This window comes from Meriones unguiculatus, chromosome 12 (genome assembly GCF_030254825.1).
Source record: "Meriones unguiculatus strain TT.TT164.6M chromosome 12, Bangor_MerUng_6.1, whole genome shotgun sequence".
In the NCBI taxonomy this organism is placed as follows: domain Eukaryota; kingdom Metazoa; phylum Chordata; class Mammalia; order Rodentia; family Muridae; genus Meriones; species Meriones unguiculatus.
The window spans coordinates 44949136-45093314 of NC_083360.1; the positions used below are offsets into that span (position 1 = coordinate 44949136).

Consider the following 144179-nt stretch of genomic DNA (forward strand, 5'->3'; position numbering starts at 1 on the left):
CCCAAATATAAATTTCATGAGGCCAAAGAAAAGACATTTTTGCCTCATGATATCATCCTCCTCCATGTTATGAATTTTAACCAAATTTTACTCTGAGTTGAAATGCCAACACGTAGTAATTGTGCTCATTTTATCTGAAACACCTTAAAAATGCATTTCTTTCTTCTGTGTCCAATGCTGGACCTGGGACATCACAGCTTTGGAAAGGAGGTGAAGAGATATTTCTAAATAGTTTTTCTTTTTCTGTGCATGTTTCACAAAACTTGTGTTAGTGAGTATACAATACTCAACCCTTTCTGTCGTGGTTTGAAAACTATGCATATAGACCCAACACTACTGCCTGAATCTGAATGTTTATGTTCTAATCTGCCTTGGATTTCATCAGTATCAGATATTCTGGTCATAAAGTGCAATTACAAACAGGTGTGGGGACAATTTTCCCTGAACGATGAATGATAAGTTGTTCAGAACAAAAAAGCCATCTCCAAAAGGCTGGCTATAGTTGTCTGAAAGGTGTGTACGAAAGCCTAACCAGCCAGGGTAACAGACAGTCTTGTTTATACAGGACTTAATAAGCCCCAGAGGGCTAGAGGACAGCTTAATGAAACAATATCTTGCTCAATTTTTAAAATTAGGTTCTTAATTGCATGTAACTCCTGGTTTAGAAAGGTCTGCAAAACAGAATGATTAAAAGAATGCTAACCTGGCAATACTTCTCAAGTGTGTTTTAATGGCCTTTAGCCATGTTGCAGAGATAGCTATTGGCAGCACAGCAACAGCATCTAGTGTATTTTTAAACACTAATTTTTGTGTGTGACCAGCATTCCTGGTGCTGAAGCTGTACTGTAGCTGTAGAGTGTACCCTAAGTTTGCCTGAGACCCTTGAGCTCTATCTTGGGCACCACCAAAACCATATTAAGCTGGAGGACAGCCTTATTGGAATGTGCAAATACTCCCCCACCCCCACCCCCAAGGGAACAGAAGTCTGAACTACATGAAGTGTCTGGGTAGTAACAGACATTTGCACCTCCCCCTTTAGCTCCCTTTGGAGTACCAAAACAATAAACCCCAAGAAATTACCCCAGGAGCCTCCTACTGAGTGAAGGAAGAGAATGGGCTCAGCACCACCCAGAAGGGCCTGCCTCCAACAGAGAGATTTTACGTAATTTTGACAACATTCAGACTACCTATCAAGAGGAACTGGACCTGAGACAGCAATGGGCAGAACCACACCTCTATCAAGACTGTTCAGCTACACAGACCTCGGCCCCCTTCTATTTAAACCTAATGTAGTGTTAGCATCCTGACAGTGGACTTGAAGGTGTCACTGGACTTCTTTGTTCTTCTACTGTAACTTCCTTGAATAAGCCTACTTTTTCATTACTCCTCTGTCTCGCTAATTGGTCTATTGAGGATGGGTGGCTGAACCTAATTTGTTATTGTTGCCAGGGCCCAGGCTCTGACCCAAACATCTCCAGTAACTATGATTAATGGTGAGATGAATCTCTTCCATTTGACCTGAAATCTCTTTACAAACATAAGCAGAGGGGAAATAAGGCTGAAACCTGAGAACTCACAGCCTTAGAATAAACTGGCTACAACTTGATCATTCTAAAACAATTTAAAAAGCAAAAAGGAACATAATCTACATACCCCATCTTCATCAGTATTGAACTACAAAACAAAAAAATCAACTTGGGATGGATTGCCTTTTCAATATTTTTCACCTTCATTCCTTCGCCTTTTTCTTCTTTTTTGGGAAATTAAAATTCTAGGAGTTATTTACTTTAACCCTTTAAGAAATGGGGAAAAATGTATGAAAAGAGTTACAAAGACAGTTTCGACCAGTGGATCTCTTACAGTGGGGCTGGGAAACAGGGGAGCATGGGTGCAGCTCTTTAAAAGAAAAGTGTGTGTGTGTGTGTGTGTGTGTGTGTGTGTGTGTGTGTATTGGAAGCGGCAAACTTTCAATTTCATCCTCAATTTTCAGCTGTTGGCATGGCACAGAAGTCAGAATTTGAATTACACAATAACTTTGTGCTTATAAACCACCACACCTAGTAACTGGAAAAGGGGGGGAATCCCAAGACCAGAGGAGACATCCTATCCCAAGGAATAGACAGGGAAACTTAGGCTACACTTATCTAGAATATCTTTGACCTGTGGCAGGTGGATCCAAGTCTTACGACTTCTTAGACTCCCTGAGGCTTGTGAAAATTATAGTTTACAAAAAGAGGTAAAATTTCTAGATATATTAACATTAATCTGTACTGAAACGAACAGCTGGAACAGGCTTACAACCAGGGTTGTAGATTTTTGTAGTTTTTGGGTTAAAAAGCATGAAAATTTTCCTCTGTCCAGACAGCCAGGTATATAGTTTTGACAGAGGTGTTTTTAGCCTGATGTGAAACACTTTTAAGTCTATACTTAGACAACCAAAGGAAATGTAAAATCTTGAGTTTGTGGCTGAATAGCAAGTAGTCAGTACTCTACCAGCTTATTAGAACTCCATTGACCAATGTTAAAACTCTGAGCCTCTAAAATGTTAGCATAACAATAGCCTTTTAATACCTTTATAATTTGTATAGACTTTAACCCTTTCCCTTCCAGCTAATCATAGATCAGGTACATGAGTAGTTATTATTGAGAACAGTCATTGCAAGGCGTGTTCCCTTAGTGAGAAATTATACCTGAAACCTTTTGTCCTTTAATATAATAAAAATTATTCTTTTGTAAGATTTATTTATTGTTTATACAGCATTCTTCCTGCATGTGTTCCTGTACACTAGATCTCACTATAGATGGTTGTGAGCCACCATGTGGTTGCTAGGAATTGAATTCAGGACCTTTGGAAGAACAGCCAGTATTCTTAACCTCTGAGCCATCTCTCCAGCCCCTAAAATTCATTCTTTAATATGATGCCCATTAGCTAGACAAACCTGTCTGCCTAATAAGAGACCTAGTAACAAGGTAGGTGCCGCCTTAGGGGAAGGAGCTGGTTGTCTGCTGACAACACTACAGTTAGTCTACCATCAATGCCGTCAGGGATCTGAGAAGGAGAAATTATAGCAGGAAGTATAATCCAAAATGCCTGTATATAGACAGAGACTAGTCCATAGTCCATTAAGTAGACAGTCTTCCCAGGCTCCTGTGATCTCCATGGCATTGGGAGCAGAGGTACCAGGAGAGCGTCAACCTTCAGCCACCAGGCCCAGAAGATGAAGGTCTTTCCTGTGGAGAAGGAACATGGGGACTGCCTTTGTCTAGGCAAAGGGGAGCAATGACTTCTCCAGTGACCTGCCTGCCCCATTATCTATTAAGTACATATGAGCTAAACAGTCCTTGCTTTTTGTTATTGTTACTTGCTTTATGCTATACCTTGAAAACATGCACAGGAGGCTAAATAAAGCTGTTTTCCCTATAAATAATTACATTAGAACTTAGCATGACTACAAATATAGTTCTGAACATATTAAAACTTAATCATCTTTAACACTTTATAATAAAAATAACAGTTTCTGAATTGAAGCATAGGGAGGTTGGCAACTTTATTTTCCTGGTTCTTACATAGTGCACCATTACAAAATTCATGTTTCTTGTATAACTCAGTTTACCAAAATAGCTACAGCTTAACAATGTTATCAAAATCAAGAAAGTTAGACATACAGTCTTAAATCAGCACCTGTTAGCCTGAATAGGCCTTAGGTAGGGAGAGATCCTTTGCAAGACTGTTTGGGTAATTGTCTTGCTGCATGATAAGATAGGAATACCTCAGTCTCTGATGTTCAGTGTTGGTACTCACAGCTGTGGCCCTAATTTTAGCCATCTATTTATCTACCTGTATCACATATTGATAAAAACAGCATAACAAAATATTTTATAAACTTTAAAATGTTCCATAGCTTTATAACCTTAAATATTCTTAAAAGCTGATAAATATCTAGGTTTTTTTCTAATTTGAATTTTCTGTAAAACTACAAAATTTTCTCTTGTGTGCTCCTGCAATATCAAAATAAACTACCTTTTCTTTATTTCAAGAGTGAAGACACAGGGCACAACTGTAATTTACAGAAGGCAAAACCGAGCCCCAATAGTTCCAACAACTCAATGTCTCTAAAACCATCTGGGTGACTCTTTTTATGTTACCAAGTTTGCAGTCAGCAACGGACATTCTTGTATATAATTGCTCTGAGGTGCAGCTTTCACACCTCATTCAACAAGCATTGTTTTTAAGTCCTATCTTTCATAAACCCCATTTTCAAGGCAAGGCAGGAATTATCATTCAAAAACCCACCTGAGTCCAAAAGTATCTTTGGAGACCTGTTGTCTCCTTGGGAGACCTGTTGTCTCCTTGGTCGGCCCACACCACATGGTTGCCCTTAATCGAGATGGCAGGGAAGCCATAGAACCTCTGTCCTCTGCAACCCTAGCAAAGATGACTGCTAGCCATGCGGCTGCTAAGGCAGGCAGGCCACTCATTACTTATATGAAAATGGAATTGCACCATACTGTTCCTTTAAGATTGTCTATGCCTAGATTTTCAATTATCAACACTGTTATACAAGTTTTAAGTTAACGTTTTGTTATGAATGCTAAAGATTTTTTTTATTAATTAATTCAATTTACATCTTGGTCATAGGCCACTCCATTCTCTCCTCCAAGCCCCACCCTCCCTCCAGCATCCCCTCTTCCCTATTCCACAGAATAGGGGAGCCCCTCTACCCAGACACCACAGCTCATCTATTTACATGATGACTGAGTTTGGCTTCCTTCCCTGTGGCCTTGTAGGGACATCCCATCAGGGGGAAGTGATCAGAAAGCAGGCAACATAGTCTGTGTCAGAGATATCCTCCACTCCCCTAACTAGTGGGCCCACATGAAGCTTAAGGTGTCCATTAGGCTTATCTTTTTAGGGTTAGTGCATTGTAGTATGTCTATCTTGTACTATAAGACTAAAATATGCTTATACGTGAGCACATACCATGTGTGTCTTTCTGGGTCTGTGTTACCTCATTCAGGATGATCTTTTCTAGTTCCTTCCATTTGCCTGTGAATTTCATGATTTCCTTGTTTTTAATGGCTGAGTAGTATTCCATTGTGTAAATGTACCACAGTTTCTTAATCTATTCTTCCATTGAGGGACATCTAGGACATTTCCAGTTTCTGGTTATTATGAATAAAGCAGCTATGAACATTATTGAGCAAATATCCTTGTTGTGTAGTGGTCTAAATTGATCAAAGACCTCAACATAAAAACAGATACACTAAATCTGTTAGAGGAGAAAGTGGATAAGAGCCTTGAACTCCTTCATACAAGAGACAACTTCCTGAACAGAATACCAACAGCCCAGGCTCTAAAATCTATAGTTAATAAATGGGACCTCTTGAAACTGAAAAGCTACTGTACAGCAAAGGACACTATCAATAGAAGAAAACAGCAGTCTACAGATTGCGAAAAGATCTTCACCAACCCTACATCTAACAAAAGGTTAATATCCAGAATATATAAAGAACTCAAGAAATTAAACACCTAGCAGTGGTATAGCTGGGTCTGGAGGAAGCACCAGATGGGATGTGCATTGAAGGTATGACAGGAGTCTACTGAGCGCATCTGAAAGACTCTAACTAGCAGTGTTGTCAAAGCAAAGACTCATGACCAAACCTTTGGCAGAGTACAGGGAATCATAAGAAAGAAGGGGAGTTAGTCTGATGGGGAAAGGATAGGAGCTCCACAAGGACCAAATATATCTGGGCACAGGGTCTTTTCTGAGACTGACATTCAACCAAGGACCATGTATGGATATAACCTAGAACCTCCACTCAGATGTAGCCTGTGGTAGCTCAGTAACCAATTGGTTTCCCAAAGTGAGGGGAACAGGGACTATTTCTAACAGGAACTCAATGACTGGCTCTTTGGCCTCCCCACCCCCAAGGGAGGAGCAGTCCTGTTAGGCCACAGAGGAGGGCTTTGCAGCCAGTCCTGAAGATACCTGATAAAACAGGATCAGATGAATGGGGAGGAGGTCCCCCCTATCAGTGGACTTGGAAAGGGGCATGGTGGAGATGAGGGAGGGAGGGAGGGACTGGGAGGGAATGAGGGATCGGGACATGGCTGGGATACAGAGTTAATAAAATGTAACTGATAAAAAAAAATAAAAAATAAAAAAAAATAAATTAAACACCAACAAACCAAATAATCCAATTAAAAATAAGATACACAGCTAAACAGAAAATTCACAACAGAGGAATGCTAAAAACAAACAAACAAACAAAAAACTCTGAAGGCTCAACCCAACATGGGATCAAAGCAGATGCTGAGACTCACAGCAATACTTTGGGCAGAGTTCAGGGAGTCTTATTGAAGGGGGGGAATAGAAGGACATGGAGGGGACAGGAGCCCCACAAGGAGACCAACAAAGCTAAGAAATCTGAGCCCAGGGGGGTCCTGCAGTGACTGAGGCACCAACCAAGGACCATGCATGGAAAAGGCCTAGACTCCCTGCTTAGACATAGCTGATTGGCAGCTCAGTCTTCATGTAGGATTCTGAGTAAGGAGAGCAGAGGCTGCCTCTGTCATGAGTTCTGGTTGCCTGCTCTTTGATCACTTCTCCCTGTCGATGCAGCCTTACCAGGCCACAGAGGAAGAGGATCCAGACAGTCCTGATGAGACTTGATAGGCTATGGGCAGATGGCAGAGGAAGAGAACTCCCCCTTTCAGTGGACTTGGGGATGGGGATAAGGAGAAAGAGGAAGGGAAGGTGAGGCTGGGAGGAGTTGAGGGAGGGAGCTTCAATCAGGATATGTAATGAATAAATTATAAAAAAAGTAAAAATAAAAATTTATATACAAAAAGAAGAAATGCTAATTTTTTTAACCATAGAAAGTTTATATAATAGTTTTAGGCAATTAAATGAAACAATAATCCCTTTGGCTGTTTTGTTTTGCTTTTTATCCCCCTGTCTCTGTCTTGGCTCTTGAATCTGGACATAGAGACTTTAAAAGCATCTCTGGAGCCGGGTGTGGTGGTGCATGCCTATAAACCCAGCACTCAGGGAGACAGAGGCAGGCCGATGGCTCTGAGTTCGAGACCAGCCTGGTATACAAAGTGAGTTCAGGACAGCCAAGGTAACAAAACAAAACAAACAAAGAAAAAAGAACAAGCATGTCTGGGTCTGGGAAAGGGAGAGCCATAGCCTAATTTCAGAGTCACTTTTTCAATAAAATAGAACAGCATAAAACAACTTCAATGTTATCCATATCCAAATGACATATGATTCCCTATGACATTATATCTAGTGGCGAGAAAGTCCAGATGTAAATTCTGAGCCTGGCTGGCTGGCAGCAGGAGAAACAGCACAGTGAGTTCACACATCCATTCAAGACCAGTCAGAAACAAACACGCAGCTGCCACATGCATACATTCAAACCAGACAGACAAAACCTTCCTTATGTCCTCCAATGTTGTAAATTAGTAGCGGGTTGGAGACACCTTGGTAGCCTCCTCTAAATCCAATTCCCCACAGGCACTGCGGTGCTGGAGTGGGGCTGGCCCCTGGCTTCACTATGGGGACCCTGGGGTTTTTTCAAGGCTTCCCACAGGCCCCAAGCATTGCATTCTGCACCCAACACATACTGCCATCGCATCTCATGCCCCAAAAGCTCCGCCATTTCTGGAATGACCTCTCAAAGAGTAGCTACACTTAGTCTTGCCGTTCCTCCATCCTCCATTCGATCCATCCAATCGCCCCAAGGCAGAACATATAACAAGAGCCAACTCCACAAAGCTGTCCTTTGACCTCCACATACATGCTATGCCTTATGTGTGTCCACACATACATAGCATATACACACAATAATGATAAATAAAATAAAATGACATATGGACTTAGAACATATCTCAGTGGAAAAATGCTTGCCAATATGCATAAAGCTCTGGGTTCAGTTACCAAAAAGACACCACAAAACAAGGGGTACCAGAGGGATGGTTCAAGAGTGCATACATCCTTTCAGAGGACGCAAGTTTGGTTCCCAGCACCCACATCAGGCTGCTCACAACCATCTTTAACTCCAGCCCCAGGGTAATCTAGCCACTCTGCACCACACACACACACTTCTAAAATGTTAGAAAAGAAAAGGCATGTTGTGTGTGAGTGTATGTGTGTGTAAACCATAAATAGGCAAATGAGTTGTCTGCCAAGTGGAGAGGTATATTTCATCTTTCTATTTCAATTTCAGTCCTTATCCATAGTAAATTCCTTTTTTAAATCCATCTGGAGGAACAATCTGAAGCTTACAGAATAAGTCCAGGTCTGAAGGATTGATGTCTCACCTCTGAAAATGAATTTGTGACTCTTGGATCAGCAGGTGAACAGGTGACATTTGGAGAGGTGTTGGTAACACAGATGCGCATCCCTTCTCCAAATCCACAAAGTAAAGAAATGCAGAAAGTTAACACATGAGGAATGGACTCTTCCTCAGATTATAGGTAACACAGGCCTCATGCACCAGCCTCCTGGGTCCCCATTAGGGTGGACTGCTTGGCCTCACAGTCTCTTTACCTGTTAAAGGGGGAGGCTTTACCTCAGGGTGTTGGTAATTAGCATTGATTGTGAGTTCCATTAAGATCCTCAAGTGATATGTAATTTGGAATTCATACGGAAGCTGACTACTGTTTAAGGTTTTGAAAATAATCATTTTTTGTTTTCAACATAGGAAGTAAATACATCATGGTTTTTTTGTTCTTCAAGTACTACGGTGCATAAGAGTGTTTTTCTTTTCTAGCAACAATTGTCTGCAGTGAAATATTAGCAGGTTGCAAAGATTTACTTCCATGGGTTTAGGCTATGAATTCAGTAGTTTTAATTTATAATCTGTAACAGACAAAGGAAAAAACTCTTATTTTTTTTAAATAAAACAATTGATGATATTAGAAATCATCTACAATACAAAGGAAATCTCTTAATACATTGTATGGTGTTTTAATATTTTGATGATGATGATGGGCACACATCATCATCGTGTGTGCAACAGCCACACGATTGCCACTGAGTGACCATGCTAGCCCTGATCTACATTTAATTCTAGCATTTAAACCCAAAAGCTATTTGTTCAATCTGTTTCACCTGCAATGATAGTGCTTTGCACCTGCTTTTTAGAGCAGCATTTTCACATCTATCTATCTGTCTGTCTGTCTATTTACTCATTTATGTGGATGCAGAAATGTACCTGTGCCAAAGCCCACGTGTGCAAGTCAGAAGACAACTTGTGGCACTCAGTTTCTTCCTTCCACCACATGCATTGCACGGATTGAATTCAGATCATCAGGCTTGAAGAGCAAGCACCATTACCTACATGTTGAGCCATTTGGCAAGCACCCAGGACTCTCATTTTACAGGTGAGGGTAAGAAAGAGAACAAAGAATTAAATCACTGAGCATTCATTCTCTTTCTACTACCTTGAATAGCCATCAGACTCAAAGCTGATTTCTTCCACTTGTCCCTATTATCTTTCTGAACTTAAAAAATTAAAGCAAGGTATTTTAATGAAACCTCAATTATATTTTTGGAGGCTTTCAGAGATTGCCCAAATAATGAATTAACAGACAATTTGAAGGGCATATATATTAAATAGTTTTTAAATTATTTCACTTTTTATTGATTCTTTGTGAGTTTCACATCATGTACTCCAATCCAACTCACCTCCCTGTCCCTTCATATCCACCCTCTGCCCTTGTAATCCATCCCCAAAGGAAAAAAAAATCCCATTGTGGAAGTTGTTGGGTGTCACAGTGTGTCCCACAGTTTACCCTTTTGTCCACACTTCTTGCCTGCAAAGGTTCATTGGTTTGGCTTGAAGCCCCTGGCTTCTGCTACAGTATCAATACTGGATCCTCACAGGGACTCCTCAGATGTCCTGTCGTTGTCCTGTGTCATGGAGATCCTGCAGCTTTGGATCTGCAGGACCAGCTCCTTCATGAGTTCCAGCAGTTCATGGATGTGGTAGATGTTGGGGTGGGCCAACTCAGAGCCCTGGATCTGGGCCTGGGTGGTAGCTGGTGGGCTTACCATTACTGCTCCAGCTACCTTATCCAGTGCCACAGCTGGCAGGGGACAGAGCCGGCTCTTTGTTCTGGTGTCAGCTCACCCTCACCCTGGCCAGCAGGGCCAACTCTTTTGTGCGGCCGAGGTAATGTACAGGACCTGCTCTCCAGAGTGCTGCTGCAGGTGGTGAGCACAGCCAGCTCTCCTGCTCTCATGACTCCTGCCTGCCACAGGTGGCAAAGGGCAAGGGAGTAGGGACAGCATCTCTTGCCCACAGCACCGCAGACAAGTGGCAGGACCAGCTCTCCTATACTTACTCATGCAAGCAGGCCCAGCTCTACTATGCTTCCTGAGCAAAGTGGATGCCTCTCTCCCAAGTACTTCAGCTGAGCAACGGCAGCGCCAGTGCTGCCCAGAAAATATCAACATGGCCCCAGGCAACAGCCCAGACCAGGGATGTTCGCCGGGGTGGTAACCCCTGTTTCCCCCACCCTCCCTGCTGCAGGGGCATGGACCCAGACATGACCCTGGTGGCAGCACCAGGAACTCATCATAACCTTAGGTGGTATCAGCAGCTACTCACATCAATCTATCCCTTTCTACCCTCCAGTCTACAGGTCCACCCACATCGTTCATTGTGCCTGCATCCTTTTGCTTCTCTTTCTCTTCCATCTCTCTACTACTTACTTGCTCATCTTAGTGGTGCTGGGGCCTCTGGGTGTCTGGAGTGATTTCAGGAGTGGTCTCAGGAGTGCTGTAATTCACCTATGTAATATGGCACCAGGCAGGGGTCGTCTCAGGCATGGTCTGCCCACATGACCTGCATGACATTGGGCAGGGGCCTCTCAGGCTTGTTCCCTGCCTATGCCATGGGCCGCCTGACCTGGGTTTGGTCATCCGTAAAATAATCTGTAGGAGCTCGTGAGATGGTTCATCAGGTAAAAGCAGTTGCCACAAAAACCTGATTGTGTCACATGCACACTTACACTCACACACAGGTAGACATGATGGTAGTAAATAAAGTTCATGTTTAGAAAGTTCAAAACAAAACAGGGCTGAAGGGATGGCTCAGCAGTTAGCTCTTACAGCAGAGGGCCCAGGTACAGTTTCAAACACCTACATCAAGCAACTCATAACCACCTTTAACTCCAGTTCCAGGGGATCTGACACCCTCTTCTGGCCTCCAGAGGTATTGAACGCATGCATGGTCATACAGGCCAGCTGATACAGATGAATAGAAATAAGCAAATAGACTTTTTTAAGTTAAAAACCTGGTTTTTCAAAATTATGTCAAAATATGCTTCTGTTTATTTTATTAAAAAAAACACACACATGTTCTTTGCTAGCAATTGACTTCGAGGGCCAATGAAATGCTGAGTGCATAAAGGTGCTTGCTCCCAATTTTGTTTGTCTCAGTTTGAGCCTTATAAAACACAGTCAAAGGATAAAACTGAATCTTGCAGGCTTTCCTCTAATATCTGCATGTATAGGGGTGGATGTGAGACACACACTCTCACACACACACACGCCATGCAAATAAATAAATAAATAGATAAAGTTTTAAAATAAAAAGAAGAATTGAGTTAGTTTTAGTGATCTTTAAATCAATGCATATGCTATATTGGCAAACTTTCAAACTTCATACTAAAATAGGTTAAAATACAAACTGAAGTGCAACATGGGAGCAGGATGATGGTGCAAAGGAAGAGGTGGGGAGGGGTTAACCAGAACTAAAGATGTATGAAAAACTTCCATAAGAAGGTAGCTATCCTGTAAGCTAATTTTTAAATATTTTAAAGGAGTGCTTCCTGTTGCTGCAATAACATTAAACAACAGTCATTTGGGGAGAAAAAATTTATTACATCTTGTAACTTCCAGGTCACCGTCTGTCACTGATGGAAGTCAAGGCAAGAACAGCAGGAATCCGGGAGCAGAAATTGAAGCATGTACTGTAGAAGAACGCTGCTTACTTGCCCTCAGGCTCCTGCTCAGCCCAGGCTCACTCATGAAAGGGTAGCAGTGCCCATGATAGGCCAGGCTTCCCATAACAATTAAAAATCAAGAAAATGCCTCCAGAAACAAGCCAGTGGGCCAATCTGAGAAAAGCAAAATTTTCAACTAAGGTTCCCTTTTCCCAGGTGTGTGAGGTTGACAACTGAAGCTAACTACAGTGAGGAGTTTGAACAGAAATACATTGTATGGATGGTTAATGCTGGTCTCCAGAAGCCATAGGTTACTAAGTAAACATCCCAATGCTTGACGTGGGGCATGCCCTTGTGAGTTGTTGGCTAGAGAGGTCTCAGAGGTTCCCACAGAGATGCAAGTTATTGCTTTTGCTCTTGGTTGCCCACAAGAACTAGATGGTGAGAACCCATTAATGAATACCCCATCCACTTTCATTCCAAGATATAGAGAAATCAAGCTGGAACTAAGCTGGAAATCTTCTCTCTGTTGGCCAGCTTCCATGGATCCAGAAGGAAAAGTGGCCACTGGAGAAGAAAAGTCATCAATGGTTTTATTCAGCAGTAGTTTCTGAATGTTACAACCCAGGCTGTCCAGGAAGGATGTGCCCTCTAGTGTAATAGTGGAATGACTGTTATGGGTTAACATAACACTGTTTTATGGGATAATATAACACTTTTGATTGGATTGGAGTCCCATAGCACAGGAAGGAATTTATGCCTGACACTGTAAATCTGCTCAAAAGTTCATGGCTGGAGAGGTGACACGTCATAGGAAGCAACCTACTACTGTTTTGTTTTGTTTTTTTCCAAATGGAAGTTGGAGGATGGTCTTGTGCACTGTGTATTCAAATGCTGTACCCAGAGATCTGGCTGCAGTCCGGATGTTGGCATTGTCATTATTATTGAAGCATCTTCTGTCTCAGTATTGTATAAAAATTGTTCTCCATCACCTCTGGTTGGTTAATAAAGACCTAAACAGCCTATAGTAAGGCAGGAGAGTTAAGCAGGATTTTGATTCCAGCAAGGGGGTCCCAGGTGGGGAGGGAAAGAAAGAAGAAGGTGGCCATGAGAGTTGCCACTGAGGACATGAATGGAGCAGGAGCAGCCGGGGTGAGACTAAGATGGCAGATAACGGTCCATGTGGCTGGGAAATAGCCTAAGCCAGCATAGTCAGGTTAGAATAAATTAGTATGTGCCCATCTATAGTGCCTGAAGGTATTATTAATAAATAGAAAGGTCTCCATGTCATTATTTGGGAGCAAGGCAGGTATTAGAAAAACCCATACTTGTAATTGTTATGGGTTCAGGAATAAGCCGCACATTGACCATTCAAACACCAGCCTCAGACTGATGGAAGTTTATTGAATACTGAACAAAAACTGACTGGTCAGGGACATATTCTGGGCTCAATAGCCAGACTATGACACTTGTCTGTTTCTAAGGCAGGTTTTTTATATGAAAAAACCATAACCAGGGAACAGCCAGGTAACCAGGTGTAGGAAACAAGAGGGGGCAGCTTTATTTTATTTTGACCAGTTAAACAAAGCATTTCCATTGTACATTGTATCTAGATAGCTAAATAGAGCCTTTAAGCTGATTGGCTTATATATAGGCTTGGGGGCTTTCCAGCTTTCCACCGTTCCGGGAGGAAGGAACATAGCAGGATGTTTCCATCTTAACTCTACAAAACATACATTTATCTTTAATTCAAGCAGAACATGTATTTGTCATCTATTGTTTTATGCTAAGCAGCAAGTATGGAACTATTGAATTGTATCTCAGGCCTTACATGCCTGAGAATTTGAACTTAATTTCACCTTATGATCAAAGTGGAGACTTGGAGGCAAAAATGGCTTCTGACAGGTTAAAGGCAACAGCAGGGGTTGACAAAGGAGCTACAGTTGTGCTAAGAACTAAGGTAGGTCTCAACAGAGGGTCTACAGAGTTTAAGCAGGTTACAACAGTAATTTTACGAATGGATTTGTTGTCAAACTGCCTTTTAAGTATTTATGTTTATACCTTCAGAATAGCAATAGCCTCGGTTTTTGGTTAGAGATGTTTCTTTTTGAACTGACCATCAGTTAATGCATACTCATAACTAGTTAAGTGCCAGGATCCTCAGACATAAATGGAACATCTATATCACTCACCCACAAGGATTAAGGAACATCACAGGATACAGGTCGGAAAAAGTGTAAGAATAGAGGATGGGAGAGTGTGATGTGAAACTCTGTCTTCTAGACATAACATGGTCACTGGACTCATGAATTATGCAGCTGTAGTTATCTTCACAAGACCCTACAATGTTGGGCATGGCAGCATACCAGCATCGAAGGGGCAAGTTTATGAGGCTCCTTCCTTAGCTAAGGAACTAGTGATAGTTAATGGCTAGTTGAAGAAGGACACTGCTCATTGTCTAAAATTGCTTGTTGTTTCCTACTTTTCCCTTATTATTGCCATAAAATCCTCTGACAAAAACAAATTCAGGGAGAAATTATTTATTTTGGCTTACAGTTCTAGAGGGATACACTCATCCTGGCAGGGAAGTCATGGTAGCAGGCATGGGAGGCATGGTGGTAAAAGCAGGAGGCTGGCAGGTCATACGGCATCCACACTTAGGAAGCAGAGGGTGAACGGAAAGGTTTGCCCCAGTGACTCACTTCCTCCCAAACTACTAACTGGGTAGTTAGGCTCCACCCAGATTCTGCAGCCCTCCCAAACAGTGCCACCTTTGGGGTTCAGGTGTTTCAACATGTGAGCCTATGGGGAACATTTCACATTTGAACCAAAGCACTGCTGTTCCATACCCATGTTCATGCAACCAACCCTGATTACACTCAGTCATTATGAAAGACATGTAAGTAAGAGAAGAGCTTGCTGGGAAGATGGGATCTCCTAGGACTGGGGGATAATGACAGCTGGTGAAGGGGGCCTGACAACAACCAAAACACATCACAGACTTGGATGAAATCGCCAGTAAATAACAAAACATTCTTTAAAATAATTTAAAAAAAAAAAGGAAAATTGAAAAAACGTACACTTTCCTTGAAATGTCGAAGTACCACTCCTGCTTCCTTTTGCAATAAAAAAAAAATAGGAATGGTTGCCATTTTGCATCCCAGAATAATGTAATTGTTGTCAATACTGCACTCTATGTGTACATTAGTTTATAGACTTAAGGACACCTCAGCTGGACAGGGGTGGTGCACACCTTTAATCCCAGGCTCAGGAGGCAGAAGCGGGCAGATCTTTGTGAGTTCAAGCCAGCCTGGTTCACAGAATGAGTTCCAAGACAGCCAAAGCTATTCAGAGAAAGCCTGTCTCAAAAAAACAAAACAAAAACAAAACAAAAAAAAATGAAAACAACAAAACAAAGGATTAAGCTTAATATTTAAATAAGTGCTATTGATAAAGTATTATTGTAATCCCGATCCTTATTTTAAATGACAAAGATATACTTTCTTATGCCTTCAGAAAACATAATGACCATCTTAAAAATGTTATAGGCAGACATTGTTCTATACAATCAGTCATTTTTTTTTTTTTTATCCCAAGTATTAGGAATTGAACCTTAGGACTTACACATACATGCTTAGCGAGCACTTTGATGATGGAGCTACATTTCCAACTCATGTTTTCTTTCTTTCTTTCTTTCTTTCTTTCTTTCTTTCTTTCTTTCTTTCTTTCTTTCTTTCTTTCTCATATACAGGGTCTCCAGTAGTTGGCCTGCAACTACTTACAATACAGACCTATCTAGCCTCAAACTTGTGGGAAATCTCCCTCTCTACCTCCAAGGTATATCACATACTACCATACTTAGAAATTATCACTTTTTAATAAAAATCCTAATTCATACTATAGATGTATAAGATTTGGTTCACACAATTAACTTTCACATAAAGTGCCTATTTTTTTTGAAACAGCATGTCTTTGAAGTATAGAGAGGCTAAGAATTTGAATAGCAAATTCCAATAAATCTAACCAAGTTGAGAGTGTTATGTGTCCTTAATATTTACTCATGTTCCTCTTTTTATTATTCACTAACTGTTCAATAGTGAAGAACAATTAGCTAGCTCATGACACTAGTCTATGTTGGCAAATACCTTCCAACATAGATGTACATGCTGCTATATTCAGGAAATACACAATTAATTGAGTTTAGTCTTCCTAAGCATAGAGCTTTTTTTTTCTTTTTTTAATTACACTTTATTCACTTTGTATCCCCCCTGTAGTTCCCTTCCTCCTCCCATCCCAATCCCTCCCTTCCTCCACCCTCTGCATGTATGTCCTTCCCCAAGTCCACTGATAGGGGAGGTCTTCTTTTCCTTACTTCTGATCCTAGTGAATTAGGTCTCGTCAGGAGTGGCTGCATTGTCTTCTTCTGTGGCCTGGTAAGGCTGCTTCCCCCTCAGGGGGAGGTAATTAAAGAGCAGGCCAATCAGTTCATGTCAGAGACAGTCCCTGTTCCTATTACAATGAAACCCACTTGGATACTGTACTGCCATGGGCTACATCTGTGCAGGGGTCTTAGGTTATCTCCAGAGCATAGAGCTTTTATTGCACTTGATTCAATCACATTTGTCTCTTGACAATGAATTAGTCCAACCCTGTCTTTAACTTGGAAAAACAGCATGAGACCATAAAATACCCTACTTTTTTGCCAATAACAAAAAACTAAAAGCGATTTCTTGTGTGCCTTGCAAGATTAACTTGGAATTTAATCCCTGCACGCAGGGTCAATTATGGCAGGTTACAAGAGCTGAACAGCCCTCTGGGACTGTGTCCCACCTGGGACACTCACTCCTGGTCATGAGACTCTAGCACCATTAGCAGAAAACACCTGTGAAGGTTCCTCAGGGACTAAATTCAGGCTTTTGTCTGCCTGATGAAAAACATAATAATTCTCCAACTAGTCCCTTCGGATTATTCCCTTAGGAGTCACAAACAACACAAAACCAAGCCAATTGAATAACAGGTTGACAAAGAAAGAAAAATCAGCCCTTGAAGTTGCTGGTTTTTCAGCTTCAATTTGGGTTTGCTTTGTTACCAAAAGTTAATTATGTACTACCCCCCTCCTGGTTTATTCATTGAGGAAAGCCTATATTCCCTGCTACTGAGGCAGAAAAATTAAAAGTTCATGGCTTGCTTGGTTGACAATGAGATCTTGTCTCAAAACAGGAGGGTTAAAAAAGAAAAACAAACAGGATGCAGGATACAAGATAGAATGTGGTAGAATGTGGTCCAACTGTAGACTGCTTGCCTATAATGCCCAAGGCCCTGGGTGTAACCCTGAATTCAATACTCAGTACTGAAAAGAAAATGAGAGAAGGAAGGAAAAGAAAAGAAATAGAAAAAGAAAAGGATTTGGGCTAGTAAAATTGCTTGCCACAGTGCGTAGGAACCTGAATTTGAGCCCTGCGACCAGCTTGGTGGAAAGAGAAATGACTCCTGTCCTCTGACCTCCATGCACATGTGCTGTTACATGCAACCTCCCCCATTAAGTAAGTAATGAAAAGTAAATAAAAAATTCATTACTGTTTCAGACTTTACCATTCACATTTCAGGAAAAATATAATTAGACAATATTAAATATAAGTGCAGGTAGTAGAGATATCAGAGAACATTTGTTAAAGGCTTTGATGAAGCTGGGCATGATGGGCACACGCCTTTAATCCCAGCACTCAGGGAGGCAGAGGCAGGCAGATCTCTGTGAGTTTAAGGCCAGCCTGGTCTACAAACCAAGTCCAGGACAGTTAAGGCTACACAGAGAAACCCTGTCTCAAAAAACAAAACAAAAAACCCAAACAAACAAGCAAACAAAAAACAGAAAGAAAAAAAGAGCTTTGTTGAGTAACTATGAAATTTAGTGTAGCCCAAGTCATGAATTAATATTTTATATTTCCAGCCTTTTTCCTTTAGACATTTTTTTAAAAATTTAAATTATTTTGTGTGTATGGTTGCTTAGCTTGCATGCCTGTCTGTGCAACGCATTTGTGCCTAGTGCCCACAGAGGCCAAAGGAGATTCCCTACAACTGGAGTTACAGAAAGCTGTGAGCACCATGAAAATGTTGCAAACTGAGCCCATGTACTGACAAGAGCAGCAAGTGTTCTTAACCACTGGGCCATCTCGCCAGCCCCTAGATTTGAAATTTTTACGCTAATTCTATCTGAAAAGATCTGTGGGCCAGTGAGATGGTTCAGGAGTACAAACACTGTCAATTTGACATAAACCTGCTTAGTTAAGAAGATTCCTCCACAAGATTTGCCTGTAGGTAAGTCTGCAGGGCATTTACTCAATCTGTAATTGACCTGTGAAGGCCCAGCCCACTGTGGGTGGCGCCACCCCTCAGTAGATGCTCCTAAGCTGTGTAAGAAACAGGCAGAGAAAGCCGTGAGAGAGGAGGCAGGAGGCAGCACTCCTCCATGACTTCAGTTCCTGTCTCCAGGTTCCTGCCTTGAGCTCCTGCCCTGACTTTCTTCAGTGATGGACTATGAACTGAGATGTAACATGAAAGAGACCCTTTCCCCCTAAGTTACTTTTGGTAATGGTGTCTTATCACAGCAATAGAAACTCTATAAGACAGACAGACCCTTGCTTCCAAGACTGATGGCCTCAGTTTCATCCCTGGAAGCCACATGAAGAGAAATGACTCTATCAAGTTGTCCTCTGACTTCCTCAAAAGCGCTCTCTCTCTCTCTCTCTCTCTCTCTCTCTCTCTCTCTCTCTCTTTCTTACACACACACACACATACACCACCATCACCACCTCCACAAATGCACACAATTTTTAAAAGTTTATTTACATACAGTTCCAGAGATTAAAGACTTAAATAAATCACCAATAAAAGAAGAATTTGTAAAATAAACAGTAGAGGAAACGTAGAGCCGACCCATTGGTTACATAACATATTCTTTCCCTGCCATATCAAACAAATTATAGGGCAGCAGCTATCCCAGAATGAGGAATTATTATTTACATGAAAAAATCATTTTTAACTTCATAACATTGCATGTGTATGTACATACGGCTGGATCCACACGTATAAAGGTCAAAGGACAACTTATGGGAGTCAGTTCTCTCCTTTCAACATATGGATCTCTGTTACATAATTCAGATTGTCAGGCTTGGTAGCAAGTGCTTTTACCTACTAAGTCATGTCACAAACCCTGAAACACTATTTCTTGATATACTGAAATAATAAACTAAATTTACAAACAACTAAAAGGAAAGAAAAATTTATATAAACCTATCTCAGAGACAAAACTTCTTGACTAATTTGAAAGCATGGGTTTCCCAACCTGAGTAAAGTCACTGGATTTTCTTCATTTGCCTAGTTACATAATTAAATCTCCCACTTGTAAACAAACAGCTCTATTGCTGCACAGTGCTGGATCTGTGGGTTTGTTCTGCTGTTTCCCTGTGGAGGCTGAAAGCTTTATAGTGATTTATTCTTTCCCAATGCTCTGCCTTCTTTCCTTATTTTACCATCATTCCTTTCTTTTTTTTTTTTTTTTGGTAAAAGAAGGTTGAAAACGATTAAAGGGAACTAAATGTAAAAAACAAACATAGGAGACTTACTGCTGACTGAGAATGAAAACATGTCATGACTTTTCAGCATCCTCTGTGCTCTGAACCATATGTTTTCTATGCAAGCTAGCTGATTTCCCACTCAGGAAATCCACCGTGGGCTTAAACAGAGCTCTGCCTGCACAGGACACGTGGGGGTGTCGTTCAAGAGGAGAATAGGGTAGCAGGCAGAAAGAATGTGGGTGAGTTAACATTCACATCCAGCGTTGATTTCAGTGCCACCTTCTGCTGGTGTGCTGCAGTAATTACTCTGGCTGCTGGCAAACTGAAAGACTTTTTATATTAGTGTTTATGGGAAACATGGGTGAGATGTGCTGTCTTTTCTTTCAAGGGTATTAAGCTTTCAAACTGTACAACAGAGGCGTCAATAGCCAGTTGCAGTCTGCATCTGCTTTCTCAGGTTTACTGTTTCCAGCAAGGGACTGTCATCTCAGGGGCTGTGAACTCTGGATGGGCTCATAAACTAACGTGTCTAAAATCAAAGTGTGGCTCAAGCTTGCATCTTGTTCTCAAAAATTATCTCTTACTCCTCAACTGTGCTGCTTTGAAGGCTTTTGATTTGCAGGCAACATAAGAAAGTAAGGCTGAGACCTGCGCACCCAAAATGAGAAACAGAATCCCCTGTGTATTAGGAGTAAAAAACCCAGCGGGACTTCTTTAGATGTGCCTGGCTCCTCCACAATCACAGTTAAGACAAAGCACCCTTCAGCAGAGGCAACTGTGCTTTGAACTGTGTGATCATTTTCCTGAGACCCCTACACTCATTTCTAACAACAGTTAATCCTAATAAGTTACCCACAATTAAAACACAGTTAAAGGCAGGTAAGATGGTTCAGCAGTGAAGAGCACTTGCTGTTTTTGCGAAGGACCTAGGGATCGATTCCCAGAACCCACACGGTGGCTTGCAATCACCCACAACTCCAGTTTCTGGAGATCTGACACTTATTTTGACCTCCTTTGGCACCAGTCACCCTCATAATGCATGGATATACATGCAGGCAAAACACTCATACACATAAAGATAAAATAAATAAACCTAAAATGAAACAAATAACATTTTAATTCCTGCACAGAGAAGTTGGTTGGTTGTGTTGCTTATTTGATTTTTTAAATTTATTTTTCAAAGTGTACATTAATAAGGACAAAAAAAACTTTAAATACCTCCAATGATGACATGAAATTTTAGCATGTTCTATATCTCTTTTATGGGGCTGGGGATCAAATCCATGCACACATGTGTGTGCCAATGTACACACACACACACACACCAGATTTTTATTTTTGAACATTTTCAAGCTCACATACATCACTATTCCTCTAACAGTCAGGACATGGTGAATTATTTCTATGCCAAAGAATTTCTTCAAACATCAGAGCTTAATCTAATAATTACTTTTACTCTTTTAATACAAAATGCTCTGGGCAGTTTTCTGTTAGCTACATCAGAGTAGAAATAAGGATCCTTTGAAACTGCAAAAGGCTTCCTTGAATGCTTTGAAGGCTTTATCTTATGTCCAGGAATATAAAGGAATCTACAATTACGGATTATTTGATAAGGATTTTTACCTTGAAAAATCATTTTGCTCTTGTAATGTTTTTAAATATCTCTTATTGTTTGGCAACTTCATGCACATAAATAATGTATTCTGATCATATACACTCCCAAACTCATCCCATTCCACTCCTCTCAGGAACTCCGAACACATCCCTCTTCTGCTTTATGTCTTCCTTTTTGTTTTGCTATTGTTGTTTGGTTTTGTTATTGTTTTGAGCCTACAGAGTCTATTAGCACTGCTTGCTGGAATATTGACTGATCTCAATGGCTTGATCTTGCACAGGAGGATGGCAGAATGAGTTTGTGCGTTCAGTGGCTATGACAAGTCTAGAAGACAGCCTTTCACAACACTTCTCCACATCTTCCAGCTTTTCCTCCAATTCCACCATGTTCCCTGAGCTTTGGGGGTAGGAGTGGGAGAGGGGGTAGATGTGATACAGAGTCTCAATTAGGACTAAGTCTTTTAGTCACTTATTCTCGGCACTTTGACCAATTAAGAGTCTCTGCATTAACCTCTGGCCACTGCAGAGAGAAATTCTCTGGCTGAAGTGGAGGGCAGGACTAATCTGTGTGTTTAAGCATGACTATTTAGAAGGAGCTGACAACATGTCTATTTAACAAACAACAGTAGTACATTTCCCTGACAGGTCTGATGACCTCTCTAGCCACGGACTTTTGACCAGCTTTATAACACCAGGCACAAATTTGCCCCTATGGAGTTAACCTGCCCCTATGGAGTTAACCTGCAACCAGAAAGTGCTTGTTACACCTATAACTGTCATGCCGCTACTGTTGTACTGTGCACACCTTGCCTAGAAGGCCGGTATTATAGCATTCAGGCTTTGCCAGGGGGTAATACTGCCTCATTGATGATTTTCTCCTCCAGTGGCCTACGTAACACCTTCCAGAACTATGTAAGCTAGCTAACAGAAAGAACATTTTCAGACTAGCTTCAGTTTGATTCTCTATGTCCAGTGGCAAATGAGTTGTGTCTCCAGCAATAGGATCCTGTGCACCATAACGAGATGAGCAATAGGATAGACTTTGTTGTTTTGGAGGCCACTTGGGGCCTCCCTGACTAATAACTGGTAGGGAGCTATCCCATTTGTGGCACTGAGGTTTTCATTTAATGATCCATATCTTCTCTGGAAAGCAATATAGAGTTCACCAATATAGAATTGAACTAGCATTCTGTGTGTTTGTCTCTTTTGCGCTGTCTTTATTGAACAGCATAGAAAGTATCACACGGGAAAGGAATTGAGAAACTTTATAGAAATCTCTAACAGAGCTTTACAGGGAATTAATTTAGTCATTGGCTCCAACTGATCCCAACTGACCCAGACAACAAACATCATTGTTTATTAATTAATAATCCTTAAATGGTTTCATCCTTTAAGGTAGATTCTTAGGAAGTTGCTTTCAAGTTCTGTGTTTGCCGTTTTCAGCAAATAATAGACACACATTATCTGGATCAGGGCATGGAAGAGTATGAAATTAAGATTACAGCAGTGCATTATCTTAGGTTGTAAAGGCTGATTACATGGGAAATCCCAGGCAAGTAAGGTTTTTACATTGTTCGCTTAGCAGCAGGTTAAACAAACAGACTGAGTCCACAGGAGGATAGCAGTCCTAAGTCTTGAGCCACTTCGAGAGGTATTATTAACTCTGGCTGAGAGGTCAAGCAAAAGTTCCAGTATCCTAGAATATAAGAGGTATTTTTAGAATATCGCATCATCACGATGTTAGCTAAATGTTGTCATATATAGCATTTCTATGTTAAGCTATATTCCTTCTGTTCTCGGTTTCTTCAGAACTTTTAATGTGAAAAGATGCTGGAGCCTGTCTAAATGTCTTTCCTGCATCTATGGAGATGACCATGTGATTCTGTCCCTGATGCCCTTGAGATAATTTACAACATTGACTGGTTTGGGTGTATTCAGCCACACCTGAGGTTCTGCAGCAAACCTGACCATAGTCACATTCTTTAACTTGTTTGCATGCTGTGGGGATGTCTTTTAATATTTGCACATCTCCTAGACTTCTCTTTAACTTTTATTTTCATAAAATTATATTTGAAAATGAAAGCTCAGCCTCTAGAACACTGCACCACACGACTTAGCTGATGAAGATGAGGCTCTGAAGTAGAATGGTTGAGAAGAGTCTGTGAGAGAAGCTAGGAGCTGATGATGAGAGCTCACCTTGACTCTATCTCCCTGGGGAGTCTCTTGAGCTGAAAGGATGATGCTTACCTCTCACCCAGTCTGTAACTTCAAAGATCAGAAAGGTGCACTGCACAAAGGGATTGTGATTTTGAGGAAGGTCTTTTCTGTTTGTCTTTTAAGGCGGAGTCTTGTGTAGTCCAGACTGTCTTCAAACACATTGTGCAGGATCACTGCACCTGTCAACTTTGAGCTCTTGATCCTCCTATGTTTACTTTCCAAGCGCTGTGATACAGACATATGCCACTATGCCAAGTTGTATTTCTTTCCATTTTAAAATTCAAATTCTCATTAACAATATTTATGTCCTACTAACCCATGAAACCCTCAATTTGCCACAGAAAATGGAAGGTTCTACTTTGTGTCCCTTAAAGGATTGAAAATTTTGCAGGACAAACTCAGATCTGCTTAATACAACAAATAACTCTCTACATGTACAACCCATGTTGACTGCTTTGCTAAGAAGCCATGAAAACAGTCACTTTCATTTGGACTAAACAATTAATGATATTAATTGAGACACATTTCGAAAAGCTGAACAGAAAAACTCAGGTTTGAGAATGGATGTTAAAATATCAAATCTAGATTTAAAGATGCATAGGAGTGATCATCACCCAGTATTTATAAACCTTTTTTTAGAGACGGAGCATCTGACATGGACCAGATGATTGCTCTTTAGTCCTAAGGCAGAGAATTAAGGATGAGAAGACAAAGAATATAGGAAAGTTGGGACCAGGTATCTTACACAGCTGATGGCTTATGCCAAGCAAGTTTTACTAAGAAATACAACAGCTTATATGCAATTTGTTATAAGACGGAGTCACCAGAACGCCATGGTAAAATGTGATGACTTCCACAGGAAGCTAATCAAGCAACGCTCGACAATGCAAACATAGGATATCTCACGTATATCACAGACTGAGTACACAGCAGCCTTGAGACTGATATCTCAGGTCTCTTCAGGCGAGGGTTGGGGGAGCCAAGCTCCCCGGAACTGAAACCTTAACCCCTTCATGGCTCTGGACCCAGCCCCAGACTGGACCTTGCCAAGCCTGCTCCTAGGTAAGAACACAGAGCTAGGTTCCTTTTGTACTTCCATCCGGAGCCTCTGAGAAATTTGGATCAGCCTGGCACTCAATAGGTCTCTTACAGAGCAGGCTGGCGTCTACCTAGATATGAAGCTGAGGATGGCTTTAAGCTCGTGGTCAGTGTGCTTCCATCTCCAGGGTGTCAGGATCATTGGTATGCACCTGTCATGTCCCATTCCGTGTGGTACTGGGAATGGAACCCAGGACTTCATGCATACCAGTCAAGCACTTGACCCTCTGAGACACATTCTTAACCTCTTTGTAAGTCTCTCTAAGGACTCTTTCCTTTGAGTAAACATCGTATAGTAACTTGTACCACTAAAGAAATGTTTAGAGTTATATGATATAAAAGGTATGTTGAGATCCATCCTTTAGAAGCAGGTTAATTCGTCACTCCACTTTAATTACACATCAGCCCACAATTATCACATTCTTAACTATATGACTCTTTTATCCTGAGGGGGCAGTGGTTGAGGTACAGTCTCACTGTGTAGTACTAGCCAGCCTCAGACCATGGCGACTCTGAATTCCTGTGATTCTATTGCTTCTGTTCTTCTCCCCCAGGGGCTGAGATTCACTGTGTAATTCTAAGAACACTGATGTGGTACTTTATTCAGCCCATAGGAATCACGGTAGCTTATGCACAAGATGTCACTCTTGAAAACTCTGGAGCATTTAAGAAATTCAAGCATTCAAGGGCTAGGGATTTAGCTCAGTGGTGAAGAACTTATCTAACATATATGAGAAAGGCCTGGGTTTCACCCTTAGTGCCAAAAAAAAGAAAAAAATAGTCATGTTGAATTACACAAAACAAAATGACAATTCATTAATGATATCAAGTCTCAGTGACACAAATTTGTGCTTCTGGACTCATAGCCAGGTTCTTATACCATGACTTTTAGCCTGTGTTTAAAGAAACAATAGCCAGGCATGATGGTGCATGCTTCTAACCCCAGTATGGAGAGGCAGATGCACACAGGTTACTGATGCCTGCTGGCCAGCCAGCCTAGCCTAACTGATAAGCTCCAAGCCACTGGGAGACTCATCTCTGAAAACAAGGTGGATGTGCCTGAAGAGGAATAATGACTGAGGTTGTCGTCTGTCTCCACGTACATGCACATATATATGCCCAAGTATTTCTGCCTTGGATTCTCATTTACATCTGTGCTTTCCAAATTTGTATTTTAATAACTTAGGTCATATATATCCAAATTACAGTTGGGCAGGGTAGTTCATGCCTATAATCCAGTACTTGAGAAATGAGGCAGGAGGAGCATGAATTCAAGATCATACTTAACCTACATAGCAAGCTTAAAGCTAACCTGAACTACATGAGACCGTGTTCCAAGAAAACCTTCCAAGTGTGCAATATAATAATAAAATAGGATTATGGCAGACTAAATGTTCAAACAATAGAACCATAGCACTTAAAGATAGTTTAAAAAAATCATTTTCTTAAGTGAGAAATAGCAGCACATGCTTGTAATCCCAGTACTTAAAAAATAGAGGCAGAAGGATCCATAGTTCAAGGTCATTCTCAGCTACATAGTGAGTTCAAGGCAGTCCCAGGATTATACATCTCAAAACACAAACAAAAAACTTACTTCCTTACACATATGTGACTTGAGTAAATCAGACTCCTTCACTTTCCATCTAAAGAAAACCGCAACTTAAAAATATTTGTGGCTACAAACAGTACCTGGTGTAATCTATTGAAAAGAGATATTAGGTAAGAAAACAACAATTAAGTACATTTCTGCTGTTTCGCTATGTAGCTCAAAACATTCTAAATGGGAAAATGATGAGGTTGTGACTATGAGTTGTTGTTATAAAGAATGAAAATCCAAAAACCAATGAAGACTCAGGAGCCAGATGCTGGGGTGAAAACCTGTTAGCTCAGAGAAAGGCAGGGAAAGCGCTCAGCTGACCTTCCTCCTCAGCTCACATCCTGATGGAAAAAGTCTTTTCTTTTTAATTTTTATTTTTATATTAATTACAGTTCATTCACTTTGTATCCCAGCTGTAGCCCCCTCCCTCATTCCCTCCCAGTCCCACCCTTCTTCCTTCCCTCATTTCCTCCCAAGCCCCTCTCCAAGTCTACTGATAGGGGAGGTCCTCCTCCCCTTCCATCTGACCCTAGCTTATCAGGTTTCATCAGGACTGACTGCATTGTCCTCCTCTGTGGCCTGGCAAGGCTGCTCCCCCCTCAGGAGGAGGTGGTTAAAGAGCCAGACACTAAGTTCATGTCAGAGACAGACCCTGTTCCCCTTATTAGGGAACTCTCTTGGATACTGAGCTGCCATGGGCTACGTCTGAGCAGGGGTTCTAGGTTAATCCATGAATGGTCCTTGGTTGTAGTCTTAGAAAAGATCCCTGTATCTAGATATTTTGGTACTGTTGCTCTCCTTGTGGAGTTCCTGTCCTCTCCAGGTCTTACTATCTCCCCCTTCTTTCATAAGATTCCCTGCACTCTGCCCAAAGTTTGGTTATGAGTCTCAGCATCTGAGAAAAAGCCTTTTTTACTCAGTTCATGTACCAGATAGAAAAAGCCAAAGCCTGCTACCTCAGATGATGGCCCAGGAGGAAAAGGCCTGCTAGCTCAACCAACAGCCCAGGAGGAAAAGGCCAAAAACTAAAAGCCAAAGAGACCAAAAAACTAAACAGCCAAAGAGCTAAAGAGCTCCTTTTTCTCCACACTGTCTTAATACCCTTCAACTCAATATCCCTACTTAATCCCTGTCAGCTTGTTTCTTGTTCTGCCTCTTGACATAGGGTTAATTTTATTAAATCCTGTGTACAAGCACTGGGATTAAAGGTGTGTGCTAGGGCTGAGCCACACCTTAATCACCTGTTTACAATAAACAGAAAGTTATTGGATTAAAGGTGTGTGTTAGAGTGAACCTCACTAAACATGAAACAGTTTCTACAGTTCACAATCTCAGGTTTCACAATGGGATCAAATATCCTGCAACAATGAATTTGTCTACATGAACTCATTTGACCATTCTTTAATATAAAAAGCTAATGAAACTGGACCATTTTACCTTCTTTTGTTCTTTCTCTTCATCTTTTCTTGCTTCTCTTCCTTCTGTCCTTCTTCACCTTCCTCCTCCTTCCCCTACTTCCTCTTCCTTCTTGTGGAAGGTAGGAAATAGGGATGCAGCTTTATTCTGTTAATAGGCAAGATGGCATGTTGGTAGTGCTGAGGGCCTGGAGGGTCCCAGGCTGCCTTCTCAAAGTTTAGTCTGTTGAGGAAACAGACACTAAAATGCCCAAAGCCCACTCCACCCAGCCAGAAAGCCCAAATCTTGATATCCTCAGGCCCAGCCCACCTCCAGAGTGATTCACTGCAGATTTAAGTTTTTTTTGTTTTTGTTTTTTTGTTTGTTTGTTTGTTTTTCTCCTGTGCTTGAAGCTGCTCAGTGGGCTCTCGGTTTTTGCCTTCTTGGCATTCTTAGCATTTCCGCAGGAGGACATCTTGTGCTCCTGGTTATGCTGCCCTGGGTCACTAATTGCAGCAGTTGCCCTAGTCACCACAGCACTGTGCAAGGGCAGGTCATGGCAAAACAGGTGGAGGTCGCTGAAATGTCTTCACAGTATGTGAGTTGCTCCCAGCCTCTGCTGCTCCTCTTTGATTTCCTTCAGTCTTTCCTCCCGAGTGGCTTGTTAATGACTAATCACCTATTGCCCCATCAGTGAATGACTGATTGCCAGTTGCCTCTTCATTAATAGCAGATCCCCCTCCATCTCCTCCGTTTGGAGTCCAATCTAGCCTAATTGGTAATCTTAAGGCCAATGAGAGACTCTGCCTCAAAGAATGTAGAACGTGTTCAGAGCTGATGCTCAAGATTGTTCTGTAGCATATGTGTGTCATGCATCACCTTCTAATGTGCCCTCTTAATTCCCCAAAAGCACTTATAATCTTATGGGTAAGAGGCATTCTTCTACAGAGATATTATCCACTAAACCTTCAATATTTACAAATTTAAGTGTAAAGTGCTCTACAATTAATAAGTCTCATTCTATACAACCTCTTTCTATACTATACTACGTTAAATGCTTTGTGTTGCCACACAGCTTAGAAAGTGTCAAAACAGGAGAGAAAGTCACAGGGTTCTAGATTTCTCAGACACAAGAAAGTTGCTTCTTCCATAAGGATTCTTATTTCTCACTTGATTCAGCAGTGTCACAGTTAGCCTTGCTCAGGCACAGCTAAGGATTCACCCAGCCCTGCAACAGTACAATCACATTTAAATACTTCCCGTAGTCTGCAATGTCCAAATAAAAGCAACCTCTTTCTCTTGGGTAAATCCACTCTAATCACTATTTTCAGTGCTTTGAAGAATCCAGTTTTGTTTGGTTTTGGTTTCTTAAAAAAACATTAAAAATAAAAATATTATGTGATTCAGCTATTCCATTCTGGAGTATATACCCAAAGGTCTCTATATCCTACAGCATAGATAGTAGTACATCTATGTATTGCTGCTCTGCTCAAAGTAGTACAGAAATGAAACCATCCTAGATGTCCACAGGTAGATGGAAAATTTTTAAAGATGCAATATTCAATAGCATTTTACTCAATTGTAAAGAAAAAAATGAAAACTCAGGAAAATGGGTGGATCAGGAAATTATCTTAAGTGAGGCAACCCAAGCACAGAGACAGCATATGGTTATATGCTCTCTCTTTTTTTTATAATTTTTATTTTTTATATTAATCACAGGTTATTTACTTTGTATCCCAGCCATAGCCCCCTCCTTCATTCCCTCCCAATCCCACCCTCCCTCCCTCATCTTTTCCCTGCCCCTTTCCAAGTCCACTGATAGGGGAGGTCCTCCTCCCCTTCCATCTGACCCTAGCTTATCAGGTATCTTCAGGACTGGCTGAAATATCCTTCTCTGTGGCCTAGCAAGGCTGTGCCTTCCTCGGGGAGGGGGATGAGGTCAAAGAGCCAGCCATTGAGTTCATGTCAGAAATTGTCCCTGTTCCCCTTACTAGATACCCACTTGGATACTCAGCTACCATGGGCTACATTTGAGCAGGGATTCTAGGTTATATACATACATGGTCCTTGTTTGGAGAAACGGTCTCCTAAAAGACCCCTGTGCCTAGATATATTTGGTCCTTGTGGAGTTCCTGTCCTCTCCAGGTCATACTAACTCCCCCTTCTTTCATATGATTCCTGCACTCTGCCCAAGGTTTGGTTATGAGTGTCAGCATCTGCTTTGATATACTACTAGGTAGAGTCTTTCAGAGGCCCTCTGCGGTAGGCTCTGCTCTGCGGATCTATCAGTGGAGTTTAGGCAAATAACTCCTGGAGGCCATATGCTCTCTTTCATATGCATATCTTAGATTCTAATTTACACACACACACACACACACACACATACAGCTGAGGGTTAAATGCCGTTATGGGGCTTGGTATGAGAAATGCCCCTCCTTCCCCCTCCATAAGCTCATCTATTTAAGCACTTGGTCCCTAGAGGGTGGTACTGTTTGGGGGAGACATAAAGAACCTTTACAAGATGCAGTATTGCTGGAAGAAGTATGTTTGCTGGAGGTAGGGTTTAAAGTCTATAGCCTCAGCCCACTTCCTGTTCCATCTCTCTCTGCTTCCTGGATGTGGATGGCAATCTTTTATTATCATTATTATTATTATTATTATTATTATTAGCAGTAGTAGTAGTAATAGTAGTCTTATTTCTTCACTTTACATCCTGAATGCAGCATCCTCCCTCATCTCCTCCTAGTCCTACCGTCCTACCCTCTTTCCCGTTCTTTCCCCCTCTCCTTTTTCTCAGGAAAGGGAAGGCCCCATCATCTTGTATCAACCCTCTCCAGCACATCAAGTCACGTGAGGACTGAACACATCCTGATCCACTGAGGCCAGACAAGGCAGCCAGCTAGGGGATGTGATCCAAAAGTGGACAACAGAGTCAATATCAAGAGACAGCTCCTGCTCCACTTGCTGGGGGGGGGGGAGGCATATGAGTAGGAGGCTTAGGTTCAGACCAAACCTGCTGTTTAATTGGTGCTTCAGTCTCTATAAGACCCTGCGGGCCTGCTGTCTCTGTTGGTCTTTTTGTTAGGTTCTTGTACCCTCTGAGTCCTTCTATCCTTTCTCCCACACTTCCACAAGACTACCTGTGCTCTGCCCCCATGTTTGGCTGCTGAGTCTTGGGATATGTCTCAATCCACTGCTGGGTGGAGCCTCTCAGAGGACAGTTGTGCTAGGCTACTGTCTACAAGCATAGCAGAGTATCACTAACAGTGTCAGGGGTGGGTCTCACGTTGGGCCAATCATTGGTTGACAGTCCCTCAGTCTCTGTTCCCTCTTTATTCCTGCATCAGCCAGCTCCCTGATGATGCTACCAAATCATTCCCTCTGTAATGGACTCTAACCCTCTGGAACCATAAGATAAACTCCCTCTTCCTTAAGCCGATTTTTTTTTGTCAGGGTATCTTACCACAACAACATAATAAGAAAGTAGCACAATGGGTAAAGCCTAAACAATTAAAAAGGAGGCTGATGTCGTTACTTCTTTTCTTGCTATGATGAAATATCCTGACAAAAGCAACTGAAAGGAACAACTCACTTTGGCCCATGGACCCATTTACACGTCCAGAAAGTGCATCATGCTGGGGAAATAAAGCAGTAGCTTGAGGCAGCTAGTCACGCTGCATTCACAATTAAGCAGAAAGTAGCTGAGGGTGAGGAAACATTATGATCAAAATATAATGCATAAAACTTTTTTTAAAAAAATGAAATAATATAAAATTAAATTAAATTAAATTCAAAAAGCAGAGAGCAATGATTGTCCTCAGCTTACTTTCTCTTTTTGTATGGAGTCTAGGATCCCAGCTCAGGGAATGTCAGCACCTACAGTGGATAGGCCTTCCCATTTCAGTTCACCTAACAAAGAAATTCCCTGCAGGCATGACTACAGGCACATCTCCCAAGCCATTCTAGATTTCTTCTCATTCACTATTGAGATTGACCCTCTTAACTTTGCTCCTTGCCCAAATGATAATACTGAAACCATCACTTTCTTGTTATCATTATTATTTTAAATTGTACTATTTGTTTGTTTGTTTTTGAGAGAGAACCCCAGGCTGGCCTTGAAGAGATCCATCTGTTTATTGGGATATTTTAATTTTTAAACTGTGTGTGTGTTCCCTCCTTCCACTATATAGTTTCAGGGATTTAACTCAGGGTTTCAGGGATTTAACTCAGGGTGTTGGCAGTCTTGGCAGTAAGCACTTTCACCCACTCAGTTATCTTGCCATCCCAAACACATCACTTTAAGTCTCCTAACATTCCAGTCCTTTCTGCCAAAACCTTATGTTTATTTCATAATGTAAAATACAATACAATTTCAAGTCTCCATAGTTTTTAACGGTTTCAACAGGATGAAAATCCAAAACTCCAATCTCATCCAAAACTCACAATAATCTTTTTGTGAGCTCCTATAAAATGAAGAACAAGTTATACTTCTGACATAAATGGCATAAAATAGACATCCCCATCCTGAAATGAAAGAATTGAGGCATAGAAAGGACTAATTCAAATAAAGAGAGACAAAAATCCATCAGGAGAAACACTGAATTCTGCAGCACTGAGTCTAGCATCTGGAATTCATGATAAAATTGGCTGTGCTCCAAATGGCTTAGATAACCTCAACCCTCAAGTTCTGCAGTCTACAACATGAAGGTTCTTTATTAGCCCAGCTCTACTTCATTCCTGCTGCTTCCAGCAGTGAATATTCTCTGGTCCTGGCAACTCCAATGCCTTTGGATCTATATTGCAACTCATGTTTCAGCTTCACAGCTTCACACAACGGCCTCTGTCCCTGCCATGTATTGCCTGCCTTTGTTACTCTCTGAAAAAGGCAGTATATCACCTGATGACACTGTCATGTTGCTTCCAGCTTGAGCTATAGCTAGTCTGTGTCCGGTGGAACACAGCTGTATGAGCTTTTATGTGCCGATCCTTTGGAAACACTTCCCTAGGCAGTTGTCTCTGAGAAGCAGTGAACCCCTTTAGTGTAGGCTTTCTTCCTTCAAATAAGAATTGATCATCACCAAGACAGAGCCTCCAATGCAAGGGGTTTTGCCTTAGGATGTCTTTCCTATTTCTTAGTGTAAAGCAAGAGTTTTCTCCTTGGTGGTACTAACTTAACAATCACAGTGGCTTTCTCTGCAGAAGCCTGGATGCTTTTCTGTCTTGAGAGTCCCTGTCAAATGAATTGGACTGTTATTTTTTTAACTTAGCCCCACTCACGTTCTCAGAATATAGGCAGAATGAAAAGAACGAAAGCAGATTCTTGACATTGTAAAATACCCACTACAAAACCTATTTACAGGAAAAAGAATTTATTTTGGCCCATATTTCAAGGTGAAATATTGGCACATGCCTCAGGTCTGGGATACTCAGGGCTGAGGTGGGCAGGACACCTGGCCTCCCTTCTCTTGTGGACTGTATGTTTTACTGAGTCACAATAAACCTTTTCCCTCAAGTTGCTTTTGTCAGAATATTTTGCCTCAGAAAAAGGAAAAGAAAATAAGACAGAAATAGGCACCAAGAAGTGAGGCTACTGCTGTGATAAATCTGACCATATAGTTCTGAGGCCTTAGAACTAGTTTGCAAAAGGAATGTTGAATTGTCTAGAAGTTTGGGTTAGAAAAACCTTTGAGTACTATGTATAGAGATTAACACACTAGTCTGGTATGAACTTAAAAGAATATAGAGTGAAATGTAGACTGGGAGCCCAATTCATGAAGTTTCAGAGGACAAAAAAAAAAAAAAAAAAAAGACTCTATCCAGAACTGGGTCAGGGATAATTTGTGTAATAGTCTCATCAAGACTATAGCTCTTAATTCTGTGCCTCCTCTGAGATCTTAAGTGAAGTTCCATTTAAGGATGATGGACTGATTTGATTGGTGGAAGAAAGGTGTGCAGGCAAAGTTTAAAGTTTCAGAAAAGGAGATTTCAGACAACAAAGCAATCATAAACTGCTAAAGAGATCAGAAACACTGAAGAGACAGCGGAGCTTAGCCCCAGATAATGGGAAAAGCACCTTCAAGGCAAGACCCCACCCAGCAAGGGCTCCAACTTGCAAATGTGTGGATGTATTAAACTCAACTGAGGAGTTCTCTGCTCCTCAAATGCAACTGTCTGAAAGAGTGATGTCATAGGGTCAACACCCAGAAGCTGATGTAACTGACATCCAAAGGACCCAGGTCCCATCTGAAACTTTAGCAAAACTTTGCTACATCATCCACATGTTAGTGGTTTCAGAGACATAGAAAGATGCAAGACTGGGAAGGGAGGGGGCGGTAATGGAGTCTTGCTCCAAGGTTTGAGAGAGCCACTGAGAAAAGGGTGCAGTCCCTAAAGGAAGACCCCGAGAAGTTACTGCGTGAAACCGTAAAGGTACAGTTAAATTTTAGTGAAGACCCCAAGATGTGGGAAATGCAAAATCTACAGTATGTCACTGAGGAAAGCTGCATTCACAGAATGGTCAGCTCAAGAGAGAGGCTGCAGAAGCTTTAGGAGGTAAAGCTCCCCCTCCCCCCATGAATTGGGTCATTAGGCATATGGCCGTTATATGCCTGACCTACTTCTCCTTCCTGATGGCTGTAATGAGTAGCTACTTCAGGCCTCTTCTAGCACAGTCTCCACTGCCATCAGAGACCCTCAGACTGTGAGCCAAAAGGACCCATCTTTCCTTAGGCTGCCCATCCATAATTTTATTATAGTGATAGGAAAAGTAACAATACACTTCTTACAGTCCAAATAACAAACAAGGACTTTTCTTGGTATTCACTCTCTCAAAGATTGTAAGTGAGGATGCAACATCTGTGTGGACTGTCGGGGAGGACACTGAGACTTATGGCTGATGGTCGGGCGGAGTGCATGGAATCTTATGTAAAAAGTGGGAAATAGTGCTCGCTTCGGCAGCACATATACTAAAATTGGAACGATACAGAGAAGATTAGCATGGCCCCTGCGCAAGGATGACACGCAAATTCGTGAAGCGTTCCATATTTTTTTGCTCAACCATGTTTATAGCAGCTCTATTTGTAATAGCCAGAACCTGGAAACAACCCAGATGTCCATCAACAGTGGAATGGGTACAGAAATTGTGGTATTTTTATACAATGGAATACTACTCAGCAATCAAAAAGGAGGAAATCATGAAATTTGCAGGCAAATGGTGGGATCTAGAAAAGATCATTCTGAGTGAAATATCCCAGAAGGAGAAAGACAAACATGGGATATACTCACTTATATAGACCTATAAGATATGATAAACATAATGAAATCTATACACCTAAAAAAGATAATCAATTGAGCGGACATGGGGTAAGATGATCAATCCTCGTTTAGAAAGACAGATGGGATGTGCATTGAACGTATGACAGGAGTCTACTGAGCGCATCTGAAAGACTCTAACTAGCAGTGTTTTCAAAGCAAAGACTCATGACCAAACCTTTGGCAGAGTACAGGGAATCATAAGAAAGAAGGGGAGTTAGTCTGATGGGGAAAGGATAGGAGCTCCACAAGGACCAAATATATCTGGGCACAGGGTCTTTTCTGAGACTGACATTCAACCAAGGACCATGTATGGATATAACCTAGAACCTCCACTCAGATGTAGCCTGTGGTAGCTCAGTAACCAATTGGTTTCCCAAAGTGAGGGGAACAGGGACTATTTCTAACAGGAACTCGATGACTGGCTCTTTGGTCTCCCCACCCCCGAAGGGAGGAGCAGTCCTGTTAGGCCACAGAGGAGGGCTTTGCAGCCAGTCCTGAAGATACCTGATAAAACAGGATCAGATGAATGGGGAGGAGGTCCCCCCCATCAGTGGACTTGGAAAGGGGCACGGTGGAGATGAGGGAGGGAGGGAGGGAGGGACTGGGAGGGAATGAGGGATCGGGACACGGCTGGGATACAGAGTTAATAAAATGTAACTGATAAAAAAAATAAAAATAAAAAAAAAGAAACTGAAAAAAAAATAAAAAATAAATAAATAAATAAAATAAAAAAATAAAATCTACTCAGTAAAAAAAAAAAAAAGTGGGAAATAATAGGATCTGGAGAGGACGGGAACCCCACAAGGGGAGCAACAGAACCAGAAAATTTGAACACAGGGGTCTTCCCAGAGACTCATACCCCAACCAAGTACCAGGCATGGAGGTGGCCTAGGGCCCCTGAGCAGATGTGGTCCATGGCAGTTTAGTGTCTAAGTGCGTTACGTGGTGATGGGAGGAGGGACTGCTTCTGGCATAGTATGGATCACCTCCCCCTGAGGGGAGGGCAGCCTTACCAGGCCACAGAGGATGACAATGCAGCCACTCCTGATGTGATCTGGTGGACTGGGATGGGAGGGAAGGGGAGGAGGGCCTTCCCTATTGGTAGACTTGGGGAGGGGCATTGTGAGGGGGCAAGGGAGGGTTGGGCTGGGATGGGAGGAGTGAGGGGCTTATGGGGGGATGCAGGGTGGATAAAGTGTAATTAATAAAAAAAAAGTTAAAAAAAAAGAAAGAAACCACCAAAATGACCACTCCACAGTTAGGAGGGGTACTTTTTATTATAGGGAGAGAGGGACAGAGACAGAGATAGAGACAGAGAGAACAGCCAGAGGCATCTACACGAGTCTAGAGGAAAGAGAAAAAGAAGCAGATTGGCCATGGTCAGGGCTAGGGAATCTGGGTGTGGAAAAGTCATACTGGTTATAAGGAGGATGAGAAGCTGTGGGGAGATAATCCCATGTACTGGAACAGACTGGGAATTGAGGACAGAGAAGAAAATGAGCAGGGTCAGGAAGTGGCTTTGATCTGCACAGTAGATACCTGTGAAGACGAACTGAAAGAGACCAGAGGCTAGTGTAGACTTTAATATGCTGCTAAGTGCCACAAGTATGTCAATAGAAAGACAAATGTTCCTTTTGTCAAAGGCAAAACATGATTCATTCTATAGTCCAGCTTGAGTTGAACCAAGACTGTCATCTTGGACCAAGCCAGTGGATCTACCCTTTCAGGGTGCTTGGAGTTTTCTTTGGACCTGACAAAGACCAAAGAAATGTGTTTTCTTTAAAACAATTTCAGGACAATCCAGGCCATTTGTCTGGACATACAAGCAGATGTAAACCTATGTGTTCTGAGTTTCTTTGAACACACTGCCAACCACCCAACAACACTTGTGATGCTCATCACTCTGGCTCTTCTCTTTCAGCTTCCAGAGCATCCTCATTCAAGCTAGTGCCCCTCTGGCAGGTCCATTACTTTACTGTCTTACCAATTCTTTCTCCTTACCTCACTTAAAGTTACCTGTTACTTATGTTTTTTCTTTTGGCTTGTCCCTATTGTTTTTCTTCTCTGTCCAATTTCTTGGTTCCCACAGTTACTTTTACACAGATAGTTGCCCAATACGCTCCTATGAGAAAAATTAATTTACACATATGCAAAGCTCATTATAAAAAGAGTATTAACAAACTACTTTTAAAATACTGTGAGTTTTTTCCTCCAACATATGTTGCAGAATATTTGATCTCACTGTGAACTCCAAGATTGTGAATTATAATAACTGTTTTAATTGTGGTATGGCTCAATCTTTGATACTAGAACATTCTGTTTACTGTACACAAGTACTTGTGGTGTGGCTCACCCCTATCTTGTGGTGTGGCTCAGCCCTGTCTCACACCTTTAATCCAAGAGCTTTCTGTAAACAGGATTAAATAAAGTAAACCCTAGGTCAAGAGGCAGAAAAAGTAACCAGATGACAGGTATTAACAGAAAGGAGGGACTTTGAGGTGAAAGGCATTTAAGACTGTAAGGACAGGGTCAGACAGATTGCTGTAAATTCAAGTCCAGGCTTGTCTACAAATCGAAATTTTGTCTTGGAAAACTCAAAAGACAAAAACAAAACAAATAAACATAAACATTTTAGAAAAAAAAAATCTTTCCTCTCCTTTGTTACTCTTCCTTTTGACCCATTGCTTAATGAAGAAACAACTTAAATACTTTGAAACTTTTTCATGTTGACTCAAGATGCAGTGAAAGGCTTCCCTGCCCTGCACTCCCTTTGTAAACTTTGTAATCCTCAGGAGAGGAAAATGGCCAGGACTCTGCCTGAGGGACTCCAGCAGCCAGGCCCCTTCCCCAGATCTCTCTCACTGCCATAACAGCATTCCAGCGTCTGTAACTGTCACACAGGTCATCTCCAGCCCCTCAGTAGGACCCTTCCCAGATTTTAGGTGAAAAATTAGCATCTGAACAAAAAGCCACCAATCCTTGACCAGGAAATCCTACCAAACCCTTTTCACAGAAACCTATAGACTTAGATTTTTCACCAAACCTACTTTATTTAGGGTTCTTAAGCACCTTTACTTCCCTTCCAACTACCCGCCCCCCTTCGAAACCTGAGGTAGGAGATTAGTAGGGAAAAGGGTTGTATTGCTCTAAGCCTACAGAAAACTAGCAACCCCCCAGCAGGAAAAATCCACCAATCCTTCAACAGGAAAACACACCAATCCCTGAGCTCCCCCAAGCTAAGGACTTGAAATCTCATCAATCCTCACCCTGGAAATCTATGCCCTAGAAAGTTCCACCTTCTAAGAAATCCTATATAAAGGCTGCTTAGTTCCCTGCTGTCCTCTCCTGGGAGCAGAGGCAGCCAACCATAGATCTGTCCCTCCACTCCCTGGAACTTCCCAATAAATCTCTTACGAGATTTGCTAACTGGTATGACTCTTTCATCAAAAGAAGCCAAGAAGCAATAAAGAAAAGAAGGGAAGAAACAAAGAGGTGGAGCAGGGCTGAGGTTCCTGAGGTCCTGAGCTGGTCTTAGGTACCCTTTCCCTGGTTGCTGCAATGCTGTGTGGTTCCTGGGCTCCTGTGTCTCAGTACATCCTTCCATCCCAGCAGAAAAGTCCAACATTGTTTAGGATTTCATGTAGCCCATGCTGTTCTCCAACTTGCTACAAAGATAAGGAAGATCTCAAACTCCTGGTCTTCCTTCCTCCACCTCCCAAATGCTGGGATTACAGAAATGTACACCATACCTGTGTCAAATTGGTAAATTTTATTATTTATTTGAGACAAGGTCTCACTATGGCTGGTCTACCTCTGTCTCCTGCATGGATTAAAGCTGTGTGCCAACATGCACAGCTAATTTATAAATATTTTAAGAGCATTATTTATATCACCCAGTTTCCATTAGCAAATAAATAGAATGCCAGCCACCATATAGCTTAAATAGGCTTTTCTGGGAACACTACTCTTAGTGATAGCCTCTGGGCAATGGTTTCCATGGAACAATGAGTTTCAAGTGGAATTTAGATTCTTCAGCAGAATCCTGAGCGAAAGGGAAAAGCCCCACTTCCACTACCATTTCAGGCACCATGAAATCCTTCCGAGACCGTATCAGGGAGAAAGGACTTTTACACTCACACTCTACCTGCACTACAAAAAAGGATTTGGAGACAATTGTCAGACGGTGCTTCCAGCCACGAAGGAACCTGTTCTCAAGGAGACTTTATAACCTGATTTTGAGTAATGAACAGGTAGAAGGGTATTATTTAAGTCTGGGGTTCTTGAATTGGGACATATATTTAGGAGGAGCTGCTGTTCCCTCTATATCAGTCAACAACACCTGTATCCCAGCCAGACATTCCCTGCAAATGGTTTTAATTGACTCCCACTTTTCTATGTATTAAAAGAGTAAAAAATCAAACATGGTTTCTAGTTCAGTAAAGTCATGAATAAAGGGGACTATTTGTAAGGAATAATGTGCCAGAATACCTTAAAGGATGGGAATGGTTGTTTCTTCTGCAACCCATATAATCCATCTAGACAGCGATAAGGCCTTCGGGTACAAGGGAACATCCAGGGTCTTACTATGATGTTGAAATAGAGATAATAAAATACATTGTGAAATTTCTATTTAAAGGCAATTGTGGAAACACTGAAGCTTAACATTGCTTACGGTCAAATATGGCTATAAATATCCCTCTCTTTTTGTTCTTAAGAAATTATTTTGATTATTTTTGAATTATGTATATGTGTATGACGGAGTGGTACACATAACCCCAGGTGCCTGCAGGAGTCAAGGTGAGTCTGAGGTACCCTGGAGCCAGGGTTACAGTTGGTTGTGAGCCTGCCAATGTGATGCTATTGGTGAGCAGCACCACCTCTCCAGCATCTTTCTCCCTGTTTCTTAAAGCTATCTTTTCCTGCGATTTTACTTCTCCCTCAGTACTAACCATATCTCTGAATTTTTTTCTTCCATCACTGAATAAGGCATAGGAGTGAATAATTCAGTTCCAACCTATCTTAAAGTTGATTATGACATCTCTATTCTTTCCTAAAACAATGTCCAACTTCTATTTGAGTTTTACTGTCAACTCAAACTATACTTCTTTCTCTTTTCAGTGCTGGGGGTTAAACCCAGAACTTTAGCATACTAAAGTTTTATAATTTGTACTTGTACCATATGTTCAGCTCAAACCTTTACATCTTCATTTGCACTCAAAGTCACCTCTTCTTACCTCTTCTTAAAAATAATCAAAGTGCTGACTTCTTTCTCTTAATGGTATCAGTAGTTTTGATCATCTTTGCTTATTTTTTTGTTTATTTTATATGTATGAAAATTTTGTCTGCATGTATGTTTGTCTGCCACATTTGTGTCTGGTACCCATGGAGGCTAAAGAAAGGTGGACAGTTCCCCCAAGACTCAACTGGGTAGTGAGCCATCATGTAAGTGTTGGGAATTGAACTCCTGGTCCTCTAGAAGAGGGGCAGGAGTGTTAACTGCTGAGTCACCTCTCCAGCTTTTGGGGGCTTGAAGTAGCTGGTCACACTTTATCTGCAATCAAGAAGCAGAGGGACATGGGTGCTGGTGGCCAGCTAGCTCTCCTTTCTTCATCTGGCCCAGTACCCAAGCTCAAGGAATGCTGCCTTCCTCTTTTAGGCTGCATCTTCCCACTCCAATTAACCTAATTAAGCAACCTAATCAAGACGCAGCCAGAGGCTAGCCAAATCTTGACTATCCCTTATAGGTGTACTCAGAGGTGTATTGCCCATGTGACTGTAGACACTGTGGAGTTGGCAATCAACATTAACCATCACAACTAGCTATTTCAAATGTTTCCTTTTATCAACAACTTTTGGTTTCCCTTTGTACTTAGCATCACACCAAAACTTAATGAAAAGAGAAAAAGAGAGAATGAATACTTGACATAGTTATTTGTTTTTACCATGGAGACAAAATCCTGGATTTTTTGAAAGTATATTTTGGATTTATCATTCAGTGGCTTAAAAATAATTACTTTTGATGTCAGAGACACTACTGTTCACATGCCTATATTTTGTGCAGTATACCTAAAACTAATAGAATATAAGTTGTGCACATTGGGAAACTGGAAGGTAAAGTAGGAACCAATAAACAGGCTACCTTTAGGTCTTGACAGGGTGGAGCTGTGCCTCTATCCCTGCACTGCTGACATGATACACAGAAAAAGAGCACATAAAAATAACAGAATTCTCATACAAAGAATGCCAACAAACTGCCTTTAAAATGTCATTTTGTTAAACTATCACTGGGGAACAAACTGTCCCCTTCTCATATTAATAGATAAAAGGATTTTAAAATGTGGTTTTGGAAGTGGCTTGGTAGATAAAGCACTTGAGGGGAATACTGGGAAGCTTTCAGACGAGCTAGCCTGGCTAGCTATCAACAAGATAAAAACCTTGTCTCTAATAAGGACTAGTAGCCAAGGATATCTTCTGACATACACATGTGCGCCACACACACACGCACACACCCATTGTACGCACACACACATAAAATAAAAAAATATAACGACAACTCACTACTGTAAAACAGAATTTAGAAAGAAACTCAAGGGCAATTGTAATGGAGCTTGAGAGAAAAACAACAGAGTGGACAAGCTGGAGTTCTTGACAGCTTCAGGGAGGTGGGCAATAGGGAGCAGCAAGAGAAAAAGTTCAGCTGAGAGGTCAAGAACTCAAGAACGCAAGCATGCCCTGCAACGGAAGTCCCTTAGCAGTCAATGGCTTGGGAAGGAGTGGGAGGGGAGGAAGAGTGTGGGATGTGGTGGGTGCAGGCATTCCTGCCAAGGGACTATTGTGCTCCTGGCCTGGGGCAGCTTCCACTGATGTGACTACAGAAGTAGTTGGATAGGCAGAAAGTGCGTGAGCAAGGCTAAAAAACTCATTTTTACAAAAGATGAAGGAGTTAGAGCAGAACCTATCCTTACCTTAACTTTCTAACCATTCAAAGATTGCTTAAGATAAATAACTGCGACATAAAACTGTTATCCTCATCACACCCCTCCTACCAACTTTCTTTTCCCCTTCATATATAACTTCTCTCTGTGGACTTCATTTCCTACCGTAGTCTTACTTCTATGGTAAGGTAACTGCCACCATTACGGACACGGACAAGGGGGCAATCTGTCTCTTAAAGGCTTCTACACCAGCTGAAGGGCAGCCTGGTGGTGGTGTTGGGTAGGAAGCAATCTCTCCACTCTTGTCAGTTGCTCCCCAGGGCTCACGCTGCAGCTACCTTTGGTTCTCCCACTTTTCCAAGCGCGCTTGACTCCACAGTGTGGACTTGCCCGTGAATCGCCTTAGTGACACTGCGGCCACAAGAGCCGCGCAACTCAGTGACAGGTCCAGTCGTTCGCCCCATTTCCTCCTCCCACGAGCCTCCCTCTGGCCGGCTTTCCTCCAGTCACATGACGGGAAGCGCGACTCCGCCGACGTCGGCCTTCCCCCTCCCCGGCGCACCGTACGCCGAGGACGCCGGCCGAGAGCTCGCTCGGTGCTCTGGGCGCACTCCGGTTGGCGGACGTGTGCACGGCCCGGCGCGGGTTCCCGGATGTCGGCCTCCCGCAGACCCCGCCCCGCCCCGCCCCGCGCTCGCTCCGCCCTCTGCGCGCCCCGTTCCGTGCCTTGAGGTTGCGGTCAGCGCGAGCCGCTGCAGCGAGTCGGGGCAGCCCGCGAGCGTGAGGCTGCAGCCCTCTCCTCCCGCCGACGCCTCTGCTCCAACCGCGACTCCGCCCGCCTCGCTCCGGGCCCAGGCCCCGTTGCACCCCGCCCGTCTCCGGACAGCAAGCCGCCGCCGCCGCGTCCCGAGGAACCCACAGCCGCCGCCAGCGCCGCCCGCCGAGCAAGATGGTGAGAGCTCGGCTCCCGGGTCGGGCGAGGGAGGGCCCGAGGCGTTCTCCTCGCTAGAAAATTCCAGAGGCCTGGCCGCTGCGGGTGCGGGGTGCTCGGTCGCTCGCGCGCTCCCCCTCCCCCGGCTCTGCGCGCCCCCGGGCCTCCGCCGGCTGCAAGGCCCTGCCAGCCCCCCGGCCCCTGCGCGCCTCCCCCGAGGCCTCCGCGCGTCCCCCGGCCTCCCGCAAGCCCCGAGACTCGCCGCCCCCGCCCTCCGCGCGCCCCTGGGCCTTGGGGCGCCCGCAGCGCCGCCGCCCCCGGGCTCCCGAGCACCGCTGACCCCGCCGCCTCTCTCGGCCTTTGCCGAACCCCGGCCCCGCGGGGCTGCGCGCTCCCTGCCCTCCTCCACGTGGAGCCCACTTTTCCGCCCCCGGCTTGCTTTCCAGGTTGGGTGTTCTGGGATCCTGTGGAAATGATAGTGTGCGGCAAATGGCGCTTTATGTAAGACCCACTTCTCCGGAGTTGTGCTGCCTCCCACTCACTCCGCATTTTCCAGCAGCGAGCCTTGGCAGGGATCCTTTCCACTTCCCTGCCTTCGCTCGTTTTCGAATTTTATCTCGCTGCTGTTTGCAACCTGGGGGGCTTTTTCTTTTTTCTTTCGCGGCTCGCTTTTCTCTGCATTTGTGGACATGAAAGGGCCAGGGTGTATGTTCGTTAAGACCCAGGTCAGGTTAGTCCCGGAGAAATGCTTATGTTGGTTTGTTAATGTTTTCTTAGTGTTTTTTTTTTTTTTTTAATTTTTATTTTATTACCTTCTTTTGTCCGGTGCTTGTGGTAGTTTTTGAACGATGGCGATTTAAATTTTCCCTTCCTTCCTTTCGTATTAATCCCTAGGTGGAATTCACCATGTAGTGTTTCTCACTGACGCTAGGGGTGTGCCTCCTGCCTGTCACCGTAGCCAAGAAATCTATGACGCCTTTAGCTTGTTGCCTTACTGGTTCTGTAGCTCCGCTTGGCCCTGTTTCCTCTTTGCAATCAAGAATTGTGTTCATAGGAAAACTTAGCCGCACTGCCCGTATGTGTCAGTTATTCAAACACGACATTGGATTGTAACACTTTTTTTTTTTTTTGTAGACGTCTTTGAGCACTTACCAAGGAATTTCAGAATGATTTGTGTTCCTTACACTTTTTAGTTGTGCAGTATCACCTTGTATGTAAGATTTAAATGCTTCAGATGTGGGCTGTTTATAGCGGTTGAAAATCAATTAGGTGGTGGTCAGAGAACGTGAAGTGAAAACATTCAAGTAACTGAGCTTTTATTTAAAATATGGAGTTTATTGGCATCGTCAAGACCAATGTTAGGAGCAGCTTTGATGAATGGTTCATGAGTTTGGAATGTAGAGGAATTTTTTTTGTTTTGTTTTTTAATTTGGGAAGCTGTTCAGATGATTTGGCTCTTTGAAGTACAGAACTTCAGCTTTTCCAGACCATTAAAGCACATTAATACAATTGTAATTTGAAGTTAGGAATTGCACATAATAGTGTTTGTTTTGAGACTGTTTTTCTCTGTAGCCAAGGCTAGCCTGGAGCTCATCGCTTCAGTCTCTGAGATGTGTGCCATCACTTTATATCAGAGTAACCGATGAAAAGGCCAAGTTGTTCAAAATAGGCCTCTCCTCCTTCCTCACTTGCCCTAAGGCAATTATATGCTTTATACTTTGTACCATTTGCAAACCTGCCAAATTGGGCTATCTTATAGCAGCAAAGTAACTGAAGCTAAGAAAATCAGTTTAACTAGGCTCACAAGATGCCTCCACAGGCCAAAGCATGAGCCATCTCTCTGTAGCTTTGAGCACTTAGTGGGACTTTGTAAACATGTTTATTTGAGGTTCAGATTCATTGCAGTTTTTGTGTTTTGTTTTTTTTTTAGTATTTTTAATTTTATGTGGGGAAAGGGTATGTGTACCAGAGTTCAGGTGCTTTAGGAGACCAGAAGAGGGTCAGGTCCTCTTGATTCTGAGTTACGTGGAATCCTACGTGGGTGCTAGGGACCAAACCCAGCTTCTCTGCAAGTTCATTACCTACTCTTGACCACTGAGCCCTCTCTCTCTCCAGCTCTCATTTTTACTTTTTAAAAATTTTTATTAACTTGTACTTTTGGTACTAAAAATTAAGTTTAGGGCCCTTTGTTTAATGTCTTTACCACAGCTCTTCTTCCCTCAGCCCATTGACCTTATTTATTTTTCCTGGATGCCCGGACTGTCCTGAAACTCACTCTGTAGACTCTCTGGACCAGGCTGACCTTCAAACTCATGAGATCCACCTGCCTATGCCTCCAAAGTCCTGGGACTAAAGGCAGTACCACTGCCACCCAATATCCCATTGACTCTTAAATTCCTTATCTTCTTGTGACCCCGTATTTTGTAGTCATTTACAGTATTATCATATTGTATTTTATCATATCTCCCAGGTCATTATTTTTCTGGTCTTTTCAGCTTTCTTTAAAACTTTCACAATTCATACTTGCCTCCTCCCAGTTCTGTCCTCATGTAGGACTGTCTTGGTACGATCCTCACAGTATAGGTTTGTAAATACCAGAACCATGTGCTTAACTTGATTTGGCCATATGGAACATTGATTAAATGAAAATGTGTTGGGCTTACGAGTGTTCTGGCTAATTTTCCAAGTTAAGCCTACATTTCTGGACGAATTCATGACCTTCAGAAAACGAAATGCCTAGTAGGTACCGTGGAATTGCTACGAGCTCTCATAATAGAGCTCGTAGTTTTTATTGTCACCAGTTAATTTAAATGGGAAAGTAAAAGGGTTTGAATTTGTTAAGGGATCTTGTGTAAGTGTGTGTGCACTTGCATGCATGTTCATGTGTCTGCATGGATGCTCGTTCACAGGTCGAAGGTGGGTGTTGGGCACCTTCCTCAGATGCTCACCACCTTATGTTTTTGAAACAGGCTCCCTCACTGAACTTGTGACTTCTGGTTGATCTGTGCTGGCCAGTGAACTCCAGGGATCCTCCTGCCTCATCCCAGCACTGGTGTATGAGTGCTGGGGAAACCAGAACTCCGGCCCTCATCTGAGCCAGCCCTCTAAAGGTTCATTTCTGACAAGTGTTTTATTTGCTGCTTTAAAAGCAGATAATTTCAATTTGGCCTGGTGGCAGATACCTTTAACTCCAGTATTTGGGAGACAGGAGGATAGTTTAAGGCCAGACTGGTCTACCTAGCAAGTTTCAGGTGGTTGGAGTTACCTTCACTTGCTCCACAAGGCAAAGCCTATCCTGCCTTCATTCTATTTGAACTTAAATCTGTTAAGTGTTAAGGATATTGAAAGTTAGGTATAAGATCTGTGAGTACAGAGCATCTAGGAATTTCTCCTGATTCAGATTGTTTATATCTTTGTTGGATTAGATAATATAGATTTGGGCTGTAGAGACATCCCAGTGGGTAAAGGTGCTTTCTCTGACCTGAGTTTGATCTCACATTCACATGCTGTGAGAGAATGCATACCTGAAATTTACCTTTAGACTGGTGTTCGAACCTCCACCATACACACAAAGTCAATACTGTGGATTTTTGTTGTGGGTATGATGTATATAAGCATTGTCTTAGTTTTAAGACAATTTTAATTTTTAAAGAGATCTATTTCTTAATCATTTTTAGCTTTTTATTAAAGTTTCCATTTTCATAAACTGTCAACTTGTTTTATTGTCGGTAGAGTTAAAGTTCATATAAGTTTGGAGGAGACAGTTTCTCCTATCATTTTGTCCCGTTGTAGATGAGAAACTTAAAATGGATTAGGCTGTGAGGTACAGGAGCCTGCTAAGAATCAGTTAGCAGTGCGATGGATGAGCAGTGTTGAAGGACTAAGTGTCTGTTATAGGCAGCAAAGCAGAAGTAAGTCATGTTGGGCCAGGAGAATAAAGCAAGGCTGAGTGTGCACTTCAGCCTTACCAGGTAAAGCAGCAGGGACTCAGTCATACCAACATATTTGTAGACTTTGTTGGTCACTGCTTACCGCTCTCTTTTACAGATATTAAATTAGGTTCTCTTGTAAGTAGGAAAAATAGACAGATGTCAGTAGTTGTGAAAAAGCAGGTGGTGAATGTCGTGAGTAATATAGACAAAGCCTGACAAAAATTGAGCCAAGAATGCAGTGAGTTGGGAATTGGAGAAAGCTTTGTAGAGAATTGTGCTATGTCTGAAAAGATAATTAGGCTTGCTGAGGAGATGTGTGGGCATCTAGGAGCTGTTTCCTACCCTGAAGGTCGGAAGAAAGTGTGTGCTTATATACACATAGATTCTCAAATGTGGATCTGAGACTAGCAGGGTCACTCATCTGGAAACTTGGTGTGCCCTACCCTATGATAGCCTGGCCAAGCAGTTTAGGGTTTTTTAGGTCTTAGGTGATTGTGATGCTGAGAGATTTGAGAGACATTGCCTAGAGACTGTTACTTACCTACATTGGAGTTAGGTCTGATAATCTACTTAGCACTAACAATGTAAACATCAAAGACATGATTATCATCTCTAAGCAAAGTCAATGTGAGTAAGCAAGACAGTGATTATGGGATATGGTGTGTTTAACAGACTAAATTTAGGGTGCTCTAAGAGTGAGCAAGGGGAGAAGCATTTTTAATTCAGATTGGGGTGAGAGTCACAGCCTCCTGGGAGACTCCGAGCTGTCTTAAAAGGACGACGTTGTGACATGCTACAGCTTCCATGATGAGATGTTTTCTGTGCTGAGGTCTTTTTTTTATGTGTGTGTTTGTTCTTTTTTATTTTCGTTTTGTTTTGCTGTTTGTGTCTGTTTAATTTTGGGGGTAGGTTTTAAGGCTAGGTATGAGGGGGTGGGGCAATGAGTGGGACTGGGGTGCATGATGTTAAAGAATCAATAAAAAGTTTAAAAAAAGGGCTTCATCAGGGAGGCAGTCCACACTGGAAGCTGTGTTCACACTCATAGAGGCATGAACACGGAAAACTGTCCAGGGACTGGAGGTGCAGATGGAGTCTAACATGGTTTCATTTAGGATTTTTAAGTTTTATGGGAGTATGATGTGTTCAGTAGATACCATACTTTGATTAAGTATAAATGGTAACTACCTCTGTTAACAGTTGTTTGTTTCACTCCAGTATAACATTCAACATGTCAACACTAGGCATTTATGCTATAAAACAGGTTTTGTGGTAGATGGTTTTGCTTGGCTGTAGGCTAGGTTGGGTCACAGTGATAACTAGGTTAGATTCTTAACTGTGTTTTGCGATTTATGATACTTTGAACTTGTGTACAGTGGGTTTATCAGTCAGTTAACTTCATTGCAAGTTGAGAAATAGCTGTTCATTCAGCATGGCTGTTCAGTAAGGGGTGGGTGGGAGAGAAATGTGAGAAAAATTAGTGCTAGATCTGTAGAGGTGCTTGCATTTCATTTCCTTAAATACATTTGAAGCCATTGCTCTTAAGCATTAGAGTAATTTTTAAGCAGCAGGATGACATTTATTTTTAAGAAAGATTACTTTGTAGTTTGGTTATTTTAATAAGAGGTAAATCTAGATGTGGGAGTTAAATAATTTCATTAAAAGTGGAGCGGTCCCTGGGGAAGTCAATCTGGCGGTTGCTCAGAAAAGTTAAAAGTAGAAGTGCCCAGTGAGTGAGTAAAGGTGTGTGCAGCCTCCAGACACAAGCCTGACATCTGAGTGCCATTTCTGTGGAAGGAGAGAGCCAACTCCATGAAGTAGTCCTCAGACTGCATGTGTGCATGGCAGTATGTGTATATACATATACACACACAGGTAAACATTAAAAAGAACTATCATGTGATCTGGGAGCACTACTCTTGAGTGTATACTGTACATGGCAGAATCTAAAGCAGCGTGTTATAGAGATTCTTATATATGTTTAATGCAGCATTTTTCACTGTAGCTCCCCTGCGTGCTCATCAGCAGGTGAATGAGTAACAAATTGGGGCATATACACACAATGAAGATTTATTCACCTGTAGAGGAGAACAGAATCGTGTTATTTGCAGGGAAGTGGATAGAATTGGAGCTTGTCATGTTAAGCTAACAGCTAGATTTATACTAGTATGTTTCATATGTGGAACAGATTTAAATCAGGGGTTCTCAACCTTCCTGCTGCGATTCTTTAATACAATTCTTCACGTTGTGGTGACCCCAACTGTAAAACTATTTTCATTGCTACTTCATAACTGTAATTTTGGTACTGTTATGAACTGTAATGTAAATATCTGATATGCAGGATATCTGATATGCAACCCCTGTGAAAGGGTCATGCAACACCAAAGGGGTCATAATCTATAGGTCGAGAAACACTGGTTTAAATGAATATGTATGCATACATATATATGGCCTGAATGGAGAAGGGAGACAGTTTGGGAGGAGGAAGGTACTCAGTTAGAAGGAGAAGAGAATTGGCTACAGAGTGAAATACATGAGAAGTATTACAAAGATTCTTCAACTAAAATAAGTAATAAATAGAAAATGACATAAAAATATTTGTAATTTGTCTCAGAAGTATCTTGGAGAGGGTTACTACTACTGTGATGAAACACCATGACAAAAATCAACTTGGAGAGGAAAGGTTTGATTCTGCTGATACTTCTCCATCACTATTCATCATTGAAGGAAGCCAGGGCAGGAACCTGGGGCCAGGAGCTGATGCAGAGTCCATGGAGGGGTGCTGCTTACTGGCTTATTCCTCATGGGTTATTCAGCCTGTTTTCTTACAGCACACAGGACCACTTATCCAGAAGTGGCAATACTCAGAATGGGCTGGGCTCTCAAACAAATCACTAATTGTGAAAATGTCCTACAGGCTTTCTTGCATACAACCCATCTTCTGGAGACATCTTTTTTTTTTTTGGTTGAGTCTCCAGCTTGTGTCAAATTGTCATCAAACTACCTAGCACAGGTAAAGACTGAAAGAATACAGGTGGAAAGGGAGGCTAGATGTGTATACATTTAAGCAGATGAGAGGGTCTGCATTTCATTGGTGGGGAGGAGTGAATTGTACTGACTGGGTAGGTGGTATGTCTAGCTAATTCAAGCACAGGTCTGAGTGCCTTTCAGAGTTTAGCTGTGCTAGAGATTTATGGGGAACATTCCATCTGTCCTCAAGAAACTTAGTTTACCCAGATGCCTGTTTGATCTCTAGTGTTATCATTTGGTAATATTTGTAATAACTGCATTGCAGGCTTCTAAGTTCTGTAGGCCAGAGTATGAAATATTAAATGCCTGCTGCTTTTATTTATTCTTTTGGTTTCTTGCATATCTGATTTACTTTTTATCATACTTCCCCATTATATCCTCCCTTATTTCCTCTGCCTCCCACCAAGCCCCTTACTGATACCAACAAGCCTCCTTCCCTTCTACTACATTTAATTAGGGTTGCCTGCAGCCACTTAATCAGTGTCTGCTATATTGAGGAAAATATATCCTCGTCCCCAGGTGCCCAGAAAGAACTGCTTGTAGCTGTTCATGGAGGGATGGGGCTTTACATGTGTTTTTGGTTAATGTTGTTGGGATTCTCTCTCTCTCTTTTCTTTTTTTATTTTTTGTTTTGTAACACAATCACAATAAAGGTTAGAAGCTGGGCATGTTGATACATACATTCCAACACTGAGCACTCAGGAGGCAGAGGCAGGCAAATCGGAATTCAAGGTCGGCCTGGTCTATATAGTGAGTTCTAGGCCAGAGAGTGCTACGTAGAGAGTGCTTTGTAAGGTATGATGAAAAGTTACTTATAGTAGATGATGGAGAATATGTAAATTATGTGTGCTTATACATTTTCTTTTAGGAATGCATCTCCAGTTCAGAGTGAAGTGGAGTGAAATTATCAGGGACAGTGTTATTATATTAGCTCTGCCTCTGGCTGCCTGCTGTTCTGTGCTATTTCTGCTGCTTATTTTACTTACTCATTTTCCTATTTTTTAATCCACTGCCTTTCTGTGAAGTCTAATTCAGAGGTGGTAGCTATAATGTGGTTTAATTTTAACTAGTCCTGACTTCAGTTCCTGTGTGGCAGCAGTAGGATTATAGGAGCCGAGTAGTTCAGTGTGGTTTTTAATGTGTATCTTAGTGCTGAGGCTGGGAGATTTATGAAGGAAAGCCTGTTAGAGTCCTTGCTGTGTGGAGAAGGCATCACGGGAATAAGTAGAGTATGCAGGCTTGGACCTGTTCCTCCTGGGAAGCCACCAGCCCCAGTACAGGGGTCCTGCTCTCTTGGCTTCTCACAAGCTGTACTTTCAACATACTAATTTGATGCTTAATTTTCAACACAAGACCTCTTCAAGAGGGCCTCTGAGCCCTAACATTTTGCTCCTCTTTTCCAAATTTACCCTTCTGGTGCTAAAAGTCTGCGGAAGTCCAAATCCGCAGTCTCATTTGAACCAGTGAGATTGAGTGCATTTAGTTGTCTATAGAATAGACATTCCCATTTCAAGCTTGTGGCTTTGGTATTTCTTCGAAATGTTTTACTTTGTAACAAGGATGGCTGTTTGCTCTGTTTTCCAGTACTTTGTCACTTAGGTTTCAGACCTCACCGAAATGGCTTTAACTGGATGCACTTCTTTTTAAGGCTTATTTTTGTTTGTACAGCCAGAAGAGAGCCTTGGTTCCCCTGAGGCTGGGATCTGAGCCATTTGATGTGGTTGATGGGAGCTGAACTTGGCTCAGTGTGCACATTGAGCCACCTCTGCAGCCTAACTTTGCATATTTCTACAAGCATTCTGGTTAGGACTACTCAATCACTGAGAAGGTTTAGGCTTTCCTTATAGCTCTCTCCTGAGCCTTCACCTACAGTAATCAGGTTAATCCGTTCACGAAGGCAGGCTTCTCATCGAGTATCTTTTTAAGGTCGTTTGTAATAATACAGTGACAGTGTCAGCCAGGGGCATCCAGACCATCGTATTATGTTGTATATTACGAAGTTTTTTGTAGAAAGTGCTGGCCTGGAATGGTTATACATCTCTGATGGCAATAAGCTAATGACTAATATGGGGTTGGGATTTTGGATTCTGGCTCTTTTTTTTTTCCATTGTGATTGTGAATAAATGTCTTAAGCAGGTTAGACTTTATCTAGGAAAAAGACCACTTGCAATGGAGTCACTGTACATTGTCTGGACATGTAGTAGGGAGTCATTTAACATACTTGGCTTTTCATTCTTTTTTATACTGTTGGACCTTCCAGGAAATTCTTAGGAGTTTTACCTTCGGGGCTAGAGAGATGGCTCAGTGGTTGAGAGCCCTGTCTGCTCATCCAGAGGTCCTGAGTTCAGTTCTCAGCACTCACATGCCAGCTCACAACCATATCTTGGGGAGATCTGATGCTCTCTATTGGCATGGGGGCATGCATGCAGATAGAGCACTCATATATATAATAATAAATTAATCTTAAAAAAAAGTTCTGTCCTCTCGCTTCTGTGGCTATTTTTTTATTTATTTAATTTTTTAATTTTTATTTTTTTAGTTGCTGTTCCTCTGACTGCCATTAGCATTTGTTTCTATACTTTCATCAGTTTGGTCCAGCCTCCCCCCTCCCTCCCTTTTAAGTCACTTTCCTATTTTAAAATCCAATGTCTTATGAAGAAAAAAATCTTTAACATATAACCTAAAGACTCTGTAATTAATTGTGTGTGTGTGTGTGTGTGTGTTTTGAAACAGTTTTTCTGCATGGCCCTGGCTGTCCTGGAACTCACTCTGTAACTCTGTAGACCACGCTGGCTTTGAACTCACAGAGATCCACTGACCGGCTTTATGATTTTTTTTTTTTTTTAAAGATGGTTACTCTTAAGTGAAGATAGTCTGGTCATGTTTTTTTCTCCACTTCACTCTATTCTAAGCTATTAGGCAGTTGTTATGTTCAGTTCACACAGCACTAACTTCTGGAAAACAGATTGGCTTAATACTCTCTATAGACAAAGAAATGAGTGGCATTGTCAGTATATTAATTTTTTTTTTTGTACCGAGTAAGTTGCAGCTGAATCCAGACTATACTAATGTACCTGACAGCAATAAACTACAAAAGGATGTGGTGCCATGCCCAGTGCAGAAGAACACAGTGCACTCTTCCTTTAGTCTGTGTTCTTCCTTGTGACTCAGTTTAGTCATTTATCTACGCCAGAAGAATTCATTGCACAGTTGCTGTAGATATGACCATCTATTCCTTGTTTCTGAGCTTAGCTTTAGCTGGCGCTCACACCCCTTCAGTTATTTATCTGTGCCTTTACGAAGCTGTCTGTTGGACTTATTTTCCAGCACAGATGGAACTGTGTTAGGGTTTTTTGTTTTTATTAGGACTTTGTAGGTGTTGGGGACTGGAACAGGTACACCAGCTTGGCAAGCCCTCCAGACTGGCCCTCAGCTCGGCCATGTTATTTCTAAGGTGTAGTTTTGAGAACACTAAGGCTTTAGGGTTTTTGTGGGGTGGGGTGGGGTGAGGCGGGGTGGGGTGAGGGGTGGGGTGAGGCGGGGTGGGGTGAGGCTTACTATTACTAATACGTTATAGTAACAAAGTATCCCATACTTTAGATCTGGTAAATGCCTTTTAAATCTTTGATCCTTGATCTGTTGTCTCTGTCACAGTTCCTTCTCATACTATTTCTCAAGCCAATGTAATGCTTTGAAATTTTTTACCTTTACTTTCTTCACTCTGTTTATCATGCTGCCTCTAGTTGTGCTCAGGAAAGGAAGGCTGATGGCTTTCTACCTTCAATTAAAAATTATTGCTTCTCTTCTAGATTTAAATTTTAAGCTCCTTTGCATGACATGTATGCCCTGATGCTTAATTTCTTACCGTTCTGAATCTTTAAACAAGGCAGGCTGTTTCTCAAACTTTCCACTTTTTGAAATAAAGTGAACTTTTTTTTTGGAAAAAAACCAAAGGACTTTGTTTGTATTTTCCCCCCCTGTCTGGTTTGCCTTTCTCTTTGTTTGACAAATTCTGTGCCAGTGGCATTTTATGGAAAACTACTCATTCCCAGACAAATTGATGACTAGGTTTGTAAGTAACTTTCACTGCAGCCCATCATGTGTTACAGGATGTTTGTCTGCCTTTCCGTAGTTGTGGGTTCTTCTAGGGCAAAGGATACATTTCTGTAAATCTGCTCCCATGTAGTATTTTCTTATGGGAAGCAGAGATGTAATAGTAAATTATGTTTGTCATCTCTGGCTACGATGACATAAGCCCTGTATGTAATGCCTCTGTAACCCTTCAAGTTGTGCATTAGGCACAATGGGAAAGCCACCATAGAGGAAAGCACTGTTGATTCTGAAAGTTAGAGAAGTGTTTTGCTTAATGATTATTTCATTTTTGAATAGGGAGTTATGTGTAAGAATGTTATTTTTATTTGTAAGTTGTAAACTCTTAAATTTTGGGTCAACTTATACTGTGAATAGGGAGCAGGGCTTGGTGGCGCACACGCCTTTAATCCCAGCACTCTGGGAGGCAGAGGCAGTGGATGGATGCTAGTTTGAGGCTAGTGTAGCCTACAAAGTTCGTCCAGGACAGCCAAGGCTACAAAGAGAAACCCAGTCTCAGAAAACATATATATGATTATTTTTCCTTTAAGCTGATTTTAGCTTTTCTAAACAGTCTAGGAACAACTGGTGAACTGAGAGTATAATTCTAAATGACTACAGTGGTAGAGTTCTTAGCATACAGGAGTCAGGTACCTAGAATGAAGAAGTATTAATAAAACATGCGCTGCAGTAGATCCACCATAGGGTGATGTCTCTGCTTGCCCACTGTGCACCTCATATGTAGCAGTTTGTGATTTTTGCTACATTGATTCTATTCACATTGCTCATATATAAAGTCAAGTGATCCTTTAAGTGCTGAAGAACACTTCAGTCTGTGATGTCATCTCACCGAGTTTCAGGTGAAACTCTGTAAGGTACCTAAGCTACATTCTTGGGCTTGTTTTCCTTTTCTCCCCTCCCTTTATAGCTGCAAAATACCCACTTGGTGATTTATAAAGGTGTGTGTGTGTTTTGGGTTACCCAATATATTTGATGAAAAGCAAGGGTTTTGCTTTTTTTTTTTTTTTTTTTCGAGAACCCAACTACTGAAAAGCAGTATGTAACATGGTCAGGCTTAGTTTTTATAATCTGGTCTCTTGTTTGTCTGTGTGTGTAGGTGATATGTGTTTGTGGACACATGTACCTTAGTTTTCCTGGTGCTCTGATAAAATTCCTCAACATAGGCACAGTGAGGCAGACTGGGCTGCTTTTGGCTCACAGGCACAGTCCATCTTCCAAGAAGTCAAGGCACAGGAGTGCTCAGGAGAAGGGCATGATGCATGCGTGTGTTCAGCCAGCTCCCTCTTTTTATACCACTTGGGAGCTAAGCCTAGAAAGTGGCCCACAGTTTAGGGGTCTTCCTAACTCATTTAATCTCATCCAGGTAATTCTTCACAGGTGCCACCTTATGATTCCAGGCCCTGTCAAGTTAGCAGTCAACACTAGCATTTCATGGCATGTGTGGGGGAGGAACCGAAGTGTGGGTGTATGTGGATGCCAGGGGTTGACATGCATCTTTGCCTGGATTCTTCACCCTACAGATTGGGGCCTGGGGTCTCTTGGTTGAACTTACCTATTTTTCAACGGAGAGAGTCTAGCTAGTCAGTTTGATCCAGGGAACCCCTTTTCCCCTGTCTCTGCCTTTGAAGCACCAGGATCACAGGTTGGTTGTTATGCCTACCAAGTATGTGGGCTTTAGGGAGGTGAACTCCGTTTCTCACTCTGGGGAAGCAAGAGTTTTTGTTTTTGTTTTGTTTTGTTTTTTTCCTTCTCCCTGAGGCATCTCTTTAGCCTGCATAATCTGTTTTTATCTCTGTGTAACCTGGTGTCTGCACAGTATACTAATTATTAAAGTAGAAAATGTATCACCTGGGTATTTTTGGTTACAAGTATCCAGGTGGCTTAAACAATGAGTAATATTTTGTTTCATAGAATAAGAAATTCAGAGCCATAAAGTTGCAGGGTGGTTTAACAGTTGCCCTCTTGACAGTATAGACCTTGCCTCCTGAGCGCTGCCTGTCAGGAGAGGACCACTACCACCTCAGACACTGAGGTGTGGGAAATGATTTCCTCTGCTCCGCTGCCTTTTGTTTTGAGAGGAAAGTCTTTGCTACATTTCTTATAGTAGGCTTTTCCCTTAGGTTTCATTGTTTCCTCAGAAGCTCTTCTACACAAGATAAAGACCCTGTTCCTATCTGAAGGCTAAGTTCTTGTAACCTGGCCCTAGCCTACTTACTGTCACCAAAGGCTAGGCCTGAAAGCACTAGCAGTTACTTGTTTAATACTGTGCTTGATGTTCTGAATGGAGCTCACCGATTACTGATGAGTGAAAGCTATACCTGCCTTTCAGTGCCTTACCGTATTTCATCCTTCCTCTGTGGTCACCCTCTTCATATAAATACGCTGGACCAAAGAGACCAGTACGACAAGCATGTGAAAATTTTGCTGTTGGGAGTATAAACATTACAGTTGTTTGGGAAACAGCCCACCAAATGCTAAACATAGAATCACTATGTGATCTTTGAATTCCGTTTTATAAATGTTCTTCGCATGTTTGTCTGCAACTGGCATCTTTAGCATAGTATTCTTGCAGTGAATCTGTGCCCCATGAATCAGTATAATTAGCTGGGCAAGGTGGTTCATGTCTGTAATAATCTAAGCACTTAGGAGGCTGAACAGGTTTGTGAATTAGAGGTCAATGTGGTAAAGACTGTTTGAGAAAACTAAAAAAGAATGAGTATAATTCTTTTATTGTTGACAATTTTTGTTATATTGGATATTCCACTTTTTATTTATTCATTGGTCAGGTCTTCCTCCTCCCTAAAAATACAAAAAAAAAAAAAAACAAACTAAAAAAAAAATTCTTCATGAATGTTCATAATAACATTATTCAGGGTAGGTAAGAAGTAGAAAGAGTCCCAATGTCTGTTTTGCCAGATGTGTGGGTAAATACACCTTGATGTAGTCATAGGATGACACATTACCAAGCAGTAAAAAGACACACACTGGTTCTTTTCTTTTACTGTGTAGCTCAGGCTGGCTCAAACTGGCAGTCCTCCTGACTCAGCTTCCTAAATTCTGGGACTACAAGGGTGGGGTACCATGCTTGGACAATATATTGGTTTCATGTAGCCATTTGAACAACTAAAGCTGATTGTATTACACAGAGCCAGTTACTTATTGTGTGTGTTTTCATATGTTAGAGCCAGAATAGTTCTAGAGCCTGGAGGTAAAATGGTGCTTCCCATGGATGGTGTGAATGGTGTTTGAGGATTACAAACGTTGAGGGGTGATGGGTTGTGGTGATGGTTGCACAAATCTTTGAGTCTAGTATTGTTACACTTTTGATGGGTTTATGGTGTATGAATAAAAAGCTGGTGTTAGGCCAAGCTTGGCCTGAGCCACAGTTTGTTGACTAATAGGTTAATTTTTTTTTCCCTGTGGGTTGTACTTTCCTTTAATTCTTCTAGTGCTTTTATCATCTGCCTTCTGGATACTACAGATTTTTCATTCAAAATTTAAGTGCTTGTCTTACAGTGTCCTTCTAGGTTCATCTATCATGTGATCCTCCAAACATTAGTGTTCTTTGGTCACTCTCTGTCTTTGTACTTCAGCCCTTGCAGCCATTGGTCAGTGTGGTTTCTACAACTTGGCCTTCTGCTTTATTGTTTTGTTTTGTTTTCTGCTGGAGATTATTTCTTTCAATTGTGATAATTGGTGATGTTATGCCCATGCAATATTCTAGTTTAGGGGTTGATTATATGCATTTTGTGTAAAATTAGAACCAAATACCAAGTTAGTATTGTGGCCAACAGGAAGGGTTGAATAAGACAGTTTCACGTCATACTGTTGACATTTTCTCACTTGTTTGTCAGCACCCCTCACCTGGTGCATGCTGTCTGCTCGCCATGCTTGTGTAGTGATGACTGTTGTGCTAGACAGTCAACATAGCTGTGCTAGTTTAGCCTCTTGGGTATGTTTTCTCAGGTGGGAAAATGCTTTAATAACTTCATGTTTCTCTTGTATAAGACATATAAACTTTTAATGATATATTGTGACAAAGCTGAGCTTTTTATATTTAAATTAAAGTTAGCATACAAAGTCTTGCAAACTGTTTTAGTGCTTTTTCTTTCCACTTCATTCCAACACTTTTTTCTTACCCCCTTATCCCTCCTCTATCCTCTTCAATCTGTTTCCTCTTCCATATCTCATGTATCCTTTTGCTCTACCCTGGGCCCAGCACTCAGGGCTTCCTTTCCAATTTTTTCAGACTTTACCCCACATGTGTACAGACTAGGATCTGCTTATGAGAGGTTGCCATTTGTCATTCAGAAATTAGGTTGCTTTGGTTAGTATTGATTATTTTCTGATTCATGGAATTTACTGGAAATTCCATTTTATTTTATTATACAGTAAATATACACATATGATATGTCTATATCACATTTTCATTGTCCACTTATCTGTGAAGGACACTCCTAGCCTGGTTCTCTTTCTTTGCTCTTCTGAATGTTAGCAGCAAGGAGCATGAATGTGCAAGTCTCCCTGTGATAGCTTAGTTATACCTTGAGGGTATGCTGAGAAGTGTTTTCCTGGGTCATATTATAGTTCTAGTTTTAGTTTTTTGAGATGCTTTCATACTGATTTCTATAATATTGTACTGGTTTGCATTCTGCCAGCAGTGACTAAGGATTCTTCTTTCTTCACATCCTTGCCAACATTTGTTTTTGGGTGTCTTAATGCTAACCAATAATGGGGCAAGGTGGTATGCTCAAAGTGGTTCTAGTTTGCATTTCTCAGGTGACTAGGGATGCTGGACAGTTAAAAAAAATAGGTACTGGTTATTTGTGGGGTTTTCTTTATATTTGGGGGTTTGTGTGTCTATAATTTTAATTAGACCATTTGTTGATTTGATGTTTAATTTCTGTGGCTCTTTAAAAATTCTGGCTATTAGCTGTCTGTCTGGAGTATGGTTAACTAATGATTTTCTCCTGTCTGGAGTATGGTTACTGATGGTTTTCTTCCGTATGCATGGAGTATAGTTACTGACAGTTTTCTCCTGTCTGGAGTATGGTTACTGGCTGTTTCTCTCCTATCCGGTGGTTGTCTGTTAGCTGTTAGAAACTTTACTTTCATGGAGTTCCTTCTGCTTATTCATGTGGCTACTTACATATGCTCTTGGGAAGTTCTTGCCTAAACCTGTATTTTGAAGGGCCTTCCCTCTGTGTTCTTCTAGGGGAGCCAGCATTTCAGGTGTTAAGATAAGGCCTTTGTTCCACACTGAATGGGTGAAAGATCCTACCTAATTTCCTTTTTCTGTCTGGATAGGCAGTTTGCCCAGTACCATTTGTTGAATAATCTTTTTCCACTGCATGTTTTTGACACCTTTCTCAAGAAGTAGGTAGCCATAGCTTTGGTTCTTTTAAAGTCCTGTATTCTGTTCCATTGGTCTGCCCTTTTTTATGCCAGTATCAGGCTGTCTTTGTTACTGTAACCCTTGTATAGTTTGAGATCAGTTATCATAATACTTGCAGCTGTGCTGTTTCTCTTCGCATTTGTTTTTGGATATTCATGGTTTTCTCTGGTTCCATATGAGTTCTTGTTTTTTTTTTGTTTGTTTTGTTTTGTTGTTTGTTTTCTAGTTCTCTGAAGAATGTCATTGGCATTTTGACAGGCATTGCCTAATTTCTTTCTCTGTGAGTTTATTGAGTATTTGAAGGTTGCTTGCTGACTTTCATACATTGACTGCGTTGTACGACTTTACTGAAAGTGGTTATTCAGAGCATTTTGTTGGATCTGTAAGGTCTTTAAACAGAATAGGGTCAGTTTGATTACTTGTTACCCCTTTTATAACTTTCTCCTCTATGTGGCTCTAGTTAAGATTTTGGATACTTCCTTGACTAAGAAAAGAGAGTGGACATCTGTGTTATTGATTCTGGAGGAAATGCTCTTAGTTCTCCATTTAATCTGGTATTGGTTGTTGGCTTATTCTAGAAATCCTTTATTTTGATGTATGTTCCACCTGTTCCTAATGTTTCCAGGACTTTTATCATGAAAGTTAGTTGAACTTTGTCAAGTGCCTTTTCTGCATCCATTGTGATGGATATTTATGACATTTGTTCTAACTTTATGTAATGTATTGCATTTATCAATTTGCCTATGTTGAACTAACCTTGCATTTCAGGGATGTAGTTCACTTGGTCATGATACATGGTCATCTTAAGGTGTTCCTGAATTCAATTTGCAAATATCTTGCTGAGAATATTTGCATCTCTGTTTTTCAGGGAAGTAGATCTGTAGTTTTCTGTTTGTGTTCTCTTTATTTCAGTGGTTCTCAACCAACCTTATATGTTGAGACCCTTTAATACAGTTCCTCATCTTGAGGTGACCTCCCCCAAGCATAAAGTTACTTTTGTTGCTACTTCATAACTGTAATTTTGTTATTGTCATGAATCGTGATGTAAATATCTGTGTTTTTCCATGGGCTTAGGCAACCTCTGGAAGAGTCATTTGATCCCAAAAGGAGTTGGTAACCCACAGGTTGAGAACCACTGCTTGATTTGGTTTTGATTCTGGTTTTGGCATGATTCTGGTTTTGTGAAACTAATTTGAAAGTGATCCTCCCTTTACATTTTGTGGAACAAACTTAGAAGTATTGGCATTACGGTTTTATTAGCTTCAAAATTAGTTTGAATTTTTTCTATTTTTGTATACTTGTTGCTTAACCTTGTTACCCTACCTCCCTGAAGGATAGCTTGGAGAGTAAATGAAATTATGAATGTGAAGTCTCTAACGAGGAGCCAGCAACATCAGTGTAATTTCACATGTCATTTTAATGTTATTTTCATCTCGTAAATGTTTGTCTTCCCCCTTTCCACCCATAATTAATTCAGTTAACTTCTAGACTGTTTTCGATATCTATTAGCTCATTCTATTTTTAAAATGTCTTCATTTAGTTTTAACTTAAAGGTAATAAAGTCAACACATTTGAGGAATCTGAAGGATCTTAGGACTTTGTAAGATTTCCTTTGAAGAGCAGTATCATTGTTTGGAGGCAGCATATGGGAAGCAGCATATGGGAAGGCCAGCAGGTTTTGTCTCTGTGAACTTGGAAGGCTTTCTTGTATAAAAGCTTTTTCTGGGGCTAGAGAGATAGCTCGGTGGTTAAGAGCACTGCCTGCTCTTCCAAAGGACCCAAGTTCAATTCTCAGCATCCACATGGTAGCTCACAACGGTCTGTAATACCAATTCCAAGAGATCTGACACCTTCACATTAATGCACATAAAATTAAACAAATTTTAAATAAAAGTTTTGTTGTATCCAACAATACTAAACATATAGCTTATATATTTGGATTGTATTCTAAAATCCTGACTCTTAAATGCTTGTACAGCGATTACGCATAGTATACTGGTTGCTTTGTAAAACACTGTTTTGGATATAGTACCCAAGCTCTTTGAATTTGTTTACTGTTGAGGTCTTGTTCTTGGGCAAATTGAGGGTTGACACATAGAGGAAACACCTATTTGCGAATGGTCTGTTGAAAGTTCGTCTATAGTGGTTCAGTAGTCAGCATTTTTCCATCAGAATAAAGTTTGACTTCATATTTATGAAAGCATATTTTAGTGATAAGAACATTTAAATGTTTTCTGTATTTTTCTCTAAAGGATATAGTATACAAAGCAAGTGTTTGCTGCTGGGGAGCTTGAAGTGTACTAATATAGTATGTTCTCTAAGAGAACATACTAGAATACATAGAATAATGAATAATAATAATAGAATAATGAATAATAGAATACATAGAAGACATAGAATAATGCCTTCTATTTTTGTATGGCCAATAAATAAGAAAGTATGTGATAGCTGAAGAGGGGGTAGTGGTTAAGGGCTCCTACTGCTTTTCCAGAGGACCAGATTTGATTGATTCCTAGCACCCAAATGGCAGTTAGCCTGTCCCTACAAAGGCACTAGGCATACTTGCAGGCCAAACATGTATACACATTTTTTTTTAAGTATGGGAATTACGTTAGACTAGATTAACAGGCCATTTTGAAAATTTCATCTTCTAAAGTCATTTTAAAAAGACAGTTGACAGCCGGGCAGTGGTGGCGCACCCCTTTAATCTCAGCATTTGGGAGGCAGAGGCAGGTGGATCTCTGAGTTCAACTTCATATGTTTCTTTGTTTTTTGATCAGTATAATGCTAGTTCTTATGCTGGGCATAGTGGCACACACTTTTAGTACATGGTAGGCAGAGGCAGGCAGGTTTCTATGACGCTGGCCTGGTATACGTATTAAGTTCCATGCCAGACAGAGTTGTTTGTCCAAAATCCAGATACATAGTTTATTTTGAACATCAAACAAATGCATTTATTTATTATCAAGTGATCTTGTGAATAAATTGGTCATATTGTACAATGTTTGAATTCTGCAGACTTTCTTGTGTAAGTTTAAAACATGTTAGCTTTAGGAAACCTAGGCCTGTATTTTTCCTAGAACACTCTTTCCCTGCTCTAGTATGGGGAGAGTACATAAATTAAGGAACAGGATGACTTCTTATATAAAGAAAAACTTAGAAGTAAGTTTTAAATGGTGGGCTGTTTCTTAACGTTCTGTTAACATGTTACTAATATTTCAGTTGTACAGGATTTTGAGAATGCAGTTTTACCGAATGGGTGTAATTGATAACAAGGATTTTCTTCTTAACAGTTCATTTTGCAGCCTCGTTAAAGTTTAAGCAGAAATGACAGGAATGTTCTCACTCTGAGCTTTTTATCAAAATAAGTTCATTAGCCTGATGTGTTGGCAACAAGCCTGTAATCCCAGTAGTTAGAGGACTGAGACAGGAGATTCAGGAGTTCAGCATCATCCTTATTTACCTATATAAGAAGTTCAGCCAGCCTGAGCCTTGAAACAGTGTTTCAGAAAAAGAAATAAAACAAACATAGTTCACCCAGCCAGACAACTGAGTGCATTGACAGTCTCTACTATGGGGATTTTTGTGTGTAGAATGTTTATGGTATTAAAAATACTTAAATTATACTTCAGTCAAATGGTTGCATGTCTTAACAAGGACTTACTCTTTGTCAACCATATTACCTAATATGTTTTCTTACCAGTTAAAAAGTATAGTTTATAATTCTGAACATAAATGTGTTAATTTATGCCTCATTTACCTGTTTTGTCATATAAAATAGTTGTTTAATATTCTAAAGATGTTTGGGTGTATCTCATAACTAATTGATTCTTTCTTCCTCCCCCAGGGAAATGAGGCGAGTTACCCTTTGGAAATGTGCTCACACTGTAAGTTGAATATAACAGCAACAGGCATTTGTTTTTCTTATAAATCTGTGTGTAGTGGGAGTACCGTACCTCAGTGGTGTGTACGTACTGTTTTTATATAAAGTATAGCCACATTTAAAATGGAGAATTCATGGAACACACATCCTTTAAGTTACCAGAGTAGGGAATATTTTTAAGAAATAGATTTTGTTATTAATATATGCACAATGTTGTAATTACGGATTAAAACCTCCTCCAAATCTCTGTAGCCTAAGAAAGAGTTCTTTTCAAAGTGAATTTAATCTTTTTTTTTTTTTTTTGGTCGGGTTATTTTTTTCTTGTTGATTCAAGGGTCTTGATTCTTGTTTTGTAATGTTAATTGCTGTACCTAGAATTCCTGAAACTATTGGAGGAAAGGAATTAGAACATGAAAACTGGTATTTTGTGGGCTAGAACTTATCATATAACTGATCAGCTGCCACCTGGCCTGGAGAGTAGAATCTACTTCCATATATTCAGGAAGGAGAAACATGTTAAATTTTTATTTTGTAATTTGAAAGTTGAAAATTTTGGATCCTGATAGAATGGGGAGGGGGTGACTGTCTGAAGACCTGCAGATTTCTTAAAGTCAGTTGTCGGACTGGAGAAGGTGGCTCAGTGGTTAAGAGCACTGACTGCTCTTCCAGAGGTCCCAAGTTCAATTCCCAGCAACCACATGGTGGCTCACAACCATCTGTAATAGAATCTGATGCCCTCCTCTGGTGTGCATGAAAACGGCATTCAAAGAAACACAAACAAATAAATTTTAAAGAAAGTTAGTTGTCAAAGACTTCTTTAGATACTATACATGTTTCTTCATAATTTTGGGCATGTTTTTATTTTTATTTACATTTTATTTATTTGTACATATGTGTGGGTGGGAGTTAAGTGTGTGCCACACTGTCAGTTAGAGAACAGAGGACAACTAACAAGGATTAGTTTTCTCTCTGCACCATACGGGTTCAAAAAGTCCAGATGAGGCAGGTTATTAGACGTGGCAGCAAGCACCTTCACTGGATAAGCAATTTTGCCAGCCCCTTGTCTGTTGTGACCTGTCTGTCCTTGAAGCCAGTTCTCACTGTGTAGCTGTGCCTAGTCTGTTTTTGTTTTTAGACAGGGATTTTCTGTATAGCCTTGGCTGTCCTGGACTTGTGTTGTAGACCAGGCTGGCTTGAACTCATAGAGATCTGCCTGCCTCTGTTCCTCGAGTGCTGGGATTAAACGCATACAGGAGTCAAGGTTCTGTTGCTATGAAGAGACACCGTGACCATGGCAACTCCTAAAAAAGAAAGCATTTAATTGGGGCCTATTACAGTTTTAGATGTTTATTAGTCCATTATCATGGCAGGGGCCATGGAGGTATGCAAGCAGACATGTTGCTGGATAAAGAGCTAAATGTTCTACACCCAGAAGCGCAAGCAGCCGGAAGAGATAATGCTGCTGGGCCTGGCTTACAGCCATACCTCCTAATCCTTTCAAATAGTACCACTCCACTGAAATCTATGCACCTATTAGGGGCCATTCCTATCTATGACCACATCAGGCCTGGTTAGTCTTACTGTGTGTATATGGTGTACATGTGTGGACACATGCCATGGAACATGCATGGAAGTTAGAAAACTGTGGAGTCAGTCAGTTCTCTCCTGTATATATGTGAGTTCCAGGGATTGAACTCCTCTCCTCAGGCCCCTTACTCTGAGTCATTTTGTCAGCCTAGGTCTTAAATTCATATATACATTAGGTGGAAGCTTAATATTTGAAAGGTTGGATGTTAATTTAGAGTTGGAATTGGTTTACTTGAACAGCATGTTGTAGTAAGAGCTTTGAAAGCATTTAGGTCACTTCGTGTGTGCACAGTACTGGCGGTAGCCTGTGTAGGCTGCCTTGTGGAGATTCTTTTCTTGTGGATGGCCCTTTAAGATCACTTTTCTGTCTTAGCGTGTTGTAATTCATGTTAAACCTTGGCAGTTAGAAATTAAATTTTGAAAAATATTTGATGCATAAAATGCACTTATTCTTTCGTACTGTATATTTCATTGATAAAATAACAGCATATGACTCATGTGCTTGGTCATGTTTTTATACTTTATACTTGTTTTATACTTTATACTTGTGTTACTTTAGTCCTGTCTGCCCTGCTATTTACGTACCTGCTCTGCCTGGTTTTCAAATTGTAATTTTGTTCTTTCTGAACAGCTTCATTCTCGGAGTTGACATTTGGTGGTGGTGGGTTTTTTGTTTGTTTGTTTTAATAATCTCTTTTGTAAGCACGATACCTGTCAGTTTTCTAGTTATAGTAGGTCTATTAGTGTGGAAACCACAGTTTCCTTTTTCACTGTCAACAATTGTGAGCATAATTCAGACCATGCTCTGATATTCAGAAAAAACCAGCAGGACTCTGGGCAGCCCGAGTTCTCAAGTGCCACTTTGTTTATGTGAGGTTTGGAAGGTAAAAGTGACCTAGGGTTTGTTTGTAAGAGTCTGGTGTGATTTGTTCTCTTGTGTTGCAATGTTCTGGAGCTAGAAACTTAATGTTCACCTTGTAGCTTCCTGATTTGAGGGTAGGCAGTACTTTATTGATAGTGCAATTTCATAGTATGGCTTATAAATGTTCTTAAAAGTTTATTGTAGTCTTCCTTCCCTCCACTCTTCTTTCTTGCCTACTGTGTCTCTTTTCCCTTCCCGTTTGTCTTCCAGCATTAAAAATCAATGCCTATGGGCTACATCTGTGCAGGGGTTCTAGGTTATCTCCATGGATGGTCCTTGGTTGGAGTATCAGTCTCAGAAAAGACCCCTGTGTCCAGATTTATTAGTTCTGTTGTTCTCCTTGTGGAGCTCCTATCCCCTCCTGGTATTTCTATCTCCCCCTTCTTTCAAAAGATTCCCTGCACTCTGCCCAAAGTTTGGCTATAAGTCTCAGCATCTGCTTTGATACCCTGCAGGGTAGAGTCTTTCATAGGCCCTCTGTAGTAGGCTCCTGTCCTGTTCCCTGTTTTCTCCCTCTTCTGATGCCCATCCTCTTTGCCTTTCTAAATGAGGATTGAGCATCTTACCCAGAGTCCTCTTTCTTGATTAGCTTCTTTAGGTGTACAGATTTTAGTATGTTTATCAGTGTCCAAGTGGGTTCCCTAATAATGGGTACAGGGACTGTCTCTGACATAAACTGATTGGCCTGCTCTTTGATCACCTCCCCCTTAGGGGGGGTGCAGCCATACCAGGCCACATAGGGAGACAATGCAGCCACTCCTGATGAGACCTGATAGACTAGGATCAGATGGAATGGAAGAAGAGGGAAGGAGGATGGGATTGGGAGGGGAAGAAGGAAGGAGCTACAGGTGGATACAAAGTGAATAAACTGTAATTAATAAAAATAAAAAACCCAATGCCTAGACCCAGGTAAGGTGGCATACATCTGTAATGAGCCTTTGGAAGCTGTGGGAGAAGGAGCATCATGAGTTGGAAGTCATAGAATATGTAATGAACCTGTGTCTCAAAAAAACAATAAAAATCTATGGTCTGTCAGCTAACTAATTTGACTTAGTTATTTGTAGCAGAACCCTGCATAGCACAGTAGGCTCAGAGAAGATGTAGATATAGGTGTGCACTTTCAGGGAAATGGAGCAGTGACTGGCTGATTGTGCCAAGTGAGTAGGAGGAAGGAAGGACCCACTACAGAAAAGAAACAGACACAGTGTCTAATGAGTTTTCCTGGCACATAAATAAAGTGCTTTTTAAGAAAGAACCTTAGTAACACCAAGTAGCTATTCAGAAATGTTGGGCGTCAGAAATGAAGAGCATGAACATGATGGGCTGAGCACTTGATATCGGGGAACTAAAACAAAGAAGTGGAGTCTTAGTAATTCATGCATTAAGGACTGATGGTGACCAGGTAGCTAATGTCTTCTTTGAAAGAAGTCAAGACTGTCATGTGAAAGAGCCTTTACAGGAAAGGATTGATTCTTTGGAACTGGAGTGGAGATTGTTGGTAGGTTACCACAGTCTGAAGCTTCCCAGGTTCCCGATCATTCTGCTGTTGACAGTAGAAACATCCCTGGTAGCCCTTGTGTTGTGACTGGTTCTGCTTACTTTCAATACTCTTGCCTTGCAGAGAGTTATGACTTGGGTTTTGCAGGGTTAAAAATCACTCTTTTCAGTTTGAATTCACTTGTACCCTTGTGTTTTGGGGATGTTCTGGGGCCAGTTTGTGCTTTTCTGCTATGTAGCCCAGACTTACCTGTAGTGGTATAGATCCTTGGATTTAAGCTCTTCTGCTTCACCCTCCCATGGACTTGGCTCATAGGCATGTGTCACCACATCTAGCTTAGTAATTCTTGGCTTCCTTTTTTGAAACCTGGTCTCGTGTGTGTATATAAGTGGCCTTGCACTTTCTGTGGAACCAAAGTTGACCATCAGCTTCTGATCCTCCTTCTTGATATTCTGAATACTGGAATTATGGCCCAGTTTATGAGGTGTTGGTGATGCCTGGCCTTTATACATTTGACTGTTACTTGACTAACGGTTTTAAAGTATCTACATTTCAATCTAGAAGTACTGAAAGCCTGCATGAACAATTCCTGTTTTTTAAATTTGTGATATATCTAAAATCTAGCCATTTAGTTTCATTTTTGTTTTTAATTATGTTTATGCCTGGGTCTCTGTGTGCAAGTGTTTGGGGAGGTCAAAAGAGAGTCCCTAAATCTGGAGTTAGAAGAAGTTGTTAGCTACCCGGATGTGGGTACTGGAATCTGGCCAGGTTCTGTGCAAGAGCAGGGAGTGTGCTTTGAGTCATCATCTCCCACCCCATAAAAGTCTGAGCTCTTCAGATGGAAACAGACAGAGGGGATGCACGGGGCTCTCCATGTTATGCTGTACCTCATCAGTCTTTCATATATTGGTAGTAACTGTCTTTGCTTTGTTCACTTGTTAGTTGATCTGTTTTGTGTAGAATATAGGTATTAAACTGCTGGTCTCAGAAGTTGTTTTGTTTTTATTGGTTTATAATACACTCAGTTATATAATAATACATAGTGTACATAGTGATAGGTTTCAGAAATCCATTCCATTAAAATGTATGTGCTATAGTCATATCCCCTTCTCTTATCCTTTTCCTCAGACAATCTTGATTCTACATTCATGACATATATATTAGTTCAAAACTGAGAGGAAACATGGGGTATTTCTCATTCTGGGTTTGAGATATTTTGCTTAGTATTATAACCTCCAGTCAGTCTGTTTTCCTGAAGTTAACATAACTCCATTCTTTCATGAGAGTTCGTTGGGGACATGCTTGGGTGGTGTAGCTGGGTCGCATACTGATGCAGTGGCTTCACTTAGAGACATTACCAGGAGCAGTGTGTGAGAGCCCTGCCCCCACTCCACGTCTTTGCCAGCATTCCATTTTAATTGTTTTAATGACAGTCTGACCGGGGTGCATTGGAGTTCCCTCATAACTACGAATGTTAAACATTTTTTTTTTCCCATGGTTTTTGGCCAGTTTTACTTCATCTTAAAACGTATCTATGCATTTCATTTGCCTAGTTGTTGGTTAGGTTGTTTGATGTCTATATTTGCCATTTTGTTTGTTGAGTTCTTCATTTTAGATATTTACTTCTGTGAGGCATATAGCTAGCAAAGCTTTTCATCCATGATTGCTGTTTGGAGTGTTTGTTTGTTTGTGTTTTTAAGACAGGGTTTCTCTCTGTAGCTTTGCCTGTTCTGGACTCACTTTGAACTCACAGAGATCTGCCTGCCTCAGCCTCCCTGAGTACTGGGATTAAAGGTGTGTACCACCACGCCTGGCTTGAAATAATTTTTTTAATTAATAGTTTTTCTTTTTCTGGCCAGCTTGCTTCATAGCTATATTCATTCTCTAGTGGAGAGGCTAGTTATAGAAAAATTAGTATTTATTGTCCAAATTGTAACTGTTACTTGTGGTTAGTAATTTGCATTATTATAATAATCACACCAGTTTGGATAAATGCTTAGTTACTGCAGAATAAGCCAAATAACAGTAGCAACATCATTTAGAATTGTTTCTCCCCAAGCTCATCCAGATATCATTAGTAACTAGAGTAGAGACAATAGGCCAAACTTGCAGTATTTGTAGGTTTTGTTGGCACAGAGAAATCATTTTAGTTTTCCATTTGTTTACTTATTTCGTGGATATATATATATATATATATATATATGTGCTTGCCTATGTCTCTGCCAATGCTTCTGCCTGTCTGCCTGTCTGCCTATAGGTCAGATGACCAGTTCAGGGAATCTTTCTCTCCTTTCATGCACGTTGTAGTTGGAAGTCAAAATATCTCAGTTTTGAAGCTCATCTGAAGGTGCCCAATGACACTTTCTTTGTGCTGGAGAGCTGGCTCAGCAGTTAAGAGTACATATTTCTTGTGGAACATTGGAGGTCCCAGCATTCAAACCAGGAATGTAAAAACTGTCTTTAACTCCAGATCCAGGGTCTCCAGCCCCTTACTTCGGACCTCCCAGGGCATTGTACACAGACTTAAACGGAATGTAAGGAAGGAGGGGAGAGAGAGATAAGACAGGATGTTAAACTTAACATCCTTGGTCTTAAAGTCATTAAATGCACTAAAAGAAGGGCAGTGATAATTGCCTTCAAAGGACATAATATATCAAGAGATAGGAGGCCATGACAGAAGCAGTGATCTGAATATGTTGGTGTCTGAAGGGAAAGAGAGCTTCCCTTTAAGACCTGGAGAGGAACTTCATAGAGTGAGGAAGAGTGGAAAGGAAATTTGGAGAGAGGGAGAGAAGAAAGTGGGAGAAGGGAGGAGAAAGGGGCAGAGGACAAACTGAGATGAAGCAGTGGGGAAGTCTGAATAATCTAGAGAGCCTGGAGGAGCTACGTCCTGGGTCCTGGTTAGGACCATAAATGGGGGTTGCTGCTGCAGGGAGGTGTGGCCTTCTACAAGTGACTACTGTCTTATAGGGACAGGCCCATGTTCTAACAAAAGTGAAATCAGGATTGCCCATTTATGGTGTATCATTCTGCCAAACCAAACTTTGTCTGCCTTGAAGTGTTTCTGTATGCCGCAGTAACCTTACTGCGGCATACAGAATCACTTCGCATTTCTTTCCTTAGTGGAAAGTTAGTTTGATAATCAATTTACATGTTTGTGCTTTGATTAGGATAGGCTTGAACAACCCAGGTTATTAGAAGCAGTAGAAGGGGGTGAGGAAAAAAAAATAAGGACAGGTTGACTGAGAGACAAAGCTGTATTGTAGTCTCACACATAAAGACACAGACATTATTCAAATCACCGATGTAGGCTAATAGACCAGTAGATAAATGTATTTACATGAAATCAGCAGTGTTAGGAGAATAAACTAAAAAGAAACTAAAAACACATAACCCAGTCTTCTTGAAGTTGGTGTAGTCTTGATGAGTGTCTAGTGCAAGCCGGAGACCAGAAAGTGAAGTGTGGGGTGCACTTAAGCTAGTATTATTCTTGTTTCATGGGCTGCTGAGGAGAGAGCAAAATGCTCTTGCAAATGAACACTTCTTATTTTTAATTAATAAAGCCAGTGAACCCTGAAAGGGTTCTCAAAGGGGTGCAGATCCAGTTGAGGACGTTTCCGGCAAGGTTTTTGTTCAGAGAATAGAGGTGATATCAGATCTCACCTCCCCTTAGGCTCCCACAAAGTTCTCAATCTTTGGTTGAGAACCTTTTCTTTTCTTGAGGGTCCCTAGGGAGGAGAGAGTGATGAGGGGAAGCCAGAATAGAGGGCTGAACAAAGCTGGGTGTCAGAACTCACTTCCGTTTCCAACAGTGTCTCTAAGACTTACTTCCTTGGTTCTTAATATTTCTTTTCCTTCTCAAGTTTGCTAGTTTGTTAAATACATGAATTCCTTTTAAACTAGTAATGTCTTTGTTTCTTACGTTGCTTTTCAATTCCTATTAGACTGTTTTTCATTTTTCGATTGCCTACAATTGAAACTTGCAGTATGTAAAAAAATAAATGAATAAACCATTCAGGGATATCAGTTGTTCCCCATTTCCCCAAATGCTTGTAGCTTTCCAGGTAGAATCATAACTATAAAACATAAAATCAGCTACTAATTAGCTTTCGTCCAGCACATTCTTCCTCTCCTGAAACTTTGGTTCCCATTTTAGTCTTTTTTCCCCTTCTTTTCTTACATTGTGGCCTTTATGTGAGCTGACGGGGTTTGTTTGTATTAGATTTCTGTGCTGCTGCAGTAGTTTCCTTGCTTCCAACCAGGGATATTTGGTTCCTTTCATGCTATATTTGAAGTTTTATCTCACAAGTTGGGATGTCACGAGGCAGCACAATGCTCTGAAAGAATACCCTTAAGTGTGTCTTTCTGGCATACATGGAAGGTTTTTACGATTTAGGAGGGATGTTTGTTGCCTCTGGGCTTCCATTTGAGGCCATTCAGTGTCTCAGGATGTTCCCCTTGACACCTCCACCCTATAGAACTGGAAGGAACATACGCCTCTTCAATGTTTATGATTAGCTGCACAGAGAATTTCTATACTAACAGTAGCCAGGTCACAGGAAATGGAACAAACGAATGCCAAGCTAGAAGAGTGGTAGGAGAAAAAGAAAGATGGCAAACTGAGGCTGTGACACACTTGGAGATAAGGGTCATCTAACAACCTGTTTAGAATATCATGGCAGACTGTTGACCACAGGGAAAACTCATTTCGGAAGGTACTGGGTTATTGCACTTGGAGCTGATTACTGACTTTTCCTAAAAATAGATAATCCTTTGAGTCACATATTAGATTGCAAAAACACTCTGTGTAGGGCCTATCAGTGGTGGCCCACACCTTTAATCCCAGCTTTTGGGAGGCAGAGGCAGGTGGATCTCTGGGTTTGGGGCCAGCCTGGTCTACAGAGAGTGTTCCAGGACAGCGAGGGGTATTGTCTCAGAAAACGCATATACACACTCCTACATATACCCAGTGTAAATCACAGCTCTGACTCCGACAAGAATATAGTGTACCCCTATACAAATATAACTGATTTTAGTTCAGGAGCAGAGAATTGAGTTATACTGAGTAACACATTCACCATTAAACTCTTACTTGATAGCTGCCAAACAAAAGAAAGTTTTAAATCAATGTATTTACCAAATATATTGATGAGGATCTGTGGAAAGTGTGTTACAGTGAAGTAGGGAAACCTTTGCTGTAGGTCTCAGATGGTATTTGTTGACAACCTTAACTTGTGGGTTGGAAGCCAGTAGTCTGCTGAGTCAGTATACCCGAAACCTAATCAGGAGGGTGTTAGGTCTGGTACAGAGGTTGGTGTTAAGTAGTAATTAAGTAATTAATAAGTTCCAAGATAATTTAGACTATATCTGGAATATATTAAAAGTATATAATGAAGTTTTAACTAGTCAGTTCTTTTTAAGAAATCTTAAGCATAGGTGTGTCATTCTTTAGGTCATTTAAGTTTACCATATGTGTAAGCTTTTTAGCTATTACACAAACAGACAAGAAAACCAAAAGATAATCTGTGCTCGGGTAGAGCCAAGCAGATCTCTGAGCTCAAGCCTAGCCTGGTCTGCATAGCAAGTTCCAGGCCAGCCAAGGCTACATAGTAGTGAGACATTGTTTCAGAAAAACATCCTTCTTTTTTGAAAGAAAAGTACAAATTCCTGTGACTATGCTAAAAACTGAATGTTGGTAACAGGATGCGTTTACTCTGTTTTAGAGCTGTCTGCATGGGTGGTAGATTTATAAGAACCAGCATTTCAGAAAGTGAAATCTTGCTTGATGTCTGTTTAATCCACTGCTGGCAGGGGGAGGCAGCGCTTGGATGCCCACTCCTGTGGAGCTGGTAAACACACTCCCTTGTGCAATGCATTAAGAGAACAACATCTTCTTTTTTGTTTTTGAAGTTGTGTTCTCTGATCTTGACTTCAAACACTTTTCTCTCTTTTGCTCTCCACCCCAAAGCACTGCTCATGGCTTTGCCTCCCAAGCTGACGTTAAATATTCTAGGTAATGAGGGCAGATGCTGTGTTTTTGAAATTAGAGTTTCTAGTCTTCCCTTAGATGAGTGATATATATAAATGGACATTCTGAATACTCTGGAAAGTGCAGTAAGTTGTAACTCCCAACTGCCATTGTGAACAAACACCATGTTCTGCAGTGTGCTCTGTTGCAAGAGCCTTGGGCATAATTTACCAAATTATATGACGTGTTCTATGCTTTACAACAGAAACAAGCTTGGAGAGTTAGGTGATTTACTCAACTATGGACGTGTGTGTGTGTGTGTGTGTGTGTGTGTGTGTGTGTGTGTGTGAATCTTTTGAGTTAGGATAAGCATCAGGACTATCCTGTGACTTTGTGGTCTATACTTTAGTGCCGTAGATAATTTTTGTAGTATCCACTTTATTGTATTTTTATATTTTAAATGTTCATCGTAATGAAGATGAAAATAAAGATACCGTGGTACAGAGCAGAGACTGATTCAGCCTGTATCATGGGCCTCCATGAGTAGCTTGGTAAAGCAGTGTTACCCTGGGGTAGCTGGCTACCTAGCATGCGATTGATATTCTCTGGCAGGACCAAACAGAAATGCAACTGAGGGAAAGTGTCTGTTATACTTACTTAGAAGAAATTTGTAGCCTCTTAGATCAAATTGGAAGTTACAATCTTGTAACTTTCTTGTTCTGCTTTTTTTTTTTAGTTGATGCTGATGAAATTAAAAGGCTGGGAAAGAGATTCAAGAAGCTTGACTTGGACAATTCTGGTTCTTTGAGTGTGGAAGAGTTCATGTCTCTACCTGAGTTACAACAGAATCCTTTAGTACAGCGGGTAATAGACATATTCGACACAGATGGGAACGGAGAAGTAGACTTCAAAGGTAACGGAAGGTCCTTTTCAAGTTAGTTTAGAGCACTCAACATGAAACTAGGTTTTTAAAAACTGTCTCTATTCTTGGTGATCTTATTAAATGAAGATTATGCTAAAATTTGAAAATCTGTGTTACCTAGATTTTCTCTTTGCATCATAAGTTAAGATATCTACAGTGTAACCTATGACAAAAAGAAACATTGACTACTTCCTTTGTCAATAACAGCTTAACAATATTAAAAGCTGTATTTTTCTTGTTTCTTTGTTTCTTTTTAAAGAATGAGACCTGTACTGGTCAGTTTTGGTAGCCCATGCCTGCTTTATTTCAGCCAGACTCCGAAGAATCTTTTGTTCAAATTGGTTGATGGATGTATCATTTTACTTTTGATCTTATCCTTTTAAATGACATTTAACTAGAATTGTCAATGTTGTTTTTTGTTTATGAATTATTTGCCAGATAGTAAAGAAATTTTCAAGAACTTTCCAACAGTGTATTTACATGATTTAGAAGTTTAGAATGGAAATATAAAATTATTATTGTTTGGGGAAAATAATTAGTCTTTTATTGTCATAGTCTAAAGAAAACTGGTTAAATAAATATCCTGAAAGCATGTTTTTGAGTGTTATGAGCCATTAACACATAATTCTTAATTGGTTACTCTTGACAACTCAAATGAAATTAAAAGTTCAAATAAATAAAATATTGTGTTTGGAAGCTTAAAAATTGACATTATTGATTACTCAGCACTATCTTTAATATTTTGTACAAGAAATAGACTTCTAAATGTTGCTTTTCTCTAGAAAGTTGTGACTTGTAAACCTTTTCACCTTTTATTTAGAATTTATTGAAGGAGTGTCTCAGTTCAGCGTCAAAGGCGATAAGGAACAGAAGTTGAGGTGTAAGTATTTTCCTTCTTAAACTATCACTCCATGTTGTATTTTTTACTTCTAAAAACATTTTAAAACTTACTTCTTAGTCATAATAGAAGTTTTACATTCTTAAGAAGAAGAATCATTTCTGGTGTTTGCAGCTAGTGTATTTGGACAGCGTGCTGTTTGTAGTGCTGTAGCGGGAAAGCAGGTGTTCTTGAGACTAGGCATATCACATGCTGTAGGGTATACTGGTTATTTGGCCTGGGTAGTCTTCACTCCATAGCTCAACCTGCTAGTTCAGTTATGTTAGGCCAACTGTGTATGTTGTAGCTTCTGCTTCTTAAAAACTACCATCGTCATGGTCATAGTTTAGATATTTCATAATACTGCTTTTCATGTAAAGTATTTTTACGTTTGCCTTATAATTGCATTGATTTTTCCTTTTCTTTTAATTTATTTATTTATTTTTTTTTTTAGTTGCTTTCCGTATCTATGACATGGATAAAGATGGCTATATTTCCAATGGGGAACTCTTCCAGGTGTTGAAGATGATGGTGGGGAACAATCTGAAAGATACACAGTTACAGCAGATTGTAGACAAAACCATTATAAATGCAGATAAGGATGGAGATGGAAGAATATCCTTTGAGGAATTCTGTGCTGTAAGTGAAAAGGCTGATTCTTCTAGTAACGGTGTTTTAAAACATTTTAAGGACAGTTTACAAAACAATTTCGTAAAGCATACTTGTCCTTGAAATTCTGCTAAGTTTTATATAGTTGCCCCACCTTCAAGTTTAACCACTGAGAATTAAGAGATGCCCTTCTCAAGAACTAGTGTAACAGTCTGATGAAGTGCTACAGGGATGGTACCAGCAACTGTGGGTGGGCGTGAGTGGCTTTGTATGTGGAGGCTAGAGGTCAGCACCCGGTGTCTGCCTCCTATGTGGGTCTTCATCTTTTGAGTTTTCCCTCCACTGAGCCTGAAGCTCACTTCTTAGCGAGGTCCACTGGCCAGCCAGCCCCGGGAGTCTCCTGTCTGTCTCAGCAATGTTGGTAGTACGTACAGATGCTACAACTCCCAGCTTTTTTATATGGTTTCTAACTTGCATGGCAAACTTTTTACCAACATAGCCATCTCCCTGTGGGATCAGTAACTTACTCAAGTGGGACATCTTTTTAAGGTTTGTTTAAAACTAAACCTGTTAAGCTGAGAGCACAGTCTTAGAGAACACGTGAATAACCCCATGCTTAAGGCCCTGGGTCAGTGCCTGCCCGGTAGTGCAAGAGATGACAACAGGAAACTAAACATGTTTGAAAGTGCTTTGGTGATGGGGCTGGAGACATGAGGTGGTTCAGCAGTTAAGAATGCTGGCTGCTCTTCTGGAGGAGGTCTGGATACAGTTCTCAGCACCCAGATGGCAGTTCACACGTGTTTGTAACTACAGTTCCAGGCCTGCTGACACCCAGACACATAGGCAGGCAAAACGCCAATGAACAGAAAATAATAATAAATTAGTGTTTAAAAAAAAGAAAGTGCTTCAGTTGAAAAGTAGCCCCTTGTTCATGAATTTTAGCTGGTAACACCAGCTAATAGGGACCACAAAAATGGGGAAAGAGCCTTGTCCATCGTTAACTTTGGTGCACTGCAATTTTATGCCCTCCACTTGCAAGCAATTAATGAATGTGGAGTTCCTCTATTCTGGCACAAAGGCTGTGTGTGGAGTGGAGTCTTGAGAGTTACCGGGAGCTCTAGAAAAGTAACGTGATGCAGAGCCCCAGGCCACCTTTCTGTAGTAGACCCATGGATTTGGTGCCACTTCGCTTCCATGGGAGCTTGTCTCCTGTACCACTCCCATTAACCAAAAGTGTTATTTAAACTTTATTTATGTATGTATGAGTGCTCTGTCTACATGCACTTATGCATTCCAGAAAAGGGCATCAGATCCCATCTTGAGCCACCATGTGAGCTCTGGGAATTGAATTTGAGACCTCTGGAAGAGCAGCCAGTGCTTTTTCAGGGACTCAGACTTTGCTGTGCCACCTCACCACCCACCTACCCCCAGACTTAGATCTTTCAAGCCTTTAAAACCAGTTGACACTGTCCATTTCTGCCAGCTTGAATTGTAGTCTGGCCCATCTTCTCACAATTCAATCACTTCCCTGTTCTGACCCTGGCGCAACATATGTAAATATGTTAAATATTTAATATTTAAATATGTTAAAAATGTAAATATTTATATAGAGATATATGTAGCTTTCTATATATTTAGTAGGTTGGCTTTAATTTAATATACTTAGAGGCAGTTGCCTCTAAGGAGCAGGAAGCCCCTCAGTTGTATTCTCACTTCAGGCTTTCTCCTATCACATACAGTTTGCATAGTTAGAAGTTTGAGCTTTTGATGGGTGTGGTCTTGCTCTTGACTTGTGGCAGCAAGTCAGAGAAATCAACGAATTTACAGTTCAATGTGAGACCTTGTCTCAGAAAGTAGTTAGGGAGAGATGCAGGAAAGACAGGTACGTTCAACCTTTGTCTTCCATAGCATGTTCTGGTCTCTGTGCATGGGCATGCACACCCAAATGTGCACACACCTGGACGTGTTGTGCTATGGGAGGAGGAAGAGAAAAGAGAATTGAACTGGCAATTCTAGTCCCCCACCCTCCATTTACTCCTGCTTCTAAGAAAACAGCTAATGTAGATTTTAAGTTTTAATTACACTTTGGTAAAATGGTATCCTACTTTGGTTTCTGTTGTCTGTGATAAAACACGATGATCAAAAGCAACTAAAAGCTTAGTTGTGCTCCATCATGAAAGGAAATCAGGGCAGGAGCTGAAGAACAGAACGTGGAGAGAGGGACTGAGGCAGAAGCCATGAGGAACACTGATTACTGGCTTGTTTCCCATGGCTTATGCACACAACCACCCAGTGCCCACCTGCCCCCAGGCAGCACCATTCTCAATGGGCTGGGACCTTCCACATCCATCATTAATCAAGGAGTGCTCCACAGGCACTACCTCTCGACCACAGGCAATCTGATGGAGATTATTTTCTCAATGAAATGGCTCTAACCTGAGTCAAGTTGACAAAATAGCCAGGACAGATGATTGATTTACATACTAAAAACCTGTTTCTGTCTTTTGCAGGTTGTAGGTGGCCTAGATATCCACAAAAAGATGGTGGTAGATGTGTGACTCTCTGAAGAATACCATCCAACACTTTTGCTTTCTTCTCCATCTCTGAAGATCTGCTCAAGACGTCCAGCAATGCTCTCTGTGTATTTAAATGGAAGTATTTTTCTCTGTGAAGCCACATTTTCCAACATGAGCCTCATGAAGCCAACTAAGTGTTATTGAACTCCTACTCTCTCAATAACTCAGTGTAGCACTTTAAAGTTTGAAGGACAGCAACATGTAAAGAGCATATGAGTATGGTGGAGAAAGGGAAGGGGTTGGCTTTTAATTTATTTTTCTTCATCTTTTATAACAAGAAAGTATCTATATATACATATGTAAATATTTATATATAGATATATGTAGCTTTCTATATATTTAGTAGGTTGGCTTTAATTTAATATACTTGATTCACAAACAAAATCTTAGAGTACAAAAGTGCCAAGCAGAACATAAAACATCCTTACTTTTATTTCACACAGTTTTATATGTAGATAGAAGATTGTACAATTTGCGCCAGGTAGTAGGCCAGCTGTTTTCTTTTCTCTGTGCTTTCTCCTTTGAGAGATTAATAAAGCATTTGTTAATGCCCTATTATTTACCTTAATTACATTTTTGTAACGAGTCTGTGACTTTATTTATATCTCTGAATATATTTCCAGGGACTGTGTCTTATTGCTGAGCAGCATTTAATCCATCTCTGTTGGAGGTCTAGTTCCATGCTGTTGCCAAGAGTGGGCTCTTATGTCCATAGAATAAGTGCATATGCTATGGCTGCTTCAGGCTGATACTTTTTAAGTAGTCGTGCTTATTTTTATTAAGTGTCCCTGAGAAAAATGTAATTAGCAGTTGTAGTTTTATAAAGGTCAGAAGTTTTCTGAGGCAGTCATGACTTTTTAAAATGTATTATTTAGTGAAGAAAACCCAAAGAAATAATGTAATAGCTTAGAGTATACTTGCTTCATTTTATATATATGCAGGTAAATACTTTGTCACTAAACTGTGTGTGAACCTGGATTTTTCTTCTGCATTTCGAGAGACGTACAGTTAACCTAAAAAACTAGTGATATTTTAATGAGCACATTATTTATGTAAAATTTGTGGTTAAAATTGGGAAATTCTTGCTAGTCTGTATGTCCTAGGAGAGCAGATTTTGTCCAGATTTATACGCTTAAAATTTCTTTGCCAGAAGGCAAGATAGCACATTATGGATTTTTGTTGTTTTGCCCACACAATTAGTGATGGATCACAACTTAATAAATTTGTGTGACATAAAAGTAGATCATGTTCTACCACTTGACATTATCCCTTCCCTTTTCTGCAAAGGTACTATTGGCTGGAGGTAAAACATTCTGGGGTAGTTTTATATGACAGTCTTCCCTGTAGAGTTTTTCTATAAAAATTGGTTTTATAATCATAAATGGTAAAGGGCAGGTTGAATCAAGGTGAAAGAATATTAAGTTGAGCACACCTGCCTGCCATCGCTGTTCCTTCGCTGTTCCTTCAGCTGAGTGCTGCACATCATGGGCTCTGTCTGTGAGAGAAAAATCCCGGTGCTTGGTGTCTTTGCATGACATGGAGTTTTGCATGTAGATCAATTTAAAATGTACCTCTTGTTTACATAATTTGCATAATTTTAAAAGATGATGTTGCCAAACTTTGGAAATGTTAATACTCAAAACGAAAATCTCCACTCCATGTAAGTCCTTTCTCCCTCTGGATCAGTGCGTGGCTTGCAATCCCAACCAGTGGTTTCATCTGTCCCAGTGTCAACTGCCATGTGCTCTGCTTCAAGAGGGAACTAGTCTTTTGTGAATTTTTTTGTACATAATTATTTGTTACAAATATTTTAGCAAATGCTTTCTATATCTCTTGCTTGTGCATATCTTGGCTGGCGTTGTTGAAAAAAAATAGTGCAAACTATTTCCTTACTGGGGAATGAGGGGTTTTCTTTTTTAGTCTGTGTGAGGGAGGTGGGGAGGGCATGGTTTATGTTGAATGTTTAAATTTTCTTCTGCATGATACATGTCATGTTGTGAAATCTTTAGAGAACTTCATACTGTATGATTAAGAAAATAAAATCTTTCAAACTTGCTTGAATGTATTCTGTCAGCTTTGATGTACTACTACAGTTAATAATCCTGTACATGCTTTTAGGGTTTTAAGAACTTTGATTAAAATGTTGTTTTGAACCATAAGCTATAGGTTAAATAAGCTGTTTTACCTGGAACAAACAAAAAGGCTAATGTTACAAAGCCCTGTGACTCACTTATCTCCTTGATCACTCCTTGCCTTTGCTCCCCTGACCTGGGCCTATTACAGTGCTTTGAGGGTTTGGTTTGCTTCTGTCTCATCTGTACATCATCCCCCTACCCAGTAATGAATGCCTTTAATACTCTGCTCACCTGTGTATGTGCAGGCTCAAAGGGACTTTCTGACTGTCGTATTATAAATGTAAATACCCTTCGGTTCCCTTTACCCAGTCTCACTTCCTTAATTCAATACCATTTATCCCCTTTTCCAAGCATAATGTCTGTCTTGGTTATAGAATAAAAAAGGTTTTACACAGTAGTGATTTGCTTGTTTTGCATAGATCCAATCTTTCAGAGTATCACCCTGGTCTTATTGATTAATCATTAAGTATTTAGTGAGTGAGTCCTATTCTCATTTCATTTAGTTTCCTAAGGTCTCATTAAACCAACTGGTGTTTGGTGTTAAATTTTTGTAATCCTGCCTCAGCTTCCTGAGTGCTGGGATTATAGGTATAAATACTGCAACAGGAAGGAACATTTGGCAAATGCTCTAACATGGGTAAGTCCTGTTAAGTGAAATAGTTCTACTTTTATATTAATGGAGTAGTAGTTAATAGAGACAAATGCAGAATGGTTTATGCCAAGGGCAATGGGGAAGAAATGGAATTAGTGTCAAGAACTTGTACAGAGCTTCAGAAGACAGCATTGTTATGATTGCACATTAAAGTTAACTAAGTTGTATTAATATCAATTACAGCGGTTAATGTGGGAATCTGTATTATAAAAAGCATTTTTTAATGTGTAAAATGTTTTAGGACGAAAGGTATAGTTCTCAGGGTGTATTAGAGTAAGTAATGGTTTTCAAGCTCACGTACTGAGACGTTCATCCTTAGTCTTCGAAAATTCCCCACATTCCAGATTCACGTTGAATTTGTGCCTTTAAGTCCTACTGCAACCTTTCCCTTGTCCACTAACTAACCAAACCAAGTGGCTGAGTTATTTGAAAGTTCCTGGAGATTGTGGTTTCTTTGGCCAAATAAGCAATGCCTTCCCAAGAGAAGTATTTTTGCACAAGACAGGTACTTTGCAGCTTACAGAATGGCTATGGGTGCTTTCAAAAATGTAACATTTAGGTGTTGTTCCAGTCATAACGTGGCTCTCAGAACAGAACAATTGAGTCTTTCCCTGCATGCTCAACAGTCATTAACTCTCAGCCCTATCTCTAGTGCTGTGGAGCATGAGGGTTGGAGCCAGATCTTCTGGAATGTAGGACCCCCCACCACCACCAAATTGTACCACAGCTTTACCTAAGAAAATGAATTCACTTCTCTTAGGCCAGAGAGTATACTAGTAAGTAACAGAGCTGGAGCTGGGATGCATGTGGAGTATCAAAAGGACCATGTGGCTGACAGCAGATGAATCCAGCAGCAGGCAGTGCAACGGGAACCCATTGAGCTTTCAGGGTGAGGGAGTGATTTGGTCCAGGTTAAGATGAACTACTAGCAAGATTGAATCAAATTACCATTAATTCATAGTTCAAGAGTCAAGTCTCTAGCATTGTTCACCTTTGGAATGCAGAGTACTCGAGAAATACAAGCACACTGCACTTTTACAATCTATTTTCTCAAGGCAAAAAATTATATTCACTTTTGCCTCAGTTCCTTAGAATTAAAACCAAAACACTGTTAACCTAGCTGTGCAGCATCTTCAGACACTTGGAAAGGCATTAAAGACAGACCTCATTTCCCAGAAAGGCACATGGTAGCAGTCATCACAATTTTGAATCTCTCACTGGGCAGACAGAGTGGGTCCGTACCTCTTAAGTGGTCTATAGACTACAGAAGTCCCAATATATTCCTACTTTCAACAAGGTCTGATAATATTAAATATTCTCCTGTTTGGTTTGGTGAAACACTCCAGCACTTTCCTGTTGATAGCAGGTATATCCAAGATGCAAGGCAGTCTGGATAGTAGCATCCCCCACTGACAAGACAGAATCCAAACTTAACAAAATCTATACTAAGCAGGGCATGGCACACGTTTGTAACCCAGGCATGTAGGAAAGTTGAGGCATCAGACTGCCCCAAGTTTGAGGCAAACAGGCCAGCCTGGTCTACACAATGTCTCAAAGAACGAGCTGGGGATGTCTCAGGGGTTAAGAGCACTTGCTGCTCTTCCAGAGGACCTGGAGTTTCATTCCCATCACCTACATTAGGCTTACAATCATATATAACTACAGCTCCAGGAAACACCTATACACATATGGCAGGCATACACATTCACATAAAAATAAAAGTAAACTGCTGGACGTGGTGGCATACATCTTGAATTCCAGCTCCTGGGAAGCAGAAATGGAGGCTTTCTGCGGGTTCAAGGCTGGCTGGGGCTACACAGTGATCCTCTATGTTCAAACACATAGATACCATTTTTATTATTGCTGGTTCAGTGGTTAAGAACACTTACTGATCTTTCAGAAGACCTAGATATATATGATGAGTCACAACCTTATCTGTAACTCCAGTTCTAGGGTTCTTATGCCCTATTCTGGCCTCGGGAATATCAGGCACATACATGGCGCATATACCTAAATGCAAGCAAAATGCTGATTTTTAAAAAGTACTACTTCTTTTAGTGACTGAATGAATTGCCTGCCCTCCAATCATTACATATTTTGTTCAATAAAGGAACAAGAGAATGTAGTACCTAAATCACATTTAATGAAGTGGGTTCTAAAACAGAAAAAGGCATCAAATTCATATACACATAAACTAGTTACAAGAATATACTGTTTGGAGAGCATAGTTTTCTTCGGAGGACTGTTTTGGGTTTAACTTTACAAGAGAAATATGTCCAATATCAGTAATTCCTGATGACTTTCATTACTTGAAACTAACATTCATTAGCCTCATGATTCAGAGTTTTATTTTATAAATTGCACAGTCAGTACAAAGATGAGCACTATGGTTCAACAGTGCAAGCTACTGCCGTGACCCAACCCTGAAATAGTCACGGTGCTCTTTACCAAGGATCCTGATTCACAGGTCTTCTGAGATTTTAAAATTTTCAGAGAAAAAAAAAAGTTTATAAGTTTAGTTGTAAATATGTAACATGAAAGTCGCAAGCAAGATTTCTAATGATGGGTTTAAACTGAATCTGCCTTATGATTCAAACTGAAAAATACAGCAAATTTTTACAGACTTAATGTGTAAGTATTAAAAGTATTCCATCTTGACATTTAAATAATCCTAGAAGCAGCTGAGTGTAACCTTCCTTTGCTGCTTCTGCTCTGGCCGAGACCTGAGAAGGAACCTGAGCTTTAGGCTGGGAAATTCCTCCCATGGTTTTATGTGAAAATCCGAGGAGAATCAAAACCGATCTGCTGCTCTGCTGGCCACTGCTCGAATATTGCCATATACCTTTGATGGAGGATTTCCTGTTAAGAAAAAAAAGCAGCTTATATATAATATAAATATATTCAAACATATAGAAGACAAATTCTTTGTGTTCCTAAGAGAAAGAATTGTAAAAAAATATTGCAAAAAGAAGCCAGGCAGATAGACCTGAATACCAGAGAAACCTCCAGTTCCTCTGAGCAAGGTGCTATGACTCTAGGCCTACATTAAATGAATCAATCAAATTAACTGGATGTGTTCAGCAGTCCCCATTTCGTAGAACATAAAATGTAATGTTCTCAATTATTCTGCAATGTCTTTTCTGTGCACTTCCTTAGGAAAGCAACAGAGATTTAATGATATCCAATATACCCTTTCTCTTTCTCTAACAAATGGAATCTAAGTAAAGAATCCTCCTTTTCGTTTGCCAGCTCTGCAGCTTCTGTTTGGTATCTAACAATATGAAAGCTGCTTTGTTAATATGGCTTTGTAAAATTACTTTATTCCCCAATCTTTCCTGAGAAAACACCAAAGAAATAAACTGCCATTACCTAGGATGAGGTTGCAAATGGCGGTTCTTGCCATCTTGATGTTTTGGAAAGAGCCGAGAATGTGAACTTTCCTGAAAGAAGTAAAGTGAGGCAGGTTAACCACAAAAGGTATGTCTGTATCAAATCCTGGGAAATTAAAAACTCCGGACAATCACAATAAAACCAGAACCCAAACTTGGGGTGGCGGTGACTGCGTTCTAAACATTCTAAAACCACTTCTAAAATGAGTGACTTGTGGTTTAGAAATTATACATCCCCACAGAAAAAAATATCAAAAGAAACAAATGATTAAGAACAAATTAAGAATTCCTTTCTCTTGCTTGGCAGGTTCTTGCAATGTTGGCCAGGGTGACCTCAAATATGCAGTGATCCTCCTGTGGGCTGAGATTACAGGCAAGTACCACCACTCCCAGGTTCCTGGTTACAGGCAGGGAGATGGGCTCAGTGTGTAAAGGTCCCTGCCACCTAGCCTGACAACCTGAGTTTGTTCCCTGAGGACCCCTTGGTAGATGGAGGGCCTAACTCTTCTCTCAAGTTGTCCCTGACCTCCATACAGGTGCTATGACCTACTCATCCAAACACATTAAAGAGATTCCTGGTCAGTATTTCCTCTCATCCAGTGAGTCCTCCATGTTTGTTCATATAATCCTCAAAGCTTTGCTAGGTAGATATTACTCCCATTGTACAGCAGGAAACTTTCAAGAAATCAGGAGACTGAGGAGTGACTAGGGATGTATTTAGCTCAAAAGCACACATTCCTGCCTAGTCTGAAGCCCTGGATTTCATCCTGAAGGTTAAGGACAGAGAAGGATGGAGGACACAATCAGGAAAGGACACAGAAATCACGAAAGCTTAGACCATATAACTACTGACAAAATATTCAGATCTGTAACACTGACTCAACGACTACAGCACCTTTCAATTCCAACTTACAAAGCTATGAAAAACTACTTTAGAAGCATGTATACATACATGCTGCATACATGCACACACACACACACACACACACACACACACACACAATGTTAGTTTGTACTTGGGGGATATAATGCTTTTCCCTGACCCCCAAGAATGTCAAATTCAAAGTCCTATGCTAGATGTGGTTTATTGACTTTCAAATTCCTGGATGGGGTACTATATTCCCCCAAACTATACAGTTTACTGGCAATGTTGATGCTTACCTACCAGACTTGACAATACTGACTGCTGAACACCACACCCTTCCGTCATCGGACAGAGAAATCGTGGTAATTATTACCTGTAAGCTTCCCCTCTACTTGTTAGCTTTCATGATGATAGAAGATGCTACCCAGGCTGCCAAATGAGAAAAGTCATCAGGTTTTATTTAGTCAGCCGTGAACCCCATTACCTTACAATAATGACCAATCTGGCAAGACAGCTCACTAATACAATGGTGCCATCAATTTTATGGGGCAAGCAACTAACTACTTTCTGATTGGTTTTAAGGTCTGCTCCACAGAACCTAGCACTGCAAATTTGGCAAGAACCTACTGGGGAGGACATAAGACCTAGGGAGAACTTAGAATGTATTTTCCTACACAGAGTAACAAACCACCTTCTGAATACTTGTCTGTACACCCACAGATCAGTGCAGCTCTCAGCCCTCATCAGAGAAGTTTCTTTGTGCAGTGGACAGTGATTGATGCAAACTCAAAGCTGGTCAGAGTACACAGAATAAGCAGCTGCAGAATACTCAGGTCCAAAGAAAACATCTATCTATCTATCTATCTACATCACTTGCCCTCCCCACACGGCTTATGGAGCCAGAAGTTGGAAAGGACTGCTGCAAAGTACTGTCTTCTGGACAGCACAGTGTGGTTGTACTCACGAACTCACAGCAGCTGTGGTTGCCTGCGTAAAACCTGCACATGATCAAGCCAGGCAAAACTCCAGCATGGATGAGGCAGGTGCTCACACAGGCCCACCCTACTGTGTACATGTTTACAAGCATGAAGGCCTCCTGAAACACAGGCAACATTACCTCCCCTTCGCTACTTCATCAGATGTATCTAGAAAGCAAACTGCCTTGAATTTTCTATCTTGCTCACATTGCTCTGTGTACTGCCAAGTTATCAGCCAACTTTGTAAGAAGAACATGTCCTCATCTTAGTGTGCTAAGTATAGTCTTGGTCACTCCTAAAGGAAAGTTTTTTTATACAGTGGACAGAGGCCACTACAGAAAACCACACTAAAGAGCTGTGGAGTCCAGTCCAAATGGATACACCTACAAAACTCCCACACCTAAAGCTTAGGTAACAGTTTAGAGAAGAGGGTAGAGAGACTGTAAGCATCAGAGGACCAGGGAGTTTACCGTGAGATGAGATCTCCTACTACCACTAGTGACTCATAAAGTCTCCCCAACATGACAGCCCAAACATGAGCTGAACAAGAACAGAAGCAATGGACATGCCAAAGTAAACAGGGAAGAGCCCAAGAGGCCTCAACCCTACTGAAAGAACCACAAGCAACTGAGGACTGCCAGGAGTGGGAGATAGTTTTCCGAAACTAGTTACCCAATACCAAATGGTCAGCTCTGAAAACACACATACAAGTAGCATTAAGCGGATTGAGCAGCTTCTATCTAGACGTATGTATACACATACATGCAGGCAATAACAATGGGGGAAATAAAGGTCATGAGATTGAAAGAGCAAAGAAGGGCATAGGATAGGGTTTAGTGGGAAGGGACAAATGCAATTATCTTACAATCTCAAAATATTTTTAAACAAAACAAACTACTGTTACATCTTAAATCTACTTCAAAATTAAACAAAAGATATAAAAAGTACTTTTATACCAGTACTGGTCATAACGGCTCCAAAATAAAATATCCCAGATATCCATCAACTGAAATTAGAATGCTACTTGTCTAAACTTTGCTATACCCAACAAAACCAAGAAACTCAAAGCAATATGCTAAATGAACACACACTGGGTGTCCATTGCCATGAGTTTCTGGAAACAGGAAAACCAGCGAGAGGAAGTTGAGCAGTGGCTGACTGGGACTGATTAAAATGACTTGGGGGGGTACACAACTCTGATGAAGGCAATGTGGGTCTGGTGGGTCTACAAGACGGTGCTATGCTGAGCAACCCACTAGGCTGACACTGTTAACAGGTGAAGCTCACAGATATAAACTGAACTCAAACACTGTTTGAAACTACTTTTACAGTAAATTCTAAGACTCTTAAATTTGTGGCATATAAAGTTAACAACAAACTACCTACAAGTCCATTAGCAAGTAGATTCTAGCTTTGAATTTCCCAAATAACTAAGACTTTTAGGCTAAATTCAGCCATCTTAAATATTGCAGTTTCTTGTCTTTCAAATTCGCAGTACAAAAAACCCCCAGGTTTCAGCCTTCAGAACAGAACTGTGATAATACATTTGGCTTAAAGTAGTTGGTCACCAATATAATACAAAAGTTATCCTTAAATATAAAGAATGTCTACGTTAATGTAGCCTAAATAATGTTTAGAGAAAAATGATATCAAATGAAATCTGCATACCCTCTGTCAACTGCTTTTTGCCAACTTTGTATTTTATCATCTGTCTTTCTTACACCACACTGGGAACACGGTAGCTTCGACATCATAGGGGTACTCCCGGCCTCATATGGCACACTCTCATGCTCATCGTACGAAAGGAGCGCTCAGCTTTGCATGCAGCACCTCACCCTTGCTTGCATCATCGTATTTATAGTTGTATGTAACTGACAGTACTTTTTAAACTCAATGTGCAATACTCACCTTCCTCCTAAAAAAGGTATGTGTGTAAACCCACACGAAAGACATATATTCCAAAGGAAAGCCTCACAATGGCATTTCAAACACCCACTACTTGTACTTCCCTTAATGGTTTGCCTGAGGTAAAATTTAAATCTTCCCTTATAATAAATTATTTTAATAGTGACTCTAAATATTTCTTTTATTGCTGAATTACAATTATTGAAATATCCTCAACTAACTCATCATCTTTTCAGGGTTGGTGACTACTCATCTAGAACCACATACCTAAAAAATTCCAGTGGCAAGAAAGGGTTAAATGTGGGTTAAACACAACTATTATAAAGCGGTGGGAATGGTATTTTACCAGAATGCACAAGGTTCTGGGTTCACTGTCCTATAGCAGAAAAAGAAAAAAGAATGCAGCAAATATAGCTGCTATGACTCTTTTGAAACGAGTAAGATCAAATTACATTTTTCTCAAGAACAGACACTTACACATCTGCTAAAACAATCCGTGTCCTTGTTACATTCTCGATGGTGAATTTGGTTTTTCCTCCTTTGCCAGCAATTCTTCCTATTGCCCTTGACAGGTGGTCTCCTTTTAGGGGCTTAACTACAGAAGAAAGACAAGATATCAGGTGGCTAGCTAGACTGACTTTTTCTACTGAGCAACAGTAAATATACATTTTCTGAAAAGTGTCAGTAATACAACTCAGTTGAAGCTATTAGAAAAGTAACAGTTATGAACATAAAGTATTCAGAAATGCAAAGGCTGACTGTGCAAACAGATGTTCTCACCATCGGTTATTTCAAAAGACTCTACGAAGAGGTCATCTAGCCTGATGAGGGCAAGCGCATCCTATGGAACAAAAGGAAACACTATGAAGGCCTTTTCAGGTAGATACCAGTGAACAGAACAGCATTTTTGTAACTAAAATTCACAGATACTGCAATAACAAGACTCAAAGGTTTGGAAAATGACCCATCTACTGAAATGTCCACAATGTGTATTTTGAAGTCTCATAAGACCACTCACCTCCACCTGAAACCCAAGAACAAAGGCTTTCACAAAGTCAGCAGCTTTTGTCAGAGCACTGACATCTTTGGTGTCTTTACAAGTCTGAAAAAAGAGGTAGGGATATGGCTAGAATAAAAAAGAACACATTCTAACAAAATACTAGAATGGTATTTCTATTAAAGTTTCCCTCCCCCAATTTCTAAGAGACTCCTTTAAGTAAATAAGTACTCACTCTAATTTGTACAATAAAAACCTTCCTCTCTCAAAGCTGAGGAGTTCTACACAGACCCTCTCAACTGACTGAACAGACTTGGACTGCTCTAAGTTAGTAGCAACATCCCTCTAGCACATCCCAAGTGCTCACACCCACGCTGTTCTCTTTTAAATGTCCAGATGGGTCCTGTTCTCTTCTCCATCAAGGCAGTCTTTCCCAAAGAGTCTTTTGTGGGGACAGGAGCGGGCAAGTATTGTTCTTTTGAGACAAGGTTTCTCTGTGGAGCCCCGATTGTCCTGGAACTCACTTTGTAGACCAGGCTAGCCTCGAACTCACCAAGCTACACCTGCCTCTGCCTACAGAGAACTGGGATTAAAGGTGTACGCCACCACCCAGCTCATAATGTTTTGTCTTAAAGGACCATTTATATGCTGTTCTTTCCCAAATAAACAAGTCTAGTTCTAACTACTTGTATGTCTAGTACTAAAGAAATCAAGAAAAGCTTAAGTAAAAATCTTGCCTGCCAAGTAATTCCTTGAACAGCAAAAACAGTGGTTATTCATAGAACACCCACCACTGTAAATAGTATGCTTTACACATCTAGCTCTAAGCTTCACCTTGACAATCTTGAATGTTATAGGACATAAACACATAAGGAGGAAATTAAGGTACTAAAAACTCAAACGGAAGTCTAGTTTCTAAAATATTCCCTCTGGTCTCCCACACAAATTCACAACACATTTGACAAGACTACCCATATGATAAATTTAAAAGCATACAGGATTCTGAAGATTTTTCACATTCAAAAACAGACATCAGCAGGGTGTGGAAACACATGCTTTTAATCCCCACACCATATCTCTTTAGAGTTCCAGGCTAGCCAGGGCTAGAACCTCAAAAACCAAACCAAACAAAAACAAAAACTCCCCAGAAGTAAGCAAAACAACAACAAAGCACCTAACTCCGGTTCTCACCCTATGTGTAACTTCTGGCAAGTCCCATAAATATCCTAGGATTTAAGTTTTTTTTCATCTCTAATATAACATGTTAGAGCAGAAGATCTTGAATGGTCCCTTCTAGCACTTCCAGCCTGATGACTGGCCAAGGCAGTACATGTCTTAAACTTTCCTTTCCTAGTCATCTGGCACTCACGTGCGTATGGGTATAGACGGGTTTGTATCAACCACATTATACCTTAAAGACCAAAGATGTGGTATATGTTAAGGACCACTATGAACCTGATACACAGCATTATCGACAAATGCTACAACTAATGATCCTGCAACAACAAGGCATCTAAGCACAATAGACATTTATAACCTCCAGAGAGAAAGTGTTTGGGCTACACCCTGAAAGCTGACTGGATCTGAAGTAGGAAGAGAATGGAAAAAACGCCTTCTTCAGAGAGCAAAGTCACCCTAAACACAGGCCGGAAAAAAAAAAAAAACAGAAATAAACACAGCTGGGTCTCCTACTTGAAAAGCAGGCTCAGTCAAGCATCTTGGTTTTATCCCTTAGAGGTACTGAGGATGTTAGAATACCATAATAGAAGCACTGTGACCTTTGGAACCGGCACAGATCTACTGAAAGAGACAATGAAAACACACACACACATATACACACACGTGAACGCACATAATTTATATTTTTCTCAAAGTATCAAAGAGAGTATATGACAGTACACTCTCTTATACTCTTTCCTCCAAAGAGAGTATATGACAGTATACAGCCCTTACACTACAGGAGGTACCTCAGCGCCCCCTTTTAACGTATATCAGCGTACCACTCTCCTGCTTTCATCAACGCGACACACACAGAAGACAGTCACAGGACAGACAGTATTTTGGAGTGATCTCAGAACCAATTTAGGATTTCAGTCAGTGACTGTTTTGAATGTAGTTTGAAGGGATTTGGTTAACGGTTAAGTTCAAATCACTAAAACTCGGGGGTTGGGGGACACTTTAGACTAAGTTCTACGAAGGGAAATCACACTCATTTTCAGTTCTGAAAGCGCGAACGCTACGCGCTACGAAATGGTTAACCTTCTCCTTACCCTGATTTCTACATTCCTTGATTTCAGGTTAAAGCGTATCTGAAGCCCCAAATGTTCTACAATCGGAGTGAAAATCTTCAGCCAGTTTTCTTTTAACGGCGTGTATCTGTTAGCTGGGACCGGGATTTTTCTCGTTTCTCCTTTCCCAGGCTGCAATAGAAACACACTCACATTCAGGAGAACCGAGAGACGCGGGCCTACACGAAAACGGGAGGCGACCCTTCTCCAGGCCGCCCGGGACCCGCCCCGCCCCGGTGCCGACCAGGAGCTGGTCTCCCGAGAGCGGCGGAAAGACCGGCCTCTTGGCGGGCCGCGCCTCCTCCGTATCCATGCGGCCTGCGTCTCCGTCCTGTCCCGCTGACGCCTGCTCAGCCTGTCGCTTCTTCGCCCGCCGGCCTCCTCTGTGCGTGACGGGGGTAAAGCCGTCCTCCGTCCCCGCGTTCTGCGTCTCCATCTCTGCCATGTCGCAGCCCGGTAACTACAAGCAGCTGAACACGTGCGCGGTCCTACCGTGCATGCGCCAGGCTCCGCCAATCAACTTGAGGACTCAGCCCCTTTGCCGAGGCGGGGCCAGGCCGGGGTCCTGAGGCGGGATTGGTCCGCGTGTCTACGTGGCTGCCCTGGGATATGCCGGGTAGTCAGTGTCGCCGTGCCGCCTCGCGCTCGCAGCCAAAGCATTCACAGACTCTGATGCGTCTATGTGAAAACGTCGTGGTAAAGGCAGTAAGTCAGCGTGTACCGTGTGTGGAGAAGCACTTGGTGCGGTCTCAGCAGCCCACCCGGCATTACCGGAGGCACCCAAGCCCGACTTGCTAAGGCGTCCGGGTAGAGTGCGGCTAGGGAGGGACAAACTGCCCCTGAGATGTTTGCAGTCCGGTTTCCAGGTTAGTGTTTGTCTGTGTCTGCACCATGACCACCTTCGAGAAGCCTCAGATCATTGTCCACATTCAAAAGGGCCTCAACTACACCGTGTTCGACTGCAAATGGGTGCCCTGCAGTGCCAAGTTCGTGACGATGGGCAACTTCGCCCGGGGCACTGGCGTTATCCAGGTGTACGAGATCCAGCGCGGGGACGTAAAGCTGCTGCGGGAGGTGGGTGCAGGCTTGGACTGCTATTTGGGTGTGCGTGTTCTAGGGTCTGCATTTCTCTTTACCACAGCCTTGCTCCAGCAGAAACAGAAAAGAGATGGCAGTTTGAGAACTACTTCCGACTTAAAACTTTGGCATCCTCAAATCTCACTGGGGAAGTAGCACCTTGGCTAACTGCCCACCATGCTCGGAGCAGTCCATTGCAAGGTTTTTGGGAAATGTTTTAAGTTTTCGTGTCTATATTCGAAAAACTCTTAGGCTGTTTGCAGTTGTTGTAGTCTATTAGTAGGTATATGCAATAAATCCACATTTCATGCAAGCAAAGGAGGCACCGGGACACCCACCACGAAGTTGTTGGAGACCACCTCCTTTCGAGAACTTATCATTTGGATGTCTGATAGTCGCAGGCATGCGAATGGCAATGTCACCGATCTCATGGATCTTATTTTCTGTTAGGGGAGACAATCAATTAAACAGCCAGTCCAAGAATGCATAAATGTAAATCAAGATGCGTTTTCTAATACACAGGTCTATGAGAGTAAAATCCAGATTTAGGTTAAGTAGAAAGTAACTAGGCCAAAGTCAGATTACAATGTGAAATTTCCAGAAGAAACAGCACGTGGGGACTATCAGTGATACTGACGGGAGATGGTTTATTATCTTTTAAAAACAAAACCTTAAAAACGAAACACATGCACACCTTTAGTCCCAGCGTTCAGGAGGTAGAAGCAGGAGAATTTCAGTTTGAGAACTTGTCTGAAGAACAATCACAACCCCTCTCCCGAAAAAAGCTCATCCACACACAAGAGGGCTCAGTAGGGACCGTTGCAGGATTTGTAAGACATTTAACAGATTTATCCTTTTCCTGTAAGGAAAACAGGACACCATTGAAGGACGTTCCGGAGGATGATGCAAGACCAGATTTATAGGTTTTGTAAAAGGCTGCCAGTGAGCCAATTACAGAATGATGAAAATAATTAACATTTCATTTTGTTCTTTTTGAGATGGGTGTTCTCTGTGTTATCCAGCCGGCCTTAAATCCATAATCCTCATGCCAGCCTCTCGGTGGGCTAGGATCACAAACCATGTGCCACAGTGCCCACCTGTGGCCAAATAACAGTTTTATAGTCAGTTACAGTTTTAAAATGTTTCTCATTTGGTTGGCAGAAACAAGTGAGCAGTCACTTTGAGGTGCTGAGGGTTGGAAAACTATGAAAAGAGGGCAGGTAGAGGATATTTTGAATGAATATTCATGAGAAGGTGTGGGAAGCACCATCCTTCCCTGAGCTCTGCTGAGTTTGCAGGTTTAGTTCCTACTCTGTATCCAGGCATTCAACTTGGAGAATCTACACATGGCTTGGCCTTTCCTGTTTTGCCTTAGGTTCTTCATCACTTAACTTGCAGCCACCTGATGCTGTTCCAGTGGCCAGTTCAGATTATCTGATTTAGGAAGCCCTTCCTGATCTCTGCAGGAAGGAACCTTTCTTTACATTTCACTCGTGTAGCACTGACCTTCTCTGCCAAAAATAAAGTCTGTCTCAGTTCTCTGGCTCGTATGGTGGAGAGCAAGGACAATGTGATTTCTAAGGACCAGCCACTCAATACATGTATATTAAAAGAATAGGGCATGAATGAACTTCGGAATTTAAAATACTGGTGTAGGAATTGAGAGCCAGTGTGTGGGCTAAAGACTGTGATTGTGGGAAACATTGGCATAACAGAAACTTGAAAGTGAAACATTAGGAACAAATGCCAGTCAACACTCAGCCAGAAAACATTTATAGACTAGTGATCTTTTAATTTTTACAAGAATTACAATTTTTTATATATCTCACTAATAGTTATTCCAAGTGAAATAGTGTTCATCTCTTCTAATTTCTAAAGTATTCTAGAAAATTCTTATTTATTTAGTTATTTGTAGTGAAAGTAATATGTGTTCATAAGAGAACATATAGAAAATATAGGTAGGGATAAAAAAAGGAAGTATCACACATGGTCTGAACCGTAGGAGTAAAAGCATCTGTATTTTTGCATCCTTTTCATTCCATGAGTGATGACTGAGACTACTATAGAGGTACCGTGCTAAAAAAAGAACCACACGTATTTGAACATTTACTTCTAAAAAAATCAAGTAAAATATTAGAAACAAAGCATCTTTCAGAACTTAATATTATATTTGCTTGGGGTACAGCAGAAACTCATGCAGATTAAACACATAGTCTGTGGTTCTCACCATATCAAAGTCCTCTGTGTGTGTCTGGTTGCTATTGATGGCTGTGTACAAGATTTAAAATACCCATGCCTTGCTGCCACCCCTAGAAATGTGACCTTCTTTAGTGAGTTCCAGAGTTGAGAACTGCTGGGCCAGGTGGATTACTTACCTGTATATTAAGAGACATACCCATTTTGTTATGAAGGATTACGTCAAGACTTGCTCCAAAGTCCATGCACCCAAGTTAACATACAAAAGAAGCAAGTCAACCATTGCCTGTTTTGTGCTTTATCTTACTGCTAAAGGAATTGATTACAGTGGAGGGCAGGAGTCTGGGCAGTTTGGCACACAGCTTTAATACCAGCACTCAGGAAGCAGACAGAGGCAGGAGGATCTCTGTGAGTTTGAGACCAGCTGGTCTGCATAGTTCCAGAATAGCCAGGGCTACATATTGAGATCCTATCTCAGAAAACAAACAAACAAATAAAAACGGAGGGTAGAGAGCAGGAAAGATGACTCAGGTGTTAGGCACACTCATTTCTCTTCCAGATGACCCAGGTTTGATTCCCAGAACCCAGATGGCAGCTCACAGCTGTCTGTAACTTAACTTCTAGAGGCCCTGATGCTCTCTTCTGGCTTCCTTTGGCACCAGCCATGCATCTAATGCACAGGCATATTTGCAGACAAGATACCCACACACACAAAATAATAGGAATAAAGAAATGAGAGGCAGGGCTTCTTTCCCTTGTACAGTTTGGGAGCCACATAACATTGGCTAGCCAAGTGTCACTTCACCATCCTTATCTGAGACTTCAACTTATAAAGGACAACGTTTCCCTAATGAACACAAAGGTACCATATGGACAAAGACAGCCCCCCAAAAATGAAATCATGGTTGAAAATCATGGTAGTGAGCTAGTCAAGTTTTGGTGTTTTAGCTCCTGTGCTCCTGAAGGCACTGCTTGTTAGCATTTGCCTCACTAATCCTTTTAATGTTAATTAAGTAGTGCCAGGATGTGGAGGAGGCAATACTGACAAGCTGCAGTAGACCCACCCACAGGCAGAACAAAAATAGCTCTCGTGGCAATTATTGATCATGGGCTTCTTTAGTCATGCTGACATACATTTCTGGCAAAGACTATAAAAAAAATCTAGGTCAGGTAAATTCATTGATGGTCATACTTAATATTATATATCAATTTCATACGGTGATTTTTGTGTGAAACACTTTTACTCAAATAGATTATTATTTCACTTTTAACCAATCAGTTTTCTACAAAATTACTACTGGACTCTACTCATCTTTCCATAGGAAAAAATATTTAACAGTGCTAAAAGAGTTTATTTGTGCGCTGTACAAATCTATGCTTTCATGGTGTCCTCTCAGTTACTGGTTTCTGTGAATGTCTGAGAGCAGAGGAAACACGACTGCTTTCAGAGCTCTGTGTATAACAGAGCCCAGCTCTTGTGAGCAAAGTGTAGCCACGCTGCAGGCAGGAGACACATTGTGATGTTTTAAATTATTTTTACTGAATATGTTTTGAGTCTGATTCTTGAACAATAAACTGGTAACATCTAAGTTTCTGCTCCTTTGATAAAAAAACAGAAATCCTGAGGGAATCATGATACTATATATTTATCTTGCAAAAAAAAAAAAAAAATGAATGAGGGTTAAAGCCAAAGGCAAGAAATCTGAAATTAGTCTTAATTCATTATTGCACCTTTTTTTATTTTTTCAAGCGTAGACTCTCTCTCTCTCTCTCTCTCTCTCTCTCTCTCTCTCTGTCCGTGTGTGTGTGTGTGTGTGTGTGTGTATATATATATTCATTCTGCAAGCCTGGGTCAATATATATATATATTGACCCAGGCTTGCAGAATGAGGCTGCATAATAAAATGTTTGTTGGAATCACTTATTTCCCTGGAGGCAGCTTCCTTTAGTAGAAAGAGCTTGAAATCTGCCTGACTCTTGGTATAAAAGCAAGAGACATCGCTTCTCATTTTGAAAATGGTGTCCCTGGGACTGCAGGCATGGCTGAGAAAGTGTTTGTTGCGCAAGCATGAAGACCAAGTTTTAATCTACAGCAGCCGTCTAAGAATCCAGGCACACCTGCACACATGTAACTTATGCACTAAGGAGGACAGAGACAGGAAGATCCCTGGGGCTTGCTGTCAGCTACCTTAGCTCCAGGTTCAGTGAGAAACCCGGTCTCAAAAGAATAAAGCAGAGTGATAGATCAAGATACCTGGAGTTCTCTTCCAACTTCTGCATGCCTACCCACTCACATACATACATACACACAGATGACAGATCTCTAATAGTCATGCACATGTTAAAAAAGATGGTCTTTTATGGAATAAAACATGTAGAATGATATCTGTTATCATATGCTCAGTACATGGAAACAGTTTCCATAATTGTGTGCAAATGGCATCTTAGATACACAGCACATGAAATCCCAGAGAATGAAAAGGGAGGACAGAAAAGAATGCTCTGGTGTTGGTTTCTCTGTTCCAAGAATTAGTGGTGAAGGGCTAAGGGGGCTTTCTTATGCCCTCATTCAGTGGTAGGGCCACAAGAAGCTGATGAATATCTTTGTTTCTGTAGCCTTCAGGAAACAAAGTCTCCATTGTATTTGCATTTCTGCTGAGAGCTTTGCACAGTACATACTGCACCTTTTTATCTGCACACTAGCTGAGATGGTAGAGCTTTCAGGATTGTGAGAGGAAAATGTTTAAAGGTCTCTTAGTAGCCTAGCCTAGCCTGGCCTAAAATTCACTATGTGGCCTAGCCAGACTTTGAACTCACAACTGTCCTTTTGCTTCCATATCTGGAGTGGGGCTACAGGAGTGAGCCACCACATGGGGCTCTAGTTGGTAACATTTGGTTATTTCAGTGAGGTAAGAACAACAACAAAACAATCCTCTCTATCCCTCTCTGTCTCCTGCAACCCCGTGACAAAAGGATCTCTGGGTTCTAGGTCAGTTTGGATCATGTCTGGCTTGAGCAACAAAGAAAGAGACCTTGTCTCAGAATATCAGGATGGAAAGATAGCTCAGAGGTCACTGGCTCTGGGTTTGATTCCCAGCACACAGGTGGCAACTACTTACAACTCTCTTCTAGCTCCTGTGGACACCGCATGCACATGGTACATGGACATACCTGAAGGCAAAACATCCATACACAGTATTTAAAAGTAAATAAACTCCTTTCACACTTAGGAGACAGTGACCTAGGAGCTCTGAGTTCAAGGCCAACCAACTACAAAGTAAGACCCTATCTCAAATAAAAAACCCTTTTTTGTAGTGATTTGCTTTTTAAATTATGTATATACAAAATTAGCTGAAGACAGTATAATTTTATTAGAAAATGTTTTCATTGCTTTTATGTATAATGTGTCTAGCCCCTACAGCAAAGCTTTAGACATTGTGGTTATACATAACTGCTTACATAAGTAAAATACCCTCTCTCCTTTCTGTCCAGATTGAAAAGGCTAAGCCCATTAAATGTGGAACATTTGGTGCCACATCTTTGCAGCAGAGATACTTAGCTACTGGAGATTTTGATGGAAATCTTCATGTATGGTGAGATTATTAAACAGCATACTGATGGGATAAATGCTCTTTGATAGGCTTATTACTCTTCTGAAAGAGAATTCTAATTTTAAAGTGCTTCTTCCAGATGTTTTAATTTCTTCTGAAAGTAACTAAAATCATGATGACTGTGTTGTATTGTACCTGTTTGTCATATTCAAAGTCCACTTAAAGTCTTCAGCTCCATAGTATGTTTAGGAATGAGTATATATACGCACATAATAACAACAAGCAAACAGGCTATGAATGTGAAAGAGCAAGAGATCTGTGGGAGCGTTTGGGCTGGGGAAGCAGAGGGAAATGATATAATTATATCCTCAAAAGTTAAAGGAAAAAGGTTTAAAAAGATGCTAAGTAGGCTGGAGAGATGGCTCAGTGACTCAGAGCACTCCTCTGCTCTTCCAGAGGTCCTTAGTTCAATTCCCAGCAACCATATGGTGGCTTACAGCCATCTGTAATGTGATCTGATCCCAAGGCATGCCGATATACATGCAGATAGAGCATTCATACATAAAATAAATAAAAAAAAAAAAAGATGCTAAGCTCTTTGCTTTAGAGGTTGGAACAATGTTACCAGTTCTTACCCATCTACAGGTTGTTTGGGATTAGTAATTAATGCCATTTTAGCAAGATATTTGGCATTACAGAGCAGTATACTGGTTTTAATTTCTTTCTAAGCAGAACTCCCACTTAAAACTTTTGTTAGTATTTAATGCGTTAAGCTCTAGACATGACTTTTTAGGAAAATGTCTATTGAACAACTTATTAAAAAGGTACTTTGAATGAACAAAAATCACAGTGGTGCCTGCTGCCTTTATATAAATCTTACTGAAAATTCTTTGTTAATATTAATTCTTTGTTAATATTTAAAGTTAAATGAATCCAAATTTCTCTTTACTTTAAAAAAGTCTATTTTTGACATTTAAAGTATACAGCGACATTTATTTATTTATTTATTTATCTATTTATTTATTTATTTACTGGCTCCTTTCTGATATGAGCTGCTTGTTTTGGTGGTAGGGCTCACTGTGTAGCACTGGCTGGACCGGAGCTCACTTTGTAGACCAGGGGAGCTTCAAACTCACAGGGATCTGACCTGCCCCTGCCTCCTAGTGAAGGGATTAGATCGTTGTGCACCATACCCAGCCTAATAAGACTTTTTGGTTGTCACTTAGGTATTATTTTATAGTTAAATTACATTCACATATTTACCTATTTTAGAATCATAACATAAAATCAAAGATACTGTAACTTCTCCTTACTTTAACTACTTCGTTATGAAATCACATTTATTCATCATTTTACATTCTTTGTCATAGAGTTTCAGAGAAATGGAAAGAGAAGACAATGTCTTATTTTCTGTATTTTGTTTATTTTTCATTATTTTAGGAGGATTTAGGGGCTTAATATGAGTGGTGGATTTTCATTATTCATATATTTATGTATCTATGCATCAGTATACTTTGTTCTTTCTTACTCATTTTCCTCTCCTGTCTACCCTTGCTTTCTGGTTGCAGGTTTTCTTCCCTCCAGATATAGACACATTCTTGTTTGTGGGATTTTTTGTTTTTGTTTTTGTTTTGTTTTGAGACAGGGCCTCTCTGCATAGCCCTGTCTGCCCTGTAACTCATAGAGCAAACTGTCCTCTACCTCACAGAGATCTGTCTGCCTCTCCCTCTGAGGGATGCTGTTAAAGACATTACCCCCCCCCCCCACATGTACCTGACTAGATACATTCCTTTTTTTTTCTTCTGATACATTGTTACTATGTACATGCCCACTTCATTCCTTCTGATCCCCTTTTGAGTTTTGTTGTTTAATTTTTTTTTCACATTTTATTTAGTGTCTGTGTGTTTGTGTCTGTGTGTGTGTGTGTGCAGATGCACAAGTGGAAAGCAGAAGACAAGTTTTGGGAGTCTGCTTTCTCTTTGCACCGTTTGTGACGTGGAAATCAAAACAGGTTTTTGGGCTTTCTGGCAAGTGCTTTCATCTGCTGAGCCACGTTGGTTTTTCGCCACGTTGGCCTATATACACACATATGTATATGCATATAATTTTGAATTTTTTTTCCATATTATAATATGAACCATGAGTCTTTGTTTTCTCCATTCTGGCTTATTTTGCTTAACACTACTGTCCATTTTCTCACAAATGTCATGATTTCATTTTTCTTCATGACTGAGTAAAATTTATGTATAACCTTACCCATTTGTGTCTTGATTGGTCCGTTTCCTGGGTTTATTTCCTGTGCTATTCAAGTCTTTTTCAGAGAACCCTTACATATGCTTGTATCTTTCAGGGTTTTACTTATGCTTTCTGCTAGCATTTTCACAGTCTCTTAGGTTAAAGTCTTTGATCCATTTTGAATTGTTTTGTTTTGTTATTTTATTTTGAATTGATTTCTAGGCCACATGCCATAAATAGCTATGTTTTTTTGCTTAGGAATTTGGAAGCTCCAGAGATGCCAGTGTATTCTGTGAAGGGCCACAAAGAAATTATAAATACTATTGATGGTATAGGTGGACTTGGAATTGGGGAAGGAGCACCTGAAATTGTGACCGGCAGCCGAGATGGTAAGTCATTGTATTTAAGTACTAAACGAATGTTAATAGAAACCTCTGTGGGATGCTATATCCTCTGCACATGGAATCATCTTTGGTCGGCTTGACTCTGCGTTTGTGCGTCTGCATTTTAACAGACAACTTTTATTGTACATCCTCGTTTTTCCCAGTAGAGGCCCAGCCCTGAATATTTTACTGTGGAGTTAGTTCAGCAACTAATAATGAACTGACTTTGAAGGACTGACAGTGTCTTTATGGGCTTCTGAAGCAGCCAGTGATGTGATATAGGGGTCAGGTCCTCATTCTCCCTTTAGAAAGCAGAGTTACTACTTAGGAAACTGTCAGATCAACAGGTACCTGAAAACATGTTCTGTGATCTGTCCACGGAGCGCTGTAGACGCTCTGTAGGCACTGGCTCAGTGAGCAACTGACCAGGTGTAAATGACCACGTTGGTCCCAGCTTTTGCTGCTTCACATGGAGATGTACTAGTGTGTTTTAAAGAGATTGTTTTAAAAGAAAATGAAATATTTTCTAGTTACTCGAGCCCAGCAGTGTGTTAAAATTCTTTTTTTTTCATAGGAGTAGTGTTTCACAGAAGGAAAGATGGTGAGAGTTCATTGTGCTGCCACAGACACTGTGATTCCACATCTGCTGTATAGTTTGTCATATTCAGATCCTCTATGAATGACTGTAAAATTCAGTTGTGTGGCTCTACTACTGTACTTAACCATTTAGTGTGTTTCAAGGTTTTTGGGTATTCTTAAAAGAGTGGCTTAAAATTATGAAGAAGTGATTATTGTGACGTATGTAACTCCTTGGGGATATTTTACGATTTATAAAATGTATTTCTAAGTAACCCATAGTACCCATTTACCTGGCCAGCTATAGTGGATGAGGGACTGGACTGGATGCCATTGATTTTTCTTTTCTGTAAGTTTGTAGATCAGAAACTGTACTCCATTTCCACTTGCATTAGTGCCTATGCTTCCCTCCTAGTTAATTTTTTTGTTATGAATTGTTTTTATGTTCTTTGCTAATTCAAGTGTGAGAAACTTACTAAGATCTTAGCAACTTGTGTTAGTTACCCTTTAGCTGAGATGGTAATCTTTGTCGGATATGTGGGTGTTCCCTCCACAGGGCTGGCCTTTCTAATGAACAGTGCTGTCCCTGGAGATTAATCTCAGGTTTCTTGTCTTTCCAGGGATTTATTTTGCCCTTCCCTGTTCTTGCTCAGTTGTATGCCTTTTAGCCATCTCATTACGTGCATTTATCTTGACTGTAGACTGTAACACTAGTTAGTAATTATAAAATATGAATTGATGTAAGAGGGTTGAAATTTAATTTAGGTTAAGTTTGTTTAATAGTTCCTTCCTCTTATTTTATGCGGGAAAGTTAAGCTTAATTATATGTGGAACAGGTGGCATTGTTTCTTCTGTGTCAACAAATGAAGCTGGGACCTCACATGAGCTGGTTTCTCTGCCATGAGCTGCCCACCCCTGGCAGTTGAAGTGGCACTCTACACCCCATATAAAAATGTACTGACAGTGTTTCTTCTTCTGTTATATGTGTAGTAAGGAAAACATAAAGTTAAAATGACACTTCCACTATCCTTTATACATGCATGAGTTTGAGTGCCCAAGAAAATAAGGCATGTTTGGAATTGCACCCTTGTCTTTGACTTGTCGATCATAACTTACAGACAGCCTAGGAGCACAAGAATTTCTCTGTACTATTAGTTTAGGAATCATTTCTAATACTAGTATGTGGGTTATGTCTGGTATCAAGTACAACCTAACTACTTTCAAGTTAGAAAAACATGAATAAGCTTTTCATGAAAAACATGAAAAAGCTTTTCATGAAAAACATGAAAGCTTTCAGATGTTGTAACATGTGCATTGCCACGTGTACAGGAAACTGGGAGAGAATGCAAACAGGAAGCATGATCAGTCACTATTGAACTTCGTCAACTCCCATTTATTCATGACAGGCACTGTAAAGGTGTGGGATCCACGGCAGAAAGATGACCCTGTCGCTAACATGGAGCCTGCACAAGGAGAGAACAAGAGAGACTGTTGGACGGTGGCATTTGGTAAGTTACTGACAAGATACTGCATTTGAAGTTCCTCGTGTTTCAGGAAATTACCGGTGATCTCCAGTAGTCTGTCTGATCTGTAGACTGCTCCGTAGGCAGAGTTTGTCCAGGCAAGTGTCATAGTCATTAATGTCAGTCTCAGGCTGGGGTTTGCATCTTTACTGTGCTGTGTATTGTGTGGCTTGGAGAAAGTCACAGTACTTCACTGTATCTTACTTATTGTATTTATACAGTGGTGCTAATAGTGTTGAGGAGCCAATAAGGCAGTATCACTAAAGCTCTTGAATGTGCATAGGTTATTGAGTGCTGAACATTTTTTCTATTATTATATTGACCTAGTTTAGCAGCAGATACCATTAATAGGGCTAAGCAAAGCCTCAAATGCAAATGATAACCTAAAAAAATCTCATATTACATCTTATATAGTGTTGATTTTCTAGAAAATAGTTGTGTCATTACATAATTATTTCTTGTAAGTCTGGTGACTGTGACCCTTTATTAATATACTTACAGTCATATTGACCTTGTCAGTGTTGGTGCTCTTCTGACTGTAAAGGATATGCGCCAGAGCCCAGGCTAGCCTCACCTTCTCAGATATCTGCAGTTACAGGCATGTACTGCTAGATGGACCTCCATATTTAGTTCAAAACCTGTGTTTTCTTTTTGACAAGGCTAGCCTCAAACTGCAAAGATCTTTCTGTGTCTGCCTTTCAAGTACTGAGATTAAGGAATGTGCTACCCTGCCTTTTGTAGTGTGTGTGTGTTTGTTTTTATTTTTAATTTTTAATTTTCGTTTAGAGACAAATCAAGATCCCACTGTGTGGCTCAGGTTGGCCTCAAACTTCTGGGCTCAAGTAATACTGCTGCTTCAACCTTCCGAAGAGCTATAACTATAGATGTGCACCACCATGCCTGACTTTAGTGTTTATGTGTTTGTTTTTTGTCTTTTTGGTTTTTTGAGACAGGATTTCTCTGTGTAGCCTTGGGTGTCCTAGAACTCACTCTGTAGACTGGGCTGGCCTCAAACTCACAGAGATCTGTATGCCTCTGCCTCCTGATTCCTGAGATTAAAAGCATGTGCCACTGCTGCCTGGCTGGATTTTTAATTTTAATTAACTAACTAATTATTCACTTAACATCCCAATCTGAGGCCCTCCTATTTCCCCCTATTTCTACAACCCACTCCTCAAATAAGGAGAGCCTCCACCTCCATCTCAGACCAGCACATCAAGTTGAATCAGGACTTAACACATCTTTTTTCCCTGTGGCCTAGTGAGGCAGCCCTGCCAGGGGGAGGTGATTAAAAAGCAGGCAACAGAGTCCATGTCAGCTGTAGCTGGTCTGTCTTTGCAGGTATTGTAATTGATTATGGGTGTCTGTACTTGCTAGACAAGCCTTAAGCCATATCTGAACCACAGAGAGCATTTATTTTCTATTTAGAGTCCAGTAAACACTTTCAAGTAGACTTTTGTCATAGAATTTTAGTAAGCATTTTTTTTAAATACTCTTTCTGTCAAGATTGACAAGTGGAATTATTCACAGTAGATATGTCCCAAGTTATATGTGTATTTTGTACCAGTTTTTCCTAGCAGCCTTCACCTTGCATTTATAAAGACCTGAAATGTATCTTGATTTCCAGGCAATGCTTATAATCAAGAAGAGCGTGTTGTTTGTGCTGGCTATGACAATGGGGACATCAAGCTGTTTGATCTCAGAAACATGTCGCTGCGGTGGGAGTCAAACATTAAAAATGGGGTAATGTGCATTTCTGTGATCTCCACCTAATCTGAGCATGTTTGTATTCACCTCTGACCCCTGCAGAGTTCTCAGATCCTTTCCCATGTCTCTCAGTCTTCTACCAAAAGTTAACTTTTTGGGGCCAAACAGTCATGAATCTAATGGTAGCCATGTATTGAAAGTGAACACATGGGCTGGAGAGATGGCTCAGCCTTTAAAGGCTGGGCTCATAGCCAAAAATATAAGAAAGTGAACACATACTCAGTTAGGGTTTGTACAGAGTAGAATCGGTGACGCCTCCAGCCCAAATGAGGACCATGTGGATCGCACAAATGCTATCAAAATGAGTAAACAGGAGGCCTTTTTCTTGCTGGAGCAGGAAAAACTACCAAGCACCTTTGGGCTTTTGCTTTTCAAGCTGTACACTTTTAGTAAAGGATTTGATTTCTTTCTAATTTCTGAAGGCAGCATTGACTTAACTATGATTAAATAATGAAAATATTGCTTTGTGACCTTCTACTGAGCTTAAAAACCCAAGATGGTTTTGTTGATCATATTAACAGAAAGTATATTTTGCTATATTGATTCAAAAGGTTTAATGACTATTCAAACTGCCACATAGCCTTATCATTTTAAGCCATTCAGATAATTTGAAAGAGCCAATGAGAGATGGAGAGACAGGTCCATGGTTAAGAGCACTGAATGCTCTAGAGCACATGAGTTTGATACCTAGCACATGCAACTGTAACTCAGTTCCAGGGAGTCTGACGCCCTCTTCTGGCCTCTCTGGCACCATGTGCACCTGGTGTTTATATATGAAAGCAGGCAAAAAATATGCATACACATATTTTTAAAAGTAAAGAACATAAGAGCCTATCAAAAACTTATTCTCTGTTTCAGGTATGTAGCTTGGAGTTTGACAGAAAGGACATAAGTATGAATAAGTTAGTAGCTACATCTCTGGAAGGGAAGTTTCACGTCTTTGACATGAGAACGCAGCATCCCACCAAAGGCTTTGCTTCTGTTACAGAAAAGGTAAATATGAGGGACTTCCTTTCTATGGAGAGGGGTGATGTTTGTTTTTTACTTGTTCATAGAATGAATCTCCAGGCTTCCTCTGTCTGTCACACACTTGTGGGATCTTAAGTATTTTTGTTCAGGTTGCTTTCCAAAGGTTGCAAGCTTTATACTTCCTGATTATAATAACTATCTTGGTTAGCCAGGAATCTTATTTTGTAGTTAAAGAAATCTTGCTAATGCCAAGAATTTGATCAGGAAATCCCAACCTGGTGTTTTCTAATAAATGCATAATAACTAATAATGAGCATTCCAGAAATAGCATTTTCACTATGTCATCTTATCCCTTTTTATTCTATATTCTCATTTGCTGTATTATGTGAACTTATTCTAAAACACTGGATACTATGATTAGGCAGTAGTAGCTACTCAAGAATGTTCTGTTGCAATGGTGGATCAATGAAACCGAACAGAAGACCCGGAAATAAACCCACACACTTATGGACACCTGATCTTTGACAAAGATGCAAAAACCATACAATGGAAAAAAGATAGTATCTTCAACAAATGGTGCTGGTCTAACTGGATGTCTACATGTAGAAAAATGCAAATAGATCTGTACTTATCACCCTGCACAAAACTAAAGTACAAGTGGATCAAAGACCTCAACGTAAAACCAGACACATTAAATCGGTTAGAAGAAAAAGTGGGGAAGACGCTAGAACTCATTGGTACAGGAGACAACTTCCTGAACAGAACACCAACAGCACAGGCTCTAAGAGCAACAATCAATAAATGGGATCTCATGAAACTGAAAAGCTTCTGTAAAGAAAAGGACACCGTCATCAAAACAAAGCAACTGCCTACAGATTGGGAAAGAATCTTCATCAACCCTTTATCTGACAGAGGACTCATATCCAGTATATATAAAGAACTAAAGATGCTGAAAAGCAGCAAACCAAGTAATCCAATTAAAAAATGGGAACAGAGCTAAACAGAGAATTCTCTGTAGAGGAATATCGAATGGCAGAGAAGCACTTAAAGAAATGCTCAAAGTCATTAGCCATTAGGGAAATGCAAATCAAAACAACCCTGAGATTTCACCTTACACTCATCAGAATGACCAAGATGAAAAACTTAAGTGACAACACATGCTGGAGAGTCTGTGGAGAAAGGGGAACCCTCCTCCACTGCTGGTGGGAATATAAACTTATACAACCACTCTGGAAATCAGTCTGGCCCTTTCTCAGACAACTAGGAATAGCGCTTCCTCAAGATTCAGCCATACTACTCCTAGACATAAATCCAAAAGAGGCTCAAGTACACAATAAGGACATTTGCTCAACCATGTTTGTAGCAGCTTTATTTGTAATAGCCAGAAGCTGGAAACAGCCCAGATGCCCCTCAACTAAGAATGGATGCAGAAATTGTGGTACATCTACACAATGGAATATTACTCAGCAGTGAAAAATAAGGAAATCATGAAATGGTGGGACCTAGAAAGGATCATCCTGAGTGAGCTGTCCCAGAAGCAGAAAGACACACACTGTATATACTCACTCATATAGACATGTAATATAGGATAAACCTACTAAAATCTGTACATCTAAAGAAACTAATCAAGAGAGAGGACCCTGACTAATATGCTCAATCCCCATCCCAAAAGGCAAAGAGGAAGGACATCAGAAGAAGAAGAAAACAGGAAACAAGCTAGGAACCTGCCACAGAGGGCCTCTGAAAGGCTCTGCCCTGCAGACTATCAAAGCAGACGCTGAGACCTATGGCCAACCGTTGGGCAGAGTGTATGGAATCTTATGTAAGAAGTGGGAAATAGTCAGATCTGGAGAGGACAGGAACTCCGCAAGGAGAGCAACAGAACCAGAACATTTGAACACAGGGGTCTTCCCAGAGACTCATGCTCCAACCAAGTACCAGGCATAGAGATAACCTAGAACCCCTGCACAGATGTAGCTCATGGCAGTTTAGTGTCCAAGTGGGTTACATAGTAATGGGAAGAGGGACTGCCTCTGACATAGTCTGATTGGCCTGCTCTTTGATCACCTCCCCCTGACGGGGGAGCAGCCTTACCTTCCACAGAAGATGACAGTGCAGCCACTCTTGATGAGATCTGATAGACTATGATCAGAAGGAAGGAAAGGAAGACCTCCCCTATCAGTGGACTTGGGGAGGGGCATGTGTGAAGAAGGGGGAGGGAGAGTGGGATTGGGAGGGGAGGAGGGAGGGGTTTATAGGGGGATACAAAGTGAATAAAGTGTAATTAATAAAAAAAAATAATAATAAATTTCTGTCAACTTTTAAAAAAAATGAAGGTTTGGCTTCAAGGAAAAAAAAAGAATGTTCTTTTGTGTATATTTTGGCTTCTACTTGAGATAGTTTAGTAGGGAAGAATAGAAAAATAGATAAGGAAAGGAAAACAAGGGGAAAATATTTGTCACAACAAAAAGAAGAAATCAAGAATAAAGTAACTACATGAAATCCACATAGAAACATCCTGTCTTGCAAGAAACATGTGGGAATGTGACCCTCTTTCCTAAACATAAGGAGAGCAGCTGTAGGTATTTGTTTCCATTAGATTCAGATGTACAGGTTGCTCAGGAAATAAGGTGCTCCTTCCATTCCTTCCTCCACTGAGGGTGCTGTGGACTTTCATTCCTTTCCCGCTACCTGTCATCGTGGATGCTGTGGGATTCTTTCCCCCATGGTGGAAGCTATGGGATTTCACAGAAGCTCTTGTGTCCTCTAATGATACAGTAGTTATTATTGTTGAACATAGATTGCCAGATGAACTAAATTCATAACAAGGTAACTAAAATTATAACACTATTTTGCAAGTGTCATTTCAGAATATAGTAAGTATATATTTTAATCTATTGTTAAATTGTTCCATATTTTATTTGTAAGTCACTTATTATCTATATATAGTAGTATTCTTCTAAGTTCATTTGGATAGTCTGAACCTGATCACTGGGGCTTCTCATACACCTAAAGTATATATTTTGAGATTTGTGTTTTTATATGCTAATGGTAATGCTCTCCAATGAATAGTCAAATCAATGACAAGAGTTATCATTTGGGAGTTGAGAGATAGCTCATTAACTAAGAGTACCTGCTGCTCTTCCAAAAGACTTGAGGCAGGTTTCCAGCATCCATGCCAGGCTGCTCACAACTCACAGCTCCAGGGGATCTGGTGCCATCTTTTGACCTACTCAGGCACTGCATTCATGCACTGATACTTCCCACTCCCACATATACACATAATTGAAAATAAAATTACAAATTAGTAATCACTGAAGTATGAAGTGAGTGACTTAGATTAGATTGCAGCTTCAGGCTTCTACAGAGCAGGGTCGCCCGCTTCTGTATCCTGCTTCCCTGCATTCCTCCCTGCTTGCTCAGCTCTCACTCCTCACGACTCCCCAAGATGAACCAGCATGCTGGAGTAAGGCACTGATAAACTGTTAGCCTTTTCCATTTGCCTATCTTTATTTTCCTAAAGAAATGCATTTTAATTTTTAAAATATAAGTGATATATTAACATTTAAATAACTGAATTAAGTCAAAAGCCAGATGAGAAAAGTATTAGTTACAAAATAAATACAGCATATTGAAACATATGTCCTTATACATTGGTGTTATTCAGCTCACTCTTCCAGCATCTTTCTCAGCTCCCTGCCTACCTCTTTCTGGTCCTGTTTTTCCCATCAAATTCTCCTCCCCTGCTTCCATGTCCTGTGTATTCTGTTACACTCACTTTTGCCCCTGCCCTATTTATTAACTATTCTCCCTTCCTCTCTCACTTTTTGCAGACATAGACAAATATAAATTTAATTCTAGATTTTGCATATAAGAGAAAACATCCTATATTTGTCCTTTTTAATGATGGAATAAAATTACATTGTGTGTATGTACTTCATTTTCTTTACCTTTTCATCCACTGACTCGTTCTATTTCTCAGCTATGTGAATAGTTTACAAATAAATGTGGACACAGTTATCTTTGTAATGTGTTGACTCGGGGTCCTCTGGTCCAGGAGTTACAGTATAGCTGAGTTACACAGTAATTCTACCTTAATTTTTTCTTTCTTTCTTTTTTTGTATTTCAAGACAGGGTCCCGTTAATGATGTCAGGTTTAGGTTCCATCTGGTGAAGCAGGCTTTCAGTCCAATCAGAAAGAGCTTGTTTGTTTTCTTCATAATAGTCTCTGTAACAGGTGAGATGAAGTCTCAGACCAGTTTTAACTTGCATTTCCTTCATGGCTGAAGGTGCCAAACACATTCAAAGATTTGTTGCTCATTTGTATTTCTCTTTTTGAAAACAATAACTTATTTGTTCATTAGATGATTTTTTTTTTGCTTTATTGCTTCATGTTTTATAGTTCCTTATATAGTCTAGGTACTTGTTTCCTGCCTGATAGTTGGCAAAGATTAGTTCCTGTTCTGTGAGGCATCTCTTCATTCTGTGATGGTTTCCATTGCTGTGCAGAAGCTTTTTAAGAACATGTGATCCTGTCCTCAATTCTTGGAGAAATGACCTTTTCAGAGTCCTTGCTTACGCCCATATCTTCAGTTGTTCTGCTTATATTTTTTATAGTAGTTTCACAGTTTTCTTTTTCTTATATTAAGAGCTTTGATCCATTTTTAATTGATTTTGGACAGGATGTACCAAAGGCACATTTTCACTGAAATCTTAGGCAATTGTCCAAGACTAGGAAAGAGGTGCCCAGGCAGGAGCCTGAGGAACAGTGGACAGAGGACGAGAAGACTGTGAAATATCATAGTTAAAACACTGAAAACAGACAAAGGAAAAGGTGTTGGACACTATGAAAGAGAAGACTCAGGTCATTTACAAAGTTGGCCACAGTACCTGATGGTTTAATGAAAACGTTTACAATCAGAAAGGCTCCAACGGGCCCCACTGCCAACCCAAACTATAGTCCTCAGCAAAGTGCCTGGTAAAGCAGCAATAAAACGCTCTTTTCTAACAGTGGAAGAGGGGGTTACAGTTCCTTGTTTCGAGCCTACTCCTCAGCGCTGCCACTTGGTCTCTAACCATCATGTGTGTCTGGTCTGACTAGGCTCATAAGTCCACCATCTGGCAAGTTCGGCACCTGCCTCAGAACAGAGAGGTCTTCCTGACCGCAGGAGGCGCCGGGAGTCTGCACCTATGGAAGTAGTAAGTCCTACTAAGTTATTTAAGTAGTATTAACATTTAATAGTATTTACATTTAATATTTAAATATTTAAATAGTAATGTACTTATTTTGCATTCAATAGAAATTGACCCTTATCTGACACAATGAGTGTATTTGCCATAGTCATTCATGTCTCTGTATTTGAGAACTACTTAGGAACATTTGGGGTGCTCCACCCCATACATTTGAAATTGTAGGTGGGCATGTTCACACCTATAATCCCAGCACTCAGGAGACAGGGCCAGGAGGATTGCTGTGAGTTTGAGGCTAGCTTGGACTGCATAATGAGTTCCAGGTGAGCCTAGGCTATAAGTAAGACCCTGTCTCAAAACACAGATAATAAGCAAAAAGATGACTGGATGGAGGAAGGGAGGGAGAGAGGAGGGGCACCTTTTGCTAGCTTTCGGTTTTAATTTGATTCATGACTTTTGTTGAGTACTATATTCCAGTCATTAGAACATTCCTCTGGAAGTTGGGAAGAGGGTCAGAATGTTTAGGTTTGGGTAATGAGTTCGCTACATTCATTGTAGTTTAAAGACAGCCCCAGGCTCCTGGTTAGTCTCCAGATGGAGCCTCACCACCGAGTTTCTTTTTTTACAATGAGGCAAGTTGGGTTATTGTGGAAGCTGTAACCATGCGCTATGTTCCATGATTCCTGTGGGGCACCGAGGAGCTAGGTAGCCGCCAGTTCAGTGAGTTATATACAAATTGAAAGTTTGAAAAATATTAGCAACAACAATAAAATCTTTAAGCATTACTCAGAAAATAACAAGTTCACAATTGAAGGATATTTTAAAATTAAAGTTTGGTTACTAATATAAAAAAGAAAACAAAAACATTTTCACTATGGCTTGAACTTTCTCATTTACAGGTGCTTCTCTAAGCTCCTTGTAGAAGCTAAAACTCAGGGTGGCCATTGAATAGTACTTGCTCTATTCAACAGTAGTACTTGTTGAAGCTCTTAACTGACAAACTTGTGATTGCTTTTGGTTGAAACATTTTAATATACTCCATCTGACCTTGCTTCACTAAAATATGTTTTCTGTCAATGTAAGGAGCAGAAATATTTTAGGTATTTGGGGAAGATGTTGGGTGGATAGATCCTTTGATTCTAGAACCTTTGTCCTTTACTTTTTTGTGGTCCTAACTCAGTCCCTCCACAGGTTAGGCTTTGCCAAGTCTCCTTAGTTAAGCCATGCCTGTTTCCTTGATCCTCCAATTCTCGAAACTGCTTAAAAGAGCCAGCACCAATTTTCCACATGTAGGCACAGTGGCAGCTAGATTTTTTTTTTCACTTTATGTTAATAAGGCTAGATCTGTACGCTCTTGGAAATTTGAAGTTCATTTCTTGGCTTTTTCCAAAAAAAATTAACCACTGTATCATTTGTGTGTGTGTGTGTGTGTGTGTGTGTGTGTGTGTGTGTGTGTGTGTGTGTATGTGTATGTGTGTGTGCGCACACGTGTGTCCATATGGAGGCCCAAAGCTGATGTCAGGTGTCTGTTGATTTTCACTGAATTTGAACTGGGAGCTCCCTGATTCTGGTTATCTGCCTGGGTGGCCCGGGAATGAACAGCTTGCTCTGACTGCCTTCCAAGGAGCAAGAGTACAAGCCACAGCACTAAGGCAGCCCGTGTTGACATGGTTCTGCATAGCCAAACTCCAGTTCTCATGCTTGTGGAAGATGCACTTTATCGACAGGGGTATCTCCTGACTCCTGGAGTTTTATCTTGAAGTGAGCACCAGTCATTAGCACAGCAGGCAACACACACACACCCTGTAAATGCTTTAGAGCTTTGCTGTGAAGCCTTCCTGTGTCGGCAGAGAGAAGTAGCTGAAATAAAATGCAGTTGAGCTTGGATTGCGCTTGCCACTCTATCTTGATAGTCAGACTGTAAGCATTCACGGAGCTCTTACACAGGCATTCCTAGAGAGGAATGCAGGTGAGTTTTCAGACTTTAAAAACAAACAAGCAAAAAATATTTCGTAGAGAATGTAGAGAGGTTAGAACTAAATACCTACATTTTTGTTGTTGTTGGTTGAGATGGTCTCACTCTGTAACCCTGGCTGACCTGCAGGGCTGAGGACAGGGCTGTGCTCAGGTTTATGGAGCCTCTGCCTCCTGAGTGCTGGATTAAAGGTACACACAGCCACACATTGGCCTTATGTTTTAATGCTCAATAACTTTACACTCTGCAAAGAGATGTGGGGAAAGTATTTATTTTAGGGAGAGGTGATTGTTGCCGGGAATTAAACCCAGGACCTCTGGAAGAACAGTCAGTGTTCTTAACTGCTGAGCCATCTCTCCAGCCGTAGGAAAGTATCTATTTAATGTGTGTGTGTGTGTGTGTGTGTGTGTGTGTGTGTGTGTGTGTTTTAGGTTTTGTTCTTTTTGTTTGTTTGTTTTGTTTTTGGTGGTGGTGGTTTTTTGTTTGTTTGTTTATTCTTTTGGTATTTTGACATAGGGTTTCTCTACATAGCCTTAACTGTCCTGAACTCACTTTGTAGACCAGGCTGGCCTCAAACTCAGAGATCTTCCTGCTTCTGCCTCCCAAGTGCTGGGATTAAAAGCGTGCAACACCACCTCCCAGCTCCATTTTGTTCCTTTTAAATAAAATAATTTGTTGGGTCTAAAAGGAAGAGAAAGTGTTTTCCACTTGTGGTTTCTCCTCCATTTCTACTGTGTCTGATCACTTTGTGTTTCTTAGACTCTATCTCTGATTTTTGTTTCCTTGCCTGGTTGGTTGTGGGTTTTTTGCATTCACAAAGTGTCATAATTGATATGCTGTGAGTTCTAAACGGTCCTGGGGTGGGGAACATACCTTAGAGCCTTAAAACATATAGACAAAGCTATTTCTTTTTTCTATCTTTCACATCCATATCAGATATTATTTAGTTCTTGGCCTTTCTTAGCTTAATTTTTTGTATTTTTAGCTGAAAAAAATTCAACTATTCTTATCATTTCTTTTTCCTCTGTGAAGGCAGTTTATCTCTCCCAGTGGCAGTCCCGTCGTAGTAATAGTGCAGAGAAAGTCCTCAGGCTGGGTCTGAATGATGAACTCTGGGGTCAGAGCATTATACCAGTTCTTTTGTGGAAGTGTTAAATGAACTTTTGTAAATGCTCCTTACAGCTTTTTCCCTTTACACGCATTGCCCATGGTGTCTGACAGTCCAAATTTAGGAAAGAATTACAACAAAAGATTATGGAAAGCACCAAGTCAGACCAACCTATAGCACTCATAGTAAAAAAGAAGCCCAGGCAGAGCTGAACAGGGTACTGTGCAGAAGTTTGCAGGGCTAGTAACCATTGATGGGTTATGTTGAACTAGGCAGTTGTTGAGGTTCTGTCTTTACTCAGGTTAACATTGGAAAGTCTAAGTACTGGTTCAGTAGCCGGCTGAGAAATAAAAAGTCACTGAAGCTTATATATAAAACATATATATAAGTGGTGGCAGCATATGTCATTAATCCCAGCACTTGGGAGGCAGAGGCAGGTGGATCTCTGTGAGTTCAAGGCCAGCCTGGTCTACAAAGTTCTAGGACAACCAAGGCTACACAGAGAAACCCTGTCTCAAAAAACCAAAATAATAATAACAATAATAATAAAATAAAGTAAGATAAAAAAGTGAATATCAAGATTTGTCTCTTAACCTCTTTGATCTTGTTTTTAGTGAATATCCTACGCAGCGGTCAAAGAAAGATTCCGAGGGAGTGGAGATGGGAGTCGCAGGTTCCGTCAGCCTTCTCCAGAATGTGACCTTGTGTACTCAGCCCATCTCGAGTGTGGACTGGAGTCCTGACAAAAGGGGGCTCTGCATCTGCAGTTCCTTTGACCAGACGGTGCGAGTGCTGATTGTGACAAAGCTCCAGACAGTTTGACCCAAGGCTTTGAGCTTGAAATCTTCCAGAGGGTGACACAGAATTCCAGCTGTGCTCTGCTCCTCTGGCTTCATTGAAGACGGCTGGATTTGAGTGATGAATGACGGCCACAGGCACAATGCCAGCCAGCCTCTAGCTTTGCTGGCTGGTGGCCTGACCGGCATGTCACTGCGCATGAAGGTGCCACACACACCAGGACCAGCCTTAGTTTTTTTTCCCCACATTTCTACTTAAAAAAAAAAAAAGAAAGAAAGAAAAAGAAACCAGGTGCTGTGGTATTTGCTTGTGGTCCCAGCTACTTAACAGACGGAGGCAGGAGGATCAGTTTAGCCCATAAGACCAAGACTAGCTTGGGCAGCACAGTCAGACCCTGCCTTTAAAAACAGTTGGGAGCTGGCACTGAAGAGATAGCTCAGTCATGAGAATGCCTGATGCTCTTGCAAAGGACCCCAGTTTGGTGTCCCCTATCCACGCAGGCCCACAGCCCCTGCAACTCCAGCCCTAGGGATCGATACATCTTCTGACTATATTGGACAATGTTATTCTCACATACTTGCACATTCTTAGAAATTAAAAAAAATTATTTAAATTTTTAAAAATTAAAAAGAAACCAAAGTCAGTATTTAACTGTATTTTAAGTTTGTTCTGTATCTCCGGAGTTCCATATTTTCTCTGTACATTTCTGCTTTATTTTAGTGTTTCCAGGTTGTAGGAATCACTTTATTTGGCTTGTAAAGTACTGACAGAACACTGACTTGATAGCTTGGAGAACTGTTTTCAGCAGTGTAGCTGGTAAAATACTGTGGCTTAAAACCATCTCTCTTTCACTCAAATATAGGCCTTGGTTGTCTTTTGCTGTGGTAAGTGATGAGCTGTTGGAGATTGGAATGATTTCTTTTTTAAACCTTTTTGTCAAATTTTTTAAATATATTTTTTAAATAAATAGGTTTCTAAAGTCTGGAACTTTGAGTCTTTGAATAGTAGCCCTACAGTCAGTTTTGCCTTGTTCGCCTTTCTTACTTCATATTAATTACACCTTAGTTCACTGTTCCTGTCTACAGCCCACATCAGGAGCTGAGCCTCAGGAAGGACTGCCTTGATCACACATTCAAGCCTTGTGTCCCCTAGCTCCATCAAAAGAACAGAGCCACCTAACGTTCATAGTAACAAAACTCATGAGCTCTTTATTCCTGAAATGCTTTCTAGAAAGCAGCTGGGGGAGGGTCTCCTCGGGAGATGGCTTGTGGGTTAAGTGCTTGCCGTGCGAGGACAAACCTGAATTCTGAGAACTCATCTCAGAAAATAAGGTGGAAAGAGATAGACACTCAGCCTTGACCACTGGCACACACACAGGCACACGCACACTTAAAAAATTTTGGTTTTAGTGTTTTCTAAATTTTAAATTCAAAGTCATTAGTATTCATGATCACAGTATTGTCCTTTGTAAATAGCATATTGGTGATGGTGCTGGAGAGCTGTCGTGTGGCCGAGAGCCTACGTTGCTCCTCCAGAGGACCAAGTTGGAGTTCCAGCACATAGGGTAAGGCTGTTCACAACTTCCTGTAACTCCAGCTACAGGGAATCTGACTCTGGCCCCTGCAAGTCTCCACATGTGACATGCACTCACTGAGACACACACAAATTACTGAAAATTTTAAAAAAGTAAATTGTGTTAGTGTGGTGGTCTCAATGACAATGGCCTGCATAGGCTCATATATTTGAGTGCTTAGCTACAAGCTACAACTGTTTGGACAAATTAGGATGTGTGGCCTTGTTGGAATTGGTGTGTCCTGTTGGCAGTAGTATGTTGTTGATCTTGGACTTGGAGGTTTTCAAAAGCACATCATTGGCCCCGTGTCTCTGTCTCTCTCTCTGTGTTTCTCTTTTCCTCTACCTGCTGCTTGCAGATCAGTGTATAGCTCTCAATGACTTCTCCAATACCATGTCTGCACCATGCACCTTGCCATGGTGGTAATGGACAAGGCCTCTGAGTTAAACCTCCCAATTAAATGCTTTCTTTTATGAACTGCCTTGTCATGGTGTCTCCTCACAGCAATAAAACGGTGACTAAAACAATTAGTGACACACTGTTTCTACTGTTCGACTATTATTTCAGGAATTTTTTTTTTAATTTTTTATTGATTCTTTTTGAATTCCACATCATGCCCCCCTAACGTCATCTCTTCATAGTGGCCCTCTGCTCCGACAGCATCTCCCCAGAAGAAAACAAAATAGATGGACGGATAGATAGATGGAAGCTGTGGTGTGTCATGATGTATCACACAGTACCTGTAAATGTTCATTGCAATGAATCGTTGGTCTGGTTCAAGGCCTCTGGCCTCTGCTACACTATCACTACTGGCTCCTCACAGGGACTCCTCTAGGATATCCTGTTGTTGCCCTGTGTCGTGGAGATCCTGCAGCTTTGGATCTGCAGGACCAGCTCCTTCACGTGTTCCAGCAGCTCAGAGATAGGGTAGATTTTCAAGTGGGCCAACCCAAAGCCCTGGATCTGGGCCTGGGTAGAAGCTGAGTTGGTCAGCCCATGCCCGTTCTTGTGCTTTGCTTAGGTGAGAAGTAAAATGAGTACTTCCTTTCTCTCACTCTCAGGGCTAGATCTGCTGCTCCCTGGCAACCAGGGTCAGCTCTGTGCTATGTAGGCGAGGTACAAGGCCTGCTTTCCCAAGTACTGCATCTGGCAAGGGGCAGAGCCAGCCCTCCCAAGCTCACTTCCTTGGGGGCCAGCTCACACACCTGCCACAGGTGGAGTCATCCCTCCAGTGCCCACAGCACTGCACAGCAGACACGGGTAGCAACAGCTCTCCTGCACTCATGTTAGCCACCACAGCCAGCTCTCCAATAGTGCCCAGGAGAGGAGCAGGTCCAGCTCCCCTAAGTGTGCTGGCTGGCAGGGGAGGGGCTAGTTCTCTCATGGCTGGTGAAGGGCAGAGCCAGCTCGGTACAGTCCTGGGACATCAACATGGCCTCAGGCTGCAGGCAACCGAGACCACAAACATCCTCGTGGCCTTTGGCGGTAACTCAGGCTATGGACATCAATGCAGACCCCAACTGCAGCAGGACCATAGACCTAGACATGACCCTTGGCAGCAGCCAGGGCTTTGACATCACCATGACCTCAAATGGGTGCACAGGCTCCTCATATACCCTTGTTCCTCACTGCCTGAATCTCCAGGTCCACCTCTTTCTACATTGCATGAACCACTTGGCTTTGCTCTTTCTTGACATCTCTCCATTGCATACTTCATTTTTCGCATCTCTCCATCACAAATTTGCTATTGTAGTGTCTCCTGTCCTGGGGCTAGGGCTGAGTCCAGCCCTTGGGTATCACTCTTATGGTTGCCCCAGGCTGCCTATTTCAGGAATTTCTTTTCATATATTGTCACTTATTCTACAGACTTTGGGGTGTAGATGTGAGGATTATAATTATCAGGACTGCTGACTGGCTGACCTTCTTATTTCCATTGTCCAGTGTACAAAATACCACTGTAGAACCTGGTATTCTATAACAGTAACCATCATGTACTTTGTCTGTGTGTCTTTGATTAGGGCAGGCCTCAGCTGAGGCTCATCTATGTTCTCTGCAGTGTCAGGCTGGCAGCTCTCCCCCAGGCTTGTGGACCTGATTCTAATAAGATGCACACATGACTTAGAGGCTGCTGCTGGCTGTCAGCTTAGCATCCCTGGCTATTGTGACAGGATTCCCAGGGTGAGTATCCAAGAGAAAGGTGTGGAAGTTTTCTTATAACCAACTTCATAATTCACTGGCACCACATTGGACTATTCATTGAGGAGATTATGGCCATCCTTTCTAAAAACTCAAGGATAGAGTATAACACTCTACTTCTTGATGGAGAACTGTGTAAATTCTGGATGGGTGTGTGAGATTTGAACTATTGGGACTATTTGGGGAAATTATAATCTACATAGTAATTTTAAAATGTATCTATTAATCTGAAAAATATAGTTCTCTCCTCAAAGGAGATAAGATACTATTCTGGAGTGAAATATGAGTGACTATGGTCTGGGAACACAGACTGTGGCTATTCCAATATGATCCAATATAGCAGTTTCATGATGTTTTTATAGAAACAGGGCAAAGAACAACATACATTAACATGCATTTCAAATGCATTGGTGGGTATGTCAGGGAGGTAGGTTACAGCAAACTCTGGAAGCCTCTGGCATAGGCTGTGACTGTGACAAAATTGTTAACTTAGGAGTGATAGAAGCTAGGGAGTCTGCATCCCAAAAGATGTAGCCATAAGAAGGTCAGGTCACACCCAAGTTAGGCAGCAAATGGTTGCTGGAAAATATGGGGCATGGGGGGGGAAAGATGTCCCAAGATAAATTATAAGGAGCCTCTGGGCCTGCAACACTTCAACCTCCCCACAATTGTTTTCAGTGATGAGAAGTTACTCTAATCAGTTAATCAGTTGTAGGCTTTTGTTTGTTTATTTTTATTTTATTATTTTTTTTGAGATAAGGATTCTCTGCTTTAGCCTTGGCTGTCCTGGAACTCACGCTGTAGACCAGGCTGGCCCGGAACTCACAGTGATCTGCCTGCCTCTGCCTCCCTGAATGCTGGGATTAAAGGCATGTGCCACCACTGCCCAGCTAATCAGCTTTTGTGGAATGTTCAATGTAAGATATGACTTCTTTCTAGAAAATTTAGTTCACACATCCAATTCCATGGATTTACAAATGGGTGGGGGAATCGTATGTTAAGAGCTGTCAAAAGAGCTGGGTCAGGGAGGGAGAAGCAGATGGACCGCTGTTCGAGGCCAGCCTGGCCTACAAAGCGAGTCTAAGACAGCCAAAGCTACCCTGTCTTGAAAAACAAAAAAATAAACAAAAACTTGTCAAAAGATGTTATGCTTTGAGACCTGGAAAAATCAAAAAAAGAAAAAGAAAAAAAAAGGGTATTTCCTAGTGTGCATTCCACCTGTCTGTCTTTGCACTTCTCTGCCCCTAATCTATAACAGACATAACTGATCAACCAGGATGCTTAGTTTCCCTAGGCCTCTCAGGTTCTGTCACAATGCACTAGGTGACACTTTTGGGTGAGCTAAAACTTCTGAGCCACAAAGAGTCATTAGGCTCATCCCACTCCACCCCAATCCTTAGCATTATGTTTCAAAATGCCGAGAAACGGAAGTCTTTCCAGCCGTAAACTAGACACACAGACATCCCAATTGGAACTTCAGATGTAATCCAGGATGAGCTCTAAATGTTTCAAATAATCTTTGCCAACTGGTATGTCCTCTTGTGCATGCCACTGTATGATATGGTATGTAACAGTTCTGAAGGTTTCCTGTGTATGACAGTAGTTGTCTAAACTTCAGTAGTACTTAAAGACCTCATGTTGCTACTTCATAACTAACTTTGCTGCTGTTATGAATCATAATGTAAATATCTGTTATGTGACCCCTGTGAAAGGGTTGTTTGACTTCCAAAGGGTTCAAAACCCACAGGCTGAGGACTGCTGGTCTACAGAGAAAAGGACCTGCTTGTCCTCAACCCAGCATCAGAGAAAAACTTTAAAACCAGAAACTGCTCAAAATCTCAAACTACCTTAAAACCACACTGCTCATCAGGGCCCTCAAACAGTGTAAACCAGAAAAATGATGAAATGATGAAAAAAAAAAGCCATTGAAAAGATCTTTGTATTTTGTTCACACCTGTCCTGTTTTCTCAAGGCATCTCTGTTCATTAGGATTGCAGTATAAGGGTTCTCTAGAGAAAGAGAATTGAAAGAATGAAGTAAATCCCAAAAGAGATTTGTTACACTGGCGTACAAAATGAGCTGGGCAATCTAACAATGACTGCCTACATGCTGGAGAGGCTGATAACTCAGGAGCTACGCAGCCCTTATCTGATAATGAAAACCTGAAGGCTTTCTAGGGAATTACTGGACTTCAGTCCATGTTTGAAGGCTAAAGAAGCTGGGTCCTGATGGCAGTTGCAGCAACAATGGAGTAGATGCATACACCAACAGGAATGAAGGCAGGCAGGTAAAAAGTAGCACTGCTTCTCCCTCAAGCCCCTTTGTACCTGAGCTGCTACCAGTGCTGCTGCTGCTCTTGAGGGGCTTCCCCCTCAGTCCTTGCAGGGAACGTCCAGAGTATGTCTCTTGGCTGATCCCATTTCCAACCAAGTTGATACCCAGCTTGACCATCATAATTACCAGCTATAAATAATATAAATAATTGAAAACCAAACTATAGATTTTTTTTTTTTTTTGCTCTTGTCAGTGAGCTTGGCAGGCAGTCTGGCTGCCATGGCTCCTCTCCCTCACTTCTTTACCATTGTCATTACAATGTGCTTTCACCCAACGTGGCTTCAAGACTTCCATCATCAAGCCCACATCCAACCTACCAACAAATGCAGAAAAACGAGGAAAAAGGACTCCTTGCTATTTGAAAGAATGTCCCTCTGCTTTCATATTGGTCATATTGTCATATACACTGTAACGACACTCAAACAGACGAATTTATGCATTGATTATTTTATGCTCACTCTGCTGTGCTCATTAGTACCTTATAGAAACAGCGTAAAGGAGGAAGGACTTATTTTGGCTCATGGCCTCAGAGCGTTTTAGACTATCTTGTTGAAGAAGACCGGGAAGAATGACAGCAGGAACTTGTAGGGAGAGGCTGTTCATATGGAAGCAGTTGAGGAAACAGAGTGGGACCAGAACCGCTGGCCAGATGGAATCTTCAATGCCGCACTGTGGCTTCCACTACCTAGGCCTCACCAAGGTTCCAGCATGGAGCCACCAGCTGGGAAGTAGGCATTGAAAACAATGATAGGGAAACACATATTCAAACAGTTGGTGGGCAACCAGGAGTCCTGGTGCTGAGGAAGATGAGTCAAGGATATCAGGAGATGCAAATATCTTGCTACAAGTCAGGTACTCAATAACTGTCCTCCAGGACGTGATCAACTCATGCTTTTATATACACTGTATGGGTTTTGGTACCCAGTGCTATTTCTTCATCTTTCCCATCATCTGGGGCTAGGTACCCACTACTTCTTCATAACTTTTCTATCATCTGGTACAGGCCAAATATGAATGTCCCATGTTTTTATTTCTTCTGTTTCAGATCATGTGTATTATATTCTGTGCACAGTCAATGGAAGCTCAGCTCAGTAGATAACACAAAAGAAAACTTGACCTTCTAGCCTACATTTTTTTGCCTTGAAAATTCATGTTTACTTTGTAATTTCTTTGAAATCCTAAGTACTTGTTACAACTGGGACAGCCCCAAGGCAGGTGCAAAGCATTAGAGGAACAGAGTGCTGCTTCCCGCCTCTCCACAAACTCACAAAAGAAACTGAAATCAACAGTTGCGCATTCTTGCCCCAGCGTGTGCTGGCTCCAGCCTGAACTCACTTAGTGGGTGCATTTTGCATTTATACAGAAAAAAAAAAGTGTTTAAAGTGTTTGCTTGTGAATGTCTAAGGGCTATGCAACACAGAAAATGGTTTTATTCCCCCACCTCACCCCTAGGAATAGCCAAAAAGTTTCTGACAAACACTGACTGTTTGGGAGCCACAGAATTCATATAATGTTCACACCCGTGAGAAATTCCTGGCGACAGTTTGTCCTAGAGACGAGCTTTAGTTTAACTGAGTACTCAGGGTGCACTGCCCCCTCGTGGGTGATTTTTGCATTGCAGGAATTTGATTTAAAAATAAATTTTTAACCTTTTATATCAAGCTGGGAAAAAGCTGCACTGTTTAATTCCCAGAAAGCACACAAGACAAATTGAGCCCCAAGAAATACATTGTCTCCCCAAAATACTTCTCCCCAAAACATAAACTCATGAAAAAGCCCACATAACAGTTGTGCTTATTCTCATGTAGTGAAAGCAGTAGACAAAAGCTGTATCATTGACTCAGCAAGCCACTCTGATTTCTAGCATTATGGTTTCTTCCAAGGGAAAAGACTTGGCTTTGCTTTTAAAGTAATTGCTTTACAAAATAAGTATCAGAGCCCTTCACCTCCCGCCACTCATGATTTCAGCTAAGTGACCTCAACGGGGAACTCTTTCCCACCATCAGTTACCTTTCCGAAAGATGCTGGCATCTCTTTCCACCTTCCTTGCTCCAGATTTACATGGGAAAGAGCCATTATTCATTAAAGCCGTTTCTACACTAGCAAATTTGGTCAAAGCCCTCAACTTGCCCGAGGTGTCCTTCAGGCCTGAGAAGCCCGGAACCTCTTGGTTTAAGTAGGTAGAATCTGAGAATGGCCACACACTCAAGACAAGTTCACTGGCAAGAAGGGGAGATGAGTAAGCAAGGCAGCAACTGGAGCAGAGCTCTGGCTAGCTCCTTCCACAGATAAGGAGGTATCTGATCTGCTGATGCCTTATCTGGTAGGAGATATCAGCCACACTCTGAGGTGTCTGTTCTTATAACAAGGAGCTCCAGAGCCTGTTAACTCCTGCTTTGACCCACACCTGGCTGAATCAAGGCTCTGGAACAATGCTCCAACATAAAGCTGTGACTGCCCAGCGAAGGGGCCTCTAGAAGCCCAACCTATCACAGTTCGGAGCCCTGAGAAGATAGACCAAAGAAAGCCCCAGTAACCATAGTCTACTGAGGCACTTAGAGCCTGAACGTAACTTCTAGGCCTGCTCAGTGAATTGTCTTAGACGGGAGAAATGACACACTTTGCTTCTCTGTTCAGGTCACTGAAGTTGAAGAGCAGACTGAGTGAAGGCATCTCTCTATGACATGCAGGAGTAGAATGCTTTTTGCCATGGCTGGACCAAAAGTCAAAGTTCAAACCGAGCTCCAGTTTCTCTTGGATGCTTGTGCCTCTCCCCATTTCTCTGTGTTGACTCTGTCAGGCCCACTTCATATAGCTGCAAAATGACACTGTTTTATTCCAGGGACAGGGAGTGCTTTCTTCCAATGGGTCCAAAGGCTTGGGGTGAAGTTTCTTTGTCTTGGATGGTTGTAGGGCATGTGAACTGTGCAGCCCAGGAACACAGCATGGAGCTGGAATGAGGTCAAGATGTGTCTAAACCCTGAGACCATCCTGGTCTCCATCCTGAGACCAGCAGGAGGAAGGATCGCCTCCTCCCTGTTCTGTGCTTGCACGCCCAAGTTCACATAGCCCTGCAACCTCCACCCCCACAATTCTCAAGGTAGTCACATAGCTTAGCACCTGGAGTTCTTCTCCATGCAAATGCAGCATCTCCAGCCAGTGATGTACACTAAAAACCCCTACCCACTTCTTCAATAGCTATTTAGCCCTTCCTCCCCCACCCCACCAATAAAGAGAGCTGTGTTTCTGGAAGAGCTGTGCATCTGTGTACTGCCCACCCAATGCCCAGCACTTACTGCTAATTGGGATCCTACAGACCCATCTGCCTAGCTAAGCTTTATTCCTGTTCAGCACCTATATGCATTGGTGCCTGGATGTTCCAAAGGGAAGAAGAGGAACCCAGGCTCTGGACCAACAGAGGTCACACAGCCATTGCTAAAATGGGTGCTTTGTTGTTCAGACATGGCTGTGTGCAGAATGTCTAAACAATGTGGGCAGCACCACAGCGTCAAGCTGAAGAGAGACTCTGAGAGACACAATGGCTTTAGAGGACCCAACAATGGGTCTGCCTTTTCATGGACTCAGGCCCTAGACAAGTTGTTCAACATTTGCAGTCTTTAACCTGCTCCCTGTCATCTAGGCAGTGGAGAACCCACCAAAAGGGCAGAGCCTTCCTCAAATCCAGAGGCCCATTGTGGAGAGGAGATGTGCCTGATTAGTTGAGAGAAGAGCATTAAAGCAGCCAAATCATAAAGAAAGTCAACAGCACGGGTGTGCACGTAGCTATGAATGTGGTAGAGAGACGGCAGACTCCTTGAACACAGGAAATATGGGCCCAGGTGCTAGGCTAGTGCTGAATGATGGTTTAATGTTGGATAACAGGGCATACGTTACCAAATAGTAAACAACTTACAAGAGTCAGCCAGGTGGTTTTGGCGCACACCTTTAATCTTGGCACTTGGGAGGCAGAGGCAGGTGGGTCTCTGTGAGTTTGATGCCACCATGGTCTACGGAGCAAGTCCAGGAGAGCCAAGGCTACACAGAAAAACCTTGTCTCAAAACAAACCAACTAACAAATCAAACAAAACGGAAACAAACCAAACCAAAACCACAAAAGTTATAAGAATCAACACAGCAACAATTTTGAGCTTCTGCCCAACAATTTTGAGCTTCATTTGTAACCAGCAGGGGAGACCAGGTTTCATTTTGGGCCCTGGGATTATCCATTTACATAGTTGTGTTATGGGCCCCCCCAAGAGAGAAGTGGGCTGTCTTACTAGTATAGCTCATACCTAGCTGAATAGCTGCTATGGACAAGGGGTCCTGAGGTGACCCCAGATAAGGACAGCTTCAGTTGCAGTGGGGACTCCAAGATACTAGAGTGCCAGGAACCTGTAAGGGCTGGCTTACAATTTCAGAGGTTTATTCCATTATCCCATGATAGGAAGCATGGCAGCATGAAGGCAGACATGGTACTGGAGAGATAGCTGAGAGTTCTACATCTGGATCAGCAGGCAGCAGCAGAGAGACACTGGACTTGGCTTAAGTATTTGAACCTCAGAGCCATCCCTGATGTCACACTTCCTCCAACAAGGCTGTACCTCTTAATAGTGCTACTCCCTGGGGACTGAGCATTCAAATCTATGATCCTCTGGGGAGGGGTAGCATTCTTATTCCAACCACCATAGAAAGTATGGCTTTGTTGGGGGAAGGGTGTCATTGGGGCTGAGATTTGAAAATCAAAAACTCAAGCCAGGCCAATCTCTCTCTCTCTCTCTCTCTCTCTCTCTCTCTCTCTCTCTCTCTCTCTCTCTCTCTCTTCCTGCTGCCTGCAGATCTCCAGCACCATGTCTGCCTGCATGCCACCATTTTTCCCATCATGATGGTAATAGATTAAACCTATGAAACTATAAGCCAGCCCCAATTAAATGCTTTCTTTTATTAGAGTTGCATTGGTTCTGGTCTCTTCACAGTAATAGAACACTGACTAACGTAGACACAGAGGACACAGGACTGGCACAAGGCTGTACATGTGTGTACTGGTACTGATTCAGTGACATTGTTTTTTGTCTTGGGAGGGCTTTTCCACAGACTTCCAACACATGCTTCAGCAGCATGGCTTCTTTCCTTTAACTAGGCCCCACCTCATAAAGTTTCCATTACTTTGTGCCATCAGCTGGAACCAAGCCTTTTGACTCATGAGCTTTGGTGGGACATTTAAGATCAAAACCATAATACTCTATCTCTGTAGGATCACTGTTTCATGTTTATACATTTGTTTAGAAATTTATACAAGCTGAGCATGGTGGTGTATGCTTATAATTCTCAAACTTGGGAGGCTGAAGCAAAGGTTCAGGCCAGTCTGGGATGCATAGCAAAGACCCTATGCCACATTAAACAACACATACACAGACATACAGAAATATTAGCACTAAGAACTGTGCTAAGCAATTTTGTATTAACATTTTATCATAATCCTCAGAAAATTTCAAAGGCAAGTAATGATATTGTCTGTACGTTAGTGTTCTGTCAGATTCATGAGACCCCAAAAGAGCACCAGGAGTTGAGTCCATTGCAAAACACATGAGTATCTTTTTATTATAAGCTATAGCCTGGGCTCATACCCTCACCACCAGATCAGTTGAAAGCAAAGAGCCTCGTGCTCAGGTAAGGTGGTTGATTTAAAGATTCTGGTCCTTCCCAACATGCCTAAACCAGGGGAAATTCCTGCCTGGCAAGGATCTGTTGGTTGAAACACAAAAGGGGATGTTGCATTTTGAATTGATTGGCTTATAGCCCCCAAACCATTTATGGTCTGGCTTCTCTTGTTTGGCACCCTAGGGCAGAGGGGTGATCTGGGCTGGTTTCCTAGCAACTGTATCTCTAGTGGGCAGGAAAAGAATGCAGTAAGGATGGTTTCTCCCTGCAGGTGGCTGGACATGTCTCCACCTGTCTGGCCTTTGTTCAGGCTTACGCTTTAAACTTTAATTCAATAACTATATAAACTAATATTATTAAATATTAATAAATTTAATATTAATGTTAACATTAAATAAACTAATATTTAATTCTTTGGTCTTTCATTAGAAGGGAGGAAACAGAAATGATTAAGTGTTTAAGTGATTCCATGTAACTATAAAGCTGATAATAGAAAATGCGTTGAAATTCAGGGAGTCTGACTCCAGAGTGCAAGACTCCCTCTTCTATTATTATTTTATTTATCAGACTTAACTTGGAAGTAGTTGAGAATTTTTCCCTGGCTGTCTAATTCTCATTTTAGAAACTGAAATTTAGCGCTTGTGAGATGACTCAGTAGGTAAAACCAGACAACATCATTTCAGTCCCTGGAACCCTTATGGTAGAAGGAGAGAACCAACTTTTACAAGTTGTCTTTTTATTCCTACAGGAACATGTTGATGCATATTATACCAGCACGCATAAATAAATAAACAAACAAGTGGATGTTAGATTTTTTTTGGGGGGGGGGCTGGAGAGATGGCTCAATGGCTAAGAACACGTTCTCTGGTGTTACAGATAACCTTAATCCTATTATCAGCATCCATGTTGGGCTGCTCACAATCACTTGTAACTCCAGCTGCAAGGAATCTGACACCTTTTCTGATCTCATCAGGCAACTAAACTTATATTCACACATTCCTATATAGGCATACATACATACACATAATTTAAAAGCTTAATTTGTGTTCCAGTGTCCAGGTATTTGGCGCCAGAATATACCATCTCTCTCTCTCTTTCTCTCTTTTTTTAAAGCCTACAACACCCAGTATTCCCAGGCGGTCTCCCATCCAAGTACTAACCAGGCCTGACCCGGCTTAGCTTCTGAGATCAGATGAGATCGGGCACATTCAGGGTGGTATGGCTGTAGACTACACTATCTCTTATTCCATACATGTGAGAACTGTTCTTTTGTGTTGAGATTATAAAATCTCTTGACTGTTTTCTTTTTCTTTCTTTCTTTCTTTCTTTCTTTCTTTCTTTCTTTCTTTCTTTCTTTCTTTCTTTCTCATGGAAGAGGTTTCTAAACCACTCTCTTGTTCAGAAGGTTTATTTTTTATTTACATTTCATGTTTAATGTATTAATATAAAAAGCATGTGATGATGAAACTACAATTTTCTGCTGCTTTTCTTTTCTTTTCTTAAAGATTTATTTATTTATTTATTTATTTATTTATTTATTATGTATACAATGTTTTGTCTGCATGTATACCTACACTCTGGAAAAGGGTACTAGATCTCATTATAGATGGCTGTGAGCCACCATGTGGTTGCTAGGAATTTAACTCAGGATCTTGGGAAGAGCAGTCAGTACTCTTAACCTCTGAGCCATCTCTCCAGCACCCTCTGCTGCTTTTCTTAATAATAATACTAAAAATAACAATACAATAGATACTGATTCACCTACCTGTATTTACATAAACTGCAGTCAATGTTTTAAGAAGCAAAGACAGGTAGAAAAAATATACACTTAAATAGTGATGTGAGATTATTAATGTGAAAATCAAAAACCTTGGCCTTCCTTCAAGTGCAACTGTTCTGTCATAATCAGTTCTCTAACTACAAAACTTCTGAGGAGGGACTGGAGAGATGGCTCAGTGGTTAAGAACGCTGCCTGTGCTTCCAGAGAACTTGGATTCAGTTCCCAGCACTCACATGGCAGAGTACAGCTGTCTGTAACATCAGTTTTGGGGGATCCTATACCTTCATACAGATATACGTGCAGGCAAAACATCAATGCATGTGATATAAAAATAGATAAATTAAAAACAAAACAAAACAAAAACTTGTGATGACAACTGTTGGTACCTTAAAACTAATCTCCTGTGGCCCTGGGGATCAAGGTCACAAACTCCAGCCCAAGTTACCCCAGATATTCCCTAGCCTGGGAGAGCCAGCAAGGTGAACTGTAAACTGTGTTTAATTTTAGAATCCTCCAGCTTCAGAGCACCCAGCCTAGGACAAATCCCACACACTCACAACTGGAGCAAGAACAAAGTCTCTTTGGAGGCCAGTCTAGCTGAGGCATTAATAAATGGGCAGGAGCAGTCTGGAAGCACTTGATCTCACTGTATCGCTCCCTGAACACACTAGGCATGACTAACAGCCACGTAAGTGTCCCCCCCCCACACCCGCACGCTTTTTATTCCTTAATTAGGACCTTGCAAAGTTTAGAATATGATTATGATTCAGTCAAGCAAAGATGAACAGGGCTTTTGTCAGGACTCAGCCCGATTCCTCATAGGAAGAGGGCCGATGGTTCCATGAAGGAAGAGAAAATAGTGTCTCCAGGACCTTTGTAAGCACCTAAACAAGAAAATCTCAGCCATTAAAATTATGTGAAAAAAGTTTGTTGTTTATCCCACCAACTTTCTGATCCTCTGTTATGGAGTCTCAGTGCGCCAATACATCACACAGATGTATTAGATCTTGATATTTACAAAGGTTCGATGTTTGAGTTGTGGATGTTATATTAGTTTATCAGGACAAAACTCTTTCTGAGGTCAAAGACACTCTACATTTACCTCTCCGGAAGAAAAGATCATCTAAATTTTTCTACCTGTTGGTTGTGGCTGAGTTCTGGGATAGTGAAGGCTAAAACAGAGAAATCCTGTCTTGAAAAACAAAAACAAAGGAAAGAAAGAAAGGAAAGAGAGAGAGAGAGAGAGAGAGAGAGAGAGAGAGAGAAAGAAAGAAAGAAAGAAAGAAGCTCCCAGAAAGCTTTAACTAGGACTCTGCGTCAGGTATGAGCTGTATATGTGAGAACGACTGAGCTTGCTTCTATGTGTCTCCCATCCTGGCACAATGTGGTAGTGGGGACCTATCCCACTCACGGGGAGATAAAATCCTAATATATCAACCCCTGATTCATAAGCCTGTATCCTATCCACTGTTATCTTCTTGGCCACAATTCAAGTAGTCCAAACTCAGAGTCAAAAGTTTGAAAAATATATACTCTAATGTCTTGGCAGGAGGAACTGCCACGTGGTGAAAGACAGTCAGAGAGAGCTGAAAACTTACTGATCAGCTACCTAAAATGTGGAAAATTCACTGTGAAAGGCCTTATAAAAAATACAGGAGAGCTGGGCATGGTGGTGCACACTTGTAATCCCAGCACTGAGGGAGGCAGAGGCAGGCAGATCTCTGTGAGTTTGAGGACAGTCAGGTCTACCAAGGGAGTCCAGAATAGTCAACGCTACACAGAGAAACCCTGTATCGAAAAAACAAAAACAAAAACAAAAACAAAAGAATGCCATTTATTTATTTAACAATTGAAGAAAGGTGTTTGTTCAGGAAATGCATGCATGCAGCAGACACAGAGAAAAAGACCCTCTTCAAAGCAGAGGGGAAACTCAGAAGGCTGAAATATCCCAGGGCACATCTTTAAAATCCAGCATTCGGGAGGCAGAGGCAGGTGGAGCTCTTTGAGTTCGAGGCCAGTCAGGTCGATTACAGAGTTCCAGGACAGCGAGGACTATGTAGAGAGACCCTGGAATGGAGAGAGAGGGGGAAGGGAGAGAGAGCAAGCAAGAGAGAACATTTCATATCCTTGAACTTATGAAATATAGCATCAATCTTATAGCACAAAGTGTAGGAAAATATTACTGAGAAATACAGTTTTTCCATCCCAACTTAAGCCTTTCAGCCTTACAGATAAATATAGAACTAAAGACATGAATGAGGACTAGAAAAAAAAGTTAATCTGTAGTGTGGAAAACTGAATAGAACACACACAATATTTTAGAAGGATTCACGAGTAATTAATATGTCAGTTTATTGCAGTTATCAGTCATTTAGTAAATTATTTCTGTACTAGCTAGAAATGTTACAAGATTTTTTCTAAATAAATGAACTCACTTATCCTGCATCTTAGATCCAAGTCTAAATCATACTTTCAGATTCATTTTCAAATTGCTTTCATGTTAAAATCAATCACTTAACTAAACATCTGTGTGAGCTCTTCCCTTCTACCACCAGTTCTGGCCACTCAATTTCTTTTGAGGATCAAAGTTTATGCTTTCTGGGAGCTTCTTTCTTTCCTTTCCCTTCCTTCCTTCCTTCCTTCCTTCCTTCCTTCCTTCCTTCCTTCCTTCCTTCCTTCCTTCCTTCCTTCCTTTCCTTCCTTTCCTTCCTTCCTTTTCTTTTTGTTTTTGTTTTTCAAGACAGGGTTTCTGTGTTTTAGCTTTGACTATTCCAGAACTCAGTCTGAAGACCAGTACCTGTCTCTGCCTCCAGAGTGCTGGGATTAAAGACATGTGCCACTGCACCAGGCTTTTGTTGGGAGTTTTCATGAACATGGGATGCTTAAAGAACAACAGCACTCTGCTATGAAGGTGTGCTCCTCATTCATTTAAGTATACTTGATATCTTCTGAGTGGTTTTGCAAAACAGACTGCCATCCACGTCTTAGAAATATCATGTATTGACAAAGTGTAGAGAACATTGAGATTGCTTAAATTATAGTCACCCTGTAAATTATAGTCACACTTTGAGGGCTTACTAAACATTCCTAACCTAAATAGCATCAAAGCAAGCTGAGTCCTAAGCAATACACACTAGCTAAATTTCAGTGGGCTTTGTAAAAACACTACCATTTCATTGTACTTTCAATCTGGTGTACTACCACACTTTTTTTCATTTTTCTTTATAACAATTCTCTTGAACAGAAAAAGAAGTTTCTAATTTTCCTTGCAATGTTAGGTGAGCAATCATGATTTCATAGGCTCGGGCACAGTGTATGTAACTGCGCACACGGTATATGTAACTGTACACACGGTACAGATGGCTCACGCTGTTGATGGTATAAAATCTTCAGCTCTCAGAACAAAAATTTTCAGTTTTTTTAAGCATCAATTTTTAATTTCAGTAAATTCAGATTGGTTTTGACGTGAAGATTGAAGATTTGCAAAGATCACAGATCTACCCAAAGTAGAAGTGTTCATTTTGATTAATACATATATTTATTTCATTATGCCAACAAACATTGTTATTTTATTTTTATTAGGTAGGAATTATCCGATGAGATCTTTAAAAGAAGCATGGCAGTTCCTTCTCTCTTAAAAGTAAGGACTCTCAATGAGCCCAAAGTTCACTGATAGACTAGAGTGGCTGACCAGCATGCCCCAAAGTTCCCATCTCCACATCTCTGCTGAGATTACACTCTGCCTGGTGTTTTAGGTAGGTGCTGGATATCCAAATGCAGGTCCTTATTTTGGCAGCAAGCACTTTACCAACTGAACATCTTCTTAGGCCCTAAAAGGACTTTACACATGGGTCTGAAGAGATGTCTCAGAGGTTAAATGCAGTGGCTGCTCTCACAGAGGACCTGGGTTTGATAACCAGTGTTACATGGCAGCTCACAACTATCTGTAATTTCAATTCCAGGGAATCTGATGTCCTCATCAGGCTTCTGTAGGCACCAGGCATGCACGTGGTGCACAGACATACATGCAAATCATTCATACACATAAAAATAAATTAAAAAAAAACTTAAAAAGCTTTATAAATAAATAAGAGGTTTTATACATGCATATAACGTTTTGATCAAATCCACCCCCATTTCCACTCCTCCAATACCTTTCTTTACCTGTCATCTCTGGTCTCTCCCAACTTCTTGTGCTCTTATTCTTAAGCCCACTAAATCTAATTGGTCCTGCCCATGTGTGCATGGGTATAGGCCAACTACTGAAGCTTGGGTAACCTCTCAGGGGCCATTTACATGAAGAAAACTGACTCCTCCCTTCCCACAGCCATCAGCTGCCCATAGCTCCCTGTCTAGGGGTAGAATTTCATGATCCTTCCTTTTCCCACACTGGGATTTTATCCTGCTTGATCTTGAAAAAAGAATTGTGCATTTTGGTCACAGTTACTATGAGTTAAAGTGTAACTGCTACTGTTTTATTGTAGTTATTATTCACTGCCTATGGATCTTAAAAACATTCTGCCCCCTCTTCCATGATGATCCTTGGGCCTTGGGAAGAGGGATGTCTTTAGTAACAAGGTTAAGGACTCTCTCTACTATTCTTCAGAATTCCCAGAACCCTGAAAGGGGGATTTGATGAAAACATCCTATTTAGGACTGTTCCAAGGTCTTTCACTCTCTGGATAATATTTGGCTCTGGGCCTCTGTATTTGTTTCAATCTGTTGCAGGAGGAAGCTTCTCTGATGCCGGCTGAGAAAGGCACTGCTCTATGAGTATAGCAGAATATCATTAGTTGTCATTTTATTGCAACTTTTTAAATTTTATTTTGGTTTTTAGAGACAGGGTTTCTCTGTGTTACAAGCCTTTGCTGACCTCAAACTCACAGAGATCCATCTACCTCTGCCTCCCAAGTGCTGGGATTAAAGGCATGGACCACCAAACCTGGCTGCAACTATTCTTTTAGAACAGTTTGGTTTTTTTATCATAGATAGAGCCTGTGCTTTATAGTCTTGGGTTCTTGGTCATCTAAGCAGTGTCAGGTATGGGTTCCATCTAGTGGAGTGGGCCTTAAGCCAAATCAGATATTGATTGGATACTTGTATAACTTTGTGTGACCATTGCCCTAGAATATCTTGCAGGCAGGAGAACTTTGTGGATCCAAGCGTTTGTGGATGGTTGGTGTTTACATTTCACTTTGGTAGTGTACAGAGTACCTTCCTATATCAGAGTACCACACGGGGTACAGGAAGTACACAAATTACTGTACTTACTGAATTGCAAGTTTAATAAAAATAAAAGAGCTTTACAAAATGACAAGGCTTTTGCCAATAATAACAGTTTGAGATAATTTAATTAGGAAATTGTGATCCCAGAAATGTGTAAAATTTGTAATTGGGCACGTCGTGGTGGTACACACCTTTAATCCCAAAACTCAGGAGGGAGAGGCAGGCAGATCTCTGAGTATGAGGCCAGCCTGGTCTATAGATTGAGTTCCAGGACAGCCAAGGATACACAGAGAAACCCTGTCTCAAACAAAACAAAACAACTCAAACAAACAAACAAACAAACCATACCCTTCTCCCAAATCTGTAGTTGATAATCATCCACAAAAACACTTTCAAATAATTTAGTGGTGATTAAATGAAATTCAGTAACTTTAAAAGATGATAAAGTTAGAGGATAAATTGTTGGAGCTGACAAGTGAACAGATACCAATGATGAATTTTGAAAATATAGTGTTACATGTTTCATCTTAGATGCATGTTTAATCTGAGGGGCCCAAGAAATGACTCAACTTGGTAAGGTGCCTGACTGACGACTTGACTTCAATTGCTGGGACTCACGTGGTACAAAAACTGTCTGCTCCAAGTTGTCCTCTGACCTCCAATATGCACTGTGGCACTAGACACTCATGCATGCATAATAAAACTGATTAAAACCCCCTGAATTACGCTGAAGCAGCTTTAAAGTATTTTATTCTATCAGCAAGACCGTTAAGTGCTTTCTCTGCTAGAGTATGACAATAGAACGTTTTCTAAGTAACCTCTGCAAATTGCACAACAAAGTCATTGCCACTTTAAGAACTTTATGGATCACAGGACGATTGCTCAAAGTGACTTTGTAGGCACGTAGTATTTCGTGTTTGTTACAATTGTGTGATATGTAGTTTTTGTATTTGTTCTTGTCACACCAATTGAATGTGATTTACATACACTGAAAGTAATCATTTAAAAACTAGGGGCTGGAGAAGGCACAGTGGTTAACGGGGCTCTCTTCTCTTCCATAAGACCGCAGTTCAGTCCCCAGCACCCATTTTAGGCAGCTCAAGTAACTCTTACTCCAGGGGATCCGGTGCACTCTATAGGCCTCTTAGGATATGTGCGCTCACACCTACAGTCACACAAACATTAAAAATAATCTTAAGTTAGTGTCTTAGGGTTTCTATTGTTGCAACGAAGTACCATGCCAAAAAGGCCAGCTGGGGAGGGAAGGGATTATCTGGCACACTCTTCTATATCCCTATTCCTGTCCAAGGAAGTCAGGACAGAACTCAAACAAGTCAGAAACGTATCGCTCCAGAGGAAAGAGGTGATACACAGGCCACACAAGGTTGCTGCTTACTGGACGGACCAGCCTGCTTATAGAACTTAGGACAATCAGCCCGGGAGTGGCTCCACACATAATGATCTGGGCTCTCCCACATCAGTCACTAATTAAGAAAATACTTACAGGACTGCCTACAATCTGATCTTATGGAGGCATTTTTTAATTGCGGTTCCCTCCTCTCAGGTGACTTTCGCTTTCTGTCAAGTTGACATAAAACTATCCAACACTGTAAGAGTGGCACAGCCTGTAAACGCCAGCACTCCCAAAGAAGAAAAGGGTCGTCAATTCAAGGTCAGCTATATTACACGCAAGACCCGTTTTTTTTTTTTTTTTTTTTTTTTTAAAAAACAAAACAACTCACGATTCTGGCCTTGTACTTTGTATATATCCACACCCTCATTAAAAAACATTTTTTTAAAACAGTATTTTCGTAAGCATCCCTTGGCCAGTTATACTCTCTAAGGAAGCCCCTCAATAGGTTAATGTGAGGGGCACAGAGCTCTGCACCCAGCTTCCGTCCAGGAAAAGACACGGATAAGGTTGTAAGAAATACTCAGTTTGTATCCGGGGTGGGTGAGGGCAGAAGCCTAGACAAGATGCCGAAGCCTCCCTCCCCAGGCTTGCCATCCCGGCGGGAGACGATCTCTGCCTTCGCCTCCGGATGCGACGAAGGCGGGGCGAGCCACGCGACTGAACTACGCACGCGCGAGACTCGGGGCGACGCGGGCCCGGCCGGTAGAGGCGGTGTCATGGCGTCATCACCGTGCGACCGCTTTCCCGGAGACTGGTGTCCAAGGCTTTGAGGTACGTTGTGCAAAGCTGGGTTCGGGGTGTTGTCGTGCGCCTGTCACGGTCCCTTTTCCCGGGTCCCGGGATCGCGTCCTTCCTGAGGCCGGCTGGGAGGAGCCGAGCGGGGCTTCTCCGCTGTTCGCGCCGTCCCCTGCGCCTGTCAATGGCGGCCCTCGGGCTTTGCCTTGGCTTGGCCCCTGGTTTCTCTCTCAACCCGCCGTCCCCATTTTGCTTCGATTGTTAAAGTTGCCTTTCAAGGGTTGGAAACCGACAAGTGAAACCCCAAAGGTCATTATTTCCTAGCGTATTTCAAGCCTTCCAGAATGGAAGGTGGAAAGAATAGCTTTTTCACGCAGTTCTTACTGTTAGGCCCGAGATCGGAATCCTGCGGTGGCATTGTTGGCCGGTTTGAGATAACGGCTTTCTTAATTTTATTCTTTTTTCGAGGTACGGTTTCTCTGTAACAACCCTGGCTGCCCTGGAACTCTTTCTGTAGACCAGGCTGATCTCGAACTCAGATATCCTCCCTGTACATCCCTAGTGCTAGGATTAAAGGCGTGGGCCAACAGCTTCTTGCTGTACTGGGTTATGTTAAGAGAGTAATTTTTCTTTTTGATGTGTGCAAAGTTCAGCATGGCTCCAATTTCTGTTAGAAGATGGCTTTGATGACTTAAAATTTGTTGACTACAGTTTAGTTTTGGTTTGGAAAAGGTGTATTTTCCCAGGTGAGAAGTTTGTGGTGTAGTTATTGACCTATTTGGATTGAGTAGACAGAACTAAGTATCAACGATATATATTTTAATTTATAAATAACTAAGTCTTATTGAACTTTAGAAATTTAGAAAACTACTCCTAGTTGGTTGAATTGATAGATTGTTTTGTTATAAGATGGCAGTGTGAACAGTTTTTCTTTAAAGTAATAGAAATAAAATCCCCAAATCTGAGATGTTGTAGATGATGCGTTCCAGTATCTGTTAGGGACACAGTTTTCTCTTAATTGTTTTTAACTGTTTAAATTACTAAGTATATAGCAGTAGCTACTGTTTCCAAACATTTAACTTTAATTAATCAATCGTTCAATTAATTAATTTATTAATTTTTTGAGGCAGGATTTCTCTGTGTAACCTTGCTGTCCTGGACTCTCTTTGTAGACCAGGCTGGCCTTACAAAGATCTACCTGCCTCTGCCTCCCTGAGTGCTGGGATTACAGGCCTTTGCCACTGTGCTTGGCTGTATTTAACTCTTTATGTGTGGCTCTAAATAATCCACATTGGATTAAGATTTTGGTTATTTTCATTTTCATACACAATAACTAATATTATAAGCTAGTATTTTGAGCATTCTGCTAATGGACTACAGCTTTAAGAGTTTTACCAATATTATTTATTTAGTCACAGCCTTATGTGTTACTATCATTACCTTAGAGGTAGTTCTAATCAACAAGTTCCATGCTTTTGAGAAGATAGTCTTTTGTGTGTGTGTGCTTCTTATCTTTAATTTTGAAAACTTGTTGAAGTAAGAGAAGTTGATTCCCATGTGTCCCAGGCTCAAGCATAAGTTACAAGGAACTGCTTAAAAATATTTCTATTTATGTGCATGCACTCGTGCTTCTTTTTGTCTATATGCCACATGTATGTGGTTGCCAAAAAAGACCCTTAAAAGGACTTGGATTTCATGGAGCTGGAGTTACAAGTAGGTGGTTGTTAGCTGCCTAATCTGGCTGCTGGAAACCAAACTTAGATTCTCTGGAAGATGAACAAGTGCTCTTAACTGCTGAGCCATTTCCAGCCTTGTAATTTGTAATTTTATGTGATTATTTGTTATTTTTTTTTGTTGCTAGACTTTGCATATATATAAATCTGTATTGTGCTTATGTGTGGTGTACATGCATGTGTGTGTACACAGAGGTCCGAAGATAGTGCTTTCCTCCGTCGTTCTCCACTTTGTTTATTGAGGCAGGATTTCTCATTGAGACTCACTGACTTTGGCCAATCCAGGTAGGCTGCTAGGTGATTACCTGTTTCTGCCTTCTGAGTGATGGACAGCCTACATGCACAGCGGATCTGAATTTTAGTTCTCAAGCTGGGGAATGGGAGCAGGTGATTTATCCACTGGGCCATTTCTCTATAACTCCTGTCATGTGCTTTTAGCAGTTTAATACACTCTAGAAAAGGAAGCCTTGTATGTTCTTATTTTTTACTGAAAATTACAGGTAGCAACTATCACTCACCATTTGACCAAGATAGTATTTACTGAGAATATATATATATATATATTTCACCATTATTTTCTAAGATAATGCTGTATAAAACATAGTTATAAGAATAAAATTATGGTGCAGAACCTGCAGCTTGCTTTCTTGTTCCAAAAATGAATTAAATATATGTTGGATTTTCTTACTTTCACTAATATGGTAACTGTGTGGAACACTTAATTGCTATAGAGATGAAAACAGCTTTCAAATATTCATTACCATAATTTTCTCTAGAATCCATGTAGTGACTTCTTAATTTATGTAAATCCAAACTGGGACATGATGTTAAGATTCTACAAATTGTGTGGTGGTTCACACCTTTAATCCCAACACTCAGGGAAGCAGAGGCAGGCAGATCTCTGAGTTTGAGGCCACCCTGGTCTACAAAGCAAGTCCAGGATAGCCAAGGCTACATAGAGAAACCCTGTCTTGGGGGAAAAAAAATCTCCAAACTTGGGTCTCAGTTAACTTTTTGTGTGTATATTTGAGTTTTCATCTTTTCTGGGCTAACAGTACGTGTTAGGGTGGTATTGATGGTGAGCAGTGGTGGCACAGATCCAAGTAAATTGTGTGACCTTAAGAGTAAATTATTGTATTAAATAAGTTACACGAGATATTCAACACCTAAGGACTCAGGCCTTTTACCGAGTTCTTTTTCTTTCTGTCTTTATTTATTCCTTTAATGATCGGTTCCCATCTTATGACTTTAAATACCATCTGTTCATTGATAGTTTCCAATTTTTTAGCCAGCAGTGACCACTCCTCTCAACTCTAGGCTCCATACACTTAGCTTCCCACTCAAAACTTAACTTGATGACTCCACAAGCATCTGGATGAAGTCTATGTCTTACAAGCCTGCCCATCTTGTTTTGGGGGAGATTTTGTATTTGTTTATAACAGGGCTTCACTGTATATTCTAGCTGGCACTGAATTCAGGGTCCTCTTGCCTCAGGTCTCCAAAGCTGGGATTGCAAGCATGTACCACCATGTCAGCTCATGTCTTGGTTAGTAGCAGCTTCACTCTTCTAGTGCTAGTGTTACTTTATTCTCACAGCCTACAGTTCATCCTTAAGTGGATTCTTCTACCTATGCCTTCAAAATCCAACCCAAACTAGACTGCTGTTCTCCACCTTCAGTTCCCTCTGCCTAGCCAAGTAGATAGTTGATGCTATCATTTCATTCAAATGAGGATAACACCTCTGTAATTAGTCTCCTAGATTTCATCTAGCCTGTACAGCAGCCAGAATGACCCTATTAAAACCTAAGCCAGAGCATATCACTCCTGCAGAAAACTTTCCATTGTTTCATTTGCTGATCTCTTTCCTTCTTTCCCTGCCACGGCTCCCAGGCAGCTGTTTCTCTAATATACTTATTACTTCTTAGAGAATTTCATACATGCATACAATATGTTTTAATCATAATCACTCTCTGCTCTTCTCAACTCCTCTTACACCTCCCACCCCCAGCCCAGTCAGCTGTTTGAAAGGTGCTTTAGCAAGTCATCTTTCCTGGTATCCTGGTATCTCCATCTTGGATGACCATGTAGCTCCAGAATTGTAGAGATTTTACTCATTTATATTAAGGACAGAAGCAGAAACTGAATGTGGTGTTGGTGTGAGGAAAAGATGGGAATTGTGTTTGAGGGATGAGAGAGCCAGACTTTGAAGTTGCTTTCACGTTGTGTAAATGAGAGTTTTGTCCTGAAAGGATAAGAAGCAATTGGTGGCTCAGTGAAGCTGAATATGAGTGCCTGGTTAGACCATTGCCATGAACCCTCCCATCCCCAATCAATCACACTGCTATTTTTGTCTCCTTGACTCTACCGAAGAGTACTTCTTTGAAGATGGGTTTGCTCTCCTCAAGGTCCTGTATCTGCTAGTTTGTGGTGTCAGTATACCTGGGATCTCCTCATGTCATTGTAATTTTGTACTTCTGTGATTATTTGATTAAGGAGTATCATCTACACTAAGTATAAAAGCTTAGTGTAGTAGTTTATGCATCAGTGTATTCCAAGCATCTGGCACTGTGTTGTCAGTGTTTGAAACTTGTGTACGAAGTGAACAACAGGCCCTTGTGCCCTGTGAGTGTTCAGTAAATGTACATCATGGACATGCTAGTGCACACTGCAGGCTGAGGGTGGAGCAAGCAGTTAGTGCAGGAATTCGCAGGGAACTGATCATGCTCCCAACTGAGCTCTGCATTTGTGTCCTTTGTGAATTTTCTCAGGAATGCTAGCACACCTTGAGCTCCAGTGGTTACCTAAGGTTGAGAATTGTCTAGTGGACACAAAGGAATGCTAGGAATGTCAGCATCTTTGAAACAGCTGGTGGGAAGTATGGCCATACAGGGAGCTAAGATAGAAAAGACAATGAGATTGAGGAAGAATATACCTTTATGTTGGCTAGAAAATTCAGTTCTAAGGAAAATAAGACATTTTGGTTCTTTGAATGTAACAGAGCTAAAGAATAATAGGTTTGATTATAGCACTTGTTTGTTATCCAGTTAATTTCAAAATGTCAAACATGAAGCTCTTATTTATAAACGTATCATAACAGCATCAATCTTGGACAGTCATGGTTCAGAGAGCATAATAAGGCGCTGTAGAGGAATTTTAATCCAGCAACATGGCTACTTTGGCAAGGAATCACATCTAAAAACCTAGGTTTGTGTGATCCTACTGGAATACACACCTAAATTTAATCCCTCTGGCTGGAATGTAGACACACCTTTAGTACATACCTTTAATCTATACAAGGACGTCTAATTGAAGGGCAGACAAAGTGAAACATTTGACAGAATGAGTCAGAGATAGTATATTCCCAACTCTCATGTGGAGTGGAGGAGGGAACAATAAAGGAATATAATAGAATTTGTGCAGTTTTTTGCAGTTCAGTTTGTGAATTTCAGAGGCAGTTTTTCCAAGCAGAGCAATTCAATGAGAAGTCAAGAGAAGCCAATTTGAATCAGCCAGCTTCGAGAGGAGTTTTGAGCCAGAACAGCTGAGTTGAACCAGCCAGCCAGAGCTCAGAAAGAACTGGAAAGGGTGAGTTTATTCAGTAAGTCAGAGATGGAAAACATTCTAGGCCTAGGTTAGCAGATGGAGGCTAGCAGTTGAAGCCTTCAAGGTTCACACTTGCAGGTGATTAGATTGTATGGAGGCTAGAAGCTTCCAGGCCTAGGCCTAGAGATATTTAGATAGAAACACTCTGACTTCAGAGTGTTTACTATGTATTTGTAAAGCTTAGGTATGGCTCTTGTCCTATCATCTGAGAAAATAAAAAGAACGTTTACAAAGTATGCTGTCATGTCCCTGTTTTTCCTTCCTTGGAAGTAGCTACAATTAACAATTTATTTTGTATTTTTTAAGAAACTCACATGACTGCATAAGTATGTTAGTTTTCTGTTGGTGCCTTGAAAACATGAGATAAACTTAAAAAGAGGAAAGGCTTATTGGGCTCACAGTTTTACAGGTTTCGGTCCATGGCTGGTTGTCCTTGCTCTTGTATGTGACAGGGAGAGGCGGGTGGGGGCAGGTAGAGGAGAAGGGAAGGGAGAACCACCAAAGTCCACAGTCTTCTTGAACCTCTCCCACCCCAATATGACCACAAAACTGGCAGCCCAGTCTTACCTCTTGAAGACAGGGTTTCTTAAACTTGGTAAAGGTTTTTCTCCCAAGAGTGTCATGAGCTGTTATCCACAGCATGACATAGAACTTTCTGGGATTCATATTCAAGCCATACAACAAGTATGTCTCTGTACTCATGTTGTTTTCTTAAATAGAGAGAAGGTAATCTGAGGGTTAGATACATACAGAGTACAGCGATACGCACACATGTCAGTATCATAATGAAGCCCATTCTGGACACTGTAATTTTTTAAGTAAAGAAATAAGTGAGCTATACTGCTTATGCTGCTCCTCAGTTTTTACTTTCTGACGTATCTCAGGAATCTTTAAAAACTGTACTCTAGTGCTTTTCCACTATTACAGAGTGCTTTATTGGATAGATGATCATAATTTATTTAATCAGTCCATATTAATAGACATGCAGGCAGTTCTTGTCTTACGGTTTTGAAAAACATTGTAGTGGATGCCCTTTAACATTATAGTAATATAATGTAAATATACATTTCTGAGAAGTAGAATATATATATAAGATAAAAAGGGCCTGTTGGCCACCTTTTCTTATATTAGGTTCTGTTCTGCTTGTTTGTTAAATTGATTTGCAGAAGCTCAGTTTTCCTTTGTGCTACAGATATATTTTATTTGGATTTAGACCAGCTTTATGTGTTTTCACATGAATACATTTTAAAGAATCAGATAAACATGGAAATTACGATATGCCGAGGCTAGAAATGTAACGTTGAGGTAGGGTGCATACTTGGCATTCATGAAACCCTTGGTTCAATTCTCAAAAACCTGTCCTGCCCTCCCCAATGAAATTCAAATGTAAAGAAGGCCTTTTGTAATATAATCAAATGATCTGAAAAGTCAATCTTTATTGACAAAGTTCGATTTATGACAGTTGTTCAGCAACTGTGCAGGCATGGTGAGCCCCTGCTACCTTTTTCTCCTGTAAGAGAGTCATGTCAGTATTGTAGGTTATACCCTCTCTTCATCCTGCACTGCATGAACTGCATCTGTTCAAGACTCAATGTGACTACTATTTATTTTAAAGTAAATTTATGCTGTTAGGTGATTTCATCAAAATGTTTTTTGGTGTGCATCTTTAAATGACAGCTATTATGTGTCTACAATACCATTTCTATACACAATAAAATTATCCATAATTTTGATAATGTTACAGATAATTAGACTAACTAGATTATTTTATGAACGAAAAATTAGAAGTCTACAAAGAGATTTAGTGACTTATCCAAGGTAACAGAGTCTGTGACAGTAAAAGCTCAAGTGTCAGCCCCAACCTTTGCTTGCAGCTAATTGTTAAAATGCTTAATTTGAATATAAGCTTGAATTTGAAAAGAAATTGTAGTGATAGTTGATAAAAGACTTTTCATAGGTAGATTTCTGTTTTAAGTTTAATACAGTGAACTGCCAGAATAACACCTAAGTTTTAAAAAGCTAAATGAAACTTAAAAATTTCAGAGAGATTCACTTTGCTAATTTTTTCAGCACACATTAAAGAATGTATTTATCAGAATTTCATTAAAAATTATGCTTTCAATACAATGCCTTAAAAGTAGTTTTCCCCACATTTATTTTTATTTCTGAGGTGCTGTCTCCTTTTGAAGAGTCTGGCCTTGAACTTGCCTGTGGCTGACCTGCTGGAGCCTGGATCTCGTGATCCTCTTGCTCCTCTTGCTGAGTGCATATACCACTGATCCGGGGGAACATGGGTTTTGCTTACTGATCTGTGGTGTTATCATGTTTTCGGAGCTTTGAAAGTCTCACGGCTTGATGTGTGTCAGCATGGATTCTTTCCCCCTTCTCCCACGTATTTTTAGGGTGGTAGCTGCTCTAGACTCACTTGCTAAGCTTCACTTACTGACCTTACTCAAAAGTACATGTACTTTTCATTTTCTTTCTGAAGCCCTGTCTCCAATATTAATTCTGAGAATTTCTGTTTTCAGTTGGTGACAATGGCAGGTGAAGAAGTGAATGAAGACTATCCTGTAGAAATTCATGAGTCCTTATCCGCCCTGGAGAGCTCCCTGGGTGCCGTTGATGACATGCTGAAGACCATGATGTCTGTGTCTAGAAGCGAGCTGGTGCAGAAGGTACTTTGAAGTCTACTTCCCACAGATGAATTTCATAAGACAGAAGCATTTGGAAGAAACAGTCGATTGGGAACTTGATTTTGAAAAGCCAGGAACACTTGCAGCATTCTTTTTGACAGACTCTGTCTTTGACGACGTTTTATATATTATAATGATATTATCAGAGTTTCTGGAAACATTGTAGTACAAAAGCAATGATTAAGTCATCTCTTCTGTCCTTAGTCTTGCCTAAGCACCCCCACCCCCACCCCCACAGGGTTTCTCAGGCTGTTCTGCACTCACTTTGTAGACCAGGCTGGTCTTAAAATCACAGAGATCTGAGTTGGGATTAAAGGCGTGAGCCGCCACCACCCAGCCAGAGGTTTATTTCTTTTGCCTAAGCATTTTGTTCTGCATCTTATATGTTAGTGGATCGTGAACAATGCTTATATTGAATAATTATTTTTCACATAAAGGTGTAGATTGTAACTCTGAAATTGACATAATTTAGAAGAATTTTTCTTAGACTGTATAAATTCCTTGTTTTACCAGAAATGATACCTGAAGTGAAATTTTTTTAGCAAAAACTAAATCACTAGTTATATTTGAGTATGTATATGTATCAATGAAAAAAAAAGAGGCCATGAATCTGAAGGAGAGCAGAGAAGGATATATACAGGAGGGCTGGGAGGGAGGAAAAGGAAGGGAGAAATGTTGTATTTAAAGTACAGTTCCAGAAATAACCCAAAAGAATCATTGGTTAAGAAAGCATTT

The 144179-nt window shown here is 41.0% G+C and overlaps 4 protein-coding genes, 1 long non-coding RNA gene, 1 other non-coding gene and 1 pseudogene across 7 annotated transcripts in view; 4 read left to right on the forward strand and 3 right to left on the reverse strand.

Annotated features, from left to right (window-relative positions):
- Positions 1 to 20679: 20679 nt before the first annotated feature.
- Positions 20680 to 42192, reverse strand: LOC132646820 (uncharacterized). 2 transcript variants are annotated; one of them, XR_009585125.1, is made up of 3 exons: positions 42045 to 42192; positions 27500 to 27625; positions 20680 to 22846 (listed from the first exon to the last, which is right to left on the reverse strand). It is a non-coding gene; the product is annotated as an uncharacterized LOC132646820 (long non-coding RNA). The 2 variants fall into 2 exon arrangements; XR_009585126.1 differs by lacking the exon at positions 20680 to 22846 and adding an exon at positions 23121 to 23592.
- On the forward strand, positions 34399 to 34505 carry LOC132646936 (U6 spliceosomal RNA). Its single transcript, XR_009585260.1, has one exon. It is a non-coding gene; the product is annotated as a U6 spliceosomal RNA (small nuclear RNA).
- A 179-nt stretch (positions 42193 to 42371) lies between the features above and the next one.
- Ppp3r1 (protein phosphatase 3 regulatory subunit B, alpha) lies at positions 42372 to 79998 on the forward strand. Its single transcript, XM_021654145.2, has 6 exons — positions 42372 to 42658; positions 62949 to 62988; positions 73696 to 73872; positions 74702 to 74761; positions 75213 to 75397; positions 77878 to 79998. Exons 1-6 carry the CDS (start codon positions 42656 to 42658, stop codon positions 77923 to 77925), a joined length of 513 nt encoding a protein of 170 aa, XP_021509820.1. The 5' UTR covers positions 42372 to 42655; the 3' UTR covers positions 77926 to 79998.
- Positions 79999 to 82851: 2853 nt separating this feature from the next.
- Positions 82852 to 91654, reverse strand: Pno1 (partner of NOB1 homolog). Its single transcript, XM_021654148.2, has 7 exons — positions 91396 to 91654; positions 91134 to 91283; positions 88885 to 88968; positions 88647 to 88707; positions 88344 to 88461; positions 84100 to 84170; positions 82852 to 83589 (listed from the first exon to the last, which is right to left on the reverse strand). The coding sequence occupies exons 1-7, from the start codon at positions 91594 to 91596 to the stop codon at positions 83522 to 83524; spliced, it is 753 nt and encodes a 250-aa protein (XP_021509823.1). The 5' UTR covers positions 91597 to 91654; the 3' UTR covers positions 82852 to 83521.
- Positions 91655 to 91843: 189 nt separating this feature from the next.
- On the forward strand, positions 91844 to 115486 carry Dnaaf10 (dynein axonemal assembly factor 10). The gene is made up of 8 exons (XM_021654143.2): positions 91844 to 92225; positions 97917 to 98017; positions 100469 to 100599; positions 102576 to 102677; positions 104320 to 104435; positions 105318 to 105452; positions 110530 to 110627; positions 114316 to 115486. Exons 1-8 carry the CDS (start codon positions 92043 to 92045, stop codon positions 114521 to 114523), a joined length of 1074 nt encoding a protein of 357 aa, XP_021509818.1. The 5' UTR covers positions 91844 to 92042; the 3' UTR covers positions 114524 to 115486.
- An 11885-nt stretch (positions 115487 to 127371) lies between these two features.
- On the reverse strand, positions 127372 to 127490 carry LOC132646874 (5S ribosomal RNA; annotated as a pseudogene).
- A 7834-nt stretch (positions 127491 to 135324) lies between these two features.
- The window catches only part of C1d (C1D nuclear receptor corepressor), a 12617-nt gene continuing 3762 nt past the window's right edge, over positions 135325 to 144179 (forward strand). The window contains exons 1-2 of the mRNA XM_021654144.2: positions 135325 to 135451; positions 143280 to 143426. Of these exons, the coding sequence (XP_021509819.1) occupies positions 143289 to 143426 (138 nt within the window). The 5' untranslated portion in view covers positions 135325 to 135451; positions 143280 to 143288. The remainder of the gene's footprint in view (positions 135452 to 143279; positions 143427 to 144179) is intronic.

Coding starts and splice junctions, on each gene's coding strand:
- Dnaaf10 (XM_021654143.2), top strand. CDS start 92,043: ATGACCACCTTCGAGAAGCCTCAGATCATTGTCCACATTCAAAAGGGC. Junction 100,600..102,575: donor TGTGACCGGCAGCCGAGATG/GTAAGTCATTGT, acceptor TATTCATGACAG/GCACTGTAAAGGTGTGGGAT. Junction 105,453..110,529: donor TTGCTTCTGTTACAGAAAAG/GTAAATATGAGG, acceptor TGGTCTGACTAG/GCTCATAAGTCCACCATCTG.
- Ppp3r1 (XM_021654145.2), top strand. Junction 62,989..73,695: donor TTTGGAAATGTGCTCACACT/GTAAGTTGAATA, acceptor TTTTTTTTTTAG/TTGATGCTGATGAAATTAAA. Junction 73,873..74,701: donor CGGAGAAGTAGACTTCAAAG/GTAACGGAAGGT, acceptor CCTTTTATTTAG/AATTTATTGAAGGAGTGTCT.
- Pno1 (XM_021654148.2), bottom strand. CDS start 91,596: ATGGCAGAGATGGAGACGCAGAACGCGGGGACGGAGGACGGCTTTACC. Junction 84,171..88,343: donor CGGATTGTTTTAGCAGATGT/GTAAGTGTCTGT, acceptor TACTTCTTTCAG/GAAAGTTCACATTCTCGGCT. Junction 83,590..84,099: donor CATTTGCAACCTCATCCTAG/GTAATGGCAGTT, acceptor TTTTCTTAACAG/GAAATCCTCCATCAAAGGTA.